The 118,437-nt window shown below is 41.5% G+C and overlaps 2 protein-coding genes across 5 annotated transcripts; one reads left to right on the top strand and one right to left on the bottom strand.

The window, feature by feature from the left end:
• Nucleotides 1-13,641: 13,641 nt before the first annotated feature.
• LGALS8 (galectin 8) lies at nt 13,642-40,238 on the top strand. Of its 3 annotated transcripts, XM_040968209.1 has the most exons (12): nt 13,642-13,704; nt 17,489-17,752; nt 19,118-19,273; nt 30,532-30,620; nt 31,466-31,676; nt 33,417-33,536; nt 34,485-34,541; nt 35,601-35,627; nt 35,753-35,869; nt 37,307-37,395; nt 37,960-38,125; nt 39,554-40,238. In XM_040968209.1, exons 3-12 carry the CDS (start codon nt 19,232-19,234, stop codon nt 39,701-39,703), a joined length of 1,068 nt encoding a protein of 355 aa, XP_040824143.1. In that variant the 5' UTR covers nt 13,642-13,704; nt 17,489-17,752; nt 19,118-19,231; the 3' UTR covers nt 39,704-40,238. The 3 variants fall into 3 exon arrangements, with proteins under 3 accessions (XP_040824143.1, XP_040824144.1, XP_040824145.1); XM_040968210.1 differs by lacking the exons at nt 13,642-13,704; nt 35,753-35,869 and having other exon boundaries at nt 17,340-17,752; XM_040968211.1 differs by lacking the exons at nt 13,642-13,704; nt 34,485-34,541; nt 35,753-35,869 and having other exon boundaries at nt 17,340-17,752.
• A 2,107-nt stretch (nt 40,239-42,345) lies between these two features.
• Nucleotides 42,346-86,788, bottom strand: HEATR1 (HEAT repeat containing 1). 2 transcript variants are annotated; one of them, XM_040968207.1, is made up of 45 exons: nt 86,649-86,788; nt 85,978-86,150; nt 85,495-85,711; nt 82,580-82,721; nt 80,012-80,113; nt 79,469-79,609; nt 78,647-78,858; nt 78,357-78,490; nt 76,821-76,923; nt 75,841-75,951; nt 75,349-75,466; nt 74,361-74,465; nt 71,442-71,537; nt 71,038-71,126; nt 70,228-70,439; nt 69,778-69,899; nt 68,948-69,139; nt 67,479-67,662; nt 67,194-67,330; nt 65,954-66,146; nt 63,563-63,732; nt 63,076-63,234; nt 60,477-60,719; nt 60,079-60,210; nt 58,040-58,143; nt 57,761-57,904; nt 57,181-57,299; nt 56,963-57,084; nt 55,596-55,724; nt 53,948-54,178; nt 53,135-53,261; nt 52,059-52,219; nt 51,266-51,312; nt 49,867-49,990; nt 48,975-49,115; nt 48,276-48,568; nt 47,477-47,627; nt 46,704-46,862; nt 46,408-46,542; nt 46,198-46,302; nt 45,945-46,113; nt 44,931-45,085; nt 44,356-44,514; nt 43,008-43,116; nt 42,346-42,575 (listed from the first exon to the last, which is right to left on the bottom strand). In XM_040968207.1, exons 2-45 carry the CDS (start codon nt 86,117-86,119, stop codon nt 42,487-42,489), a joined length of 6,429 nt encoding a protein of 2,142 aa, XP_040824141.1. In that variant the 5' UTR covers nt 86,120-86,150; nt 86,649-86,788; the 3' UTR covers nt 42,346-42,486. The 2 variants fall into 2 exon arrangements, with proteins under 2 accessions (XP_040824141.1, XP_040824142.1); XM_040968208.1 differs by having other exon boundaries at nt 85,978-86,137.
• Nucleotides 86,789-118,437: the final 31,649 nt, after the last annotated feature.

The raw sequence follows: 118,437 nt of genomic DNA, 5'->3' as shown, positions 1-118,437 counted from the left end.
TTTCCAATACAAACAAAATAAATCTTAAAAAAAAAAAAAGTATAAGGTTCTAGGCTTTAAATTGGGTTAGAGCTTCCCAGTACTCAAAAGATTAACTAACTCTATATATGTGTACACACATACATATGTACCTATTTCGTGACACTGAACCATATCAGTAACAAATGGCAACAGATCATAGATGGCGCTGGCTGGTTTTCTCCGTTTCAAGTAATCTAGTGCGGCACTGCCCTCTGCTGGAAACCAAAGTCTATCCACTCCTTTCTGGCTTGGCTCTGGCTGGAATCAGCTCATAACAATGAGTGTTGCATGCTACAGCCCTTACAAGTAGCCTGCTAAGAGAGGGAGAGAGTACAGTTGTTCCACAAGCTGGCAAGAATCATCAGAATGAGCCTGGCATAACGAGAAGGGGGTTCCAATCTCATGTGTGTGCTCACCAGGAAATTATTGTTATTCAGGGCACGTGTGTAAACAGTTTGCATAGAGTTCCATAATCTGGAAATTATTTTTAAGCAGACTTCCTCCACATGGAGTTAGGGTTAATACTTGATAGACACTTGGACTGTCTTAATGTAGAGCCTGAGGAAGCAGTCGTGACCAACAGGACCTAGTCTCCCTCTGCTGCACTGGCCTCACGCCTTCCTCCATAGTCTCTAATACTCAAATCTGGTCTTTTACATACAATAGTAGCAATTAAAGTCTAGCAGATATTCTGCTCCTTTCTAAATGAATAATATGTACTTTACTTAGTTTTGAGCAAAGACAACCCCCTTTATAGTTGTTTTCTGCTTCTACCCTGCTTGTTTTATTATTTTCCTGTCTTTGCTGTATGTTGCTTATTTTAAAACCATTCGCCTATTGCTTACGCCATATTTCCCTTCTAGGCTAACAGTCTTCCCTCTCCACTCCACAGGCTAACATCTGCTCCCCACCCAACACACACACACACACACACACACACACACACACACACACACCTGTTTTCTTTTAACAGAGAAGTTTAATAAATTGTCTCTCATCTTCATTTACACACTGAACCTTATACTGTGAAAACATTTTCTATCCTTATAACCAAAACCAATGTGTCTATACTAATGTGCAAAGCAATGGCTGAGAAATGTCTGTCCCATTTGTTCTCAGATTTCCTATTTGGGACTTCAGACTCCAGTGTCTTGCTTCCCCTGTGTTTTAAAGAGGATCATGGACAAGTTGCTTGGCTAAGAACCAGTAGAGACAACTCCTAGGGGTACTGACCACCTCAGCTGGAGCCTGTTCTTTCTCCCCATGGCTACAGAGGGGCTGTGGGTCTGGGGCAATGATTACTTGGGACGCCTTTTGGAAGTTGGCTCTACAGACGAAAGTTTAAAGCATTTGAATGTGCTGGTTGAAATAAAGGGATTGAATTGATAGAGCTTCTTTAGAAATGTAGGAGGTAGCTTTTCATGATCCTTGAGCTGAGCCATGTTCTTCTGTTCCGTGTGACAGCCCAGTGACTGTTGTCCTCTGAGGCATGGCTTTAGAAACCACATGGAGGACATTTCTTCAGCCAGTACGGGCAATGCTTTTGAACTGCTGAGTCATTGTGATTCTCTATATATCACCATGCTAGCCTTTGTAAGCTGTGTTTGTTGTGATTTCCTATAAGATTGTGGGGGTTTTTTCTTATAAATAAGAAAAGATTACTTTCAATTTTAATAATGGGTGCTACAAAAAATTAAAGATTGATGTCAACTGCTGTGTAGTTGGTGCTATTATGTAGATTCCAACCGTTGTTAACTTGCCTATTCTGTTCACCAGCCATCAGTCATTACATTCCCTGGTAGGCTTCTCAAATGTGTCTTAGACACTAGGAGTACAAAACATATTTTACCCCTAACGGACCTACAGACTTGGGAGAGCTGATGTAGGCAAGGAGAGGGCTGGAGAGAGCAAGGTACACAAGTCCAGAAGAACTTGTGTTGAGAGTTGAGTCTGAGCTGGGAGGGGTAATGGGCAATCAGCCATCAAGCCAGGTCTATTAGTTACTGTGACAGCTCTGTGTGATGGGCCATTTCATGGTTACTCTCCATCTCGCCTGCCTTTACACATCGGGCCCAGGCTTGTCCTCTGAGCTGCCAGCTGTCCCTGTGTAACTGCTGACTGATGTCTCCATGTGAACACTGCACAGGCACCTCTGACTCAACTTGTTCTAAGCTTAACCTGTGATTTTTGTTGTTGTTGTTGTTCCAAACTTGTTTCTTGCCAGAGTACCCTATCTCAACCATCCATCTGCTTGCTCATACCTTCCTTAAGACCTAGCTCCCCTCCCCTATCTATTCAAACTCCAAAAAAAAAAATTCATACATTTCTTTCCTCTCCAGTCTCACAGCCAGCATCCTAACTTGAGTATTTACCCTTTTTCATTCTGTAAGGGTCTGCCAGCTGGATTCAGCACTGGTGGTAGGTCCTGTCATCTTCAGCATCGACCCCTCCAAGGAATTCCTGTGGTGAAGACAAAGTCCCAAAAGATGTGCTGTTCAAAATAGTACCTGAGTTTGCTTCCTGGGTCCAGCTCCTGACTCCAGCTTCCTGTTAACGCACACCCTTGGAGGCAGTGGTAATGGCTCAAATAAATGGGTTCCTGGCACCTGCGTAAGAGACACACACTCAGTTTTCAGCTGCTGCTTTGACCTAGCTCAGTCCCAAACATTGAGGGCATTGGAGAATGAACTAGAAGATAGGATCTCTTTCTCTCTCTCTCCCTCTCAAATATTTTTTAAAGTCCCAAATCTCCAGTACTGTCTGTAAGACTCTGTGTAACTTGTCCCCTGCCTCCCCGACCTGCTGCTGTGTTGCTGCACAGTCCCATAGCACCTGAGGCTTCAACCATCCTGGGCTTCTGGATCCCCCACAGCACCATGTGATGGTGCCCTCTCTGTTCTCTATACACTTGTGGCCTCCTGCTCGGAGAAATTGCACTTGATCTCATGCTTCATGGTCTTCCTCTTATCCCTGCAATAGTATTCATTACCTTACTTGCTCATTCATCACTGTGGTGTGTGCACTAACCAAGGACATATCCTAAAAAACGTGCTGAGTGAATGAATGAAATAGAATGAATGAGTAAATAAGTTTAACAGTCTCCATGGAAACAAAACTGACTTTATAAGCATATTACAAAATTCAAATTGTGAGCATTGTTGCCTTTCGTTTCAGTCTCCTCCATCTTTAAAAATGAAAGGCCCCAAGGCAGTAACTTAGCATGATGATAAAGATACTGGTCGGGTTGCCTGCTCCCCATGTCAGAGGGACTAGGGTTGAGTCCTGGCTCCAGCCCTTCTTCTGGCTTCCTACTAATGCATATTCTTACAGGCAGCAGGTACCGGGTCAAGCATTTGGGCTCCTGCCGCTGAAGTCGAAGACTGGGGTTGAATTCCTTGCTCCAAGCATCAGCCCAACCCAGTCTCAGCTAGTGGAAGCATTTGGGGACTGAACCAGCAAGCAGGATTTTTGCTTCCTCTCTCTCTCTCAAATTTTTAAAATCAAAAATAGTACATCCTTCTCCAGGCACCCGGGATTCTATTCTCTCCTGGTTCTCTGCTACTTCTCTAGTTTCACTTTCTTGTCTGCTTTGTAGGCCTCTGCCTCACCTCTCATTAAATCCTAATGATGCCACGTTGCATATTTCCTTGCCCATCCTTCTCGTATCATTCAGTCCACATGGCACCAGTTATCTTCTTTCATATTCCTGACCACCGCTTGTGCTGCCCATGTATATGTGTGACTACCCACTGAACGGAAAAAGTCCCAGGCACTTCAACATCTCAAACAGCAGTGTCATTTCTCCCCTGATATTTTCTTTTCCCCTAAATTACCTTTGCAATGAGGAGCACCCATTGCAGTAAGAAACTGAGAACTCAGGTTTAAGCTTCTGCAATATCCATGGACAAACAAGCGTGTAGCCCCTCTATTTCCATGCCACCCAACAGAAAATGACTTCACGGACTTTGTTTGAAACGTTCTTGGCAAAGACAACTTAACTCTTAACCAGCAGAGGAACAAAAGGGAGGATGTTTTGCTTTGGGTTAGCACTTAAATAATTTGTTAGGAAGGTTTCAGTTGGGATTGGGCATGCAGATTCACTAGAGAACTTTCCAGAGCTTCCATCGCTCAATAAATAGTGCTAGTGAGCACGTATGGTGCCGGTCCCTGGGGGGATTTAGGCCAGCATGGCCCTGCTCTCTAGTCTGTGTGCCCAGCTTCAGAGCACAGTGTGACCTCCTCCAGGTACCCTGACTCAGTCCGGTATGTCTGAGTCTCCTCTCTCCTTTAAGTGCTGGGTCAGGTGACTGTTGGGCCACCTGGCCACGTTCTCCCAATGATCTATGTGAACATGTTAACGGAACCCAGAATACTTTTAGAAAATACCAACCTTATAAAACATATAAAAATAATTATTAAGGCCATTGATCAAAGAATCACCAAAAGAATCCTTAAGGTAAATTCTACAAATGTAATGAAGGATGCTCCAATCAGAACGGAGGGACTTCAGATAGAGTGAAGGCGGGACTGCTGCTCAGCTCTGCCCATGTCAGGAAACCTGAAAGGTAGCTGTGTGTCAGCAATGCCTTGGAGCGTGCATCCCTGATCAAGTGGGCAGAGCATGAACTAATTCTGAAATATATCCATGAAGCTTACGTTCTTCTCCATATCACAAATAGACCAGCTAATACAGGGATTTAAAAATCGCTTGCAGAAATCTAGAAAGATTCAACGTGAAGAGTAGCTGAGTGTTAGACCTCCTTTGGAGTCCAGGTAAGTCTAAGTAGTGGTGGGTGTCTGGGCCAGGCTTGGAGATCCTGGCTCCCCATCTACTGCTGCTGGCTGGGGAGAGGATCCTGGGCTTGTCCAAGCCCAAGTTGAAGAATTTCCTCCATCCACAGCAACCATGCTGGGGACGAATCTTGGACAGTTCGGGTCATGGTCAGGATTATGGCTCCACCCACCGCTGCTATGTTGGTGGGTGGAGTCCAGGTAAGTCTGTGCAGCGGGCAGGTATCTGGCAGCAGCTATGATTGGGGCGGGGGTGGAGGTTGGGGGATACCTGTGCCAGGCCAAGTTTCCTGCTGGAGATCCTAGCTCCCCATCCACTGCTGCTAGGAGTGGGGTGGGTCCCGGGCTTGAGGACAGCCAGGGTGCCAACCGACGCTGGACCTGGCAGCGAGCTCTGGGGTCTTGGGCGTTTGGAATTACTGCCTAGGGACATCCATGAATAAGGCCTGTGCATGTAGGTGAAGAATGAATCCTGAGGGACATCCAACGACAGGGCCACGGTACTTGCAGGTAAGTGAGCAGACTGAGACCTGGTGGTTTGGAGGGTAGAGACACGAAGATGTTTATGGGTCAGACTGATGCACCAACCCACATGGGAGTCCTGGGTTAGGCTTATTAGCATGGAACATGGCTGACTACCACACACGCCAGCACACACAAAAGCTATGGCTGGGGGCCTCTCTGGCAGGGCTAGATCCCCAATACCTGACAGTGAGTGTTGGATCAGGAGATGGGTTACATTAGACTGGGCCATGACAACAACAGCACACAGAAGAACCAGGTCTGGGGTTGGATTCTCTGGGAGATATGTGGACCCAACTCTATGGAACTACAAGTCGCACTGGTTGCTTGAGAGTTGTGATGGTGATGGGCTGAGCCACGCGTGACCATGGGACTCACTGATACTCACCTGTACTGGAGCTGGAAACAAACAGGGCAGGTCCAGGCTGCAGCACCCACATATGCACCCTAAAACTATATGGCTCATATAAAGGCCAAGATGGAAAGGACAGGCCATGCCAGGTAAGGGCCAAGTACCTGCTGGCATGTGTGAGATCTGGGTCTGGAAGTGGGCCAAGTGGCAGAACCTGGGAAACTCCCCTAGTGGGTCATAGCTCCCACTGATGAGCACGTGGTCCAGGCCTGGGTGTTGGGCAGGCTGTGCAGGGTAGCTCCATCCCTTGTGTGAGTTGGTTTTGGAAGGGGCAACCAGGTGGGACCAAGCAAGCCATAGCCCACTGGCAAGTGCAGAAACCAGGATGAACTTCAGGTCATGCCGGGCTAGGCTGCTATACCTACTGGTTTGCATGAACCAGGGATGAGAGCAGACTGAGCAGGGCCAGGCTGCAGCACTCACAAGCAAGAGTTAGGACTGGGGGCCAGCTGGACCAGGCCAGGCTGCAGCATCCGAAGGCAAAGGCCAAGACAGTGGAGGGACTATGCCAAACTGGGTCAGAGCAACCACTGGCACATGGAAGAACTGTGGCTGGGATCAGGCCTGGTTGAGGAGATAAGTGGACACCCTGGCTGGGTTGTGGGTCCCACTGGTGAGTGCAGAGGCCAGGATGGCGGCTGCAGTCTGGCCTGCATGTGGTTACACTGTCTCGCAGCATGGTGTGGACTGGGTCTGGGGTGTGCCTGATTTGACTAGACTCCAACATCCCCTGGGTGCTCGTGAGAACCAGGGTGGGTGTAGGACGGACTGGGCTAGGTCTCTATTCCTCTTGAGCCATGCATGAGCTGTGTCAGCTCAGCTCCAGCTATTGCAGACATTTGGGGAATAAACAAGCATATGGAAAATATCTCTCTCTCCGTCTCTCCTTTCCTCTCTGTAAATCTTCATTTCAAGTAAAAATAATTTTATTTTTAAAAGGTGAGGAGAACTGGTGGTCTCAAATTCCAAGCACCTGTGCTAGATTACCTGAGTGATTTTCTTCTCCATCCCTCCCCTGCATAATTCATTCTCCCAAAAGTCCCATCCTCAAGAACCCCACAAAACTCTTCCCAGCGGTTAGACTACATCTGACCTGGGCCATTCCCAGATTTTCAAAACTTTATGAAGTTATTCCGATGAATTTGTTCCATAGACTAAAAGGGTGATGATGCGCAAAGCACGTGTAAGGCAGGAGGTTCCTGAGTGTTGGTGGTTGCCAAAGCAGATGACTTCTTGCCTAACCATGCAGATTTACAAGTTCATCTCTGCTAGCAGGAAGTTCTTGCTCGACTCAGAGGGCAGCGTCCTTTCCACTGTTCACTGTCACGCACACATTCTCTAGGTTCTGGCAGAGCAGGCAGAGTGCCTGGGAAATGGAGGCTCAAGTGAAATCTCTTTCAGAGAGATTTTTTTTGTGTGTGTATGTTTTTACAACAAGGAAAGAGTGAAGCAAAAATCGGAAAACAAAATGTTTCTGAATGTAAGAGAAACAAACTTGTAATGAACTAGACATCTTAATCAACTGAAAAACCCACAAATGATGTTGTGGCTAAATTACAGGGTTGGGGGTGGGAATGGGCATAAAGATTAAAAAATGGAAGGGCAGTTTGAGGATTCCTGCACAGTCATGCCTAAGTCAAGTGTGCCTCTGTGAAAATGAGAAGAGTGTGGCTCCCAGCCCACTCTCGGCTCCCTGCCCCCTGAGGGAAGCAGCCAGGGCTGGTTGGAAGTGAAACTTCCCTTGAATTGTCCTGGTACATGACATAAACGTATGTGATGGCTCTGCCACACTGTATTACGCATTATGCTGCCAGCAGCCAAGGGAAAAACCTAAGGGCAGGAAAGAAGCTTCAGATCCCTTCCCACTTTGCTGCAGCTCTGCTTGTGTGCTCTGGTCTCACATGTCTGTTCCTTTGTGGAAGCTTTCCTATCTCCTCCTGACTGCTATCTGAAATTGTCAATGTTTCTTGCCTGGCTTTCCACTCGGTTCCTCATCCTACTCTATCCTATACTTTCTGGTTTCCCTGTCATCTCAGGGGAAATGGCTTCCCATTACAGCCTCTAGACCTCACCCCAACACCCCATTTCATTCAGAGTTTCCTGGGGCACCCAGTAAGAGGTTTATTTCTTCTATTTTTATAGGTTTATTTATTTATTTACTCGAAAGGCAGAGTTACAGAGAGAGGGAGAGCCAGAAAGATCTTCCATCCCTTGGTTCACTCCCCGAATGGCTGTGGTGGCAGGGCTGGGCCAGGCTGAAGCTTGGAGCTTCCTATGAGTCTCCCACATGGGTGGCAGGGGACCAAACACTTGGTCCCTCTTCTGTGGCTTTTAGGAGATCACAAGCAAGGATCTGGATCAGAAGGGGAGCAGCTGGGACACAAATTAGTACCAATATGGGATGCTGGCACCTCAGAAAGCTGCTTTAACTCACTATATCACAATTGGCAGCACCCTAACTAAGGGATTTAAATGAATTGTCAAAAAATGCTTAGGATTATATCTAGCAAAAGCTCATGGTATTTATCCAAAGATACACTATAACCAACACACAAAAAGACATGTAAACATAGTTAGTTGTTGAGGTATTGTTTATTATAGCAAAAGATTAAAAACAACCCAAATGTCTGTAAGTTAAATAAACTTCAGCACCTACATAATCGAAAAAACATGCTACTATAAAATAAAGTGAGGAAATTTGGCTTTGGTTACAATTATAAATTATAATTTCAAGAAATGAAATCAAAGCAAAATAAGGTCAAAAAATTCCCTAAAAGGAGAAAGTGAAATGATCTCTGGGTGCAGTGAACTGGTGGCTTAACTACACAGATATCAATTATTTTATATTTTTAAAAATATATAAATTCACTAAGTTCTAAAATATACAGTTGAGTTATGGTAAATGCATGCACATTAAAGGTCTTCAAACAGTCCGTGAAAATGCATAGAATGGAAAACACTACATGGGTTTCAAAACCTTTTGCATCTAAATAAGCTTATTTTTTTAAGATTTATTTTTATTATTTTTTTATTGGAAAGGCGGATATACAGAGAGGAGGAGAGACAGAGAGGAAGATCTTCCATCCGATGATTCACTCCCCAAGTGAGCGCAACGGCCAATGCTATGCCAATCCAAAGCCAGGAGCCTCTTCCGGGTCTCCTGCACGGGTGCAGGGTCCCAAAGCTTTGGGCCGTCCTTGACTGCTTTCCCGGGCCACAGGCAGGGAGCTGGAAGGGAAGCAGGGCCGCCGGGATTAGAACCGGCGCCCATATGGGATCCCGGGCGTGCAAGGCCTTAACCACTGCACCATCGCGCCGGGCCCTATAAGCTTATTTTTAATTACAGTTTCTATAAACTTTCTGAAGTTCCTTCATATATGCATACTGCTATGCAAGAGCCCAGAACTTTTTCATTTCATAAAACCAAAACTTAGTACCCATTAAAAGGTCCCCATTTCCTTCTTTCTGGAGTTCCTAGAAACTGTCATTCTACCTTCTACCACCCCACAATGGGGTCTGCCAACCATGGAGTTCCTGGTTTCAGCCACGTGACTGCAGGTTTGAATGAATAATGGCTTGCTGAAAATGCTTTCTTTGAAGCAAAATGCTAATAATTTTTTTTAGGATTATTTCTATATTCTCTTAAGCATGAAGTAAAAAATGAAGCAATTGAATATTATGCAAAAGCTTGTGATGACTTCTCTATAATTAAAGAAGGCAGCTTTTCTGAGTTGTCTATTATGAGCATCATGCTATAGTGGTCCACGCCTCCTCTTGTCTTCTCACTGATCCCTGCGTCCTTTGCAAGCTCTGAAGTCAGCTGCGCGGGTCTCCAGCATACACACACACTTATTTTTAAAAATCATTTTAAATTTTCAAAATTATTTTTGTTGGAAAGACAGATTTACAGAGAGAATGAATACAGAGAAGTCATGTCATAGCGACAGAAAGGATGACCCAAAGCCTTGGGACCCTGCACCTGCATGGGAGACCCGAAAGAAGCTCCTGGCTCTTGGCTTTGGACTGGCTCAGCTCTGATCATTGTGGCCACTGGGGTGTGAAGATCTTTCTCTCTGTCTCTCATTTTCTTTGTAAATCTGCCTTTCCAATAAATAAATCTTAAAAAAAAAAAAAAGTAGCACAGCCTGTGCCCCAGGACTAGCCCTTCAGTCTTGCTCCTAGTGGTCTCCCAGTGTGATTCAGACCCTATAACCTGCAAACCATTCAAGAAATATATTTTTTTAAAGATTTATTTATTTTCCTTACAAAGTCAGATGTACAGAGAGGAGGAGAGACAGAGAGGAAGATCTTCCATCTGATGATTCACTCCCCAAGTGACTGCAATGGCCGGTGTTGCGCTGATCCAAAGCCAGGAGCCAGGAACCTCTTCCTGGTCCCATGCAGGTACAGGGTCCCAAGGCTTTGGGCCGTCCTCGACTGCTTTCCCAGGCCACAAGTAGGGAGCCGGATTGGAACTGGAGCTGCCGGGATTAGAACTGGCCCCCATTTGGGATCCCAGCGTGTTCAAGGCGAGGACTTTAGCCACTAGGCCATGGCGCTGGGCCCCAAGAAATATTTTTAAAAATAGGACAGCATCTTACCCTTTGGGCCACTGAGATTTCATCTTAAACTCCTATTAAGATCCCTCCCATCACTAAGATTCTTTTTTTTTTTATGACATTATCATCATTCTAGAAGCTTGCTTCTCTCTCCTGGGAAGAGTGAATTTGGGACATGACCTTATAGAACACAAAGGTAAGCATCATGAATCTGGGCTGTGGGTCTGGGGGGTGAAAAACACACGTTGACTGTTTCTGGGTAGCTCTAATATTGGGGCGTGGGAGAGCTTAGGTCAAAGCCAGAGAGAGAAGAAATGAGGCCAGTTAGCCTGGGAGTGAGAAACCAGAAGAGGCCAGTCACAGCAGCCATGACATTTCTCAGGGGGAATATACATAGAGGAAGGAATTTGAATGTTGTATAATTTAAAACTTACATAATTTAAGGCTAATTTTCTTATGGGAATAAGTGGAAAGCATGTGTATGTTTTCAGCACTTATAGGTCTTAATGGTTGTGGCATATTCAGCTTTTTTTTTTAAGATTTATTTTTATTGGAAAGGCAGACATACAGAGAGAAGGGACAGAAGGTCTTCCGTCCGATGGTTCACTCCCCAAGTGGCCACAACAGCCAAAGCTGAGCCACTCTGAAGCCAGGAGCCTCCTCTGGGTCTCCCACACGGGTGCAGGGTCCCAAGGCTTTGGGCCGTCATCAGTTGCTTTCCCAGACCACAAGTAGGGAGCTGGATGGGAAGTGGGGTCACTGGGATTAGAACTGGTGCCCATATGGAATCCCTGCGCATTTGAGTACCTTAACTGCTACCCTATTGTGCCAGAACCCAATTCAGCTTTAATATTGCTTTTGGTTGTCACAGGTCCTAGAGTTCTGGCTTTCAAAGGCAGGGTGAATTCACGCTGCTGTGCAGTTCTGTACAGTGTTTTCTCATATCTAATTTGTTTCCTAAAATAACAGACCTGGAGCATTTCTTCCAGCCCTTGTTCCACTATTTAATCAATGCTTCAAAAGTCAAAACATACATCTTTAAGTTTTATACATCTAAAAGGCAGAGTTACAGAGACAGAAAGAAGGGGAGACAGGCAGCTACTTCCCAAATGGCTGCAAGGGTCTAGGTTCATCAGGCTGCAGCCAGGAGCCTGGGATTCCATCTGTGTCTCCCCTGTGGGTGCAGGGGCTCAAGCACACAGAGCATCCGCTGCTTTCCCAGGCACATTAGCAGGGGACTGGATTGGAAGTGGAGGAGCTGAGACTTAATCAGGCACTTAATCAGGTGCTCATATGAGATGCTAGCATTGCAGGCAAGAGCTTAACATGCTGTGTCACAACCCTGGCCCTAGACTAGCAAAACATTTAAAGAAATTATAGAACAAAAAGCACAACAACACAATAATAAACAAAATCATTGCCTGAATGCTTTTTAGCTTAAATATTATGGCGAGCCAGGACTGTGCTGTAGTAGATGAAGCCCTTTCCTGCTGTGCCAGTCAGTATCCTATATGGGCACCAGTTTGTTGCCAGAGCCCAGCTCCAGCCGAGTTCGGAGCTCGGGAAGGGTGCGTGGAGTCGGCGATAAAGAAAGACACAGACACAGACACAGACGTTTGGTGCGTTCTCACACCAGCTCAGGAAAAAGCTGTCCTTTTTATTTACTCAAAACCCTTCTCAAGCTTCTGCACAAGCAACTATTCTATTTTTTTTCTTTTCAAAATTAAGGGGGCATGTACAGACATTTGGTCACTCCGTCTGCACTTCAAGGCTAAGCAGGTGCTCCTAAAGATAATTTTGTAAAATACTGTATTCATATTCTTCAAAGCAAGCTATTGTTTATTCTTCAACAGTAGCCATGGAGCAACAGCCAGGACTCCAAGGCCAAGGCACATGTGATTACCTGCTAATCAGTAGTACTTTCCCACCACATTTCTACTTCTACAATTTACCCATCATTTAATGGGAAAATATGTTACAAGGGAAAAAACCTAAAATCTAAAACAGAAACTTCAAATGTTAAATCTCCCTACAACTATAGACTCCTACAACCCCATAAACAATAAAGCATTTTTCATTAATAAAAGCATCCTTAATTCCTCTAGCTAAAAATTATAAAAGTGGCTAAAACAGTTACATTTTCTATGTTCCAAAAAAATTGCAAAGACAGGCTAGCCTTTGAGATAACAATAACTATATTTATTGCCATAGCAGTTTCAGCTCTCACTCCCATCACTTGCATTAATATTTAGGATATTTTCAAGCCCCTTTCCAGAAGGTGTGCTACATGTCTGGGCCAAATTCTAAGACAATGGTTAAGTGCCCAATAAGGTGTCCAAAAATGGCATGGGCTTAATTGTGCTCCTGTGTGTAAATTGTCAAAGGCCCACTCACCAAGACATTATCAGTGACATTAACTCTCAAGCTCACATCGGTTGCAACAACCCGCAAAAACTGTCTCACAGGGGAAAAAAACAATGCCTCAAAAGAATACAGAATTCTTAGTGGGGTGCTTGAGTGTCCATGCAGCCAGGGGGTGAAACAGCGTCAGGGTGGTCAGAGAGAAATACGCCGGGCCCTGCCAAACAGCTGGAAGCTCCCCCGGGCCCTGCCAAACAGGGGAGCTGTTCTCTTCACACCTTCATGCCATCCACACCTACCGCACGGACCCCAGCAGTTTGTGTCCCAGCTACTCCACTTCCAGCCCTCTGCTTATGGCCTGGGAAACTGTAAAAAGATGACTCAAGTCCTTGGGCCTCTGTATCCTCTTAGGAGACTTGGATGAACTCCCTGACTTCAGATCAACTCAGCTCCAGTTGTTGCAGCCATTTGGGCTAGTGAACCAGATGGAAGATCTCTTTCTGTGTCTCTCCTCTCTGAGACAATACGATTCACATCATTGATAAAATAGAGGAAGTGTTTCTGTCTAACCAGTTAATTCTGACAAACAGTAAGAGGAAAGTTTATAACTCATAAGACTAACATCATGTGATCTTGGGGGTAGTTTTTTTAAAAAAAAATTTGCAATTTTCAAAATTTGCTTACAAGTCATTTTCATATCTGTTATGCCATTATTTCCAAATCAGTGGCCCCCTTTAATGGTATAAATGTGGTGCTTTGCTAAGTGAAGATAGATTTGAAAACAAAACAAAAACGTAGTAACTGATTTAGTCAGACACAAACCTTTTGTTTTTGTAACACTAAGGTAATTATGTGAAATAAATAGTACCATTGATGCTGTTGTTTTGAACTGATATTTGCAACTTTAATTTTTTTCTTCCTTTGGGAACATCATCCCGAGCTCGCTCCTGTAACCACCGGCTCTGTCCTGCACCATCAGTGTCTCCTCTGTCCTGAAGCAGTCACCTGACCTACAGCCGGGAGTGTGTTGCTGTACGTGTAAGGCCTGGCTTTGGGGACAGGGTGGGGAGCAGACCTCAGCTGCAGCAGTTGCCCATTTCCCATTGAGTTTATACCCCTCTTCCGGCCTATTCAAGCGTTCAGTATGGAAGGGGTGTGTGCAAAACTGCCTTGTTCAACTCAGCCTGAGTAACTGCCATCACTTGACCAGCAGCACCTTCTAACTTTGGGTCATCCCATGAGTGCAACTTACAGGCATTTTAGTGGATTGTATTTTAAAAATAGAGCCTTGTTTTGTGAGAATTGTGTTTCTATCATTCTATGTATGTGAAAAATCACAACATAAAGGCAGTTCTTACCATGGGTCACTTGAAGAAAAGTCTAAAAGCCACCACTTATAGCACCTTCCCTTTCTAGTAACCAGCAAGATCTTCCTTTTACCTCACTGTGTACCCACACATTGCTCTCTTCATAGTAAAACATCTGGAAATATTTATCTACTATACCTACCATTTCTTGTATTTCTCTACCCACGTTAGCAGCAGTCACTAAACGCGCTGGTCACGTCTGTCCTCCTCCGTGTCTTGATGTACGTTTGCCACAAATGTGCTCCTCTTTTGTGAACTTCTAGGGCAGTACTGCAAGCAGGCTTCCAGGGTTCTCCCTTCTTGGTTTCTTTCCTCGACTTTCTTCTCTCCAAAAGCCCTGTCTTAAGTCAGCTTCTCCTAGGTGACCTCATCCACCTCCATGATTTAGTGTCTTCTGCCATCTGTCGTGCTTTCCATGGGTCATGCACTCTCCTTTCCAGGAGCCTTAGCGATGTGACAGGAGCTGTTCTTTCAGACTGCAATGCTTGTTCCAGAACAATCGGATGGTTGCCTCCTTCCCTGTGCTGCTCCGCAGCTTAAACTTGACCTCTTCTGAGATGCTTCCTCGGCACACAACCAAAGCAGTCAGCTACTAGGACATTTCCAATTACATCATCCTACTTCAATGATCTCCACGCTCTCATTTGCTGTGTCCCCAACTGGCATGTAAGCTCCATTGAAGTTAGAACAATAAAAAGTCTCTGGTATTGATGGAGCTGACAGCCTGATAACTGAACTCAGGTAAAAGGTAAATAGAGAGCATGTAATTGTTAGAGAAGAATAAAGGAGGCAGGGTGCCAGGGAGTGTGTATGTGCATGTGGGGAAGCTACTGGCAATTGTAAATAGGGTGACATCAGAAAGGGACTCTGAGTATTTGAGTTCAAAGAATCCAAGGAAACATGCAATGCTGAGGTTCCCAGGCTGCAGTGACTAAGTGTGCTGGGACAACAGAAAAAGGTGGAACATGACATCCTAGGATGTGGGTGTGTGGTCCTGAAGGACTGATCATCAAAGGATGAGCAAACTTTGGCAGAGGGTCTTAAGAAAGTCCACCACTGGGCCCGGCGCAATGGCGCAGTGGTTAAGGTCCTTGCCTTGCATGCCCGGGATCCCATATGGGCGCCGGTTCTAATCCCGGCAGCTCCGCTTCCCATCCAGCTCCCTGCCTGTGGCCCGGGAATGCAGTCGAGGACGGCCCAAAGCTTTGGGACCCTGCACCTGTGTGGGAGACCTGGAAGAGCCTCCTGGCTTCAGACCGGCATAGCATCGGCTGTTGTGCTCACAGATCTTCCTCTCTGTCACTCCTCTCTGTATATCCGCCTTTCCAATTTAAAAAAAAAAAAAAAAAAGAAAGAGAAAGTCCACCACAAACTTCCCTGTAACAATCGAGTACATATCAGGACAGCAGCACAAAACCAGGAAGCTCAACCAGGAATGCTTTCCAAGTCAGAGATGCAGACCTTTGCCTCTGGAAGTGCCCCGTGGCGTCTTCTGCATGTATGTGTACTCCTTGTCACTGTGTCCTGTGTCCTGTCACGGCATCTGGTGCGCACTTTTCTGTCTTAAATGATAACACACTGGACTTGCCAAACAAAGTGACAAAATGAGGGAGGCTTTTCTAGAACGTCTGTTCTTGACATTTATGTGTATTTTCAACCAGAATTACTTCGCTAATTCTGGATTTCTGGCTCATTCACTCAGTCCTATTTACACCTGAATACCAGCAAGTGAAGAAGCAGTATTGATGTGTATTCAGTTTATTTTGACTTTGCAAAGGAGAAGTACTAGATATAGTCAAGAAAAATTGCCAGGATACCCAATTGCTTTTCACTTTGTCAATAACCTAACATTTCAACCTAATATTTAGATGTCTATTTCATATAAAGTATTATACAGGGCATTGGAGAATGTGAAACACATGTCCCTTTTCTCAACTTAAGATCAAGTTAGGTAGACAAAACTCACACCTCCCAGAAAGATAAAAAGTAAATCAATAAAATAGACCTGCAAAGTAATGCAATGCATAACAAGAGTTAACTTCAGCTATTTCAATTGGATCTTGAAGAAATGAAGCAAGTGTGGAAAATGGATAGGAGGAAAGAAAATAGCAATGAAGTGGAATATAAGTTTTGCTGGACTGGGGCTTATAATAAATTCTTCAACTTAATGCCAACAGCAAAAGCCTAGGAGGAGAAAGGCCAGAGGAGTGACACCATGCTAAAAAACACAGGCGGCTAGAAAGTCAAGTAGAAATAACAACTTTGAGGTCCCTTACATAAAACACAAAGCAGTCTGCTACTCCAAGTAGCCCACTCGGGTTCTTTTGTAGCCAAGGGATCAGACAATCTAGGCCGGGCCCCTGGTTGGGAAGTTGAGTATGCATATGCTCAGAAACGTTGGTACTATTTAAGGCATTCCCTAGGCAAGTGTTCGATTCAGAGACCAACACACACAGTCACTGGCAAGTAATTCACAGGTCCTGGGAAAGTTTGTAGTAACTGTATGGGGCGCTTTGGGTACAGCAGAGCTGAACTGATGAACCATGGCCCCATCATATCATCGACAGCCAAAGGTGTACAACGGAAAGACAAGTCTCTAAGTCAGTTGTGTCTATCTGGACTTCGATCCAAGGGAGCTGGGAAAAGACTAGAGCTGACCCCGTGGAGCGGGCACTCTTCGAAGTGCTGCCGTGGTGTTAGAGTCCAGGCTAAAGCCCCGGACGTCAGGGTGCGAGCTAGTCAACCCCCAGAGAACGACAAAGAGTCTCACTGGTAATGCAAACTGCAAACAGAGTTTATTGCTCCAGCATGCTGGGGCCAGACCGCACTTGGGGCACACAGGCCAGCCAAGCCAGGTAGTCAGACCCCCAACAGCCCAAGACAGAAGCTTATATAGGCCCTTTGGGGCTGGGAAATACATCAGAAGTAACAACCTCAGACATGTTCATTTTTATGGCCTTCAGGCACAGGCAGCCTGTTCTGTTCCCATACCCATTATCTGTATGGTTCATCCCATTCTCACAGCCTTATCTTCCTCCTGTTCCTGGGACCGGAGAAGAATTGTGCCCTTGCCCCCCTGCACCTGGGTTCACAAAGTTGCAGGACAGCAAAGAACAGATTTATCACTAAAGCGGAATCCTCCCAAGCTCCAGGCGCCTCCTGGCCTAGCAAAGTAGCAGTTTTCTCTACACAAAGGAACCTCACACTGCCCAACAATAGCATTTTCACCCACACTCCAACAGTGGGGGCAGAGGCAGCCTGAGCAGTGAAGACCCCGCCCCTGGTCCTGGGTGCCCTATTTGTCGGGTGGGAGGCCAGAAAGAAAGGACTGGGCAGAAACCTACAGGTTGAGCGAGAAGAGGATTCCCTCCTTTCTGCCTTCGGGAGGAGAACTAGCCAGAGGCAACCAGGAAGTTTCTCGGTACACATTCTTGGTCTTTGTTCCCCTTGGTCAGTCGCACAGCAAGCCGGTGGCGGCTCGAGTTCCCAGAAGCCGTGTGGGAGGCCGAGCTGCGTGGCCATCAGCCCAGCGGGTCAGCCAGAAGCTTCCGGAGTTCCCGCCAGCGACCTCCGGCACACGGCCGGGGAATGTTCGCGGACTGACTCCTCTGGCTTGCCGTATCCGCCCGCAGCCGCCCTGCGAGCTGCGGATCCCGGCTCAGAGCGGGCTGGGAAGACACGGCCTCCTGACGTGGAGCTCCTCCGCCGGCAGTCGCTCGGTAAGAGGGGCGTCCAGCTGCCTCTGCCCGCCGGCGACAGTCGCCAGGGGCATGTGGCTGCCTGGTGGTCGTGGGGGGCCGAGGAAGGAGTTCGGACAGGGCTGTCCTTAAAATCGGAGTGTGATGAATGGGGCAGGGTCCGGTCCATCCTGTCAGGGCGTCCTCTCGGCGCCGGAGTCGGGGCTGGCGGCTGGTGGGGGTGTTGGGGGATGATTAGCGGGAGGGTCCTGGCCGCTGCCGGGCAGCCCTGGCAGGGAGCCGGCTGGACACGCCGGGCTGTCGCCTGCCCACTCCCTGCCAGCCCTCACCACGGGAAAGCGTCCTTCCCCGGGGTGTCCCATCTCAGGTGCTTGGACGGTGTGGGGTCAGACCTGCCTTGCTTCCCGTGCCCCGGGCTCCGTGGAACACACATTTCCAGGTGCCCAGGCACAGGGATGCAGCATCAAACGTTCGACCCGTGGGACCTGCAGCTGCCTCGGATGGTCTGTAAAACGGGGTGGTGGCTTCCTACGAGGCGGACGGACGAGTTGTCTGTGATGCCGGGATCTGTGCCTGTGCATCCCTGAGGGAGTGACTGGGTTACTGCTTGCGGTGGCTGCACTGGGGCCGCTCTGGGATCGGGATGTAAATTATGCATGCGGCTGTAGGACTCCGGCCATCCCTTTCACTCTCCTTGGGGTCCTGAATGACGCGGAGCTGAACGAAGGTTTTCCAGGTTTTGACTAACCTGCACCAGTAAACCCAGACAGATGCTGATTTTTTTTTTTCCTTTAAAAAGGCGTTTGGGCAGTGATATTGCTCTTTAGTATCATGACGATTGTTGGAAGTACAATCTAGGAAGTTCCGGTTTCGTTTCTCTTGCAGTTCTGTTGCACACTGGCCAGTCTTCCCTGGAGATAAGAAGTGTGATTCTGAGGGGTAGAGTAAACTTGAAAAATGTGACAAATGTTCCCCCCCCCCTTTTTTTTTGCAACAAATAAAATTATATCTTACCTAGTATTCAAAGGATTGCTTTTTTTTCTCCCATTGATACTTTTAGATTTGGAGTGAGCTTTTCCACTAGTAGTTATAACTCACCCATAGCAGCACTGTTCTGTGGTTTTATTAACTTGTTTAATCCTCAGAACAAGAAGAAAGTTAACTGAATACCTCAAATAGCTGTGTTTACCACTGTATTAAATAAATTCCATATTGGAAGTTTCTACTGATGTAATATTTAAATATACTAGTAAGAATGGGGTCAATTCTTGGAGCTTAATACTATCATATTATGTGGCGAATGTCAAGAAAATAAAATTGCATGAATAGTTATGATATGAAAAAGGCACATGCTTATTTTTTATTTCCCTTTGTTTTTCTACACAGGACACGTTGCCTCGCTTTCAGTCTGGGTAATATTTAAGTGAAACTTGCTTGAAATCAGCTCATCCACGGAGAGAGACTGCGGTCAATAACATCAACAGTGAGGTGGGAAGGAAGATGTTGTCCTTAAACAACCTACAGAATATCATCTATAACCCGGTAATGTATTTCTGTGAACCCACTTTTTACTTATGGGGTGATCAAGAGTAAATCCCATTGAATAGAAATGCCAGAATGTGAAGTGAGGGTGTTATCCAGCCCAGGCTGGCCCAAAGAGCCCCTGAATGATTGTAAGTGCTGGGAGTTTGCAGTGTGTCTCCTGGGCAGGAACAAGGTTTGCCTTAGTGCCAGTTGACAGGCAGAACCTTCAGAAGTACCTAATGTGCACCGAGCTGAAGTGGAACCGTGAATTGGGACTGGAGGTCCGGCACTTGCGTTCTTAATAGACCTGCTGGGAAACCTTGGCCTCTTTGGAGGGTGAGAGTCCCAGTGGGTGGTGTGTATGGATTCCAGCTTATATGATTTACGCTGTTGCTGCATTTTTTGCCTAAGTGTTAAGGTCTCTGTGCAAGAGTGAAGTACATACACTATATCAAGCAAAGCCGTAGGTTTAGAAGAAGTGTCCTCCAGGGGTGATGCGTTTAAAAAGGAAGAGTTGCAGAATCTGGAGCCAGTGAGACATTTTACATGATTTTGTGCAAGTTGGTGTGGACTGACTTCCTGCGAAGATGGAAAACGAAACCAAAGATGGGCTGCCTGCCAAGTGTGACCCACATGCTCTCTTGGCTCAGCTGGGAGAATGAAATAGGTGTTTGCTTTTGTCTTGTTTCAATGTTTTTTTAGGAAAAACTTTGTAGATTAAAATCCATGTAGATCTTGAATCTGGCATACATACATGCTTCCTAGAAGTTCTAGGGTCAGTGCTGTCAACCAAAGAATTAAAACAAAAAGGAAAAAAATTTCATTTCTTGAGGAATGGGTCCAGAGGGATCTTAGGCCTAGCTGGCTAACCATATGGGAGAGTAGTTCAGAATAATGTGTTTCCAAAAGAAATATTCTTGGCCAATTATTGATCTATTTATTTGTGTATTTTTACCTTCTCTAGTTTCACAGTCAGTTCTCAGAAAAAAGGTTAGAAGAAGAAATATTGAGCTGAATGGCCAAAAAAAAAAAAACCCTATTTCCCTGTCTTTACATTTCAGTGCTATAACATATTATATTGCTGACAATATCCGGACTGCTCCTCAAACCCATCCCACCCCACCCCTCATAAAAGAAGCTATACGCTTTAAGTTACTGAGTTGGGATATTTTGCAAGCTAGACATAGAGAACCTACTTTCTTGCATCATGGTTATTTTTATTTTCTCAGTGAGAAGTTGAATCAACCAGAAAGTGTTGAGTATCTACTATATTTTTCATTCAGCATTATGAGGCCAAAACTGTCATCTTCATATTGTTTTGAGAATTTTGATTGAGTGGTTTCTAAATATTTATATTGAAGATGGTTTCTATGTATATGTATTTCTGTCATCTTTATTGTTTATAAAATTTGATTCAGATTTGATTCATTTGCACATGATGTCCATTTTAAGTCTTCTTGGGAAAATATATATATATGTATATATGTTTGGAAAAGATAAATGTTGTAACTAGCCCATTTTTTTTTCTTATTTGGTGTTTCTTTTGACTAATTCAATTGATAGGATTTCAGGATGTAAAAAAAAGAATCAGGCTCACTTTTTCTTTACATTCAAATTCAATGAATAATTTGGACGGTGGTGTCTACTCCGTGCTGAAGCACTATCAGTGAAGTGCATTTACTGTTCCTTGTCCACCTAGCTGTTTTATTATTGTGGTTTGTAGTGTTAAGATATGATTCAGTGCTGGTTAAAAAGTCACTTATAAACTAAACAGAATTGGTTGTTTCTCTAAGTTAATAAATCACACTTCAACATTAATGGCTAGGGCTGAGCAAGGCCAAGGCCAGCAGCCAGGAGCTTCTTCCGGGTCTCCCACCTGGGTTCAGGGGGCTCACGAACTGGGAATGTCTTCTGTTGCTTTCCTAGGTACATTAGCAGAGAGCTGGATTGGTAGTGGAGCAGCCGGAACTTAAATCTGTGCCGATATAGGATGCTGACACTACAGGTAGCAGCTTAACCGGCTAAACCACAGTAATGGCCCCAATAAATAAATCTGAATAAAATCAGTGAAGAAGTTCTAAATGAATTGACATCTCCAACATATGTTCAGTAAGAAAAGTTGGGCACAAGACAATTTGAATAGCAAACATGTTACATGCAGGGAAAGAAACTAAACATAAAAAAGGTGATGTACGTAACACACTGCCTCTGGGCAGCCGTAATGCACCTCAGGAAGGGTAGGCACACGGAAACACTGATACATGTGATTGTCCCTGGCAGGAGAACCGAGCACTGGGATAGAAGCAGAATTTATTTCCTTGGAACTCTTAAGTCTTTACTTTGCCAGAAAATGATTTGTACGTATTATCTTTAGATTATTAAATAAGAATTAAAAAGAGAAAAAGTTGGTATTCACAAAACATAGTTTTAATTGTGAAGACAAATCATCTTCAAGCTGTTGTTGTGTGGTTGCACCAGAGGTTAACAGTTCAAGGGCAGAAGGAAGGGGGGAAGACAGACAAGCAAGGTACAGAGCTGCCTGGGAAAGGCAGGTGCTCGTTTTAGACTTGTGTTTGCAGCCTTAAAGGGCTGGCAGGATAGCCAGGAGAGCTCAGGGGCCATGGCAGGTGACGGCCAAAGCTGTGCTCACAGTAAGAGAGCTGAAAGACATCTACAGTGCTAGCAAAGCAATTACAAAAGAAGTTAAAGATTTTTCTTGTAAAAAGCAAGAAATTGGGTCTGTCACCTGCGGTCTGTCATCTAGTTCAAGTCTCGGCCACTCCACTTTCCATCCACTCCCTGCCTGTGGCCTGGGAAAGCAGTGGAGGATGGCACAAGTGCTTGGGACACTTGCACCCATGTGGGAGACCCAGAAGAAGTTCCTGGCTCCTGGCTTTGGACCAGCCCAGCTACTACCATTGTGTCCATTTGGGGAATGAACTAGTAGATGGAAGATCTTTGTCCTTCTCTGACTGTAAATCTGCCTTCCAAAATAAAAATAAGTAAATACTTAAAAAAAGTATTGATGAAAGAAGATAGAAAACAAAATAAACTTAAAATATAAAGACATTAAGGATTAAAGGAGTCACAAGTTGGAGAGCAGACATGACCTCTCCCCTAGTGAGCTGTCGGTGATGGAAAAGGAACCGCCAAAGAATGTCAGGGACTCCTGCAGTTAGAGAGATTTTATTGCTCTGTGTTTTCGTATGAACTAGAGAAGTAGAAACCGAAGTACTCAGATCACCGAGAAAGGGTGTGTGTGGGAGCAAGGCTACTTGAGAAACCGCAGCAAGCAGCTTCTAAGTACTGTAAAAAAAATCGTTTATTTATTTGAAAGGCAGAGTTGCAGAGAGAGATAGAAAGAAGTGTAGAGAGCTCTTCTAGCTCCTGGTTTATTCTCCAAATGGCCACAGTGGCCAGAGCTGGTTCAGGAAACCAGAGTTGGAGTTTCTTCTAGGTCTCCCATGTGGGTTGCAGGGCACCCCAGTCTTTGGACCATCCTCTGTGCATTATCAGGGAGCTGGATCAGAAGTGAACTTGAACTGGCACCCATACAGGATGCCAGTGCTTCAGGCAGCGACTTTACTAGCTATACCACAGGGCCAGACCCTACCTAACTGATTTTATGTTTGAAAACATATTGATATATTTATTTGAGAGGCAAAGAGGAAGATAGGGAGAGGGAGAGGAAGAGAAAAAAATGATAATATGATATCCCATCTGCTGGTCCACTTCTTCAAATGTCTGACGTCTGTGAACCCAAGGCGGAGTTGGTGCTGGCCAGGGCACCAATACCAGAACTCAATTCAGGAGCCCATTTATTTGGGTTATCACTGTAGCTCTCCAGAGTTTACATTAGTTGGAAACATGTCAGGAATGGGAGCCGGGGTTTGAAACCATGCATTTCTTATCTGCTGGTTCACTTCCCAAATGTCTGTGGCAGCCTAGACTGGGCCATTCTGCATCCAGGGGGCAGAAACTCAGTCCAGGTCTCCATGTGGTGGCAGAGACCCAACCACTGTGGCCATCACTGCTGGCCCCAGATTATTCACTAACAGGAATCTGGAACTGGAAGTGCGGCTGGCTCTTGACCCTGGCATAAGGAATGTATGAGACCCCACTGGCAGCCTAACTTGTAGACCAGATGTCTGCCCCAGGACGCTCAGATTCTTTCCAGCTGCAGTCTGCCTGACAGCCTGGCATACAGTAGACATTTAGCAAGCAATTGTTAAAAACGCAAAGCAGGCCCGGCTTTTGCGTCAGGATCCCATGTGGGCACCGGTTCTAATCCCAGCAGCTCCACTTCCCATCCAGCTCCCTGCTTGTGGCCTGGGAAAGCAGTTGAGGACGGCCCAGAGTTTTGGGACCCTGCACCCATGTGGGATACCCAGAAGAAGTTCCTGGATTCTGGCTTCAGATCAGCATAGCATCGATGGGCCATTGCACTCACTTGGGGAGTGAATCATCGGACGGAAGATCTTCCTCTCTGTCTCTCCTCCTCTCTGTATATCTGACTTTGTAAGGAAAATAAATAAATCTTTAAAAAAAAATTAAAATAAAATAAAAAGGCAAAGCACTGTGAAATAGAAATTTGGCAAGTAACACCAACCCTGACCATTGCTTAACCTTACAATATTGTCTCTAATGTAATCATACTTGCATTGTGTTTTTTTTTAAAGATTTATTTTTATTATTTTTTTTCATTGGAAAGGCAGATATACAGAGAGGAGAGACAGAGAGGAAGATCTTCCGTCCGATGATTCACTCCCCAGGTGAGCGCAACGGCCGATGCTATGCCGATCCGAAGCCAGGAGCCTCTTCCGGGTCTCCCACGCGGGTGCAGGGTCCCAAAGCTTTGGGCCGTCCTCGACTGCTTTCCCGGGCCACAGGCAGGGAGCTGGAAGGGAAGCGGGGCTGCCGGGATTAGAACCGGCGCCCATGTGGGATCCCGGGCATGCAAGGTGAGGACCTTAGCCACTGTGCCACCGTGCCGGGCCCTGCATTGTGTTTTAACTTTATATGTAATTTAATAATTATTAGTAAAATATTAAAGCCGTTAGCTTGGAGCTGCCTAGAAAAGAATGTCTCCCTTGTCCCCCTTTATAGTGGCAAGCAGCCATTAGCTGAGCAGGTTGCAGGGCATTTTATCCCTCTAACATGATCCAAAAAAGATGAGTGTTGAGTATCTACTATATTTTTCATTCAGCATTATGAGGCCAAAACTGTCATCTTCATATTGTTTTGAGAATTTTGATTGAGTGGTTTCTAAATATTTATATTGAAGATGGTTTCTATGTATATGTATTTCTGTCATCTTTATTGTTTATAAAATTTGATTCAGATTTGATTCATTTGCACATGATGTCCATTTTAAGTCTTCTTGGGAAAATATATATATATGTATATATGTTTGGAAAAGATAAATGTTGTAACTAGCCCATTTTTTTTTCTTATTTGGTGTTTCTTTTGACTAATTCAATTGATAGGATTTCAGGATGTAAAAAAAAGAATCAGGCTCACTTTTTCTTTACATTCAAATTCAATGAATAATTTGGACGGTGGTGTCTACTCCGTACTGAAGCACTATCAGTGAAGTGCATTTACTGTTCCTTGTCCACCTAGCTGTTTTATTATTGTGGTTTGTAGTGTTAAGATATGATTCAGTGCTGGTTAAAAAGTCACTTATAAACTAAACAGAATTGGTTGTTTCTCTAAGTTAATAAATCACACTTCAACATTAATGGCTAGGGCTGAGCAAGGCCAAGGCCAGCAGCCAGGAGCTTCTTCCGGGTCTCCCACCTGGGTTCAGGGGGCTCACGAACTGGGAATGTCTTCTGTTGCTTTCCTAGGTACATTAGCAGAGAGCTGGATTGGTAGTGGAGCAGCCGGAACTTAAATCTGTGCTGATATAGGATGCTGACACTGCAGGTAGCAGCTTAACCGGCTAAACCACAGTAATGGCCCCAATAAATAAATCTGAATAAAATCAGTGAAGAAGTTCTAAATGAATTGACATCTCCAACATATGTTCAGTAAGAAAAGTTGGGCACAAGACAATTTGAATAGCAAACATGTTACATGCAGGGAAAGAAACTAAACATAAAAAAGGTGATGTACGTAACACACTGCCTCTGGGCAGCCGTAATGCACCTCAGGAAGGGTAGGCACACGGAAACACTGATACATGTGATTGTCCCTGGCAGGAGAACCGAGCACTGGGATAGAAGCAGAATTTATTTCCTTGGAACTCTTAAGTCTTTACTTTGCCAGAAAATGATTTGTACGTATTATCTTTAGATTATTAAATAAGAATTAAAAAGAGAAAAAGTTGGTATTCACAAAACATAGTTTTAATTGTGAAGACAAATCATCTTCAAGCTGTTGTTGTGTGGTTGCACCAGAGGTTAACAGTTCAAGGGCAGAAGGAAGGGGGGAAGACAGACAAGCAAGGTACAGAGCTGCCTGGGAAAGGCAGGTGCTCGTTTTAGACTTGTGTTTGCAGCCTTAAAGGGCTGGCAGGATAGCCAGGAGAGCTCAGGGGCCATGGCAGGTGACGGCCAAAGCTGTGCTCACAGTAAGAGAGCTGAAAGACATCTACAGTGCTAGCAAAGCAATTACAAAAGAAGTTAAAGATTTTTCTTGTAAAAAGCAAGAAATTGGGTCTGTCACCTGCGGTCTGTCATCTAGTTCAAGTCTCGGCCACTCCACTTTCCATCCACTCCCTGCCTGTGGCCTGGGAAAGCAGTGGAGGATGGCACAAGTACTTGGGACACTTGCACCCATGTGGGAGACCCAGAAGTTCCTGGCTCCTGGCTTTGGACCAGCCCAGCTACTACCATTGTGTCCATTTGGGGAATGAACTAGTAGATGGAAGATCTTTGTCCTTCTCTGACTGTAAATCTGCCTTCCAAAATAAAAATAAGTAAATACTTAAAAAAAGTATTGATGAAAGAAGATAGAAAACAAAATAAACTTAAAATATAAAGACATTACGGATTAAAGGAGTCACAAGTTGGAGAGCAGACATGACCTCTCCCCTAGTGAGCTGTCGGTGATGGAAAAGGAACCGCCAAAGAATGTCAGGGACTCCTGCAGTTAGAGAGATTTTATTGCTCTGTGTTTTCGTATGAACTAGAAAAGTAGAAACCGAAGTACTCAGATCGCCGAGAAAGGGTGTGTGTGGGAGCAAGGCTACTTGAGAAACCGCAGCAAGCAGCTTCTAAGTACTGTAAAAAAAATCATTTATTTATTTGAAAGGCAGAGTTGCAGAGAGAGATAGAAAGAAGTGTAGAGAGCTCTTCTAGCTCCTGGTTTATTCTCCAAATGGCCACAGTGGCCAGAGCTGGTTCAGGAAACCAGAGTTGGAGTTTCTTCTAGGTCTCCCATGTGGGTTGCAGGGCACCCCAGTCTTTGGACCATCCTCTGTGCATTATCAGGGAGCTGGATCAGAAGTGGATCGGTCTGAACTTGAACTGGCACCCATACAGGATGCCAGTGCTTCAGGCAGCGACTTTACTAGCTATACCACAGGGCCAGACCCTACCTAACTGATTTTATGTTTGAAAACATATTGATATATTTATTTGAGAGGCAAAGAGGAAGATAGGGAGAGGGAGAGGAAGAGAAAAAAATGATAATATGATATCCCATCTGCTGGTCCACTTCCTCAAATGTCTGACGTCTGTGAACCCAAGGCGGAGCTGGTGCTGGCCAGGGCACCAATACCAGAACTCAATTCAGGAGCCCATTTATTTGGGTTATCACTGTAGCTCTCCAGAGTTTACATTAGTTGGAAACATGTCAGGAATGGGAGCCGGGGTTTGAAACCATGCATTTCTTATCTGCTGGTTCACTTCCCAAATGTCTGTGGCAGCCTAGACTGGGCCATTCTGCATCCAGGGGGCAGAAACTCAGTCCAGGTCTCCATGTGGTGGCAGAGACCCAACCACTGTGGCCATCACTGCTGGCCCCAGATTATTCACTAACAGGAATCTGGAACTGGAAGTGCAGCTGGCTCTTGACCCTGGCATAAGGAATGTATGAGACCCCACTGGCAGCCTAACTTGTAGACCAGATGTCTGCCCCAGGACGCTCAGATTCTTTCCAGCTGCAGTCTGCCTGACAGCCTTGCATACAGTAGACATTTAGCAAGCAATTGTTAAAAACGCAAAGCAGGCCCGGCTTTTGCGTCAGGATCCCATGTGGGCACCGGTTCTAATCCCAGCAGCTCCACTTCCCATCCAGCTCCCTGCTTGTGGCCTGGGAAAGCAGTTGAGGACGGCCCAGAGTTTTGGGACCCTGCACCCATGTGGGATACCCAGAAGAAGTTCCTGGATTCTGGCTTCAGATCAGCATAGCATCGATGGGCCATTGCACTCACTTGGGGAGTGAATCATCGGACGGAAGATCTTCTTCTCTGTCTCTCCTCCTCTCTGTATATCTGACTTTGTAAGGAAAATAAATAAATCTTTAAAAAAAAATTAAAATAAAATAAAAAGGCAAAGCACTGTGAAATAGAAATTTGACAAGTAACACCAACCCTGACCATTGCTTAACCTTACAATATTGTCTCTAATGTAATCATACTTGCATTGTGGTTTTTTTTTAAGATTTATTTTTATTATTTTTTTTCATTGGAAAGGCAGATATACAGAGAGGAGAGACAGAGAGGAAGATCTTCCGTCCGATGATTCACTCCCCAGGTGAGTGCAACGGCCGATGCTATGCCGATCCAAAGCCAGGAGCCTCTTCTGGGTCTCCCACGCGGGTGCAGGGTCCCAAAGCTTTGGGCCGTCCTCGACTGCTTTCCCGGGCCACAGGCAGGGAGCTGGAAGGGAAGCGGGGCTGCCGGGATTAGAACCGGCGCCCGTGTGGGATCCCGGGCATGCAAGGCGAGGACCTTAACCACTGTGCCACCGTGCCGGGCCCTGCATTGTGTTTTAACTTTATATGTAATTTAATAATTATTAGTAAAATATTAAAGCCGTTAGCTTGGAGCTGCCTAGAAAAGAATGTCTCTCTTGTCCCCCTTTATAGTGGCAAGCAGCCATTAGCTGAGCAGGTTGCAGGGCATTTTATCCCTCTAACATGATCCAAAAAAGATGAGTGTTCCTGGTAGAATTTAGGCTTTTCCAAATAACATCAACCCAGACTACTAAGATAGCAAATGGCCCACATCATTAGCCTGTTAATTTCTTTGGTTGGCGACAGTTATGAACAGTAACGATAGTAGGTTGGTCTCAAAGTATTTTCAACAATTAAAAACATTTTTGTTATAAAGATATAATAAATACTTATTGCACATCCTTGGAAAGTATAAAAATATATGAAGAAATGACAATCCCATCCTGTGCAAGCTATTATATTACTTTTGGTTTATTTCTTCACTGTGTTTTTGTTTTTTAATTTATTGTTTTATTAACTTGGCTAATATCATACTGTTCTTATATGTACTTTTGTAGGTTACTTTTTCATTGATTTTTTTTCATCACTAATGTCAATTAAAAATAACTTAATCATATATGAGATTTGAAGTCAAAAGGAACTCTTTTCCTTTTATTATGGGATTTTCCCTGTGGAAGAGGCTTCTGCTTGTTTTCAGAAGTAGCTGTGGCTCAAAGGATCAGTTTAGGGAGGCGTTTGGCACAGCAGTTAAGTGGCCCCTTGGGATGCCCACGTGCCATGTTGGAGTGCATGGCTCAAATCCTGGCAGCTACAGCTCTTGCCTGGCTTCCTGTGAGTCCACACCTAGGAGGTAGCAGGTGATGATCCAATTGCTTGGGCTTTTGGAGTTCTGTGCCCCTGGCTTTGGCCTGGCATGACTGTAACTATCACAGACATTTGGGGAGAACCAACAGACGGAAGGTCTCTGTCTGTGGTTTTCATAAACCAGCCATCTGATGTGTGGCTCAGCGAGTGTGTAATCATGTGATTCTTGTTTTCTGGTCTGATGGGCTCTCAGCAGTTGCCAGAACTCTGAATGGATCATTGGTTTGATGGTGTCTCCTGGCATTGCGTAAGGGCCCCGGGTGCTGTTGAGCAGCTGCGTGGTTGCTGATCCCCTGCATGCGTCATGCCGGCCAGAGTCCAGGTGCCAAGCTGCTCAGAGTGCACTCATTCACCTTGTAATCACCGTGCGCTGATGGTCTCTTGACCTCCACTCTGATGAAGTAAAGGTGTGACCTGGTTCTGTCCCATGCACCTCATACTGTAGACAGAGCTGTGTGCAAATAACCAGAATCTCAAGTACTCCCTTGGTCCCACACAGAAAGCTGACTCATCAGAACAAGGAGTCTGAAGACTCTCCTTGAAGGAGCTAATGTTTGAGCTAAGCTTTTCAGCTTATTAGCCATCTCTTGCTTTATTTCTTACTGTCATCAGAGCTGCCTAGGATTGGTTTTTATCACTTGTGTCATAACTTGGGTGAGCTTGGGTGTAAGGCACAAATCAGGTCTGGTTGTGTATCCTGGTCAGAGGCTCCACAGCGGAGGGAGATGGTTGAGATGCAGCCATAAAACACAATTCCTCAGCTGGTGGACGAGGAGGATGGTGGAATCAGCTCTGGGGAAAGGGGGTGATGAGATCTGGCAGCGTCTCAGGCCCAATACAAAACAATTGAGGCCTGGATACTGCCTACAGCCTAGTATTGGTGCTGATGCTGCTGACTGGAACAGGCCAAGGCTGGTCCGAGTGGATGCCGTGCCTTGAGAGACCTGCAGGCCCAGGGCTTGTCTTTTAAGATCAGGCTGCTCTGTCACAGTGCGGATTTTATATGGTCTGGAACCCAGTAGGGAAGATCAGGCTCTTGAATCCCAGTGTGACAGTAGAGGATGGCTTCACTTAGAGCCTCTTTCAGAGGCTGCAAGTGTTTGCCATCATCTTCATCAGCACTGGCTTTAGACCTGCAAGGTACTGAGCCTTCCATCTTCAGCAGAAAGGTAGGAATGATGAGGAGGCGTGACACTCCAGTGGATTGGTTTTCTGCTGTCAGTTACCGTATTGGTTGGATGCTTTATTTTAGAACGCCTTCAGGTTGTATTTTTTTCAAAGAACTCAGAGTGGTTTGCAGCTACTGCAAATGTCTTAACATGTTGTTTGCTGGTAGCTGTTCAGGTAGTGAAAATGTCTTGGAAAAGTTGAGACTCTGAGTAGGTTCACATACAGCCTTTTAAAAATGTGGATGTTTTTGATTGGTTCCTGAATTTTGGTTCTAATCACTTAGTACTTTTGGTTATGGATATGTACAATTGTACATTTGTTTAATCTTTCTTCTCCAGATGATCCCCTATGTTGGCACCATTCCTGAGCATCTAGAACCTGGAACTTTGATTGTGATACGTGGACACATTCCTAGTGATGTGGACAGGTAAAGTCATTGTTATATGAAAGAGCAGGAATGCACTGTCTGTGACTTGGGAACAGCTATAATAAAATGTGGGAGAGGGCCCCTGGGAAAGGGAAGCCTCTGCTGTCATCAGCAGTTCTGGCCAGGGTGCTGAGAAGGATTGAATGGCTACAGAAACGTTATTGGAATCTTTGATTTTTCTCTCCTGTTTGCCATATCTGAATTGTGGTCAGATGACAGGGATGGCCTCATACAGTCAAGCCTTCCCCACAGTATCTCATAAGCGCTAGTGTGGATGGTTATACTGAACATTTTTCTTTTGGTACAAACTCTGGACTGGCATGTATCTGCTAGAGTTGGGATCAGTTCTCTATGGTTGACATCCAAGCAACATTGGTTCAAATGAGATGAGAAGATCAAGTCTTATGGAGACGGGCCAGACCTTTTTGGTCTGCTCCATCTCGTTGGAGGAGTGCGCCTCCTCCAGGCCCTCTGCTCTTGACCCTTGGCATCAGGGCTCCTGCTATGCTCTGGGTAGCTGTGTGGCTGCAGGTGACATTGGAGAGAAGTCAGGGTGGACATAAGGCAGATGCCTCCTGACTTTTAAGAAACTTTCCAGTGTCTTTCCCTGAACATATTGGGAGCACTTCACCCACAAAGGCATCCCTGACTGCACAAATGGATGGGAGAGATGAATTCTTGTTCTGGTGGCTGGTAGGGACCTGCTTGAGACACAGAGGCTGTTACTAAGGAAGGTGAAGGGAAGAGGAGGCAGCTGGCCCTTGAGGGACGAACGAGTGAGGAGGGAGCCACATGTTGCTGGACTTCCTTTCTGAGAGTCCACATGACCCCCTTTCCCCACATAGATTCCAGGTGGATCTGCAGTGTGGCAGCAGCGTGGATCCTCGAGCCGACGTGGCCTTCCATTTCAACCCTCGTTTCAAAAGAACCAACTGCATTGTGTGCAACACACTGATGAATGAAAAATGGGGATGGGAAGAGATCACCTATGACATGCCCTTCAAGAAAGAAAAATCTTTTGAAATTGTGATTATGGTGCTGAAGGAAAAATTCCAGGTCAGTCTATGGGGAAGGACAAGTTAAATCCTCATTGGTGGGAATGGGCACGTAATTGTTTTTTCTTCTTCTTCCTTTTTTTTTTTTTTTAAAGATTTATTTATTTATTTATTTATTTTATTAGAAAGTGAGATATACAGAGAGAAGGAGAGAAAGATCTTCTGTCTGTTGATTCACTCCCCAAATGGCCACGGTGGCTGGAGCTGTGCTGATCTGAAGCCAGGAACCAGGAGCTTCTTCTGGGTCTCCCACATGGGTGCAGGGTCCCAGGGCTTTGGACCGTCCTTGACTGCTTTCCCAGGCCACAGGCAGGGAGCTGGATGGGAAGCAAGGCTGCTGAGACATGAACTGGCTCCCCATATGAGATTCTGGTGTGTGCAAGGCAAGGACTTTAGCTGCTAGGCTACCACACCGGGCCTTCCACCTTCATAATCTGAGATCTAGAGTAGCTTTGTGATTTTTCTTGAAAGTGGGACCAGACCTAACCATGAGATATAGGGTGCAGCTCTCTAAGCAACCATTGTCATGTGATAAAAGAGACCTGGTGTGGTCAGATCTTTTTATTGGATGATATTTCTCCTTGCAAGGCTGAATACAGCATTGGTATAGCAACATGTTCTTGTGAGAGAGTAAATTGCAATGACCACCACTCAAATTGTGGGAGAATCTGGAACTAACAGACAGATGGAACCAAAAGGGTTTGGTAAAATTAGATCTTGGTCCCAGATAGTTCTGAAATCCAGAGGAAATCTTAGAAATAATTTTTGTAGAAAGTTCTGTTCCTGGCTCTTTGGAATGTTTTCTGTACCTAGCATATATATGCGAGGCAGAAATTGATGCTTGAGGCTCTGACACCTGCCAGCCCTCAAGCATACGGAGTTTTCCCAGGCTGGAGATTTTGCACTGATTCCAGCCAAGTTTTGCGTGCCTGCTGCAGATCCCTCTGGCCCCAAGGACACTGGCTCCCCTGGAAAATGTCCCCCAAATCTCCTCAGTGCCATTCCCCTCGGCAGTCTGTGGGCTGTTGAGCAGTTGTGCCCATATCATGCTTTTTAACAGCGTATGTGCTGGTTTTACTTACTATGTTTTTGTTTGCTGATGGGATTTTTAGCTCCTACGTCAGAGACCTTTTGTCTGCTGCTGTGCTTTCTGCACATAACTTACCCTGGCACCTGACACTGGCGAGGGAGAGCAGGGCATTCACTGAGTCTAGCAGGACTGGCAGAAGCCTCTTGGTCGTCTCCTTCTCATTGTTGCCTCTGAGGTAGAGCCTGTTCCTTTCTACAGATAAGAAAGCCGAAACTCAGGCCGGATAACTTGCAGGTGTTCTCATCCATTTAGCCAGTCTAGTGGATATTTGTTGAGTATCGACCACGTAGGTGACTGTCCTGGAGTGTGGTCCTCCAGGACACTGGAGAGCTGGCAGGACCTCAGGGCTCCTGACGGGCCTCTCGCCCTGGAGACAGGCCTCCGCCTAGCTGTGGGTGAACATGTGGCTATGTACATATATTCCCAAATGCTCATGTCTGCTGGGGAAGGCTGATTTGCATCTCTAGTCAGATCAATACAAAAGGAATTAAGGAATGCTGCTGCTGTTGGGGCTGTTTTTGAACACTGGATAAATATTTAAAATCATGGGAAAAGGTATAAAGCTAAACTCAAGGGAACATTGACATTTGGATAAGAAGTTAATTTATTAACTTTTTTTTTGTTGGGGGCGTGTCTTCTATGTGCATCTAGGTGGCTGTGAATGGAAAACATATCCTGCTCTACGCCCACAGGATAAGTCTAGAGAAAATAGACACTCTGGGCATTTATGGCAAAGTGAATATTCACTCAGTTGGTTTTAGCTTCAGCTCGGTGAGTGCCTTTTCTTAACCTGGGGATCTTTCTGTTGTGAATTTGAGAGGTAGAGCACACAAGCTCCTCTCTGCTATTCCGCTGTCCAGGTGCCTCCCATGGCTAGCTATTTCACCCTCCAGGTGCCCACCACGGCTAGCTCTGAGCCAAAGCCATGGAGCCGGGAACTCTGAGTGTGTCACAGGGTAGCAGGAACCCAGCGTTGAGCTTTCCAGGGATGTTTACTGACAGGGAGCTGGAGTGAGGAACCGAGCTGGGGTTGAGCCCAGGGCCTCTGCTATGGGACATACACTTCTAACTGGTGTCAACCATATGCTAAATGCCTGCCCAGGTGATTTTTGTGTGATATTTCCTGACAAAATGGAAGAAATTAAATATTCTATATTATAAAAAAACACACAAAATACTATTAATTCATTAATACTAAATCAGCATAACATATATAAATAACACAGTAATATAAATGCTTTTCATTAAAGTAGTATTTTCTTGGAAGTGACCTTTTCAGAGTAGTGGGATGTTTTTATTGAGCTGAGCTTTATGAGCTCCAATTTGCGTACTTTGCACAAACATCCTTCCAGCTAGATGGGGCATTTTCTTGACATACAGTGTTTTCTGTAAGGCCCTGTCTCAGAGGTGGAATATCTGAGTCAGCGAATACTTGCCTTTTAAGTTTTGATAGCTACTTGTAATATAGCATCCAAAAAGATGAAAGAATTGGTATTCTCCAAGCCTGCACCATCTGCTCACATTCTTGTTGACATCTGATCTGGTTCTAACGTCTGCCAACTCGATAGGGGCAAGAAAAGGATCATAGTGTTAAAAGCTGTTTTGGATCACAGTTGTCAAGCCTATTTTCATCTTTAGAACTATTAGTAACTTTCTAATATGTTGAGGTCAAATTAGGAAAGATTTTCTGATGGATGTTAAAAATTATCTTTTCTTCAGGATTTGCAAAGTATCCAAGCATCCACTCTGGAACTGACAGCGATAAGTAGAGAAAATGTAAATATTAAATCTCTTAACGACCTTTATAGAAATCTTCTTTTAGTTGTCACGTACTTCAAATGGCAGAAAGGCTGCCTTTTTTTCATATTAATATTTGATTTTATTTAAAATTAGAACAAATTGTTTGATTTGTTTGAAAGGCAGAGAGAGGCAGAGAGCTCGCCTGTATGGCCCACCCCACAAATATCTGCAGCAGCTTGGGATGGGTCAGACCAGAGTTAGTAACCAGGAACTCAATCCAGGTCTTTTATGTGGCTGCCAGGGTCTTAACTAGTTGAGCTGTCACTTGCTGCTCCTTCAGGCACACCAGCAGGAAGCTAGAATCAAGAGATCAAGAGCGGAGCCAGGCTCAAATCCTGGCCCTTTGGGTTTTGGGCACCCCAAGTACCGTCTTAACTGCTTGGCCAATGTTGGTCCCCTCAAATTTTACGTTTGCTATGAGGCTAAGATGGAAGTAATTACTTGAAGATTGAGGTATATATTTCATATGAGGACAGGCATTCTAAATTTTGGCTTCTGTGTAGTTTCCCAGCTTGTGTGGTAACTACCCACCATTTTCATGGAACATGAACTGTGTCTGACATTCAAGCATTGATTAATGCATTCATAAGCTATTTATAAATATATACCAGCCAGTGAATTAGCAAATGAATCACCACGTCTATCTACTTTTTCTGTGGGAACAGAGTGATTTAAAAATTACATCTATGCTATTATTAATGGAGAAGTGAGTTCTTACCAATCTCAGAATATTCATACGTCATAGATGAAGAATATCATCTTTTGAGGGTTACCTGGGAAAGGGCAAATACAACGTGTTTGAAGCTGTGAAAAGTGGCTGATTTATGGTGGAGGCGAAATGACTCAGATGAAAAGGGCTGTTAGAGCTCATTCCCGGGCCAAGCTGCCCCGTACAGCTCCGCAGCCCAGGGTCCTGCAGGGCTGGCTGCCTGGACGTCCCTGCAGCGGGGGCAGGCCTGAGCGGCAGACTGCTCATGTCGTAAAGTGTACTGCTCTTCTTTCCTGTGTTTTCATTTCTTCCTTCTCTTCCCTTAGGTACAAAAATCTGGCATGCCACAGTTTGTAAGTAGTTTTCCTGATTTATTACTGAGGGATGTTTTATAAAACTGCCTAAATATTGAATAGATGAACTTTTGAAAGACTGCTTCCTTCACTCCATTCCTTATTGTAGAACTGTTTCCCTACAGCCTAGTAATAGAGGAGATATTTCTAAAGTTGTACCCAGAACTGCCTACACCAAGAACAAAGATTCGACTGTGAATCACACTCGTACAAAAATACTACCTATCAACTATTTCTCAAAGGTTTGAAGAGCCAAACATTTTCTTAACTCTATAAAAATTAAGTCTTAGTTAACTGTTAAGTATTTTCCCTACCCCTAATAGTAACCCAAAGCAGCTGCTTGGCTTTTTTTTTTAAAGATTTATTTTATTTTTATTGGAAAGGCAGATAGAGAGGAGAGACAGAGAGGAAGATCTTCCATCCGATGATTCATTCCCCAAGCGGCCACAATGGCTGGAGTTGAGCCAATCCGAAGCCAGGAGCCTCTTCCGGGTCTCCCATGCAGGTGCAAGGTCCCAAAGCTTTGGGCCGTCCTCGACTGCTTTCCCAGGCCACAGGCAGGGAGCTGGAAGGGAAGCAGGGCCGCCGGGATTAGAACCAGTGCCCATATGGGATCCCGGACATGCAAGGCAAGGACCTTAACCACTACACCATCATGCTGGGCCTGGTTTTTGTCATTTTTCTTTTTTTGAAAGATTTATATATTTTTAGTTGAAAGGCAGAGTTACAAAGAGAGAGAATGAGAGAGCTATCATCCATCCACTAATTCACTCCTCAAATGGCTATAATGACCAGAGCTGGGACAGTCAGGAGCTTATTCTGGGTCCCCAATGTGGGTGCAAGGGCCCAAGCACTTGGGCCATCTTCTGCTGCTATCCCAGCCACATTAGTGGTAATGGATCAGAAGTGGAGAAGCCAGGATGCACTCAGATTGACACCCACATAAGATGTCAGTGCCACAGGTGGAGGCATAACTTACTACACCATAGCACTGACCTCATGAACTCCACATTTTTTATTTATTTATTTTTAATGGAAAGGCAGATCTACACAGAGGAGAGACAGAAAAATCTTCTATCTGCTGGTTCATGCCCCAAGTGGCCATAACGGCTGGAACTGAACCCATTCAAAGCCAGAAGGCAGGTGCTTTGGGCCATGTTCCACTGCTTTCCCAGGCCACAAGCAGGGAGCTGGATGGGAAGTGGAGCAGCCAGGACACAAACTGGCACCTGTATGGGATCCTGGCGTTTGCAAAGGGAGGATTCAACACATCGGGCCTGTCCATTCTGCCTTTGGAATCTGGCCCTGGACAGACACAAAAGTTACCCAGGTGTGTCTCTGGGCCAGGTGCCTGTAGTGGACCTGCTCCTAGCTTGACTTCCCCTGCTTGGAGCACTACATCAGACCCTGATGTGTGTGGCGCTCTCAGGGTGAGTGCAACAGGACAGAAGACATCTGTTGGCATTGCGTGGCTGCTCCGTTCCTTGTCTAAGGTGCAGACATTGAGAGCTTGCATTGACAGGCACAATGCTACTTACTGATCCAGCTGGGGTCAAAGCAAGCTTAGCCTGTGCCATAGTGGGGTTCTAAACTCTGAAACATTCCCTGGTATTCTTTGGATCATTTTCCTGTGACATCCTCTCTGCAGCTTCTGAGTTCTGACTGTGACTTCTTTTTAGAGCCTGCCATTTGTTGCAAGGTTGAATTCCTCCATGGGCCCTGGGCGAACTGTCGTCATCAAAGGAGAAGTGAATACAAATGCCAAAGGGTTGGTATCATTGCAGTCACTAATATCAATGGCAGTATGTTCCACGTGTGCCTTTCAATGCCTGCTAGTCCCTAATGGTTCTGGGAGATAGAATTCCAGTGTGGAAACCCTAATTTGAAAGGTGACAGTACCGAAGCTAGAAGAGGTTCAACGGCTGACAAGCAGCTGGTGACAGAACCAGAATTGCATTCTGGGGTTCTGACCCCTGCCTACATGAGCCGGACAGTTTTGTCCTCAAGGCCAACCGTGGCCTTTTAAGCTCCAGGGCAGCCTCAGGGGATCAGGCAGTTTTTTAGAGCCTGTCTTTTCATGGGACATCTATACTTTAAGACAATTCTCTAGAGAAGTCCAGGCTTCTGAAAACCGGAAGTTAGAGCTGTTTCCCAGGAAGTAGTGTACTTTCAGGAAGAAAGAAGGTGTGGAAGGGATTCAGGGAGAACGCCGAGACCCATATGCATACATGCTTCATGTGGTTACAATAGTAGCTCAAGTCTGATGATTAAAGTGGCAGAAACTGACACTGTCCTTGCCACTGTGGCTAATGCTCTTTTTTCCTGTTAAAAGCTTTAATGTTGACCTGCTATCAGGAAAATCGAAGGATATTGCTCTACACTTGAACCCACGACTGAATACCAAAGCATTTGTACGAAATTCTTTTCTTCAAGATGCCTGGGGGGAAGAAGAGAGAAGCATTACTTGTTTTCCATTTAGTCCTGGGATGTACTTTGAGGTAAGACTGTATTTTTTGCAAATGGGCCAGGATAAAGAATCTTGAGGGTAGAGGTTAGGATGAAGGATCCATTTAAATCAAATCCTATCTTAGGGGGACATTGTGTTGTTTTTTTGTTCATTTGGAGTCTGTAATTAGAGTGGCCACTTCCATAACTTAGGCTGTTGGTATAAAGAGCAAAATCCGAAGAACATTACATTATTTGTTTTGGAATTGACATTTGTTATACTGAAAATGAGTTAGCCCTGTATTAGTAATCCCATGCGCTGGTAGGTGGAGTGCAGAAACTTCTTCCATGGGAATGCAGGTGCAGGGTCCTAAGGCTTTGGGTCATCTTCAACTGTTTTCCCAGGCCGTAAGTAGGGAGATGGATGGGAAGTGGAACAGTTGGGACACGAATAATCAGTGCCTATATGGGATTCTGGCACTTGCAACATGAAAATTTAGCCACTGAGCCATTGTGCCTGGCTCTGTCCTCGCCTTGCACGTGCTGGGATCCCATATGGGTGCCGATTCTAATCCCAGCAGCCCTGCTTCCCATGCAGCTTCCTGCCTGTGGCCTGGGAAAGCAATTGAGGATAGCTCAAAGCCTTGGGACCCTATACCTGCATGGGAAACCAAGAAGCTCCTGGCTCCTGGCTTTGGATTAGCTCAGCTGCAGCCATTGTGGCCGCTTGGGGAGTGAACTATCGGATGGAAGATCTTTCTGTCCCCTCTGTATATCTGCCTTACCAATAAAAACAAACAAATAAATCTTAAAAAACAAAACAAACAAAAACCTTAGCTGAAAGTCAGTCCAAAGCTTTGAAATAGAGCAGTGAGTTTCAGGTTTTTCGTTGTTTTGAGTGTCAGGCAGGTAACTGGAGGGTTAACACAGGAGATGTGTTAATCAAGTCTGCCAGAATACAAATTACTGCAGTAGCAGCACAGTGGTACAAAGAGCTCTGAACAAAGACTGAGATTAGGATGTACTGATACAGCACGGGTCTGGATTATCAAGCAGTGTGCAATCCCTAGTAAGAGCTGTAAGCTTCTAAAACTTCTTGTCTGACTGGTCCAAGGCCCTTCTTTGAGGCACAATCAGGATCCAGGCCTCTTGGTTCCTGTGCAACATGCTGTTCAGAATCAGCATCTCCATAAACAGATCAATTTATGAGAAATTTTCTTACTTCACTGGGATTCCCGAGCATGGGTGAGGAGGGGCAAGTATCCAGTTCCCTTGGAGTGAAGGACAGAGAAGGGATGGGAGAAGAAAAAGGGGGTCAGTACGATGTCAAGCAGCCCAAAGGTGCCAGTATCAGGAATTAGCCTTAGGTTAGATTGGGGTCTTAATACCACAAAAGGTCACAGCAGTAGGCTGGAGAACACTGTGCAGTTAACCAACATTTTAAGGAAAACCCACTAATACTATGTTTCCTTTCTTTACAGATGATAATTTATTGTGATGTTAGAGAGTTCAAGGTTGCCATAAATGGTGTGCACAGCCTGGAGTACAAACACAGATTTAAAGAGCTTAGCAGTATCGACACACTGGAAGTTGATGGAGATATCCACTTACTGGAAGTAAGGAGCTGGTAGCAAACATGACTGTTAAAAAAAAATCCTCAAATACAAAATGGCTTGTGTGATACTGGCTTGTCAAAATGCATCTCACTGTCACTATATGGTTTATATTGTTAAAGTGAGCTTGCATAGCATTAAATCCTGCTGGCTATTATTAGTCTTTGCCATGTGATGTGGCTGTACCTAGCACTAAAGTAAGGAAATTCAAGGTGACAGAATTATAGCCAGAAAAGACATCCTACTTTGTCCCCCACAACTCCTCTCAGCGTTCTCTTAAAATCTGCAATCAGCAAATATTTATTAAGTGCCTACTATCAATGCAAAGCAGCTAGCATACTGTTTTTATTAGCACTCTGCCGGGCGCTGGGGTCCATACATAGTGGTATCCAAACCAGCCTGTTCCCTGGTCAAGCTTCTGCTCAGCTGCTCAGTTTGCTCAGTGTGCTGTTTTACTGCAGGCATTGATTGCTCAGAGCAGAGTTATATATATCAGCATAATAAACATTTCTAGCTCTATCAGCTTTCCCAAATCCTGAATGCAGCACAAAAAGCAAAAAATAAAAAATAAAATGAAATAAAGAGGGTTCTGATGTTACAGATTAGACCTCTGCAAGTTAGCTTTGCCAGTACTCCTATAAGAAGTATAAAGCTTAAGCTAGATGAATTATCTGTAGAATATTTGTGGAAATGAAGACTAGACTTAAGAATTTATAGAATAGACCCTATCAGAAAGTAAAATACATAAACCAGTGGAACAGTGACATAAACATGCCTTGCCTGCATGCAAAGCAACACATGCTTCTGCTCTTGTAAGGATTAGTCCATCATCATTAGGAATGGAGATCAAAACACTGCTCTGCTTCAAGTGATCAGAATCAAGCCTGTAACAGCAAGTTAAAGTGTTGCATTTCTGTTAATTTTTCTATAATTTGAAGGGAGCTGGCAAAAGTTCTATGTAGAATCTTCACAGGTCAGATCTTGTTGAAGCTTTTAAAGATTTGACAGTAGGAAAAAGCTGAATCCTTTATTTTATCGTAAGAATTCTGCCAGGATTAAAGAATATTTTCTTAGCACATGTTGGGTAAATGTTATTTGAACCCACACATTAAAAAAGAGTACTACTATCCATATATAAATATGTCTTTTAAAAAAATAATTAGCTAAGAAACTGCGAGCCCTTATGACTTTTCCAGTTTTCTGTGTTATCATATTAGGTAGTGTCCTGCCAACCTTGAAAAGCACCGGGTGGGGACACCCAGGGTACAGGATAGGAAACCTACAACTCCCCAGGATTATTTTTCTTCATAAAGAACATCAGAATGCTTGACTGAGATGGTGAAGATTGTTTAAGGGACCTCAAAGAGTTCATAGAAAATGGAATTAAAAGATAAGGTAGTTCGGGTACAAAACATTTTTAAAATCCATATACTGAAGCACTTTTTAAAAAAAACCCCACTTTATTTGAAAGGTAGAGTGACATACAGAGAGAAATAAGTCTTCCATCCACTGGTTTGCCCTTCAAATGGGTGTGACAGTTGGGAGTCTGCTAGGCTGAAGCCAGGAGCTTAGAACTCCATCCTCATCTTCCAGGCACCTGCCATGCTGCTTTCCCAGGTGATTAGCAGGGAGCTTCCTGGATTGGAAGCAGAGTAGCTGTGACTCAAACCTGTATTCTGACATGGCTGCTGGCAAGGCAGGCAACAGCTTGAACTGTAACCTGTCAGCCCCTCCTCTAAGTCTTCAAAAAGGTCATTTTCATCTTTGTTTCACAGGGAGCTGTTGTCAGTACTGATTCTTTGATAGAATAAATGCACAATCTTAAGATTTTTCTTAAAAAGCTATTGGTCTTTACTGATGATCTGCTTTTACTGAGATGCAACTTTAAAAGAAATATGCTTTCCTACAGATTCAATTCTGCATTAGACTTCTATGTTAAATTAGATCAAAAGCACTAAAACTTGATGTGAACATACTCTGGGTTAGTTCTTAGATGCCTTGAAAAGTAAAAGCAGATTTAATTATGAGTTCTCACCTTTACCACAATAGTAGTAGACATATAGATACTAGATTTTCAAAGCATTAGGAGAAAAATGTACTGAAATTCACTTTCTCATACAACTAACCACTGAATTGCTGGATGGTCTCCCTCATGCCACTTAGTGTCTTAGGGCCCTTTCTGTTTGAGTGACTCCCCAGAATCAGGTTCTTATATAAGCAGTGATATTAGCTTCCTCCCTGCAGGATGAAAGGATAAAGGAAGGAGACATGCCTTGGCTAAAAAATGTACCCCAGAAGTGCCTCTTAATGACACACATATAAATTAAGGCTAAAGTGTCATTAGAAATGACAGAATGAAAAAGACTGGATGGCTTCAGCTGAAACTATTCTTGTTGAATGCTGAGTAATTACCATGTTTTTGAAGTAAAGTTTCTCTGAATGAAATCTCCAACATGAATACCGCATTAAAGCTCTGCTATAAAGAAGAGTTATGGCTGTGCAGTCCAAATAGCTTTGGGTATTAAACATGTTAGTAACACCAGAAAGACTATAAGTGTTTGTACACACACACAACTATCTGTGTGAAAACATGTATTATTTACACTTTTATAACTACATACCTCTGGTAGAAGGTTCTGTGTACACAAACCAGGAAGCAATTTTATAAAGAAATCATTAAATATTTATTAAGAAGTCCAAGTTGGTGTTAAAGCACCAAAAGTAATATGGCACCAAACACCCCAAAATAAAAATATGAAAAATCTGAACTCTGAACAGAGTATGTAATACCAAAAAAAGCCTTAGAAGTAGCCCTGGAGTGGCTCTCCCACAATGACTTCAAGCTGCTGAATTGTCTTTTGGCACTGGTGTTCTACTTCTTCACATTCATCTAAACAAGAAAAAAAAAACAATTAAAATCTGCGCCAAGCAATCATCCTGCCTCAGCTGTCCCTGATTCACTCAACCAAAATTTAATACTTACAAAGTGAACACTAATATACTAACACATCTGTACATTATTCAGTCACATCAATGTACGAGACTAACTAAAGGCAATAGTGTAGTCTCTATGATAATTTTTAAAAATCCATAAAGGTAAAAAGAGTAAAGATTACATCAGAAACAGAGCAGCAGTGATCACAGGATCACCTCCTAACCTGGTCCTTCTACCACACTCGAAACAGCAATTAGCTTGCTCAAATGTGATACTACAGGGGTCGGAGGACTACCCCCTAAGTGCTAACCACGTAATCCAGAGCTGCATGCTCACTGGGCACACAATCCTAGAACTGTGATTATTTTCTAATAACTTAGGAATTACCTTCCATCAATTCTGCTAGGAAAGGAATGGATTCAGGTAGCAAGACAATATAATTCTCCTTCAGTTTTTCAGCCAGTGCTAACACAGTTAACAAAGCAGCAAATCGAACCTGGAAAGGGAAAAACAATACCTAAAAGTAGTAGTAGTTTTTATTTACTGCTATATTTATCTTAAGAACTATACTAACTTGAGACAGTCTTTAACTTTTTAAACTAAATGCTATTTCACTTCTTTGAGTCCATTCAAATTTAAATACAGAGTCATCTGAAGGGTCAGGGAATCCCTGGGGTTAGCTCCCATCTCAGCACTCACTGAAAACCAGCCACTCTGTGTCATGTGCTAGTTTGGGAACTGAGGTGCTGTTAGCAATTCCCTTTGAAACAGAAGCCCTACCACCCCCTCTTTCTACTTTTAGATAATTTAAATATGTGGATCCTGTACTACCTATATTCAGTCAACTTTGTCTTGTTTTTGTAACTCAAATGTTAAACATGATTCTGAAAATTGTGTAGAAACCCCTGATTTAAAATGAACGTGGGGACTGTTCATCAAAATAGCACCAATGTTCTAATTTTCTAATAAATACTATAAATGTGAACTAATAAATCCTATTAACAAAATTCTATTTTGGTGTTTTATTCGGTGAAGTTCCAATATGATAGTCATTTTGAGAAACGGCAATTCTCAATATGTTGACTTTCAACTATGGAATGTTAAGTCCTACTCAATCCACCTACATCATTTTGTTTCTACTGCTATCACTTGGTCAATAAAATCTTAAACCTACTTGCTACATACATAATATAAGTATGCTACTCTGACTCAAACCTGTTCTGTGGGCAAACTAAAAGCATTCATCTCACAATGACATTGAAATAACATGCTGAAAACACAGAAATTCAAGTCTTTGCTAATAAATATTTAAGCAGTTAAAAATTTTTAAATTAGAGACATAGTTCCCATCTCCTCATTCACTGTCCAGATGCCCACAGTAGCTGACAGCTAAAGCTGGGAGTCAGGAACCCCATCACTTGCAGCATCAGCAGGTGCATCAGCAGAAAAGCAAGAGGAAACCTGTACATGTATACCCTGGGGGCATCCCACTGGAGACCTCACTGCTATCCCAATACTTGAGTACTTTAAGTACTATATAATACTCTACTGGGTGGAGGGAGAGGGGGGGATTCTGCTGTTATTTAATAGGATCCACATGGGAAATCCAAGCATTTCTGAGGCTCAAATTTCTACCTAACATGGTAAGCTCTTCCTTGCCAGTTTACCAGGCTACATCCATGACCACCTGGAGGCTGCCAGGGCAACCCCATGCTCGCCCTGTATGGTTCCTAACCTTGGCTGATGAGTCTCTTGTCTTTAGCAGAATCTGGTAGTTGAGTGGTTTCCACAGAGAATCATCTGCCATGGCCACTGAAAACTGTGCAATGCAGGGTATCAGGTGCTTTGTCACCCGTTCCTGGAACTTCTCATCTCCTCCAAGCCTGTTTCCCAGCTATGTAGAGCAAAAAAGGACAAAGAAACATGTCTCAGTCTTGCTTTTGTTTGAAGAAATACACAACACATAACATTCCACCATCCTTCATAATAAGCAGGTTCAAACCTAGGTCCTACTCTAATATTTTCTATAGTAGATGCATTGCTTTCCTTTGGCATTACTCCTTGCTGCCCAGTAGACAAACATTCTCAGTGAAGCTATTTTTAAAAAAGCTCTTTTAAAAATTAATGACCCATAAAGCCTTTTGTAATGTCTGCTTAAAACAAATTCAAAAGGCAAATTATAAAAAAAAAAGCTACAGTGAAGTATTATCCATATATCTGCTTTGAAATAGCACCTCCCTCCCCAAAGAGAAAGCCTGGCACTGTCATTTCAGCAGCTGCACAGCCCATGCAGCCTGGACACTGGGTTACCTGGTCCACCAATGGCATCATCAAGGCTTCTGCTCTCTCCTTACTTATGAAATGTTGCGTATCAAAAAGGAAGATCTTATATAAACAGTTCAAAATGAACTGCAGCAGTAAGCAGCACTTCTCTGGATCATTGTCAGAGTCAAAAAATGCTTCATCTGTAGATGAGAATAAAAATGGGAAGGAAAAAAAAACCCATGAAACTCATTTAACTTCCACTGATTACAACAGAATTACAGAACCATGACTATAGACTGTTTGTAAGGTGGCCTAAAGATCATAGTTAGGATGAAGGCAGAACACAAGACAGACAAGTAGCTCAGAAAAGAAATTCCTTCCTCTGGAGTTGTCAAGATTCAAATCCTCAGTTTGATCAATCAAGTTAAATTGTCTTGACTGTCTCAACTGTCAAGTAAGGTCACTTATCACTAGAGAATGATTCAGTCTTAGTGTTTTAGTGCACATGGATTTTATTCTTTCTCCCAGGTGAGCTGACTTAATAAAACTTTTTTTGGGTGCTGGTGCAGAGGCTCAGCATATTAATCCTCCATGTGCCAAAGCTGGCATGCCATATGGGCACTGGCTGCCTGACTTCCCAATCAAGCTTTCTGCTTGTTGCCTGGGAAATCGGCAGAGGGAGGACAGCCCAGGTCTGCTGGCCCCAACATCCACGTGGAAGACCTGAGAGAAGCTCCTGGCTCCAGGAGTTCGACCAGCCCACCTCTGGGTGTTGCATCCTAATGGGGATTGAACCAGAGGATGAAGATCTCTCTCCTCGTGCCTCTTGCTGTAACTTTGATTTTCTAAGAAAATAAATATGTCTTAAAAATTTTTTTTTCCACTGCATCTAAATAAACAGTACAAAGTCTGATGACAAAGTATTATTCACCCTCCTTAGCCTAGAACTCAAGAACCTTTAAAATCTTGCCTGAGCATGAGGCTGTGCTTTCTGTTCATTTTGCCCTCTGCAAGGCACACAGAACCTGGATATCAGGTGAGACGAATAAGCCTACCAACCTGTTTTGGAGATGTTCACCTGGTTCAAGGTGTCAGCAAAAGGCTTCACTAAGTGACCAGCAAATAGAGTAAAAAGTCCTTTTAGCTTCTCAGCAATGCAGTCTGCCAAGTTGTAAAATGTCAACAGTCTGTCCTTGGGGGCATCTTCTGTTTTAGCCCAATCAAAGAGCTGGAAGGATAATTCAGCATTAGATTCATCTACGCATCACATCACTGAGAGCTACAAAGATGTCGAAGCAGAAGAAAGCCTCACCTTGAAGAACAGAGGTCTGAATGTAACCTCAGAAAGTTTTACAACCATGCTGACTAGACAGTCAACAATATAATTTTCTGTTTTTCCAATTTCCTCCAGATCATTCTGGAATTAGAAGAGTATATTTGTTAAGAATCCTAACATCTCAATTATTTTGCAAGAATAGCCAGATTTCTTCGTCAGTTGTTAAAAAGGCAGCCAGCAACTTACCTCCGAGTGCTGTGCCCGGAAGTCCAGAGCCTCCAAGAAAAATGAAGTTAACTGAGACTGGTGGGAGGTGAGCTCTTCCTTCTTCATCACTCCAATATGATCTCTCAAGATGCTCATAAAAGGACCCATGTGATTCTGTCAGTGACACAGGAAAAGGGCCATTTAAAAATTATTCTTGGAGTTCAGCAATACATTGTCCAAGCAATTAAACAACCATAGTCTTTTTCTTTTAGTAAAAATTTTAAATTTTAGCAACATCATCTTTCTCCAAAGCATAACACTCAATATGCTCTAACCTTCCAGTTCTTCTCAATCTGCTTATAAGTTCTGCTGATGGCTGGCAACAGAACTCGTGGTGAGAGTGTGGTTGCCAGTGTCTTTCTAAGAGATGTGAGACGAATACTTGCTTGTGAGGTAGAACTTATGTCACTAGTGATCTTCTCCAGATGAATAACCTATAAATATAAAGGAATATAACATAAATATAAAAACCAGTGATCCAGGTCAATACAGGGCCTCAATGCCAAGCATAAAATGGCTTAGTGATGACCTATGTCAATTCAAATGATAACTGTTTGGGAAACAGGACAAATTACACAGAATTCCTTGAATTCCACAAGGCTGAGTCCTTGGATACTTGCAGATAAAGTGGGCAGATCCTTTTTTCTTAGCTGCATGCCAGGGAGGAGGAGGATGAATGGCAGATACAGAAGCCTGGGCAGCATCCAGAGATGATTCTCTTAGAGGACAGGAATTCAGGGACCATTCAGTTCCATAACTAACTTCAAAAATCCCACAGAAAACAAACAAAAAACACCAACAAACCAACCAATGACAAAACAATGAGATACCTCTGCACAATTTTACAAAGTCTTACTAAAGAGTGACCTCCACATCAATGTCAGGATTACACAGAAGGAATGACAGACATACAGTGAGTAGAAATTAGGCATGTTTTCAGCAATGAAAATCCTTCCTGTCAGATAGAAATTACAACTTCAAGAGGGAATGCCATTATTAATTTCTTATTGTATGCTATTCCTTGTGCCCCACCGTTATCTTGACCCACCTGGGACAGAATGCCTTCCAGGTAGGGACTAATGAAGTGTGGCAGTGTCTCAACAACCTTCTGCAGGGCAGCCAAGGCACTGAGTAGATAGATCTCATTGGAGAGCAGACTGGTTGTGTTTTTCATCGTTGTCAGCAATGATGGCATCAAACTAGAAATAAAGAACATGAGTTCCAAAGACCTGTAAGTAGAAATAGCCTGGAGGCTGGAGAAAAGGTCTTTAGATTGTGTCCTCTATGCCACTGTACATGTTACCTCACAGTCTACACATTTTATGTGACCAAGTGCAACAAATCTCCTTGTCCTAACAGTACCTACACAAATAACTGTTTGTAAAATTAGCAGTATCTTTCTAGTGAATACCTGCTGTGTATTAGGCACTGTATAAAAAGCCTTGCAAACGGTGCCCTACTGACATTCCTACTACGTGGGTTGTTTCTGTGCTGTAGGTGGCAAAATCTTAATAGGTGACATGACCTGTACACAGCTAGAAACTGTGAGGGTCAGGAGGGCCTACCCTCCCACGGCACCAGCACAGCGCAGCTTTCCCAAATGCAGGGGCCCCCTCTGTCAAGGCACTGTACGCACTGACTCCTAACTATAGCAAGGTCAAAAGTGATGAGAAACGGGATAAAATGAATACCACAAACCTGTACAAGAAAAGTGGGACTGCTGTGCCTTTCAGCCTGAAAAGATCAATTCTCTGCCCCATTTACTTAAAGGGAAGAAAACAAGTCACTGGGCTGTGACTGCTTGGCCTGCACTGGATTGCAACGGTTACTGTTTACAAGCAGCATACCTGGGAAGCTGAGGGATGGCCAGCACTTCCAGGGTGGAGGCCACCTCTGCTATGCACAGCAGGGCACTCCCCAAGACGTTCCTCTCCTCCTTTTGCTCTGGGGCAATCAGCTTCACAGCAGTGTTCAACACTGGGACAAATGATTCTGGGTTTTCTGCACCAAAATTCTTACATAAAAGCTTAAGGGTATACAAAGCAGTCTGTCTATTGATTGTCTGTTCTTCTTCCACCTCCTTTTTCTTACGCTGCACAATGGCCAAAAGCACTGGAACCAGTTTTAGGAAACGGTCAACCTAAAGAGGACAGCAAAAATTCCCCAAGTAAGTAGAGACGCAAAAAAATGCTAGTTCATTTTCTCATCTTCTCAGCAGGAAGCTAAATAGGAATCAGACTGAAGGACCCTAGATACATGATTAAACATAAACAACTATTTCTTCACCTGCTCTACTTACTGTTAAGCAAATGAATGCGTTCTCTGGTCAATTTCTGATTTATAAAAAGCAAGCCAATATTTGGGAGTAAGAGAATTTAGACTTATGTCAAAGTGAACATCTGGTTCATATTAGCAAGAATTCCATTCAAAGAGCTCTTATAATACAATTTTAGATGGTAGCACTGGAGAAACTGAAGGGGCTAAATGCAGCTCTTTACTAAAAAAAAAAAAAGGTTAATATAGGGTTCTGTATGGTCTTCACTCACTGTTTTCATCTTCCAAGATGCATTGTGCTGCAGCTTGTTATTCAAAAGATCCAGTGCTTTCCGGCGAACAGATGGCAGGGAATGGTCTAGAAGACCTCTAATCACAAGAATGAATGTTTCTATGGGCAGCAAAGCATTGACCTACAGAGAAGTTTTACATTTAATGCAAAAAAAAATAAATAAATAAATAAAAAACCCAGTAACATCAACTCTAATTAGGACAGATTTCTATTCAATGCAGACTTACAGGTGCCAGGCATTTTTACACACATTTTCTTCACTATTTTTTGAGAGACGGACAGTGAGTATGTCTCAGATGCAGGCAGACACATACATAAACACAGAGGAGAGAGCTGCCATCAACTGATTCCCTCCCTAAATGCTCATAAAGGCTGAGGCTTGGCCAGACTCCAGCCTGGAGCCAGAAACTCAATCCAGGTTTCCTGATGGGTGGCAGGGATGCAACATCTGCGCCATCACCTACTGACTCCCCAGGTACTCCACTCGGGATACAAGTGTCACACTCTGCAGCTTCACCGCTAGGCCAATTGCCTTCCCATACACATGCTCTTGTTTAATTCTTACTGCAACCTTTCAAGTAGTCATTACAAACTAATTTAATTTATTCTACTTTGAATAAAGTAAGATATTACATCATATATTACGTGACTGTATAGAAAAGCCTTAGATTTATTGGTGTGCATGCTCTCAGAGTTGGTAGGGGAGATGTTTTTTCCTGGACAACTTCATTTCTAGTCATCAAGAGTAAGAAAAAAAAATCTAAGCTTCACTGTATTAAGAGAAGGCATTGCTAAGTTTATTCATAAAATAATTTTAGCCTGACATAAACATGAGCAAGGAAACCTGGTAATAGGGAGAAATGAAAACTTACCTTATCTAACATGTCGTAAGCTTTGCTAAGGAGTGCTCTCCAAAACTTCACAGTTACTGTGTGTGCATTTTTTTCCAGAGACTGTGCCACAGCATTAATATAACCAAGAACTGTTTCTAGCAACCTAAAACATAGGAAACTCATTTACAAATAGTGATTAATGCATTTTTAAAAATTTACTTAGCAGTATTAAAAAATAACAAATCAAAACAAAACAGAACAAAGAAATTTTGTTTGGAAAGAAACAGAGACAGACAGACAGAAGGAGAGATTCTCTATCCTCTGGTTCACTTTCCAAATGGCCACAAATAGGTTAAGCCATGCTAAGTTGAGAACATGGAATCTCCAACTGCCACATAGGTGGAGGGCCCAGACACTGTTGCCATCTTCTGCTGCCTTCCCAGGCACATTAGCAGGGGTTGGATAGAAAATAGAGCAGCTGAGATTTGAACTGGCAATCAATTATATGTCACAATAGTTTGACCTGCTGTGCCATAATGATGGCTCCAACTAAAAGCATTTAAAGAACTCACACCTACCGTAAGCTGCAATGTTTCAGAAAGAAAAGCAATGAAATAATTTTGTACTGAAGTATTTAAAAACCTATGTGGAAAACCAAGTACTACTATTTTTAAAAAAATCACTAAGGAGGGAATATATGCCTATTTCCTGAAGGACAGTCTTCCCTCAGGCTCAATGAGGTGCTGAATCAGCAACAGTGGGCTGACTGTGCTGCCCAGCTTGGCATATTCTGGGAATTTTCATGCTAAGTTAATGGCAGCTGTCAGCAGCTCACTCTTGTGCAGCATTTAGATCAAAGAGGAATGCACACAAGCACATATAACTTGAGTCTCTGACATCCCATGGAGACAGAAAGACAACAGACACATTGACGCCTGAAATGGGAAGCCTACTTACAGAACTGGAACTTGACAATATGTAATGATAGCATATAGATATTACAAATTTACAGAATAAAAAATTTATAAACTGGGCCAGGTCAAGATTCTAAAAAGATATGAAAGCTAAATATATTATTGTGGAAAGGATAATGACCCAGAAGAGTGGTATAAAGGATACTGTTGGGGTAATCAGGGAAAGTGGAATATGAATTGTGGAGTAGGTTAATGACCAATGACAAAACACTTGAATTTGGCAAGTATAATGCAGTTTTGTAACAGCATCTCTTATTCTTAGGAGATGTATGCTAAAATATTCAGAAGTAGGACAGGCATGTTTATGACATTCAAATGGCTCAAAGAAAATGTTTATATAAAGAATAATAAAGCAAATGTGTAAAGATGTTAAAGATTGTAAAGAAAATATATAGAGAGTTCCGTGTATTATTCAATTTTTACTATCAGTTTTAAATTAAAGAAGTTAAAATAAACAAACATACCTTTGTTCAAGACCTTTTAAAATCTGAGGACCACCACTTCCAATTACCTAATTTCAAAGAAGTTATTATTAGAATAGTATGTCAGCTGGCAGAACATGTGAAACAGGTTTAATGAAACTCAGATTAGTCACTCAAATCTTCTCTATCTTCTGACATTACAGTTTAATCAACTTTAAATCATCTTCACTGCATTACAGTAACTCAATTTCTCTAAACTTATTTTAATTACATTGGATTTATAACATTTGTAAAGTACTACAAAGATTCAGAAAAATAGTTGACAAAAAACTCATTTATTCACTAACAGCATCCTTGAGGCTCTGGCCCTGTTGCCTCCCTTACTACTGTTTACCTCCTCCCTGGGGATAAACACTGTACATCCTAATCTAAAAACTTGTTTTATCTAGTTTTGAACTGCATATAACTGGGATCACAATGTGCACTCTTCAATTTTTTTCTTTCAGTAGTATTTGAAAGTGTGCCATGGAGGGTCACCTATGTTCGTTCAGCACAACTCAGCCACTGTCCTGCTAGGCACTTAGGTTGTTAATGAATGCTACATAGACACGTTCATGAATTTTTTTGGTGTTAAGTTATACATCTCTGCTGGAATGACTGAATCTAACATATATGCAACCTTAGTAGAACATGCCAAACAATTTTTCCTGGTGAAGATATCATTTTATAAAGGCATGTCTCATGGAAGCATGAGACACTTGCCAAATTGTTTTTTACTAGTTTAAAACACAGTTCCTTTAAAAATACAAAATCATTTTTATCATAGGCACATCACCTTTTTGAGAAAATTGCTGGAAGCCAGGAGCTGAGACATGAAAGACACTGACAAAAATTTAAAATGCCGCAGTTGCTTGCTAGTGTGAGTGTCTACATTAAAAATCTGTAGCATTTCTTCTTGTGATTCCTTCCTATTTGCTACTACTTTTGAAGCGGTTTCTGAAAAACAACAGAATAAGTAACTTTACTCATCTTCAACCTGACCCCTTACTAATACATGCAAGACAGAATGAACAGTATGGTACAATGTGATTAATGGGACACAATTTTCGGACAGAAAGTTGTTAATCCATTATACCTAATTTCTTCGATTTACCCCAAAAATGTGTATTTCAAAAAAAAAAGTATCTAACTGCCCTGAGGCAAGGATGTATAAGACAAAAAAGACAATCGAGTGGAAGCTGAAGACTGCACATGAGTTTTTAAAACGTCAGCTCTGTAGAATTCCTTATATTTGAATAAAGGAGGTTAGGGTGTAGTGGTTGGGGATCCCATCACACAGGACAGCTGTCTAGGCACCTTCCTAGTCTGTCACTGCCGAATGAGAGCAGACTGCAGGAGGACAGGCTACTCTGTGGGCACTCAGGGGTCACATGGCCAATGGACGGCCACACAGAAAACAGTCCCCAGGCATCCTCAGTATTCTTTACCACACTCTGCTATTCTGAAGAACTAAGAATGTTTAACATTATCAACCCTTTCTGACGCTAGCCTCACTGGTGTTGCAGTCAGTGGAATTTTCTTCAGTACTCTGTAAAATTTTAACATTTATTTACCATTTTGTTGCAAATGTCTTCACAAAAAAATTTTAATGGAAAGCATAGAGATAGTACATTCCTAAAATTTTACTGTTATTTGAAAATAACTCATCTGGACAGTAGTAACATTCCCCAGCTAAGATACCACACAGAATGCAAGTTTAAAATGAAATGCATGACAAGAAAGGAGTCCTGATAACTACCTGAGAAAGCATACAGCCATAGGCTCAAATATAAAATGGATTCTAAGGATACACTGCATCCTTTTCTGCTTTTTAGCTAATGGAACAATAAATAACACTTGACTTGGGCTTACCCTCTTTATCCTCTGGCAGCTTTGTTAAATACTCAAGGATATTCATCAAGCTTTGTATTTGATGTTGAACACTAAATTCACAGCAGACTGAAATCCAAAATTCAGTGTCTGCCTCTAAAGTAGCATCCTATAGGAAGGGAAGAAAAAAAGGTAACAGAACTGTACCTATGAACAGTACTAAGTAAGAGGTATGTTTAAAAAAATACTCTTTAGCATGCTATCATATATTTTCCCCATTGGCTATTAACAATGTTTTAATTATGAGGTATAATGCTAGAAAAATTTGCATCATGATTTCTAGCAGAACTGAATGTACTATACCACTTAGAGCAGGTCTAGATCTACTCCCAGATCCATGTCCAGAAAGTCACTTCAAAGCAGTTCTTGAATTTTCAGTCCTGCCCTTTTCTGTTTGAATGAGGCTCTCTCTGACAACTGCCTGGGTCAGCCTTACTGATACAGATGCTCCTGTCTTCCTCCACAAAAATGCCTTGAAAAATCACTGTCAAGAGATCAGTTCTATTACTTAAGCCCTACTCTATTGGGTTTTAAACAAAACCACCAGCGTGGTGCCAGGTGTTTCCAGAGAAGTCAATCAAATTGTTCGAAGATTTTTCACTATTACTGAAGATATTTTGAGAGCTGCAAGTTCCGAAAACAACTTTACAGAATGCCCCAAATTTTTTTTGGAAAGGTCACTGACAGGCAATGTTCAATAATTTACATTAAGAACCACCGGTCCTATGTTCAAACTGGACACAGCACAAAGTCTGTGTGAGACATGACCATTATCACCCCATCCTATATTCTGACCTTTTCGCCATAGGCAGCCACCAATACTGTCTTGGTGACGTACTGTTCAAAAAGCAAGAGGAGAAGAACCCAGAGAAATTTTTCTGCGCTTAATGTGTCAACAAGCTGAACAAGGATGGGCAGGCGCCGGTGCTCTGGAACATGTGGCAGTGCATCCACAAATACACTTATGATTTTTACTACAATTTCTTTCACGTTTCTTGTGACTTCCACAGAGTCTCCGCTATCAGACTGCAAAACAGAGCAAGTAGGAACAATGAGTAAGAGCAAATAATGGTACAAATAAGCTTTTTTTTTTTTAAGATTTATTTATTTTTATTGGAAAGGCAAATGCACAGAGAAGAAGAAGAGACAGAAAGGAAGACCTTCTGTCTGCAGATTTACTCCCTAAGTGGCCGCAAAGGCAAAACTAAGCTGATCTTGAAGCCAGGAGCCTCCTCTGGGTTTCTCACATGGGTACAGAGCCCCAAGGCCTTGGGCCGTCCTCAACTGCTTTCCCAGACCACAACCAGGGAGCTAGATGGGATTAGAACCAGTGCCCATAAGGGATCCCGGCACGTTCAAGGTGAGGACTTTAGCTGCTAGGCTACTGCACCAGGCTCTAGACAACAAGCTTTAAATGGACGAGGCCTTCAGATGCACCCCCAGAAACTTATCTAGCAAATGCTGACAAAGTTCTATGCATAAATATTTAATATCTATCATATTCTAGACATTATCTGACAGAAATACAAAAGGAGATTTATAAACTATATGAAACAAGATGTGCATGCGAAAAGACGACAGGAGGCAGCAAAAGCCAGATGGGACCATGGGAGGCCACAGAAATCACATGGAGCTTGTGTTATGCTTTTAAGAGAAAGGTGTTATCTAGGTAAGCAGAGGACAGTTACCAATGACTTTCTACTGCTCTCTGTAGAAATTCAAACAACTCTGGTCTGGTATTGGCATAGAAACATAGTTGCTCTAAAAAAATTTAGTTGCTGAGTAAATGTGAGAATGAATTAAGGAATGAATACTTATAACCCTCAAAAAATGAACTCATTTTCTCTACTTCAACCTGAGCTAATCATCTGTTAGAAAACGAAGTCCTCTACTTGTGAAGGTGCTAGATACAGAGATCAAAGGTACTGAGTACAGTCATCCCTGGCATGGTCAAGAGCACACCAGTGGGGCTACACAGAATATTCTAGCAACAACCAAGATCCTTCATCTTTGAGGCTTATTTTCCAACTGTTCATTTCTTACTTACAGAGACAACATCTCACTTCCACCAGAGTAGTCTGTTCAAGGAGAATGCTTGGAAAATGTTGAAATATATGCTAACAAATTTGCCACAGAAATGCTAAAAGTTCCTATCCTTGCTGTCAATAGGGATATCATCAAACTGATGCAATTTCCCCAGACAGATGTGACTTCACCATCAGAATATCAAGACATCTTTATAGTCACATTTTCAGAGCTGAATCAGCTGCAACATGCATTGCATATTCTAGAAAAAAAAAATCATTGCCTCTTAGCTTTATCATTCTAAAATTTAAAAGGCATAAATAAGCAAATGTACATTTCCTAAATGTTTAACGTCACCTGTATGCAAAATTTTAAAGATGAGAAACAAAATACTAAAGACAGAATAAAAACAGCTTACCTGGATAAGTGCTGGAATAACCATTTTCACTGTCTTGCTAATAACTTGAAAACTATAAGTATCATCTAGGCGCATGACATTTGCTCCCATAAATGTAAAAATAGACATGATATTATGTAGAACTTTATCCTGAAAGAAAATACAACTATCAATATATTTCAAAAACATCTGAACATCAATGATTCACTATAACTAGTAAAAGAAACACCTGATTTCAAAATGGGGCAAGACTTTGCTCCAAGAAAATATGTAAATTGTCAAGGCATCTGAGAAATGTGAGCATATAAAAAGATGTTCATTATTAGTCACAAATGAATGACAAAATCTAGATACTGCTTTATAATCAACAGCATGTCCACAAAAACAAACAAACCAGCATCGAGTATTGACAAGAATACAGAAATTGCAATCCTCCTAATGTTGGTAGGGACAAAAAATGCTGCATTCATTTGGAAAAAGTCTGCCAGTTCCTAAGAATGTTGAACAGAGATTTACCACATGTCCCAGCAATTCTATTTCTAAGCTTCCCAAAACTAAAATTGTGCTCACACAAAACCCTGTAGGTGGGTTTCATAGCTACTTATAAATTCATATTACCTAAAAAATAAAAACATTACAATGGTTCAACAGAGATGGATTTCAAAAACACTAGTAAGTTTAAGGCATTTAGAAAAGACCACATATGGAATGACTCCATTTGTATTACATGCCCAAAATATGCAAATTAACAAACAAAAGTAAATTGCTGGTTTCCAGACACAATATGTGTAACTGCTATAGGTACGAATTTATTTTAAGGGGTGATTTAAAAAGGATCTGGATATAGATAGTGGTAATCACTACACAATTTGTGAATATAGTAAAACCATTGGCTTATTCCCAATGGGTGAATTTTAAGAGAACATAATCTTAAGTAAAAACAAAGGGAAAAAAAATCAATGATTTTTAGTTTTTTTTCCCCTGGATTATTACCACCTTTGAGAGTTACATACATATTCTCTTTCAAGAAACAAAGCAAAACAAAAAAAATGCACCCACAAAAGTAAACCTTGCACATAATTTCAGCATATTAAAATCCCTTACAGCTCACAGAAAATGCTAGGCTAAAATCTCAACTAAATTCTTAATACGAAAATTCTTGCAAAAAAAAAAAAAAAAACTCTAAATGATATATTTTACCTATGGAACATGATCAGCAATCCTGCAAAGATTACTATTATTTCCATTTCACAAAAAGGGGAACCAAAGCTTGGCCCCTGGTTTCAGCAATTAAGAGGTAGGGCCATCCCAGCAGCACTTGGAAATTCTTCAACACTTGGCTATCAATAAGTTTCAATGAGTTTAAGCTTAAAACCATTAACACTTACCGGAAATATTCCAGCAATTGTACCCAAAAGTAAAAGGGCATGATGATGGGTTTGAGGCATCTCCGAAAGACGGATGCACTGAACTATTAGTTCCACATTAAACTTCTCCTCATCTACAACATCTAGAGTGGAGAGAAATTTCAAAAAATCCAAGTAGCAGGCATAGTCACAACCAAAACAGGTAGGTTTCTTACCCTTTCCTTCCAGCAAGCACATACCTTTAGGTATTTTGCCTCCATCTGGAGAAAGTTTTTGGCAGATGTTGAGCAGACAACCAAGAATTAATTGTTTGGTGTATTCCATATTTCCCTGCTCCTGTGGCAAAGGTTCTAAACACCTTTAGGATGTCCCATGGAGAAATGATAGGAAAGCAAGTTATAAAATTCATTGTCATATTAATGATCACTAGCCAAAACTCAAATAGGGCACACATAAAACACTACCATGAAACATTAAGCCCACAAACATGATGCAAGGCAATTTTGAGAATCACCTTTTCACATGAAAGTACACCCCACAACTCAACAGCATATCCTATCACAACTTGTATTTCCACATACAAATGTCCTGGGCATGAAGGTAGCTGGAAAGTTAGCTGTTATTTGTTGCACGCCATTAAAGAAGGTCACTTTGGGACACTGGCAATGTGTACTTACTCTTTCTGCTAGCAATAAAGCCATAATTTGTCTTATGTTACAGATTATCCAAATGAGACTGTCAAAAGGAGAATGCTAAATAAATAAGATAGGTAAGAATTAGAACCCTAGTTTTGCATAGATTAAAGCCCAGTGTCATTACCTCGATAGTAAGTTAAAAAGAGTTGGTATCAGTACATGAGGACCTTTGAGTTTCTTCTTATGCTGTAACAGCTCCAGGATGAGGGTTACTCTTTGCCAATAAGAATCTTCAACTTCTTGAACGGATTCTAGATCCTGTGCTTTTCTGAGAAACAAATTAGAAAAAGTTGAAAAAGCAAACATTCTAACTGCCAGGTAAAAACTATTACACTTGCAAACATTCACAAGGATTTCAGCCTGGGGAACAACAGTGTGCTGTCAATGCTCTGAAAGCTCTTACTTCTGCTGCATTTTTTGTCTTCTTGTTTGCTGGACTGTGCCCAAGGGTTTAGCTTTATCTGGTGGCTCCAGTTCTCTCCTAACTTGTTCAGCATTAATAGAAATCTGGAAGAATAGTTAAAGACATATCTTACTGGGATAAAACTAGAGCAGTAAGTGAATAAAAGCAATAGGATGAAAATATTCATCTCTGCTTTTTTAATTGTATCTCACTCTTGGTCCTGCTAACCCCCCCAAAGTCAAATACCACTGGCAATTCGTTATGCTTCTCTGTGGAAATTTTCAATAATCAACAGCTGTAGGGAAGATTAATAAATAAATACAACAAACAAAGAGCAAAATATTTAAATTACTTTGGCTCTTGATCTGTTTTACCTTGTGCAATCTAAAAAACTACCTACATCATTACTTACTTACTTAATTGTATATATTTAAAGTCACAGGTACAAGAAAATATTTACTGTAAGAGTGCATTTTGTCAAAATAATGAAAACCACAGTTCCATTTTATCTTTGATATGGCATGTCTAGAAATATGCTCTCTGGTTGTTGTCGACTGAGACAGAAGATGAATTTCAGCTAACACTTTCCTTTCAGTAACCTTGTAAATGCTCCAGAAAATCCCTTTTGCACCAATCCCCATCTCCCATCCCCCACAAAAAATGTGCTGCAGGACATGTTGTAGTGGCTCAGTAACACAATCCTCTGCTCTGTGGCACTGGCATCCCATCTTGGTGCCAGATTTGAGTACCAGTTTGTGTCCCAGATGCTCCACTTCCCATACAGCTCTCTGCTTCTGGCCTTGGAAGGCAGTGGGAGATGGTCCAAAACCTTGGGGCCCTGCCCCAATGTATAGGAGAACTAAAAGAAGTTCTTGGCTCTGAGCTCTGGCCATTGTGGTCATTTGGGGAGTGAACCAGAAGATGAAAAATCTTTCTGTCTCTCCTTCTTTTTGCAAATCTGCCTTTTAAAATAAAAGTCTTGAAAAAAATAAAATGAAACCATTTCAGAGAATCAGAGAGAAAGCATGACAGCTTTCCATGACATGCTCCCATCTGCTGGTTCACCTCCAATTGCCACTGTCAGGGTGGGCCAGGGGCCAAAGCAGGAGCAGGAAACTCAATCCAGATCTCCAAGTGGGCAGCAGGAACCCAATTACTTGACATATCAACAGTGCCTTGCAGGGACTGTTCTGTTAAAAAGCAGCAACAAGGGGCCAGACCTGGATACTGAGCCCAAGGACTCTGATGTGGGATGCAGACATCTTAACTGCGAGGCTAAATGCCCACTTCCCTGGGTGAGAACTCAAGTCAATCAGCACTAAGTGTCCTAACCATTTCTTTTTTTTTTTTTTTTAAAGATTTATTTTATTTTTATTGGAAAGGCGGATATACAGAGAAGAGAGACAGAGAGGAAGATCTTCCCACCTCCTGGTTCATTCCCCAAGTGAGCGCAACGGCAGATGCCATGCCAGTCCGAAGTCAGGAGCCTCTTTCGGGTCTCCCACACGGGTGCAGGGTCCCAAAGCTTTCCCGGGCCACAAGCAGGGAGCTGGATGGGAAGCGGGGCTGCCGGGATTAGAACCGGTGCCCATATGGGATTCTGGGGCGTGCAAGGTGAGGACCTTAACCACTGCACCATTGCGCCGGGCCCCTAACTATGTCTTAACTACTAGGCCACCCCATACCAACTTTATAAAAGCACCGTTGTACATGTCAAACCAATGCACAGACTGTAAACAATATATGCTATTAAATACGTGTTTAAGTTAGGTAGAATAGTCAATCAACATCAAGTCATAAGTAATTCCATCTAACAAACACACAAAACACAACATGCCCTATCTGATAAAAACTAGAAATAATAAAAGTAATGTTGAAGACATAATTTTCATGCATTATTTGCTATGATTTACTTTTCCAGGCTTCTTTTGATACATTTGCACTCTTAAGTCTTTTGTGAAATTCAGAATAATTAACCATGGTGTCATTTGGAAGAGATTAAGCCACTAACAAAAAATTACAGGAAATTTCTAACTTACCCCTTTAAAAATACTGGTAACAGTCTGAGCACAAAGTGAGTTTTTACAGTTCACCAGTAAATCAAACAACATTTGCAAAAGCTTCTGCTGAACCTTCTCATCTGATATAGCTGCAAAAAATGGTTTTGTGATCTACAGGATAGAAAAAAGGCAACTTAGCTTCATGAACAGATCTGAATGCCAAAAATGAGTTTTGTATCATTCACTCAGTACAAAATTGTTTCCCATTTTTTAGTTAAAATTAAAATTTTCTCAATGTACCATGTTCAGTGGGTTAAGTGTGTCACATTCCTTTGCAACTTGTCCATTTTATCTATAACCCCCAGCAACTTTGTCTAGTTTAAATAAAACATTACATATTTGTACATGCTTTCACATGTCTATAAGAAGTTACTAACCTTTTCAAGGGCTGTGATCTGAACAGTCGGCATTCCTGTGTAAAGCTCCTTGGTTGTGTGCACAGCTTTTAGAAATACATCTAGACTCTTTGGGTCCCTATGTAGAAGGGAAACTGAATCTTCATTATATTTTCCCAGGGTAAGATGCAAAACAATGAGTTCGTCTTTCAAAACAGATGTAGGCTCCTTTTGGATCTTTTCTAGTAGTTGTTCAATCATAGGCAACAGTTGAGAAAGCACCATCTAAAGATAGGAAAACTTATCAGCAAATAGTTAACCTACACCATTATGTTTTGGATTATTTGAAATGACATCTAAATATAAGTTCCCAACTGCAAGACTGGGAACTGAGCCTGGAGGAAAAAAAGTCCAATGATGACCTTTCAGAGGAGAGGACAGCTGACAGCCCCCCAGAAGGCACTCTAATCCTCTATGGCCCAGAACATACAAACTAAAATTGTAGAGCACAAAATATTTTGTAGCCCTCCCTTATGTGTTCTGCACTTCCCTAAAACGTTGTTTCAACTTAGTTTAACTAAAATCAATATTAATTCAAATTATGTGCACAAAGTTTTTAACAACTAAACCACAGGCCGGCAAATCATGGCTGGTAGGCCAAGTTCTCTGGACCACATGTGTTTCTAAGTTTTGTTTACCCGAAGCACGGTCATGCTCATTTATTTACATCTTGTCTGTGGCTGCCTTTTTGACACATTGGCAGTTATAACAGAGACTATATGGGATGAAGTGAAAATATACTGGGGTGAGGGTGGGAAAACAGCATTACATCACAGCAAATCAAAACACTGCTTATTACACCAGCATCCTTTACTGCAGCAAGCTTCAGATCCCTGCTAACATGGCTGGGAAAGCAATGGAAGTTGGCCCAATTACCTAGGCCAGAGCCTTTAGTCTAGACCAGCCCCAGTCATTATGGAAGATAATCAGCAGATGGAAGATCTCTCTCACCCACTCCCTCTCTGTTACTCTGCCTGTGAAAATAGTCAGGGGAACAGTTCTAGAGCCTATTCTAAAAATATCAAAATCTGCAGATGCTTAAGTCCCTATATAAAATGGCCATAACACTGGCATACAACCTACACACATCATTCTGTGTACTTTAAGTCATCTCTAGATTTCTTTTAACCTATGCAATGTAACTACTATATAAAGAGACCAGTGTAATGGCTCAATGGCCAATCCTCCCCTGCAAGCACCAGCATTCCAAATGAGCGCCAGCATCCCATATGAGTACATGTTTTAGCTGTCCCAATTCCCATCCAGCTCCCTGCTTAAAGCCAGAGAAATCAGTGGAAGATGTCCCAAAGCCTTGGGATCCTGCACCCTCCTGAGAGACCTAGAGGAAGTTCCTGGTGCCTGGTTTCAGATCAGCTCAGTTCTGGTTGCTGAGGCCATTTGGGGAGTGAACCAGTAGACAGAGGGTCTGTCTTTGTCTCTCCTTCTCTGTAAATCTGTCTCCACCCCAATATTTTTTTTCCACTGCTATTCTTTTTTAATTACTAATTACATTGCACTATGTGACACAGTTTTACAGATACTGGGATTTCCCCCACCCCTCCCCAAACCATCCCCCCATGGTGGATTCCCCCACCTTGTTGCATAACCACAGTTCAAGTTCAGTTGAGATTCTTTCATTGCAAGTATATACCAAGCATAGAGTCCAGCATCTTATTGTCCAGATAAGTTCAACAGCTTGTTGGGGAGACCTTCTCTGGTCTAAAGGTCACCCCAATATTTTTTAAAAGCAGCTATTATACTGCATTATTTAAGGAATAATAACAAGAAAAATGTCTAAATGTTCAATAGAAATAAAATCTCTCCATACCATCACCCAGGCCCTGGTATTTTAATTACTGTTATTACTGACTCCAAACCAATGGAAATGGAAGAACCACTTGTCCTTACCACAGAAAGTCTAACAACTCCTAATCAAAATATATCAGGGGCAACTCAGAGAACTGCTAAGTATGGTCTATTTGCTGATACCAGCAGAAACAATCAAATGTTTTTGCTTCATTTTACCCATTTTAGTTCTGTGGTCAGGTCAAATGAATGTGCATTTTTTGGGAATACTAGGATAAACTTTTTTCTGTTGATGAGCAAATACCAAACACAACTAAAACAAAAAATTTTATAGTCTCTTTTTGCTTTTTTTTTTTTTTAAATCATAGGCATCCTTCAGAACATTGGAAAGCTATGGAAAATGCACAAACATATTATTCAAAAAACAAACTATTTTTTAAACTCTTATATCCTAATTATTTCCCTGAATAAAATTTTCATTCAAAAAACACACAAATCACAGACCTTTATTGGTAGTTAATCCCTGTGAGATTTTAAAATCCATTTAAAACCAAGTCAATGAGGTAGGGATAACCTTAAAAGTGAACAAAAAATAACCAACATGCGCCTTCTGTATTTGTAACTTTTTCTCTACCACAACTCTTGTCTCTCAAAACAGCAGGAAGATCACTTCTGGGAGCATAAGTGAAACCCTCACAAATGCCTTGCGCATGCAGTTATAGCCATTCTTTAGCAACAACAGATGGAGCGTACAATCCATTCAATTTATACATACCTCACTGTTGACATCTTCAAATATTTTCATCAAATCTTTTGTAATATAAGATGGACAACTACATACACAATGCAGTAGATTCTTCAAAGTTTCAGACAATTTCTGTTGAGATTTCACTTTCTTTTCTTTTCGTAATTTTTCAAAAAAAGTAGCTAAATCCTAGAAGACCAAAAACAAAGTTAAACAAAAAAGGGTAGAGTACAAAAGCTAAATGACTAATGATGGAAGATTCTTTCCCAAGTAAAGGCATTACAGGTTTTTAGCTTACTATGAAAAACCAAACCTTGGCCCAGTGAAAAGTTACTGAAACTGAAATGTCTTGCTATCTTTAAGAAACAAGAGGAGAAAGACAAGCAGATAACATTTTAGCTTATACTTTCAATGACTTAAGTCTGCCAAAATCCCCCTGCCAAGTACCATGTCAAGAATGGAGATGTATGCATAGACATGCACACACTCAGTTATCTTTGCTAATTAATGAGTTTACCTGCACTACATAGGCGGCATCTGAGGTGATCTCCTCTGCTTTAGGAACCAAATGATCTATCACAAGTTGAAACGGGGATATCACTCCACTGAAAGCCTGGAGACAGTGGACAGCAGCCCTACGCACTTCTTTTATGGGGCTCCCCAGATTAGTGAGTAGAGATGTCACCACTAAGACAGAATGGAAGAAAACAATAAGCAGTAGTTTTTAAAATAACAGGACAAAAATTTTAGTAGTACCAAAGGTAGGAGCAAAAGTTTCTCTTTCAGCACAAACTCTCACCAGATATTATTTAATTATTTGTTTACTAGTCTACAAAAATGCTTTGCTTCCAGTTATATTCTTTTGAACATATACACAAGAGTGTCTGTTCAACAAATACTCTCACATCTCAGTGTATCCAGGAAGTATTTTTCACTTATAGACATATCTAAATCAAAATTTCCCTTGTACTTATAAAGAACACCATGATATTTTATGTAGTTTTAAAACTTCTACTTTGCTGGAGCCAAGCACATTGACTCAACTGGATAAGCCTCCCATTTCCAAGTGCTAGGCTCCCATATGGTTATTGATTTGTGTCTTGGCTGCTCCACTTCCCATCCAGCTCCCTGCCTGCAGCCTGGGAAAGCAGTCAAGGACAGCCCAAAGCTTTGGGATCTCGGTGAAATACCAAGAGGCTCCTGGCTCCTGTCTCTGGATTGGCTCAGCTCTGGCCATTGCGGGCATTTGGGGAATAAACCAGCAGATGGAAGCTCTTTCTTTGTGTAACTCTGCCTTTCTAATAAAAATAAACAAAACTTACAAAGAAAAAAAAAACATAAAAAATAAATCCAACCCTAATACTTTGCTAGTAAAGTTTCCAATCATTTTATTTTAACCTTTTCTGTTGCTCAGAAAAACTATTCCTCACTCTAAATGAAATTTTCAAACACTGATTTATTTATTGAACTAAAAGAAGCGGGCCCAGCGCGGTGGCGCAGTGGATAGTCCTTGCCTTGAACCCGCTGGGATCCCATATGGGCGCCAGTTCTAACTGGCGGCCCCATTTCCTATCCAGCTCCCTGCCTGTGGCCTGGGAAAGCAGCAGAGGAAAGTCCAAAGCCTTGGGAACCTGCACCCGCGTGGGAGATCCAGAAGTTCCTGGCTCCTAGCTCTGGATTGGTTCAGCTCCAGCCATTGCAATCTCTTGGGGAGTGAACCATCGTAAGGAAGATCATCCTCTCTGTCTCTCCTCCTCTCTGTATATCTGTCTTTCCCATAAAAATAAATAAAGATCTTTAAAAGAAGAAGAAACAACAGCCAATAAAAGACAGAGTATTTGCTGGTCCATTTCTCAAATGGTGGCAACAGCTGGTTAAACCAAGCTGAAGTCAACTCTGAGAAATTCACCTGGTTCATCCTTTTGAGTGGCAGTGGTCCAAGAACTCAGATCATCATGTGCCACCTTGCCAGATGCATTAACAGGAAGCTAGATCAGAAGCAGAGCAGCCAGGACTTAAACAGGTACTCTGACACTGTATCAGCATAGTAAGTCAAAATTTAACCTGGTGCATCACAACATTGGCCCTTCAAAACAAATTTATATAGAGACATTATAAAGCAAAAAGCAATACTCAGAGAAACTATACACATACATCATATTTTAAAAAAAAAATTGGGCTGGATTTGTGTGGCAGGTTAATTGTGCTGCCTGTAGTGCCAGCATCCCATTTGGGCACCAGTTCGAGCCTTGCATAGTTCACGCTAACGTGCCTAGGAAAGCAGTGGGAGACAGCTGAAGTCCACATGTACCCATGCACTAAGATGGAGCTATGACTCCTGCCCTCTGCCAAGCTGAGGTAGCCATGTGAGTAAACTAACAGCTCTGCCTTTCAAAAAACACACAATATATACACATATATTCAAATACACACACATATGTATATTTGAAAGGTATAGTAACAAAGATCTTCCATATACTTTATTTTTTTTAAGATTTATTTATCTTTACTGGAAAGGCAGATATATAGAGAGAAGGAGAGACAGAAAGATTTTCTGTCTGCTAGTTTACCCCCAAGGTGGCCACAAAGGCAGAGTGAGTCAATCTAAAGGCAGGAGCCAGGAGCCTCTTCTGAGTCTCTCATGTGGGTACAGAGTCCCAAGGCTTTGGGCCATCCTCCACTGCTTTCCCAGGCCATAAGCAGGGAGTGGGATGGGAAGTGGGGCAGCTACAAAATGAACCAGTGTCCATACAGGATCCTGACACTTAAGGGGGAGGACTAGCCAATGGATCTGTTACACTAGGTCCCGTATATACCTGCTGAAGTTATGTAGTTTTCCAAACCGTATAAAGCACTTATAGGGAGAGCATTATCAGTTAGTCATATGAAGCAATGCTACTTTCAATACCTGGAGAAGACATGGATGCCAGCTGGTGCTTACACTCTATCTTCTGAGACGACAGCACTGCACAGGCTATATAAAGAGTTTGAGTGTGCAGTACTGCTTTCACACTGCAGTTAAGTGGATTTGAAAGGCTAGAACTGTAAGTCCATAAAACCGAAAAGAACTTGAATAATTGAGAAATATCATCCAGATGTACCTAATTAAAAAAAAAAGTAAAGTTTAATTCTTACCCAAGTATAGGTTGTCTTTTTTTCTAGGATTCAATTATAAAACACATCTAAATGGTTTTGTCTTATCACCTGAAATTATTCCACACTTAATTTTTTTCAAAAGATTTGTACACACGTACACATACACACACACACACACACACACACACACACACACACACACACACACACACACAAAAGGCAGACTTTTACAGCGAGAAGGAGACACAGAAAAAGATCTTCCTTCCACTGGTTTACTCCCGACATGGTTGCAACAGCTGCAGCCGAGCCAATCCAAAGGTAGGAGCTTCATCTGGGTCTCCCACAAGGGTGTAGTGTCCCAATGCTTTGGGCCATCCCCAACTGCTTTCCCAGGCTACAAGCAGGGAACTGGATGGGAAATGAAGAACCGGCACCCATATGGGATCCTGGCTTGTGAAAGGCAAGGATTTAGCCACTACCCTCTGCACTGAGCTCTATATTTGATATTTTAAGCTACTGGGAAAGATGTCATTGAAGCATGACACTCAGTAAGTTCACTGTGTGCCTGAAAACACTGAAAAATGATGACACGAAGTAGAAGACGAAGATGAGAGTAGGATCTAGTAACCATCAGTAAGAAAACACTGACAAGATGGAAGCATAATGTCAACTATTGGTGTGGAGAGAGCAAGTCAGACAAGAACAAGAACTGGAAACATGGAAGTCACTTGTGCCCAGGGTAAGATCTCCTAACTTTGCAAATGCTAAATAACCTCTGTCAATATCAGCTTTCTCATTTGTAAATGGTACTAATCAATTACACTGGAATTCTGTGATTCTTAAATACAGTAATGGCCTATGTGGTATGCTCTGCTCAACCTACTGATTGGTGTTACGATTACAGTACTGCACTCCAGAGCTAGTGTTTATCATCAAATACTGTCTAATGCTTAAGTCTATTTTTCTTCCCACTATAAACAATCATAACTAGCATAACCTACAATACCTTCTTAAATGGAAGTGTATGTTTGGCACCAAAAACAGTCAAGTACCTTTTTCAAAAGTTTCATCAGAACTTTGAAATGGGAAGCATAAGAACCCCAAAGTATCATCTCAAAGAGCCCAATAAGCAAGCGCAGATAGTTTCTGCTGTCTTCTTCCATTTGTTCAGGGTTCCACCATGTATCATCTGTAGAGACATGGAGAGAAAGAAATGCCACACAAACCTATGTGAACACATGACTGGGAACTTTGTATTCAACGCAGAGGACAACTGAACAGCCAAGAATCTGTTTCGCATAGTATCATGGTTAAAAGAGGCACAGGGTGTGTCTTACCTTTAGGAAAGGATTTAGGAGCCTTTAGTGCATAAATAAAATTTTTCAGGGAAAATACAAGTAAAATGGAATCTTCCACCGCAACCCTCTGGGCCCCATGGAGCTGTTCTACATAATGTGCCCACAGCTCCACTGGTATCCCTCTGTCTATCATCAGTTCATGCTGCCATTCAGAGGGGATTTCCTGAAATGATAAAGGAAACAAAAGGTAGCAAAGACTTAAAAGGTTCCAAATATCAATTATATCAGTGGACTGCAACAAGTGTACAAGCTCTTTGCATAATACACAGAATTTTGTCCGTAAATGGAATTAAAAGATAAAATTCATTTTTGGTACATAAAAATTGTGAAATCTACTCTATAAAAGAATTTTGAGTAAAATAAGATTAATAGCTTTTATCAGATTCCTTTAGAGATGTAACTGCTTTCATAAGAAAAGGCAAGTAAAATAAACATTGCTTCATTTTGTCGGCTTTATCTCAAAACACTATCCCCCCTCCCAAAAAAATTCTATTGAAGTAAATTTTGCCCATCAAGAAGAGGCTAGGACTAAAAAGGCAGGTTTCCAAACAGAAAGAAGAGTCAAGTTCCACTTGAATTTTAATGTGGATGTTATGTTTTCACATTTTCACTGCTCATCTGAAAGTACATGAAAAAATCTGAACATGTAAATGTTTCTTATGCAAATAATTTTTTTAAAAGTAACAAACACAAAGGTTTTGAAAAAAAAAAAATCACACTGTAAATGCTAAAAGGGCCTAGGAAAATAACAAAAGAGACTGCACAGGCTATACAGAGTAATGAGCTGGAAGGAGAATACACCAGAGTCAGACTTGCAAGATAATGTCTTTAGTGAGGAAGGAGATGGCAAGATTTTAACAAACAGTGGTTATAAAATCTAAAGTTCATGTAAATGTGAAAAACATGAATTTCATTTAGCAAGCTCTGTAACGAGAAGGCCCCTGAAACCTGTGAGGGAAAATGAAACACTAATGTATATGGAGATTTTAATGCAAATAAGCGTGTTATCTCAATATATGGTAAAAACATAACCAGTTGATCATGCTCTTTATTAATACCATCCAAAACAACACTGGGCTACAGAGATTCAACTCTAATGTTATATTATAGCTCTATCCTTCAGAAATAATAGGATGAAGTACTGTTTTATTTAAGCACTGATATAGCAAGTGAATTTTTCCATCACTAAAAGTAATTAAAAAATTGCTTTACTCAATGAAGACAAAAAGAGGAGAAACAACCTTCAGATATGAAACACCACGTTTCTGAAATTCAATGAAATCTGCAAAAATAAAAGCCTACATAATTCATTCCCCTAGTGCTACTCAAGGCTGCCTCACAAGTCATTCAGCTGGTTTCTTTACATGAGAGATCTCTGCCAGAGGTCCAGTTCTCTGCTGTGATGGAACGACAGGACAGGCTCTTATGACTCAGTTTTCAACACTCACCACGGCAGTGATGACACTTTCAAATTTCTTTATTTTTTTCTGCAACCAACTGAAGACTCTTAAGGCAAGTGGGAAGCGAGTTCCTTTTAAAGATGAACAGCAAGAGACAAGCACAGACATAATCACATGAAATGCCACTTTCTGTTTCAGGGTAGAGGCCTCCTTCTCACCAACACTTATTAAATCCTCCACCTGGAAAAAGAAGCACATTACATCACCACCAGTTCTTGATTTTCACAAAGCAACTTTGTCTATCTCAGGCCCATCTCAGGTATCATGTTTTTCAGGAAAATACAAAACCTTCAAAAAGGCAGCAAGCCCTATGGAATTGTATAATGGGAAATTTTTTTTAACAAGCAGCAAGCACTTATTTCTAAGTAATTACACAAACAGATTCTACTGCACATAGCTGCATCTAACTACTGATAAATGGATTTATGTTGCACATTCTAATACCTTTACAAAGGTCCACTTACCAAGGCAAAAGTAAACTTTTCTTCTTCTAAATAATGATTTGCTTTTTAAAACAATGACAATGAGTGGAAGAAAGGCAAAAAAGCACACAATCTTCCTCATCTAATACAGAATCACATCACAAAAAGGATATAAAATTAAGAGATTTCAAGTACCTGGCAGACATTATTATACAACACTGTACTTATTCAGAGCAAAAAAATGAAAGTAGTCAAGAATGTAAAGATAGGAATAGAGATAGTAAAGCAATAGCTGAGAATCTAGAAGGAGTCTAAGAAGGAACCTGGTGGTGGGACAGGAGGGGAGTGGTGGCAGTGGTGGCGTTGGGGTCGGGATTGGTTGGCCAGTACACCTACCATCCTTAGTGCTGAAGAAGGATCTCCTGAAGTTATATTGTCAGCCAACAACCGAATCATCTTCTGATTTGCTATACCAATTAATTTTCCTGACTTTGTGTTTTTGATCACATTTTCAACAGCTGAAAAAGGTTATGAATATGGAGAGCCCCTTTGTCACCAACACACACAGAATCATGGGAAACAAGAATTTAGATCAAACTTATTCTATTTCTCTACAGAGATTTGTTTTTCACTTTTCCTTTTTATACAATTCTGAATTAATGTGTGAGTCCATCATATATCTTTTATATTATCAAAAATGTTTAAAAATATTGCTGGCATATAATAAACATAATTTCAAATAATGAATGCTGCTAAATTTTAACTGTATTTATTTTTTTAAAAAGTTTTGCCTGTTTATTTTTTTTTAAAAAAACCAACTAAAAAAAAAGCCTCAATTTTTCTTACCTTCTTTCCAGCCTCTTAACAAAGGGTGTAATGAACAAATTCCTGACTTTGATAAATAGTTAGCAATTTTCATCTCAGCAGATTCCATATTATCATTAGTGATGATCATAAAAGGCAGCAAGTGCACAACCACCTGATTTGACAACTGACCACTCTCACTTAATACCTCTTCTTTAATTAGTATATCAGCTGCTTTCTCAAGTATCTTAGACCTAAAAGAAATGGAAGCATAGCTGGTTAAAAAATAATTAGAGATATTCAGTAGAAACTCTAGTCTGCTAAGATCCATGCCAAGAAAGGCCAATCCATACACCAATCTACGTATGTGACAGAAAAAAGACATGTTCTCATCCTATAAGCAAGTTACTTTTACTGGTATAAATCTTAGACATAAAAAAATACATAACCAGAGCTCATCAGCTACCTCTGAAGATACCACTGCTTCTTAACTGATTTTTTTTTTAGTATTTCTGCATTGTACTCAGCTATAATTATATATAATTACATAAAGCTGAAAATTAGAAAACACTTTCCAGCCTATTTCTCAAATTTGGTATTTTACCATGCATTCCATACTTCCGTTTTATAAAGAAAAACTTCCAAAGAATAATGAATAAAGAATAATGAGCAAACACAAACATTATTTGGCAATGCAAGAAAGTTTACATTATGGTTGATTCAAAAGTATGACCAAGAAGTAAAATGATGACATATAAATAGCAAAAATAAAATAGAGTGAGGAAAAAGCCAATGTGACCTTGACACAAGGACCTTATTCAAGCGTCAGTATGTGGAGAAATGAATACATACCATTCCCTATTTTTTGGGAGCTCTGCTCTTTGAAAGAGTCTCAGAAGATTTGTAACAGTCACTTCTGAACTAAAGTGTTGTTTGAAAATCTAGAGAGAAAAATAGCCATGTGTGAATACTTTCTTCATGTATGGTGCTTTTAAGATACTTTAGAAAATAATGAATTATACAGAAATTCTCACAAAAAAGTGGCATCCATGAGACAATTTTCCATGGTCCCAAATATATTCAAAGGAACACAAACATTTAATTATTCCTATGAACTCAAGAGAACAGAACTCCAACAGGAAGAATAGTTTCAAATATATTGCTGCCTAGCTAGAACACAGAATCTTATGTTTTCAGAAAGGTAAGAAAGTCTTTATTCGCCAAATATACATTCAACAAAGAACTAATTCACTCACCTCAAAAGCACTTATAGCTGAAGAAATAACGTCCACGTTATCATCCTCTAATCGGGCTAAAACAGCTTCTTTAATGAAAGACTCATCAATACCCTCCTGAGCAACACACCAAAGAAGTTCATTAGGTTGTTGTTAAAAATCTTGTAAGACTTTCTGCTAAACAGAAAGCACGGTTTTCAGAAAGGCATTCTAGGATATCAGTAAAAATCATAGGCACTGGCCTGGATGAGAAATCAAACACTCTAGAAGCAGCTCATCTACCGTAATATTTAGTTCAGACTTTCTTCACATTTCCACTGAAAATATGAAAAACGTAAAATTCAAATGTAATTTTTTAAGTAAGGAGTTTATCTTGTTAAAATGAGAGCACAAGAGCCGTATTGTGGCATAGTGAGTAAGCCACCACTTGGGAAGTCTGTGTCCTATACTGGAAGGCCAGTTGAAACCCAGTTGCTACGCTTCTGATCAAGCTTCCTGACAATGCACCTGTGAAAACAGCAAAGGATGGACTTAACACCTGGGCCCCTGTCACTCCCAGAAGAGATTTGGCTCCTTTCTCTGACCTGATCCAGAACTACCTATAATGACCATTTGGAGGGTGAACCAATGGACAAGAGATCTCTTTTTTTCTCTGCTTTTCAAATACATCTTAAAACTAACAAAACAAGTTGGTTTTTTCCCACCATGTACAGATAGGGTGGTATGCAGGTTGATTCCATACTGTGAGTTGTTATATACTTGGTTTCTTTTCTTTTTTCAGTTATAAGAAAAGAGAAACAGAAGCTCAGCTTATGGTAGATGCCTCACAAACATGTCCTTGTCATTGTAAAACTCTAGGTGCTAATCACAGTCAACTTCTATTAGTACTGATTTGTGTAAAGCACTGACATAAGTCCCTAATCATCCAAAATCATTTGGGGTAAACACTACTCATACTAAGTTAAAGAGTTTCTTGTAAATGATCAGACAGCTACTGACTGGCATAACAAGGATTTAAACTTCTTCTATCTATCTGATTTTCCTCTGTTTTTCCTCTATATAGATCTGCCTTTCCAATAAAAAAAAAATCTTAAAACTGTATCTTTGTCTTTCCTTCTCTCTATAAATCTTCCTTTCCAATTAAAAATACATAAAACTTAAAAAAAAAAAAAAGAATCAGATGACCCTGTTAGCAATTCGTGAAAGCTACATAATTTGTGACAGGCCATAATAAAATCAAAGCAACAGTTCTGAAAATATTATCGACCACTTTTTAGTATTTGTAGAAGAGGTAAACACATGAGAGACAGAGAGAGACAGTTTGCATCTGCTGGTTCATTTCCTAAATGCCTGCAATGGCCAATACTGGGACAGAGTAAAGCTGGCAACAGGGAATTCATTCCAGCTCTCCCACACCGCTGAGACAACAGCAGCTGCCTCTGTGGGCCTATTCTGGTAGGAAGCTGAAATGTGGAGCCAGAACTGGGCATGGAACCCAGGCACTTAAATATGGGTCAGTGTCAAATGCTAGACTAAATGTCTACCCTACATCAATACTTCCTCACAGAGTTACTTATTTATCTATCTATCTGAAAATCAAACTCAACTCCTTAAAATATAGAAGACATAAACCAAAAATTTAAAACAAAAACAAATTCTAAAAAAGCTTACAGTCTACAAGCATACATTTAAAAAAGCCTTACAAAACCAATAAAATTTAAACTGAGATGAAATTAATGTAACCATTGTTGATTAATGGAAAGTAAATCCCAATTATAGTATGAACTAGCAAGTTTACGCTACTGTGTGCTACGGTGAAACTAAACACTGTTACCACTTTCTTCTAGTTCAGGAATTTTCTAAATAGGCAAATCATGGTACATGATTTTATATATTACTTACAGGAACACTCCTAATTATAACTACTATACCAGAATCACATGAATAGTACTTCCCATTCATGATCTGAAGGCCAAGTAAAAAATAATTCACAAACCTATCCATTCCAAAGAAAAACTTTAAGAAAATATTTTATTGGCAGCAATTGTGGAATAACACTGACAAACACTGTTCTTTTAAAAAGATATATTTACCTGAAAGTCAAAGTTACTGAGAGAGAGAGTGAGTGAGTGAGAGAGAGAGAGAGAGAGATAGATAGATAGATAGATATCTGGTTAGCTCACCAAATGGCTACAATCACTGGGGACAGGCCAAACTGAAGCCTAGAACATGGAAATGTACCAAATCTCCCACATGGGTGACAGCGACCCAAGAGTCTGGACAGTCCTCTGCTGCCATCCCAGCTGTATTAGCAGGGAGCTAGATCAAAAGCGGAGCAGACAGGACATGAACTTGTGCTTATGTGGGATGCAGCAATGTAGTTGCAGTTTAACTCACTGTGCCACAACTCCCGCCCCACACATGCTCTATTGCAACAGAACGGCAATCTCTGTTTCATTGGCATAAAGCAACATTTATAATTTACTAAGCTTCTGTAATTCTTATTTAAGCTATCAGAATTTTAAAAACAGAAATCATGGAACAGTGTCTGAACACTGTAACATCTTTCAGTTGTCAGAAAATACGCCTTAATATGAAACTGAGACAATCAAAATAAATTTCCAAACTTAAAAAAAATTCTGATTATTTTGTGCCTTTTTGTGAATTGGTCTACACATTCCAATTTGGAAATTGGTGACCTGAAGCTAAACTAATAATGTATGTGGAAACATATGAAAATAGCTGTTAGTAGGCTGTAATTTAATATAATAGCCACTGATATATAAAAACCTAAATTTTAGACCCAACTACTCTCATTTGCTTTTCTCAGTTTATCTCAATAACTACACAGCACACATTCTAGACGGTTACTTCTAGAGTTACTTTAGAGTTACATGATTTATCATAAAGGAGGAAAAAAGAAAGTTATTTGACACAAACCTTTGATGACTTCAGCTTTTTCAGCTGATTAACAGCCAAAAGTCTTACAGGGGCAAGTGGGTGATTCAGACTGAGCATCAAAGAGGTGTTAGAATCTGCTAAAAACTGTAGGGTCGAACAAAAATCAAATGAGTTCATTTAATCTCAGCAGTCTATGATCAAAAACAAAATTTGGACAAAGCCACCTGTAACCGTGCAACATACTCAGTAGTAACTATCAGACTGCCGAAGGGAAAGCAAAGCCAAATCCTTGTCTCCAGAACATGAGCTGCACACAAGAAACAAGTCTGTAATGTTAACAGTATAATGTTTTATACTACTTATGTGGATGTATAGTTTCAATTCAGTGAAGTAAAAAGCCCTTATATCAGCACTTAACTGAGCACATAAGGCAATTCATCCAAATTATATCAAACACTGGTGCTCTACTTCGTAATTTACTTTATTTGTGATGGAAGGAATCTATGAAAGATTTGAAGATGTTGTATCATTGAAGATGAAAGTCTAGTTTTTAAGGAAAAACTAAAAATCACATTTACCTTCACAGTATCAGTCTGAAAATTAACTAAGATTTTCTGCTTAAAGCTTTTCAGTATAGACTTATAGTTCAATCAGCAGAAAATTTTTCTAATAACTTAAATAGCATATTTGTATAGTGAGTACTACTCTAGACAGTACAGACTAGGTGAGAGCTAAGTAACACTATAAATCTTCTGGTTTATATAATAAGAATATATTATAATAACCACCTTCTGGTTATTATTCCCAAACAACACTTTTCCTAAAGTCACTGTCACATTCACAGTTATATGAAAATTACTGCACCTCTTCAATTATCCTGTTTCAGCCTAGAGCCTTACTTCAGGTAACAACGTCAACTGAATAGTCTCATCTTGCTGCAAAATTCCTCAAAGATGGGAGTAAAGTAGCAAATTTTCTTTATCACACAATGTTACCCTAATTGTCACAATTCCTCTGGAGAGCATACCTGATATTTTCCTCCTCTTGTAGTCAGAGAAATAAATCGGTGAAAAAGCTCTTGTTTGTTTAGATCTGCTATTTCCTTTAACCGTTCCTCTAAAACAACATCTAATGCTCCAGGATATCTGGGAAGAATAAAATTATTAACCACATACACCATATATGTATAAAAGACAAACAGTAAAACCTTAAAAAAAACTTACAGGGATTGAGACTACAGTTTAACAAACAGTATATGTAAGTCCCAATGATATTGATCAAGCTTACTACTGTAACTATTCCAAAAACAAAAATAACTCTAAAAATTGCTCTTAACACCATGGTAAAATATTTCCTCTTAAACGTCAAATATAGTTAATGCCTACACCTATCTCTTCTCGAAATGGAGTAAGAGTCATGCCTTCACAATTTACTATATTACAGTGTGATTCGTGGATTATCTTTATAAAATAGGATGCAAACATTAAAAAAGAACGCACACATACACACACAAACGTACTTGCTTTCCAGAAGTCTGATGAGTGGAAGAAACTGCTCATCAAGCAGATATACTTTATCAGGATCAATTTCTTCCTGTGAGCTATATGAAATATACTCTTCAAAAAGAAGGCTGTAGAAGATAATAAATATCAGCAGACACGAATGAGAATTACTATGTATTGCCTTTTTGATATGTGCTGGGTGCTTAAAACACGTTACCTCCAACTTCTATACCCATAAAGGTTTAAACTGTGATACTTATACTATAAGGAAACCAGGGTATACAGTCTTCCAAATTGCCAATTAATCAAAAGAGAACAAAATCAAAAGTGAATATTCACTGAGTCTTTTGTGTCACAAAAAATAGTATGGGATTTTAAACTCTAAATCCCAGTATGATTCCAGAGCTTTGGGTAGGTCTTCACAAGTATGAACTTAATTCAAACTAATCCTGTGAAACAAGGAGCACGAATGAGAGATGCATATGAGCAGAGGTATCTTCCAAATTTTAGAAAAAAAAAAAAAAAAGATCCAAATACCTCCAGAAACTCAAAAGCCTATAGACAACCCCAAGATCTAATTCTTTCATAGTATTAAGCTGCTGCTCTTTTAATTAAGAAAATAACTGAATAATCTTCATACAAAAAGAAATAATCCACTCCATGCCATCACTTTCTAACTGGTATTTCTAAACACTGAGATACATTACTTCAGGCATGATTCTCTTATTAATAGAAAAATTTTACCCAGAGAAAAATTGCATTGAGTTGTAATCCAACATTAGTTTAATCATTAATCTTCCATTATTACCTAGAAGCAGTAAGAACAAGCAAGAATAACACTTATTTTTTTAAAGTTCCATAACTATTGTATGAAATACCCATGATTAATGAGATGGCATAGACATTAATTAGTAATACTAAGAAACTGAAAACAAGCCATAAAGTTTATTAAGCCACAAAAAATGTAAATCAAAACCACTCCAAAACAATAGCTTACCTAGCCAACAAATGGTCTAACTTGTTGTTCAGTGTTATTTTTGTCAATATAGCTTCTAAGTGTGTCTTGTAGATTTGACCATCTGTCTCTTCAGTTTCCTCCTCTTAACATACAATAAATTAAAACTGAGTTAGAAAAAAATTTTTTGCATGCTCACACTACAGATGAAAATAAATTTGCTTACAGAATAAAATATTTCTAGGAATACTTTTACAACATTGCCATTGATATCTAGGTCCTCCCTATTTTAAAAAAAAATGTATTCTACCTCTTTAGTTGCCTGTATTTGCCAAAGCCTTTTTGTAACAACCCTCCCCTTTATTTTGCCTCAATTCTTCTGTATTTTTAAGAAGTATTATTATGCTTATATCAATGAAGCAGACATGTAAAAAATTCATACTCTTTGGGTCTGCATTGTGGCAAAGCAAATTAACCTGTTGAATACGAGACCAGTATCTTACATATATGCGTATTTATTGCAGTCCCAGCCATTCCATTTCCAATATCACTCCCTGTTAACATGCCTGGGAAAAGCAGTGGAAGATGGTCCAAGTGCTTGGGCCCCTTCACTCACATTAGACTCACATCAGACTACTATCTCCTGTTTTTGGCCTGGTGCAATTTTGGCCATTGAAGCCATTTGGGCAGTGAAGCCACAGATGGAAGATCTCTCTCTCTCTGTAGTTCTGCTTCTCAAACAAAACAAAACAAAACAAAACAAAACAAAACAAAAAACATGGTCTTTTCCCAGGTCACATAAGAAGGCAGTGGAAAAGCTGAGCTGCAAAATCATACCTCAATACATTATCTTCAAAAACAAGCTACATTTTCATTCAATACAGTCTTAAGGAACTAAGAATTACCAATTTATAGTCTGAATTTACCATAAATGTAGGATCTGATACCAGAATCTTCCTTCAAAGCCTAGGACATCACTTACCACAATAAAAATACAAAGAATATACTATTATTCATGTTTGTAATGTTTATGAAATACATGTTTGAACCAAGATTTTGCTATTCAACCCTTACATTTCAATAAGCAAAATTCTAGATGTTTTTCTTGGTATTCTCCAAGTAGCAATGGGAACAAAACTTTCTTTCTATAAACATTGAAGGTTAATGCAACCATTTTCTAATCTTTTTTTTTTGCTTTATTTTGTAATTTGGAGTTTTTTTCATGAGATGTTCTATTTTTCATGATTAAAAAAATTCCGTTATATACCCACATGATACAGAAAGTGTTTACTTAGTAATGTATAAAAACAATCCCATTTCTAATGCAAGGACTGTTTCAGAACAGATGTTTTAAAAAGCAAATTTTAGAAAATTTCTTAACAAAATCTCTCTTCAACTGTTTCCCCATCTTAGGTATTTCCCGCTGGGGGGGAAGGGGAGGAAGACAAGTTACAGAAAACAAGTAAATAGCAGAAATTTAAAATATTAAAAAGCTATTAACCAAGATGTGTTTCCTATTTTAAGTGCATTAACTTTTTGAGTGTACATTTTTTAATACAAAAATGTGAAGCCACAGACCTGTAACATGACGAACAACAGAAACCACCAGATGGGGAAGCATGTATCGCAGAAGAGGACTGATGTCATACGTCTCGGAAATCTCGTGAAGTATTGTAATGAGATTAGGAACATTACACAGGTGAGGGAATGGCCTTTAAAGAAGCAAGTACAGATGATACTGACTTCACAAGTCAGACCACAAATGGCAATATAGTTAAAAATAGTACTATCACTTATCTTACAAAAAAGTACTCAACAGAATTCCATTCACCTCTAACTGAATTGTTTCTCGACTTAATTGTACATACTTTTTCCCAAGGCTCTCTGGCTTCTGTCTTTGTAGCAGCACTATCAAGCAACCTAAGCCATCCTTGATCAAGGAAGGAATCTTAGTCAACGTCTTGATGATCTGCGATGCCAATGAATTAACAAAGGTATCTTCCATAGCCACTTTCACACAAATCTGACAGATTATCATGTATGTTGCAGCTCTGTAATCTGGCAAAGACGATTTCAATCCCTGAATATTTTTCAAAATACAAGGAAAAATGATATAGTTTTCATTTTTTTTTTTTCTACTTAAACTTCATTTTGCTCTAATCAAAAACATTGGGAGTTAGAATCTGCTCCACCATTGACCCCTTTTTCTGAATGGACTTAGAGAGGAGACACGTTTTTTAAATGACAGATGGGAAGTGCCTCAGGAAGCCTCCCAACTCAGACATCCAGGACACATCCCAAGAACCAGTAAGCTCTTCTCTTAAACGAAAGGAGGGGAAAGGTCAATCAGACCTTCACTCTAACAGAAGTCACAACGTTAAGAGGCTCATCATGCCTTTCAAGACTGTCTACTTCATTCTCTTTCCAGTGAAGTAAAATGTCAGCTAATGAAACAAAATTGGGAGAGAGTGGCATTGCCACATAACCAAATTTATCTTTACTAGAGTTCTAATTAAGGTCTCCCTGTGATTTAAGAAAAATTCCATTTTTTTAAATCCAGAGACTAAATCCCATTAGTCACATAAAGTAAATTCTCAGCTTAAAAATACTTCTGTCTAAATGAAAATTTTAATACCAAATAAACTTCCTTAAGTATGAAATAAGCTACTTTACACATGAGCAGAGCCAACCTTTTGGATATATGGAAAAAGTTTGGCGACTATGTTGTCTGATACATTCTCAGCAGCTACTAGAGCAGACACAATGGTAGAAGCATAAAAAGCCAGGAGCACCCTCAACTGTGCTGAGCTTCCTGGATGTTCAGCAAAAACCTGGAAAAGGAACACAAACAAAACACATTGAAGAGTGAAAGGCCAGTTAGATAAAAGCACAAAAACATTTATAGCTCACTTGGTTTAATTCTGGCTTGACAACTTTTTAACTCCATGCAATACTGAACAAGGAAAATGACAAGAAAAAACTGCCTAATGATCCTCCTGATGTTCTTTTGGAGGGTTTCTTCTCTAAAATGGTCAATGTAAGTGGCAAGGAATACACATTTATTTTTGTGGAAAAATATCTCTGGTGATACTCATTCTCGTATACCGAAAAGATCATTTAACAAATTTTGCAAAAGTACCACTATTACTAGGGAAGCATGGCTTCTTCACCTAGACCAGATAACATGATCAAGAAATCACACATTTATGAAAAAATATACTTAATATACTCACCTTCACAGATTTTGTCACGAGACTACAAATAAAATCCATGAATCCAAGATCTTTGTAGCAGTGGGTAATCAAAGTTCCTCTGGCTAAAGGCACTCCAGATTGCTGTTATTAACAGAAAGAATAAACTATTAAAGATATTCATCAGCTAGTCATTATTTTAGAGCATCTGTCCTAGTATAATCTTCACACTGCTGCAGTTCATAAATATCACCTCTTCTTATAACTGGTGGTGGTAGTGAGATAAAAATTGACAGTCTTTAGAAAGTCCAAAGAGGTGGTCAGCAATGCAAGGTACTCACTAAAAAATGCTTATTACCCTGTGTTCCATTTTGTTTTGCATCTAAGTCTGGATCCTCAGAAATCTTGGTCATCACACTGGTTGGATTTGGTTTTTGAGCCAACATGTTATGACCTTACGCTTCTTTACAATAATGCCAATAACAGAAACAGATCAGAAGTCTGAGCAACTTACATTGCTATTCCCAGCACTAGCACTATACATTGTATGTATCAGGTGCTTAATAAAAACTGAACAGATCAATGACAGAAATTTTGAAGTGAACTTTAATAGATTAGGGGCATTAGGATACCTACAATACTCTTAAAATATCTAGGGAGTAGAAATATCTAAGTTTAGATCAGGTGAAAAATTATCTTGATGCTGAGGAGAGCTGGGGATAGCAATTTGGTTGGAAGTTTTACCAAAGCTTCATAGTCTTGCAGATCGCTCAGTTCAAGAACTTTGCATCTAAGCTCTTCACTGTCTTTCCAATTCAAAATGCCCTATTTCTTTCCTATTGCTCTGGTCCCTGACTTCATTACCATTATCACTTTTTAAGCTAACTCTGTGACAGTTGGTTTCCAAGCCTGTCTATGCCACCTTCTGCCCTCCTTCTAGCGTGTGTCACCATGCAGCAATGTTTTAGTCTTTAAGATTCACCTACTGTGCTATATGTTGCGTAGTGCTAATAGTTAGTTCCCTTTACTACAGTGATATGCTATGCAATTATATTGGCCCTTCTTATTAGACAACGATCCTTTTATTTATTGTAAATTAACTTCTACCATCTTCTTTAAAGCTCTAATTATTTCTGGAATACCTTGAAGCTACCTTATTGCTTAGTTTCCTAAGCATTTTCTCCTGTTCATCACCTCCATTTTTAAAAAAATTTCAGTGCAACCTACAATTAGAATGGGAGAGGGCTGTTTGGGCATAGCCATAGCATCAGCTGACAGAAACTGGCGCTGGGGCCTAATCCCATCAAGTTAAACTGCACAACCACCTGGAAAGTGCACAATCCGGGAGAGACCTGGGAAGGAAATAGTGGGTTCCCCCCTCTTGGGTTATCACTCCCATGGGAGAGCGCGAGAACTAGGACAGGGGCTAGGGTAGCTAGACAGAGAGGCACTCAACCACACCCGTGAAGGCTTGATTGTTGAGCTGGTTAGATGGATCCAAGCTTCAATGCCATCTGCCACGTACGAGAGCCAGGGGGGATGTGGGACAGATTGGACTGGTCTGCCACACATATTGGCAAGCCAGGGTAGGGGGTGGGCCTGGTGGGGGTACTATGGGCCTCTCTCATCAGGATGCAGCTCCCACTGGTTTCGGTGAAGACCGAGTATGTGCTGTGCAGAACCAGGCTGGACTGCAACACCCATTGGTTCCAGTAGAAGGTGGGGCTGAAAACAGAACCAACCCAGCAATTGCAACCACCAGCTGACCGGGTGATGGACTGTGCTGGGCCCTGTGCTTGCTGGTGCATACAAGTATCTGGCCTGGAAACACCTCAGACGAAGTTTCTTTGGTGATCTCCCCAGTTGAAATGCCAGATTCAGAACCCAAATCATGAAGGGACAGAAGATGGAACAAGTTAATCAACCACCTCAGCAACAAAATACCGGGCAAATAGACGCTATGATGGACAATGTCAACTAATGGATTTTTCAACAACCTCATCATGTTTGGAGAGGCAAGATTGGCAGCAATTTCAAAACTGGTGACCTATTGAAACCACTTCAACGAGCATCTCGGAGCATGCCCCACATGCGGGACTTGGGGTGGGTGGGAAACCAGGTGGAACTTCTCCCTCAATATCCCCCTCTACCTTAGATATATGAAGGGAACAATATGGAAATAATAGTCTTACCCACTTTCCTGTAGCCCTTAACCCTTTTTGCCCAAATTAACTATGTAAAGATTGACAAAATAAAAACAATCATTATTTAAAAAAAAAAATTCAGCTCAAACATTAAAAATGCCAAGTAGTATGACATAGTGAGAAAACATTTTAGCATCAGAAGAGGATTCATATCCCAACTTTGTCACTTTAAGATTATGGAAGCTTTGGCAAGAAGCTTTTCTGAGCCTGTGATCATCTGTAAATGCAGATTTTCATAAGAGTTTCATAAGAATATAAATCCTCCAGGCTGATGTCAAACACTAAATAAAAATATTAAGATAACATTTAGACAAGCCATAGGACCACCATGACTTCATCTTTTCCAAATAAAATCTCCTAATCAAGACTTGGAACAATTACAGAAATGTCATTTAAACAACCTTACCTTAACTGGTAACAACCAGAACCATTTATGTTTTGGACCACTAATTTTCAGAAGCTGTATAACCCGGACAAATATTCTCGTCTCATGATATGGCAAAACACAGGCAATGAGGCTATCTTGATTATAAAGATGGATATGAAACCTAGAAAAAAAGCAAACAATTCAAGCTGACATAGCCATATATGCATGTATTTCAAGTCCAAGTTATCCATCACTGTGCATGAACTAAAATGGTTATTACCAAACTAACCTACAAGATACTAAGCACTAAAATGATAACTGTCTATTTTGTAGTTAAAGTCCCCTCCCAATATGGTTCTGCCAATTCTCATGGTATTTTTGAAGATTCAATATCAAAAATTATAAACCATTCACTTTCACTCCAGTTCTTTTTTAAACAACTGTTTTACATTAATATAGGTGTGGGACCACTGCAGTCAGACCAATTGAAAAGCAGCTGTTCAATGGGCAGCAAAGCCTCTCTGTATGTTCCACAGCCACCTTTCACAGCTTTCCTAATGACCACTGTTTTGAGGGACAAAAGTTAAACTAAAAAGAAAATCATATAAATACTTATGGCTAAAAAATTAGCAAATTACTACCATATTTAATTTCTGAAATTCATTAAAACATTTATCAGTTTCTATATCATAATAATGTAAGATAAATTAGTTCCTTCAGATACAACAAATCTTCCCTAGTCTTTACAACTTTCTCCAAATGCCTCATTTTTCCAAGTTCTTTTCCTCATTCCCTAGACCAAGCGACCCCTTTTCTGTATCAAGTCTCTGATCCCTTCACAAATACTTTCCTTACAGTCCTATAGCACTCATTGTTTATTAGTTAGTCTTACATATGGCCTGTATATCTCCCTTAGCCAAGATATCACTTTTTCATAAAGCTTTCAACTTCATGAAATTCCGAGAAAGCCACCTACTCCAAGTTTTGTATAATTCTTTTTTTTTCCTCTCTCTTTCAAGATCTACTTATTTTCATTGGAAAAGCAATCAGATTTATGGAAAGATCTTCCATCCACTGGTCCACTCCCCAAATGGCTACAATGCTGGTGCTGAGCCAATCTGAAGCCAGGAGCCAGGAGATTCTTCCAGGTCTCAAAGCCCCAAGGCTTTGGGCCATCCTCTGCTGCTTTTAGGGTGCTGGATCAGAATTAGAGCAGCTAAGATATGAGCTAATGCACATTTGGGATTCCAGCACTTGCAAGGTGAAGATATTAGCCACTGAGCCATTGTGCTAGGCCCTTGCATAAATTTTTATTGCAGCATTTATTTCAAAAACAGTAATCAAGGGCAAACTACTTAACTATATATAGGCTCTAATATTTGTTGAATATGTAATGTACATGAAAAAAAGAAGTACTCCTCACATTAACATTCTACAAATACTTAAAGCAAATTAAATGCTTGGAAAACTTTACAAACCCTTGAAAGCTCTTATTTGTCCTATGAGACCAATGTGATAATTAGAAGACTTTAAACAAAATTTTATTTTCTCAATGACTCATTTGTTTTCTGGAAGGAAATAATATTCCCATGTTTACAACAAATAAAATGGCACTCTTTCTACTTTAAAAACACTTATATACTTTGGGGCCTGGCGCAACAGCGTAGTGGCTAAAGTCCTCACGTTGCATACACTGGGATTCCATATGGATGCCAGTTTGTGTCCTGGTTATCCCACTTTCAGTCCAGATCCTTGACTGTGGCCTGGGGAAGCCGTCGACGAGGTCCAAAGCCTCGGGACGCTGCACCTGCATGGGAGACCCAGCAAAAGCTCCTGACTCCTGGCTCCTGATCAGCTCAGCTCCATTGCAGGTGTTGTGGCCACTTGTGGAATGAACCAGTAGATCTATCTTTCCTTTTCTCGGTAAATCTGACTTTCCAATAAAAAGAAATAAAATCCTTTTAAAATCTGTTAAAACACATATATTCTGAGAATAAACTAAAAAAATATAAGGACCTGGCATGGTGGCTTACAGGTTAATGCTCTTCCTCCAAGTACCAGCATTCCATATGGGTGCCAGTTTATGTCCCAGCTGCTCCACTTCTGATTCACCTCTCCGCTTATGGTCTGAGAAAGTAGTGGAAGATGACCCAAACCCTTGGGACATTTTACCAGTGTGGCAGACCAGGAAGAAACTCTTGGCTTCAGATTGGCTCAGCTCTGGTTGTTATGACTTTTTGGAAAGTGAATCAGTGGATGGAAGATCTTTCTGTCTCTCCTTCTTTCTGTATATCTCCCTTTCCAATAAAAATAAATAAATCTGGGCCCAGCGCGGTAGCCCAGTGGTTAAAGTCCTTGTTTTGCACGCACCAGCATCCCATATGGATGCCAGAACTAGCTTCCCATCCAGTTCCCTGCTTGTGGCCTGGGAAAGCAGTCAAGGATGGCCCAAAACCTTGGGACCTGCACCTGTGTGGGAGACCTGGAAGAGCCTTCGGGCTCCTGGCTTCAGATCAGCTCAGCTCCGGCCATTGCGGCCACTTAGGGAGAGAATCAGCGGACAGAAGACCTTCCTCTTTGTCTCTCCTCCTGTCTGTATATCTGACTTTTCAATAAAAGCAATTAGATTTTAAATAAATAAATAGATAAATCTTTCCTAAACCAGTGTTGTTACTTGGACAAGTAATAAGTATCAGTCCTTGTTCCAGGTGTATAGGAGTAACCTGTTAGAATAGTAAGGTAGACCTCTGAGGTTAGACCATTTACCTGGGGTCTCCCACTGTTCTACTTTCCACTATTTCGAACAATGTGTTTTATAGTAGAAAAGCACACCCAGTATTGTCCCCAGTAGACATTGCATAATCCACCTAATTCTCAAGCTTTCAACGTGTTCTAAGCGACTTGGTCTCTGATGAGCACAAACTGGTGAGGCCCCAGTGACAACATTCTGTTACCTGTGAATCAACCACTCCAGACACTTCTGCGCTGGCTTCAGCAGGAAATAAGGAGACAGATGAATGAGGAATAGCGAGATGTGTTCATCCAGCTGTTTGTTCACGGCTTTGGTCTGCACACTGCGCTCCAAAGTTTTGGCAAGCTGACTGAACAGCGGGGCTTCAAACTGCTCGAAAGCAGGGTCGATGCCAAGCAGCTCTTCTAGGCCAGTGCACCCTGGGGAGACGTGGGCTGCTGAGCAACTCTACGCCAGCAAACTCACCCCCCATGCATCCTGTGCAACAAGCACATCTCACCGAGGAACAGCAGAAGGTCGTACCATCTGATACATGCCCTTCCATCCCAGCCTCACTCCACCTGCCTTCTCCAGCTCCTCCTGGCCACCCCAGCGACCTGTCTACCCCAACTATCTCAGCCCTTGACTGCTCCCTCTCCCTGCCCCTCCAAAGCAACGGCAAGCGCTTCCCCAGGGCTGTCCTCACCCAGGGCGAAGGCGGTGTCCCTGTCGATTGTGGCCGCTTCCTTGGGGTCGAACAACAGCGAGGCGACTTGGTCTCTGGAGAGCAGACTTGGGTCGCTCTGGGGGAGAGCGAGTCTCTGCAGCTGCTGGGCTAAGGACGTCATCTTCCCACCGGCGGGATTCTAGAAACACAAGCTGGGAACCGTCCACGGAAAGGGATAGGCGGCTCCACGGGACCCACACACGCCCCGTCGGTCCCCCGCCTTGCCCTCCCAGCTACGAACAGCGACCCCGACTCCACAGACACCCCCAAATCCCGCGGCCGTTTAGCGACTCCGACTCCAGACACCCCGAAACCCCGTGGCCGTCCAGAGACCCCGACTCCACAGACACCCCCAGACCCGCGGCCGTTTAGCGACCCCGACTCCAGACACCCCGAAACCCGGCGACCGTCCAGCGACCCCAACTCCAGACACCCCGAAACCCGGCGACCGTCCAGAGACCCCGACTCCAACACCCTGAACCCCGGCGCGGCCGTCCAGCGACCCCGACTCCAGACCCCATGAACCCCCGCGGCCATCCAGCGACCCCGACTCCAGACACCCCCAAACCCCGCGGCCGTCCAGCGACCCCGACTCCAGACACACCAAAAGCGCGCGGCCGTGTAGCGCCGACTCGAGGACCCCGACTTACCTTTTCGGCTCCACGCGCGGAATGGAAGTCACCTGAAGCAGCTCCGGCAGCTCCTTAGCGGGAGCCTGCAACTGGGATAGGACTCAGACGGCACCAGCTTCTTACACAACCTCCCACATGGTACCACAGAATTCGGCTCTCTTCCGGAAATCTGAGAACACGCTTCTCAGAGGAACTTCCGGTTTCGAGTACTATGGCGAGAGACGAGGTACAGACTTACCGGAAACGCGCCGGCCTGGCCCGCCTCCCGCGGAGGGCCCGCCCCGCGCGGGGCGGAACTCTGGGCGGTGGCTTCACGCCGCTCGTGCGCGCTCCCGCACGTCGTCTGAGGAGCTCAGCGTCTGGGTGGGTGTTTTGTGTTAAGCCTAATTGTCGGAGTCAGACGTGTAAAAAATACTTTACCAGTCTTTGCTATCTACGGGCGGGCGTTCCGTAGTTACAATTACGGAAAGGGAAGCCTGGTGCCTCGGTTTTAAATCCCGTGGCTGGGAGTAGTTATGTGAGGTAAATTTTTTAAAAAGTGCAACAGGTATTTATTTGGTTCAACGCTTTCCATGCCAGTGCAATGAAAAGTCGAGATTCAACACATACGTCGACGTTTTCATTTGGAAAAAAGTATATAGATGATGAATTTCCTTCATTTAAAAAAAAAGATTTATTTATTTTTATTGGAAAGGCAGATATACAGAGAGGAGGAGAGACAGAGAGGAAGATCCGTGATTCACTCCCCAAGTGACTGCAACGGCTGGGACTGAGCCAGTCCGAAGCCAGGAGCCAGGAGCCTCCTCCAGGTCTCCCACACAGGTGCCGGGTCCCAAGGCTTCGGGCTGTCCTCGACTGCTTTCCCAGGCCACAAGCAGGGAGCTGGATGGGAAGTAGAGCAGCCAGGACACAAACAGGCACCCACATGGGATCCCAGCGCCGCAAGGCGAGGACTTTAGCCGCTAGGCTATCCCACCAGGCCTTATTTTCTTCATTTGAAAAGAACTCTTTGGGTTTCTTCCTAATTGTTTTTGATTATCAACACCCCACATTTTGTGTTTTAAGCCTCACAGATAACTCAAAGGAAGACCAGTACAAACTTCCTTTCTCAGTTTTATTTGAATTTTACATGTCACTTTTAGATTATAACTTTGTAAGTACCTCATAATGCTGTTCCTTTAATATCGATTAAAACCATAGTTTTAGCTATAATGGATGCATATTTTTGATACAAAAAGAAGACATTGTCGAACGAAGTTTTAATGAAGATTTTCTGTAGGAGGGAGGGGTGTTGCCTCTGGTATGAGTCCTACTCATTTCAGTCACTAGTGATGCTAACGCAAAAACACATTTGTAAGAGCAGTTTGAGTATCTGGGTTATTTTTAAAATATCCTCCCCCTCCCGATACACCTGTTATAGCTTGTTTTCTTACTGTGTTCTTTATGTCAGGTGCTGGAGTTCTTGGTGAAGAGAGCTGATGTTTTTCTTCTTGTGGAACTGGGATTCCAGCAGGAAAAACAAGCAGCAGATAAGAAACAAGATTACCGCCAGGTAACCAGGTGGTGAGAGGCAAGAGTACAGAAATGCAAAATTGGCTGATGGGGTGGTCAGAGGGTGTCCTTAGCTGGGGTCCTTGGAGAAGGACCCTCAGGAGGAGGCATTTGAAGCCGGAACCTACATCAGAAGAAAATGGAGATCATCCAATTCCATGATAGATGCCAAGCTTCATAGCAGTGACCTTGGTCTGACATGATCTGATTGGTTTATTTTCTTTTGTTTCTTGTTAGCTTTGTTTAGATTTATGGCTTCAGCAAGTAGGCATGAAGTCCCAAGATTTGTGGGGGCCCAGGAAAGAATAAAATTAGGTACTCACTATTGTAAATGTAAATATTTAAACATTTAAGCCCATTTAAACATTGTAAATCAGCTTAACACACTGCTAGTTAGGATGTGCGTTGACTAAGGAACATTAATAACGAAAGTAAAAATACTGTGTGATTGAAAACCAACCAAATTTAAAAGATGACTCAGTTCTTGTATTTGAGTGTCCTTCTGATTGGCTAATTTTTTGGACAAGTTTGTACATTTTCCATATAATTAGCTCATAAAATTTTGCTTACATTTCAGAAAAATCACCAATTAGGCTGTTTAATCAACATATCATAAAAATCTAAATTTTAAAAATTATAATGCTAATCATATTTCTTGCTTGCAAGAGTTCTTTTAAGAAGACAATATAAGTCTGAAATAATGACATTTTAAACAAACATAAAATTCCATTGATTATCACAGATATTGTTAGCACCTGAAATAGAAGATATAATTACAGGTTTGTTCTTCAGTGTTCATTTAGATACTAGTGTTAAGAATTGGCATTGCCCTCTGTTCCCATCACGACGGTTTATACCTCATGTTGAAGAGTCACATGAATTGCTTAGCATTATGAAAGTTCCACACTCCAATTGTTGAGAATACTATACAGTTTCTGAATGAGTGCAGAATCATGAATTGGAAAACATAAGAAGAAATCACATGCTTGGAACGACTTAGAAATCATGCTTCTTTAGGCAAAAATGTGCCCAGGTAGTTGGAAAGGAGGAGTGTGACAGGTGTGTTTGTCTTTTCCCTGAGTTCCCCTGTATGCGTCATTCTGCCCATGAAGCCTCTGCTCTGTGTCCAGTCCCAGGCCGGAGGAGCACCTCTGCTGGAATGTCTGTGTGCAGAAGCCCCGGGACAAGAGCTGTAGTTCCCAGAACCGTAAATGCACACGGTTGCATGAGGTTGGTTGCTCTGCTTCATGGCTGTTTTATGGTTTAGCAGAGGTAAATGGCAGATTTGAAGGGACAGTCTCACACTTATACAGGTTCATTTTTTAAATATATTTGTGATTCACAAAGAGCAGGGTGAAAATAATGGTTTTCTCACGTCATACTGAATCCCGTTATCAAATAAAATACCCGAGATATGAATTTAAATGGCATAAACTGTATTTCCTTCCTGTCCAAGAAGTAGGTGTCAGGACACAAATGAATGTTAGCAGGATTATAGGGATAAACTAGAATTATTGTAACTATAGTAACTAATTTATTCAGAAACATAATTTTATTATTGAATGCTTAACTTATAAATAAAAGATTAAGTTATCATCAACTTGGAAACATGTCTATTATGTTAGACAAAAAATAAAACCATTATGAGACATAAATTAACATATGAAACAGCACTTTGGCTTAGTGTTATACAATACTCATTCATGACTAGTTCAGTGAGAAGCTAGACATTTGTTTTCTTTATATTGTGTCTAAAGTTCCAAACATTATTATGAATTTGAGTTTTGGCTGCGTGGTCTTGTCATCAAAATTCTTTTTCTGGTTATTTTGGAATGTGCTACTAAGGAGCTGAGAGTTGAAAAAAATGATTTGGCCATCTATGTGTTTTTGTCCTCTGTGTATTAGTTTCCACAAGTCAGAGAACATGTATTTGTTTTTTGGGGGGATTTGGCGTATTTACTAAAGTGTAATGGTCCCAGTTGCATCCATTTTGTTTCAAAAGCCGGGATTCCTCCTGTATTTATAGCTGAGTAGTATTCCGTAGTGCTTATGTACCATGTTTTCCTTATCCAGTCACCAATTGATGGACATCTGAGTTGATTCCATATCATACATATTGTGAATTGAGCTGTTATAAACACAAGATACAGGTAATTCCTTCATATACTGATTTCATTTCCTTTGAATAAATTCCCAGGAGTGGAGGGGCTGGATCATATGATAGATCTATTTTCAGGTCTCTGGGAAATCTCCCTACTGTCTTCTGTAATGGTTGTACAGATTTACATTCCCTCTGGTGGTGCATTAAGGCACCTTTTTTCTCACCTGTATTTGCTATTTTTTGATTTTGGGACGATAGACATTCTAACCTCACTGTGGTTTTATTTGCATTTCAATGATGGCTTGCAAACCTGAGCATTTTTTCATGTGTCTGTTAGCTATTTGTATTTCATCATTACAAAATACCTGTTCATTTTTTTTATGACTTTTCCTTGACTTGTTTTGTTGTTTTTGAATTTTTGAGCTCCTTATTTATTTCTGGATCTTAATTCTTCATCAGATGCATAGTTTATAAATATTTTCCCATTCTTTCAGTTCCTGTTTTATAGCCCTTGTCAGTATTCTTGCTGAACAATGGTCTTTCTACTTTTTACTTTCTGAACTCTTTATTTAATAGACTATCACCTGTGACTATGACATCAATTTAAAAAGTTATTATAAAATTTAATTTAAAAAAGAAAAGAGAAGAAGTGATACGTACTCATAGACTCATATTTATGAGCTTCATGAAATTTGTTTACATGAATCTTACAAACCTAAATATCTGGAAATCATAAGCAAGAACTCAGTATCAATGGACACCAGTAGGTGGCACCAAAGTGTTTTCTCACTCCAGAGGGCAGTCAATGCTTATTTTTAGGGACCATTTCCAGATCAATTTGAAATTATTTATAATTGCTTTATTAAAGCCTCAAAATATTTAAAATGCAATAAAATAATTCCTTCAGCCATTTTTTTAGAGAATTAAATGTAAAATGTTGACCTGTTCTTATTAGCAACAATCCTTCCAGGTTGTCTAATACATCTGTTAAATTATAGGCATGACTATTCTGAATCCCTGTTGTGTCTCATATCCTCCTTATTCTGTTAGTTTCTATTGAATATTCCCTATTGGAGATATAGTTAATTGATTAAGCTAATAATGAAGTTAGGAAAGGGAAAAGCCAACCAAACTCTAATGGCAAAGATTTAACCAGGAAAATTTGTGTGTGTGTGTGCGCACAGACATGTAAAGTAAAATTAGGCCTATGTGCAATGGATTTGAAGCAAGATTTGGGGTCCAAAGAGGGGTATCTAAGGAGATGCAGAGAGAAGCATATCTCCCTATGTGAGATAATATCAGAGATTAGGTGGCTATGAAGTAGAAAGGTAGAAAACATTTTAAAACGCTTTCTGTTATTTTTAGATTCTCCTTTAGCTATTATTACGAGTTCTATAAAGATTCCAATCTGTCTTCACTTTTACTTGGGAGTCAGACTAGGATTTCTTACAGTGTAACTCTATACTAAGCCTGATTTCAAGGTCTAACAAGTTTTGTGAGGATTATTTGGGTATTGTACAGAAGATAAAAAAACCCCATTATTTTCTAGAAACATGAATATAAATCTAGGAAAATCAAGCGTTCAGAACTCAGTAGGTCTGGAATAGAGGAAACTAGGCAGGTGCAAGTACACTTATACAAATACACAGACAGAAAGGTGGTGTTGGTAACATGTTTCTACAACCTTAGGAAAATAAACCGGCAAAGGAGAGCTGATTTAAAACAGTATAACAGGTACTCTCTCTCACACACACACACACATACACACCCCTCAAATCCTTGAAGGAATAAAATTAAAATGTTATTAGAAATTGTCCCCGGTGCGGTGGCGCAAGTGGTTAAGGTTCTCGCCTTGCACGCCCCGGGATCCCATATGGGCGCCGGTTCTATCCCGGCAGCCCCGCTTCCCTTCCAGCTCCCTGCCTGTGGCCTGGGAAAGCAGTCGAGGACGGCCCAAGGCTTTGAGACCCTGCACCCGCGTGGGAGACCCGGAAGAGGCTCCTGGCTTCAGATCGGCATAGTATCGGCCGTTGTGCTCACTTGGGGAGTGAATCATCGGATGGAAGATCTTCCTCTCTGTCTCTCCTCTCTGTATATCCGCCTTTCCAATAAAAACATAATAACAATAAATCTTTAAAAAAATGTTATGAGAAATTAAGAGAACAGATTTGATTGAGTACATGAGATGGAAAGTATTTTAGAGAACCAACATTATATAAAAGTCTGTTTTCTATCCCCAAATCAATTTCTGTGATTAATTTGGTCTAAAGAATTATCCCAGAATTTTTTAAATTGACAAAATGATTCAGAAGTACAATATGAATGAATAAATATGCCATGGTAGATTTTGTTTTTATTTTCAAAGGGACATTTTGAAAAAAAATATAATAGGGTCAGTTAGCATTACTAATATTTAGAATACATGGCAAACAAATGCAGACAAAAAGTACAGTTTTGGGGGCACAAATTTCTATTACCATGTACCTAATCCAGAAATAGACTCCAGTATATGTGACTGTTTTAATAAAGTGTAAGGGAAATATCAAAGAAAATTTCATTGTTTAGTGTTGAATTGAATAGCTTTGGTAGGGTACAAAAAGTAGTTATCTCATCCCATACAGAAGAATGGATTCTAGAATCCTTAAAGAAATGATGGTTCCAAACATGATGGGCTAACAGAGTATATTTATTCTCCTGCTGGAAGCAAACAAAAAAGTAGACAAGAAATATGAAAGAATAGTTTTCAAGGCACTATCCATCAAGGAGCTAGGTTCTGGTGATCCCACAAAAACATGGAGTAAAAGAGGCGAGTCCTGCAGGTGCTCCTGGCTGCCCTGGGGCAGTTTCCAGGCTGCAGGAGTGGCAGCTCTTGCATAAATTATACTTTTTTATCCTTTTATAAAAGATTTATTTATTTTACTTTAAAGACAGAATTACAGAGAGAGAGAAAAACATCAAGTAAGTGTGTAATATCTAACCCAAAATAAAATTTAAAGTAACACTACGATTTAAGAAGGTAAATAACCAAAAGAATTTAACCAAATGATTTATAAAAAATTTAACTATTAAGTTTGTTAGCATGAATAATATAAAAAGCAATCTGTAGAAGAAAACAAGGCACCTTATAACTACTACTAAATCAAAATTTTTAAAGTAATATGTTTGATGAAGTGATATTTATTTATTTATTTTAAAGATTTATTATTTTTATTGAAAAGGCAGATATACAGAGAGGAGGAGAGACAGAGAGGAAGATCTTCTGTCCAGTGATTCACTCCCCAGGTGACTGCAACAGCTGGAGCTGAGCCAATCTGAAGCCAAAAACTTCTTCCAGGTCTCCCACGCAGGTGCAGGGTCCCAAGGCTTTGGGCTGTCCTAGACTGTTTTCCCAGGCCACAAGCAGGAAGCTGAATGGGAAGTGGAGCAGCCTCTGGGATTAGAACCAGTGCCCAAATGGGATCCCAGCGGATGCAAGGCAAGGAATTTAACCACTACGCAATCGCATCGGACCCTGATGAAGTGCTATTTATAACAGTTATTTCATATTTAGTAATATTATTTAAATAATGTTTCTGGAAAAGGTATATTTTAAGTCATGTTTTCATGATGTGATACCATAACATGTCACCTTTCAGAAGCTGTTTGAAAATACACATAAGGAACTTAAAATGTGCTCGCATCCCCTAACTTACTAGTTTCATTTCTGGGATATGTTAACCATCTGACATTCCATAGCCATAAATGGGCTATTTTCACTGTATTGTCTGCAATAGTGGATTTTTAAAAATATAGTTAGACATAGTTAAGTGTAATTGCAGTTGATATAAGCAAACGCGCTTAAAAGCTTTAAACAAAAATAATCCAGGGTCCTTTTCTAGTTCATCAATGCATACCATACCAACAATTTTCACTTTTTTTTTTGCCATTTTATATCAGACTCCAATATTTAAACTGTAACAAATGCAGTTAACACTTTTCTACCCACAAATAACTTCACATAAATAACTTACTAGAGATAGTATATTAGCAACTACTTAAATACCAATGCACAGTTGGAGTTTTGCTATTTTAAAGACATTTCTGGACTGGGAACAAAGGGCATGCTTTGAAGAAGACATTCAGTTCTAGGAGTCAGGTTTCTATACCAGATGGAGTAATGGAATGACTTGACTCCTTCAAATGTTTTCAGAAAGACATTAGGATGTTTTTCTCTATGTATATCAGAGTCATTGTATGTGTAGAAATTACAAACTATACATTGAATTGCGAACATTGAAGAACTTAAGGCCTTAGATTAAAAGTTGGAGTATTAATGTAAGACAGCAGTTATTATTTTGCGCTGTCAGAAAGATAAAGGGAAAATCTACTCCACTAAAAACATTAAAATTGGGGAAAATGAAATTATTTAAACATTTTGAAGATTGGTAAGATAGTAGTAAACTTTTAAGAAGTTAATTTGATGATTCCTAGCAAAGTAAGCCTATTGTTCTCACGTAAATTGTTATTCTTGTTTTCATTGGATGTGCTTTCAAACAGAATCATTAGAGAACCATGGCTGTTGTACAAGTAATATGGCTGTTTAAAGTAATATGTTTGATGAAGTGATATTTATTTATTTATTTAAAAGATTTATTTATTTTTATTACAAAGTCAGATATACAGAGAGGAGGAGAGACAGAGAGGAAGATCTTCCATCCGATGATTCACAATGGGTCAAGCTACCACATGTGGTGCCAACATCTCATATAGGTGCCAGTTCAAGTCCTGGTGCTCCATTTCCATTCAAGGTCCAGGCTAATGTGCCTGGGAAGGCAGTGGAAGATGAGCTGGGTCTTTGGGTCCTGAAGAAGAACCAGAAGAAGCTCCTGGCTCCTGTCTTCAGATCTGTCCAGCTCTAGCCATTGTAGCAGACTGAAAATATGCCTCTCTCTGTCTCTGATTCATTCTTTCTGTAACTTTGCCTTTCATGTAAATAAATAAATGTAAAAAAAAAAGTTAACATATAAAAGTCCAAAGTAGTACATATCAAAATTTTATCAAGTTGCATCAAGGGGTATCTTTAGCAAGTGAGGCAAAGTATAGTTTTACTTTATAGACTGAAACATTGCTTAAAATGGTTATAATGAGCATGTATTACTTCAAGTCTTTTTTATTTTTAGAAAGAAAACCTGAATGTCAGATAAGTGAAGTAACTTGAACTTGGTTTCACTCAAATGGTTAGTGACAATGAAAGGACTCCAGGTTTTCTCATCCCAGCAAGGTACTTTTTAAATAAAACAAACAAACAAACTGAAACCATAAGTTCTTTGAGAGGTCTTTACCTGAACCTCTGGTTTCCTGCAAGATCTGGTCAGTTTTTACATTTATTACTAAAATAAATGAGATGGATATTTTACTATTGTTATCAAGGCAAATTTCTGACTCTTCATTAACAGTTTGTCAATCTCATTGTCTTTTTGTCTTCACTACATGACCAGTTCTGACTCTTTTCCCAAACATTAATCCTCAAAAGAAAGGACTGAAATAAAGTCTTGGATTTTACTCTCTTGCTGAACAAGGATTGAAACTTTTCCCAACAGAGTGCACCAGTCTCTTTGCAAAGCACAGTGGGATTTGCTATCATGTTTCCTCATCTGTTCTTAGAATATGTTTGCAGTCTTACTCAACTGTGGTTATTATTTTTAACTGCATTTTGGTATTCATACTGGATAACACCACAGCTCTCCATTAAATTAAGCCAACAATATATGAATTATTAATTTACCTTCAGATCACTGGCAGTGTTGAATTTTGTACATGACTTTTAAATCTAAGTTTAGTGAATCAAAAATTCAAAGAGTAGACTAGAATTTTCAAACTTTAGGAATGCTTATAATTATGGAGTTGATTTTTGTCCCAATCAATGAATGACAGAGAATATTATACAAGCAATTTAAAGGAGAGTTTTAAAACTGTGTTTAAATAATAATTATGATGGAAAATGTCCCAATGTCATGCTAAATAGACAAAAAAAAGTGTATCCAAAGTTATTCCTCTCCAATAAAAATGCATATTTAATATATAATTTTATATACATAGAATATGGTCTTAAAAGTAATAGATGCATACATAAAAAATAATTCTGTCTTTTGTTTGCTTTTGTGATAAGAAATCTTTTTAAAACCTTTTGATTTCTTTATTATTTTATTGGAAAGATTTACAGTGAGAAGGAAAAATGAAGATATTCTGTCCACCGGTTCACTCCCAGGTGGCCATAATGGCCAGAGCTGAGCCAATCTGAAACCAGGAGCCAGGAGCTTCTTCCTAGTCTCCCATGTAGACGCAGGGCCCCAAAGCTTTGGAATATCCCTGAGTGCTTTCCCAGGCCACAACCAGGGAGCTGGACGGGAATTAGAGCAGCCAGGATTTAAACCAATGCCCATATGGGATCCTGGCAGTTGCAAAGCAAAGATTTAGCCAGTAGGCTATCATGCTAGACTCTTTACAAACTGTTTTTAGAAAGACGGTCTAGAGATCAATGTGTTTGAAAACCGTATTTTCTCAAAAGTCCTCTTCTGGCAATAATAGTCAATTTTACGTGTTCCTGGAAGGGAGTGACACCATCTCACTGGCAGCATGCACACTTCCTACTGGAGAAGAAACTGAAGCGTTGCTTTTTTTTTTTTTTCTTTTAAAAAGGCTGACTTCAAGGATAAAGAGAGAAAAGGAAGCCAAAGGCAAGCAGAGATCCAGGAGGTGAGGTTTCTGGCTACAGATTTGCCTGGATGGAGTTGAGGTTTCAGATATAGAAGGGACAAAGCTGGGGTGGCTTCCAAGCTGCGACTTGTGAGAAGAAGGTGGAGAAAGGGACACGTGTTACATGAGAGAAAGAGAAATGAGAACATTCCTGCGGGCCAGGAAAGGAGCAGCACAGCTGGGCAGTCACTGCTCACCCTAACTTGAGCCAGCACTTGGCACAGTTTCCAACACGTGGCGCTTTTTTTTTCAAGATAATAAGTGGAAGAAAATTGAGGCAACTGTTCAAGCCGAAAAGAGATTGAGGGGAAACCCCAACAAGCTGAAACACACTAGAGAAGTCTGACAGGCATTCTGACCTTGTACAGGACTCGGTTACTCCGCAGATCCTGGGAGGATCTGTCATTGAAAGGCTTTGATGGATTCTGACGTTTGTTTGGCAAAAAAAAAAAAAAAAGAGTAAAAAAACTAATTCTGTGCTTAGAAACTGGTGAGTAGGAGGCAAAAGAGTCAGTCTAATTTACCCAGATAGTTCAATCAGAAATGTTAGTAGCTGTTATGTAACATACTCCTGATTTTCCAAATCACATTATAGAACATGTTTAGACTTTCTTTGTTTCAGTATTTCCCTGCGTAAAAGAGAATTCAAAAGATATTTGTTCCATTTTCCTTAAGCGTAATAGGAGCATAAAGTGCAGTGCTGAATAATCACTTATAAAAATACTGTGACGTGTTACTTTAGTATTCTTGGGGGAAAAGAATCTGGTACCCACTCCCTCCTGGTGAGTAACAGTTTATTTTGAGTGAAGTAAAAAGTAGCAAGGATTTATTTATAGTAATTTGCTGTTATTACAGGAGTCCTGTACTTGCCTCTTTGTTTTCCCTCCTCCTCTGCTGTCTAAAGCTCAAACTCTGCCAAATGCTCCTTTGACACTCTAATAGTGGTAGAATAAAATAGAAAGTGCAATAACAACAGCTTCAGTTTTGTGTTTAGTAGTATTCATTTCAAAAGTCACCTTGGAGAAGACAGTTGAAACTACAGAAGAAGAAATACTGGGTTATCTGTGAACTTAACTAATTTAAACTATCGTTAACACGCAGCAGTGCCATATGCCATCCTTAGATCCTGTTACAATATACGATGGGATGGAGAGTCAGGTTGTAGAAATAGGATCTAGGATTTGGAGACTCTGTTTTATTTGTAATAATGTAGATGAGTTAAGATTGTTTTCATATTCCCACAGAATATATTGATGTTAATTTTCAGCCTTCTGAAATCCAAATGTTCAAAAACATTTAAAAGCCTAATGTATTCTAGTTATGTGACAGGTTATAGATAAATAATGCTGTCCCAACCTGGCAAAGCTCCAGCTCCAACATAAAAATAAGCAAAAATGTTAAAGTTGGTTCTTTTAATATAAAAATACATTTCATTATTTTTTATAAGGATAAAGGAAGAAACATAAAGGAAGAAATGTAAAGTCATCCTTGATCTTCAACACCCAATTTAACTTTTTTATGCATGTATGTATTCACACATTTAAGAGGAATAATTTTGAAATTTTGTAAAATTAATTTTGTAAATTGCTTTTCCCCCAGGAATATTTTTTCATGCTAAAGTTTTTATGAATACCTACATACTTTGAAGGTATTATAATTTAAGATGTCATAATGTAACCAGAAACTTTAGAACCTGAGTTTATTCAACATTTCTAATGATTCTGGGAATATGGAGTACAAGTGACCCATTTTTAAGTTTCCTTTCTGTGACTCACCTAGCCATTCCACTGAAGCAAGGTAAAACTTTTGTTCTACTTGAATTTAACTATTTCTATATGCTAGGAAAGACTACAAAGGCCAATAATAGCAGGAAACTCTTGTTCAGACTGTATGTGATGGTAAAATTCAGGTGTCTTCCTATGCTAAGTTGACTTTGAACACGTGAGTGTTATCTAGTCTCCTTCACTCCAAGATGCTAAGAATAAACTTGTGACAGGTGACCCCTGTAACCTATAAGAGGCTGGTTTTCATGCTTTTATCTAATCTCCTCATCTTGGGTGCATGTGGGTCTCATGATTTGCTTCTGTCTAACAGAAAATGGGAAAGGTGTCAGGATGCATGCAAAAAATGGGTCTGGGATTACGTTACATGAGAATGTAATGATTCCTGTTTCTTTGTTGGCTTTGAGGAAACAGGTTGCAAGTAGTTCTGTGCAAAGTAGAAAGTGGGTGTGACAAGTGTGGTTATGCTGAGATTTCCAGGCAAAGTGTTGAAGGTGCTGCCTGGCTGCTTTTTGGTACTTAAAGCAAAATAATAGTAAAAAGGAGGCAAATTAATTAAGGAGTGACTAAATATATTGGAATCAAAACTTTATGATTTCAAAAGTTCTCAGCCTTTCCAAATGGCAAAAAGTGTTGAAATAAAGAAATGCCCTCTGATTCCTGTGCTGAGCCAGCTGGGAGGCGGGGTAGTGTCGGCTTGTGGGGGGTCTGAGGATGCAGGTTTGAAATGAGGATAGGGGCATGTGGGGACTTGGGAACTTGCGTTTAGGTGGGTGAAGTGAACCTGCGGATTTCCTCATGTGCTTGATTCTGGGCAAGATGAGGAGAGGGTAGAAGAGAGCCCCAGGTCAGCGTGCTGCCCTGGTGTGCTGATGGACCAGGCCCAGAGAACTTTAATGGGCCTGGATATTGGGTGTGTGCAGGGGTAAGAAGCCAAGCCAGCACATGTGCCAGAAACTTGGGACTCTGGTGGGCAGGTAGAGCCCTGGACCAACACACCATCCCATTGGACTTTCTGAAGGCTGGGCTGGAGAACCCATGTGCTTTTGTGCACATGGATTGTGGACTGATTAGGGAAAAGGGCAAGAGGATATGGGGTAGTTAGGACCTCTGTGGGAGTGTGTTGCAGATTAGGAATGACTCCTGAGGGACTCCCAATAACAAGGCCACTGTACTTGCAGGTAAGCAAGGGGGCTGGGACCTGGTGGTTTGGAGGGGAGAGGCTGGAGGAACTTTATGGGTTGGGCTGATGCACCAGGCTATATGGGAGACCTGAGCTGGGCACATTTGCAAGGAACATTGCTGACCACCACACACCAGTCCACACAAAAGCTAAGGCTGGAGGCCTGTCTGGCAGGACAGGATCACAGTACCCTCCCATGAATGTTGGAATAGGGGCTAGGTGATGTTAGGATAGGCCATGACACTAACCAGCGTATAAGAGAACCAGGTCTGGGGATAGATTCTGTGGGGGAATATGTGGGCCTAACTCTGTAGAACTGCAAGTTCTGCTGGTTAGCTTAAGAGTTGGGATATTGATGGGTCAAGCTAAGTGTGACCATGGAACCCACTGACACATGGATACTGGGTTTGGGAATTGGCTGGGCAGGTCCAGGCTATAGCACCCATGTGGGCACCCTCAAATAGGGTGTGTGGCAAGCTGGGCCATAACGTCTACTAGTTCATACAAAGGCCGGATGGAGAGGGCAGCTATGCTTGGTAAAGACTTAGCACCTGCTGGCATGTGTGAGATCTGGGTCTGGGAGTGGGCCTGTTGGGGGAACTTAAGAAACTCTTCTGGTGGGCTACAGCTCCCACCGGTGAGCATGTGGATCAGGCCTGGGTGTTGGTCAGGCCAGGAAAGATAACTCCACCCATGGAGATTGTGGGTTGGTTTTGGAAAAGGGCAGACTGGGCAGAGCCAAACAAACCTTGGCCCATTGGAATATGTAGGAGCCAGGCTGGAGTGCAGGTCATGCTGGGCTAAGCTATCACACCTGCTGGTTCGCATGAACCAGGGATGGGAGTGGACTAAGCAAAGCCAGGTTGCAACACCCTCCACCGAAAGTTGGAACTGGGGGCTGGCCAAGTCAGGTTAGGCTGCAGCATCCAAAGGCAAAGGCCAAGACAGGTGAGGGACTGTGCCAAGCTGGATCAAAACAATCACTGGCACAGATGAGATTTGTGGCTGGGAATAGGTCTGGTTGGGAGCTAAGGGGACACCTCAGCTGGGTTGTGATTCTCACTGGTGAGTGCGAGGCCTGGAATTGGGGCTGCGTTCTGGTCTGGACATGACTGTAGTGTCCCTCAGCATGGAAATAGACTGGGTCTGGGGTGTGTCAAACTGGGCTAGACTCCAGCATTCACTGGTGCTCATGAGAATCAGGGTGTGTGTTGGATAGGCTGGGCTGAGTCTTTGTCCCTGCTGAGTCATGTGTGAGCTGTGTCTGGGTTTGGACCAAGCTAGACTGGACTGTAGAACCCAACAATAAGAATCGGAATGGATGTGGGATGGTCAGGAAAGGCCACTGTTCCTGCTATGACAGGGGGCAGATTAAGTGGGGCTGGACCATGGACCACTGGTGTGTGCTAGATCTAGCTTTGGGAGAGTTTCTGATGGAAGAGCTTGGGGAACTCCACTGGTGGGACACAGTCCCTGCAGGTGAGCACAAGAACCAAGGCAAGAAACAGCCTTGCCTTGACAGCTTAAACCAGGCCAGGCTACAGTACCCACTGGCATACAGATGACTCAGGTCTTGGGGTGAACCAGGCTGGGCCAGTTCTTGACAGATCCAAGAACCAGTATGGGGTGTAGGACAAGCTGGGTTGGGCTGCCATACCAGCCAGTTCACATTAAAACTGGTGTGGGGGTTGGCTGGGCTGGGATAGTGTGTAGCCCTCACCAATATGAGCTGGAATTGGGGGTGGGCCAGGCTCCCACTGACAAATGCCAAGGTGAAGTGGGCTGTGTCAGACTGGACCACAGCATCCAACCAGCACACATGAGATCTAGGGTGAGAAGGGGGAGATACAAACTCAGTAGGCAGACTGCAGTAGTTCTCCTGCTGGGTCACTACTCCCACTAATGAGCATGAGAGCTGGTATCGGGGCAGACCAAGTTGGACAGAGCTACAACATCTATTGGCCTGCATGTGAGCTGGATTGAGGGAGAGAAAGCTAGGCCAGACTGACTGTACCCAGTGGTGCATGCATAAGCCAGAGTGGGTGCGGGTTGGTTGCACTTTACTGTAGCATCAGCTTGCAGGTGCTGGCACCGGGGGCAAATTCTGTCAAGCTAAACTGCAGTACCACCTGGAGAGAGCAAGATCTGGAGTAGGCCCATTGGGGAAACTGTGGGCACCTCTCTCTTGGGTCGCCACTGCCCCTGGTGAGCATGAGAACCAGGACTGGGGCAGGCATGGCTAGGCAGAGTGGCACCCACCAGTGTAAGTGTGGACTGGATAGTGGAACTGGTTGGTAGAACTAGGCTTCAGTGCCCATTGACATGTACAAGAGCTGAATGGGTTGTGGGATGGACTGGACCAGTCTGCTGTATATACTGGCAAGCATGGGAACCAGCGCAGAGGACAGGCCTGGTGGGGTTATTGGGGCTCAGTCCAACTAGGCTCCAGCTCCTGCTAGTTTACGTGAAGGTCGAGTGTGTGGTGTGCAGGACTGGGCTGGGCTGAAACACCCTTTGGTTTGTGCAGAAGACAGGGCTGGAGACAAAACTGACCTAATAATTGCAACCACCAGTGTGTGCGTAGGCTGCTGTGGGTGGCAAACTGAACTGGACCCTCTATTGGCAAGCACACGCAAGAATCAGGTGTGGGATCACCTCAGATGAGGTTTCTTTGAGGATTCCCCCCAACTGAATTGCTGGACTCAGGACTTCAACCATGGGGAGAATTGCAGGTTCCATGATCTGATTATGGAATACATGTGTAAGAGCTGGGCCTCCTCAGTGGCTTAGAGTAATGGTCAGCATATCCAGATGTGCATGGAGGCTGTAGCAGTCCATTGGAGTCTGCAGAGGACACCTGGTTCCCTAACAGAGGATGGAACAAATTGATTAACTACCCCAACCAAGTGTTGGCAGTGAGTATCTGGGAAAATGGAGACTCTAAGATGGACTGTGTCAGCCAGTGGATCCTGGAGGGATTTCTATCCTGGCAGCTCCACTTCCTCTCTATCTCTCCTCCTCTCTGTATATCTGACTTTGTAATTAAAATAAAATAAATCTTAAAAAAAAGAAAAAAATATGTGTTCTAAACACAAAGCCTAGGGTATTAAGGTATAATGTTTTGTTAAGACCACAGAAAAAGTATAGGATCAGTGTGGTCACAGAAGGGCTTTTAAGCGATGAAGGATAGGCCTCAAGGAGCATTTCAATGGAAAGAGATCCTCGAAGAAGCCTGAGAGAGCTATTCTTGGGTTACTGTGTTTGCATAATGGATAAAGCTGCCACCTGTGACAATAGCATCTCAAATTCAAATTCATCTTCCTGATGGTGATCTGGAAAAAGCAGCAGCAAATGACCCAAGTGCTCGGGCACTTGTAAACAAGGGTGGTGGGGGCGGGAGGAGTCCCAAATTAAGCTCCTGGCTCCTGATTTTTGCCTGACCTGCTCTTATCATTGGGCCACCTGGTGAGTGAACCAGAGGATGAAAGATTTTTCTCTCTCTCTCTCTCCCTCTTTCTCTCTCCCTCTCCAGGTCTGACTTACAGACAAATAAACAAATCTTTTTGTGTTTGTTTTAAAAAGTGCTGTTTTTCAGCAGAACCCTATGCTGGAATTCTCAACAGATCTGTTGAACATGGCTTTTATCCAATTGAGAACTCAGAAAAAATCAAAGGAAATCCATAGAGATTTTGAAAACATTAACTCAGCTAAAGCATTGCCAGTTTCAACGGAAAAGGACACCATTAAAAATGAAAGGAGAATGTCAGCAACACCCCCCACACCCCTGCTGCCCATTCTATTAATAGGAAGCAGACTGTATAATCATTCCATTGCAAACACATGTTGCTTTTCTTGAAAAAATGATTGACTCAGGATAAAACAAGAATCCACTGGGCACAACCAAATTATTCTTAGGCCTTGAATCATAAGCAAGGACCTTCCAATATTTGCCAGACTAGATTGCAGAATTTCTATGGGCAACTAATTCCTTTCTATTTCCTATTTTCCCTGTTTTTAAATAGGAACACTTATAGCTGTTATATGTGTGTGCCACAATTTTAAAAATGTTTGTTTTTTATTTTTTCTAAAAGGCAGAGAGAGAAAGGTTGGGGGTAGGGGAGCAGCGGGTGGGATATCGATTTTTTTTTAATCCACTGGCCTACATTTCAAATACCTGGTTAGCCTAAGCTGAACTTAGGAGCCAACAACTATTCAGTTCTTCCATGGCAGTGGCAGGGACGTATGTACCTGTGCTATCATTTGCTGCCTCCCAGGGTGCAAATTAGCAGGAAGCTGGATTGGAAGTGGAGGCAGATCTTGGTGTCAAGTACCCTGATGTGGAATTTCAGCATCCTAAATAATGGCCCACCCCAAATCACCATTTAAATTTTTTGTTTATTTAAATTTCATTTGAAAGGCAGAGAGAGAGAGAGAGAGAGAAACATGTGCCATCTTCCCTAAGCTTGTTTGCTCCCTAAATGCCCGCAAGAATAGAGGTGGGTCAGTTCAAAGCAAGCAGCATGGAGCTCAAATTGGGCCTCCCATGTGGGTGTATCTGGGATTCAAGTATTTACACCACCATCTGCTGCCTCCCAGGGTGTGTATCACTAGGAAGCTAGATCAAAAGTGGAGGCACTTGGACCAGACATTCTGGTTTGGAACATAGGTGTCCCAAGTGGCAACTTAAGCACTACTTGAAATTGATTGCCCCTGTACCCTTACGTTAGGTGAACATGGAGACCTGGATGTGAGCAGACTCCTGTGAGAAACTAAGCTTCCTGAGGAATTTTTGTAGAGCATGACTAGCCACAGTGCTCAGGATGACTCTCGGCAGCATTGATAAGGAATTATGAAAATGGAATAGCAAAGTAAACCCAATGTGTAAATATTCATACATAGAGAATAACTAACGAATGCCTACAAAAGTAGGATGAAGTATAACAGCTGTAGTTTTGATTCTAAATAGGTAAAGCTGAAAATTCAGTAAACTGTTCTTTAGTAGTTACCTATTTTTTTTTGTTGTTTGTTTGTTTTCCACTTTCATGTTTATTTCTGTTGTTTTTTTAAATAAACTTAACTAGTATGTTCCTTTGAATTTTCATACCTTTCTCCCATAGCTTCTGTAATTTTATAGATTGATAAGTAGGGGAGAACTAAAAACCCAGAAGTCCCCTCTGCATCTGGCTCTTATTTTGATGAGAGTTTGAGTGTAAAGCGATGAAATTCTTAAGTTTTTACAGAAGGGTAAATGTCTGTTAACCAGCAAAACACATGAATCACTCACTGGAAGCCAGAGGGCAGATTGTGGCAAAGAATGACTCTAAAGAATGAACCCATAAACCGTGCCTCATCTGTGTATGCCTTTGTGTACCCCTGTCCCTTGTGTGTGGGCAGGATCTGTAATTTGATTCTGATTTGCAAAATATAATGCAGGTGACGGGAATATGTATGGTTACATGTAGATGAGGATATTACACGCATTTGTAATACCACTCTCACTGACTGAAAAAACTAGTGATGGGAACATTTATGCATGTGGAACTGAGAGAGTCTTCAGTCACCAGTAAGAAACTGAGACCCTGCATGGAATCATCCACAAGAAACCAAGTCCTGCCAACAGGGCATAAGCTTAGAAGCAGGTCTCTTCTCAGGGTGACTTCAGATGGCACCTCAATTGAAGTTTTGGGGAATTCTAAAGCAGAGGACCCAGCCTACTTATGTCTGGAGTCCTAAACCACAGGAACTGTAGATAAAAAATATGTGTGGTTAAAATTTTATTCAGTTATTTGAAAGGCAAGGTGACAGACAGAGAATCTCATCTGCTGGTTCACTTCCCAAATGCCTGTGACAGACAGGACTAGGTCTGGCTGAAACCAGGAGCTGGAAACAGAATCCATGTTTCCCAATGAACCTCAGTATTCCAACATGGAAAATGGGCATTTTAAACACTAGCCTACCTGCCTGCATCTGATGTGTGTGGTTAATGTTCACTAAAATATTGTTATATAACAGAATATAATTAATACAAAGTTCAGTAACACCTCGGACCTTTCCTGATCTTGCGGTATGAAAAGTAGGAAAAAGGACCCGGCGCGGTGGCGCAGTGGTTAAAGTCCTCGCCTTGCACGCCTGGGATCCCATATGGGCGCCGGTTCTATCCCGTCAGCCCTGCTTCCCTTCCAGCTCCCTGCCTGTGGCCCGGAAAAGCAGTCAAGGACAGCCCAAAGCTTTGGGACCCTGCACCCACGTGGGAGACCTGGAAGAGGCTCCTGGCTTCGGATCGGCATAGCATTGGCTGTTGGGCTCACTTGGGGAGTGAATCATCAGATGGAAGATCTTCCTTTCTGTCTCTCCTCACTGTATATCTGCCTTTCCAATAAAAATAAAATAAATCTTTAAAAAAAAAAAAGAATAACTACCAACTTGAGTAATCCACTGTCAGACCAGAGCACCAGTGAGGCAACAAAGGATACATCTTATTCAGGAAGAATGATTACCCAATAAGGGGAATATAAGTCAAACTAACAAAACACATGTCTAGCAAGAGAACTGCTGGAGGAATTCAGATATCATCTTAAATGTAAAAAATAATAAAGTCTAACCTCCATTAATGGTGTAGTAGATTGGTTTGACTTATACTATCTCTTATAAAAATCATAAAATATTCACTTATACTGTTATGTAATGAAAATCATAAAACATTCACAAAATAGGGCCCAGTGTGATAGCCTAGTTGCTAAATCCTTACCTTGCAGCCACCACTATTCCATATGGGTATCAGTTCATGTCCCAACTGTTCCACTTCCCTTCCAGCTCCCTGCTTGTGGCCTGGGAAAGCAGTGCAGGATGGCTCAAAGCCTTGGGACTCCATCTGCATGGGAGATCTGGGAGAAGCTTTTGGCTCTTGGTTTCAAATTGGCTCAGCTCCAGCTGTTGCAGCCACTTGGGGAGTTCTTGGGGATCCTTCTAGTGGGGATCAAGACTCAAGGTGTGGTGACTGCACCAACAAGAATCAGGACATAGGGGATGCAAAGGTGAGATGAACCAATGCATACTTTATTGAGTTTTTCTGGACAGCGTTATACTATGATATTTGCAGGGCAGGCAGGCTGATAAAAGTTGCTAGCTAACTAAACAATAGCATACAAGCCACTCACAAGGAGTTTGGGAAACAATCACCAGATTTCAGAAAACAGTGTAAACAAGCATGAGTTACAGGAACCAATATCAGTAAACAAACAGATCTAACAAGAAAAGGAACGTCATAAAACTTTGTACTCAGATACGTTTAGGCCACAATCACTAAAAGAAGAGGAAAAGAGTGGGATGCCTCACACCTCCCCAGGCACGCTTCACCAGCAAGGCTGCCCGTGTTCCCGGTAGGAAGTCTGCTTGCTGCAGCATTCTCAGTCAGCCAAGGACATTTGAGGCTTGGATTCCTGGGGTCTTGTGGTCTGGTTTAGGGGACAAATCTCCACAGGGAGTGAACCAGTGAATGGAAGATCCTTGTCTCTGTCTCTCCGTCTCTCTGTAAATCTGACTTTGCATTAAAAATAAAGTGAAATCTTTAAAAAAAAAAAAATCACAGAAAATAAAAAGTATAAGTAATTAGAGAATGGTCCAAAGTGGACAGACATTAAGGAGAAGCTGACTCTTGCATAGTGAGTTTTGCCTTAGTCATTTCTCTTCATGGGATCCAAGCGCCCCCCCCCCTTTTTTTTTCATGTGTTAATTCTCAGTCAGAAACCATGCAGAGTCCCCTGAACTTCTGGGCTTGGGATTGGTTAGTCCCACCGTATGTCCTGCCTTAGCCTGAGTCTTCATTTCTCTGTGGAGCCAGGATCTCAGTGCTCCTGTCCCATCAACCAAATCTCTGGCCCAGGAATGTGGCATCTCATCCTCTCCATGGTTGAGTTCTTCTTTGTTTTCAGGGCTGCATCATGTTGTTTTTCTTCTTATTATTTTATAGATTTAGTGACAATTTTATTTTTAGCAGCTTTAATGAGATGTCATATAAAAAGTTGTATATGAGTAAGGTGTACAGTTTGATGTATTGACATTGCAGTAGGCTACTGCTAGCAAAATCTGAATTACAGCCTTCTTCCTATTTACACCTAAGGAAAACTTGGTCTGTGGGTAGCACTATCCTAAATTAGTAGAGCCCTACATCGTATTGTAGGTCAATGACCTAGTAGGCCCTTCTTTGCCATGCCATATGTCCCTTTAACCTCCTTTCCTATTTTTGTCTGTCTTTCTGCTTCAACCTCAGCCACACTTGTTTCTCAGCTCTTCATGTTTTTTCTAACACACAAGAAATTTCAGTTTAAAACTAACAGCCCACCCCCTTTATCATGACACTCCCACTTCCCTTCTCTTAGCAGTCACTATCTAACATGTTTACTGACTTATTTAATTAGCTGATTTACTTATTCTCCTAACCTAAGATTTAAATGCTATGTATGCACAGATGGATATCTGAATTTTTTCTTCTCTGTTGTTTGGAACAATGACTAGCACGTATCATGCATTAAATAATGATTTGTTGGATTTTTCAACTTAGCATAAGAGTTTCATTTTTCTGTAATAATTTCTCCCATGGAATGACAGGCTAGTACTAAGTTGCAGAGGTGCCTACATGATTCATAATTGTGATTCTAATGCTCCAATTCCCTTTGGCTAAAAGAGGCACTTGATCCTAAGTGACGAAGATAGAAATAGAATATCTAGGACTCCCCCAGTATACCAAGTCATGGGTTTCAAATGTTCACTTATATGTCAATTGTTTGGACAGCCTGAATTTATTTTCAGAACACTATTGGGCACAGTTAATTAACTTCAGGGAAGTCTGGGAAGATTGGACAGTGCCAACACCTGGAACCAGATCTCCCCGCTGAAATAGGGCTAGCCCTGGAAGGACAAGAACAGGTGCACTGAACTCTGAGGGCACTAAGTGTGGTGAGTAGGGGATGTTTTCCTGAAGGAAGTTTAGGCAGTGGGCAAACTAGAGTGGACCCAGAAAAAAATGGGGTTATCTCACTAGAAAGAAGAATTTAGCACCTGGCAGTGCATGTGTGCTGATGCTTAGGAGATAGGCTTATGAAAAATATTAAGATAAGGCAAAGTTAAGCTACAGACTATATCTAACTCTTATCTCTGATGAGTGATTTGTAACCAGAATATGGAAGTAACTGCTTCAAATCAAAAAGAAAAGACAGACAATCCAATAGACAGCTTTTTGCCCAGACAAGCTAAACTCTAATTCTCACTTCACCATTTACTACCTGAGACCACCTAACTAATGTCCCTGGACCTCCGGATTAATTTTCTCACCTGTTAAAACACAGAACACAAAACTTTCAAGGTTTGGCTGGTATATAGAATGATTAATTAATAACAATGCATTAATACATATTAATGCATTTTAAAGAATATAAATATTAATATTTTAATAATAATAGTTCTTTTCCCTCAACAGGAGCAAGGAAGATTGGTATCACATGTGTAGAACCCAAACTGGGTCTTAGGCACAATGTGAAATGTACTAATACAAGCTATGGGTCAAAGTTGGGGCTGAGCACATTAAACTGAACTCAAATGAGTTCTTGAGTCCTGTGCTAGAGATGGAGAAGGGATAGGAGGATTGCAGATGGCGAGCTGGTCCTGATGAGATAGTTTATCCATACATATAACTGCTAATAATTTCTCTGTGCATTCTCCTCATATCATGAAGTGGAGTCTATTCTCCTCTCCTTGAGTCAGTATTGACCTTGAGATCAATGGAGGTTTTTATTGATTTATTTTATTTGTTTGAGGTACATACACGCATACACACACACAGCTTTTCCATCTGCTCACTCACTCCCCAAGTGGCTGCAATGGCTAGGGCTGGTATAAACTGAAGTCGGGAATCTGAAGCTCCATCCAAGTCTGTCACAGGGGTATCAGGGATCCAGGCATTTGGCCCATCTTCTGCTCTCCCAGGCACGTTAGCAGGGAGCAGCCAGGATTCACACTGCTACTCCTGGACATCCGGCATCCTGGGTGGCAGGATACACACTATACACAATGCTGGTCCCTATCAGGTCATTTTTCTTTGCTTTTTGGAACTTAGCTGCCATACTGTAAGGAATTCCAAGTTATTCTGCTGGAAAGATAGGTCACTTTGAGAGGTCATGGATGAAAGAGCACATGGAAAGAGAAATCCTATGGAGCAGAACAGGCATGCCAGATCACCAAGGCCCAAGACATGACAGGTCTCTTCCTCCCAGAAACTCACCCACTAGCTGAATTCACCCTCCTGAATGAGCTTTGGTCAAAAAACATAGAGAATTGTCCCCTCAAACTGCATATGTATGAGAAATAAATGACCATTGTTCTAATTGGGGGCTAGTTGTTTACAGAATCATAGATAACTGATATTGAAACGGGGACCTCAATATGAGGTGCTGCTAACAAAACAAATGCTAGTGGCTACAGAATCAGGTGCAGGCTTAAGGGGGTGGTGAAACAGCAGCTGGAGGGAAAATGGGGAGTACTGTAAGGTGGCACTAATCAGGGACTAAGTTAAACACATGCCTCATGTGCTTGTGGAATTTGCTAGGGACATTTTCCTTCAGAATATGGAAAGTGCAGTTTATTTTAATGGTAAAGGAAAAGCTAGAGATAAGCTAAAGAAAGAGCTGTTTAGTTTTCAAGGAAATTTAGAGGGTTAATTTCTAATCTAGGAAAAGTTGATTTGGAACACAGAACTTATTCATCCTTAGCACCTGCAACTGAAAAAAAATATTCTCAAATCAACTAATCTGAAGCGAAAGATCAAATTCAAATGCTTGCAAAACACAACCATTGGGTGGGATTATAATAAGTGACACTAACAGACCCTTTCCTAAAGTCACACAAGGTTTAAGGTAGGTCCTCATAGATCTTTCACAGAGGGTTTGAGACCCTTGAGGGAAATATCTTTAAAAGAACAGTGAGTGTGGCTTTTTGTTTGATGAAGTGGTTTTGTACTTTGATTTAAAAATTCATAAGGATTTTAAAGGAGCTGTAGCCAGCTGAGCAAAAGACAAAGAGATTTGGGGGCTCCGGTTCTGAGCAAGAACAGAAACAGCTGCAAAAGTTGTTTACTATAGAAAAGGAAAGGCAGTTTAAAGCAGAATTGGGAGCTTGGAGTAGGACCAAGAACAACGGAGAATACTGAGCCTGTAAACCATATTCAAAGGGCAGACCTGGACTGAAAATAAGGAAATTTCTCTGCCCTGGCTTACCCTGGCACCAGATTATATTAGTTCATTTCCTTTTTGTTATAATTTACAGAGAACACACATTTATTTGCTTCCTAGTCCCAGAGACTGAGAGGTTGTCTGAGTCCATTTTGTATTATAACAAATGCCTATGACTGGGGCAGTTATAAAGAGCTGACTCACAATTCTGGATGTGGGAAAGGCCAAGAGCAAAATACCAGCATCAGGATGGCTTCCGAGTCTAGAGACAGTGCAGGGATCATCACATGTCCATGAGACAAAGCCAGACTGGGATTATTACAGATTCCCTCTGTGGTGGTCCCAAAGGTCAGAATCTAAGAGAACAGTGTTGGGCTTGACAAGCTTTGGAACAAGGACTTACTGTTCTCCGTTCCATTTTCTCACTATAGATACACTGCAGCTTCCTCTTGTCTAATCATTATTGCTGTAAAAGTTACTATGAAATAAGATGGCCTTATTTGATCATCTTAAAAAAGAAGCTCAAATAATTCATCCAACTGTATGAGGAGCCGTAAATTCATTCATATAATTTATTGAAATATGTGAGAAGCTGTAAATAGAGCTTATTAAAGGCAGATATTTGGCTGACAATCAAGATGCCCATGTCCCAAATCATAACCTCCTGGGTTTCAGGTCTGGCTCCAGGGGCTCCTAATTTGAGCTCTGCTAATGCAGACTGGGTGGGAATGGTGATGACTCAAGTGATTGGATCGTTGCCACCATGTGGGAGTCCTAGATTGAGTCCCCAGCTCCTTTCTCCAGTCTAGCCCAGCCCCAGCTGTCATGGGCATTTGAGGAGTGAACCAGCAGGTGAGAATTCTCTCTCTGTTACTCAAAATAAGTAAGTGAAAGTTGTACAAGCAGATATTATGACCTAATTAATTATTATTAATAATTTAACTTAATTTATAAATTGGGGGGATTTTTTTGCTGTTTTTTTTTAAGATTTCATTGTATATTTTTATTCAAAAGTCAGATTAACAGAGGGAAGGAGAGAGAAAGATCTTCCATGCACTGGTTCTCTCCCTGAGCGGCCACAATGGCCTGAACTAAGCCAATCCAAAGCCAGGAACCAAGAGCTTCTTCTGGGTCTTCCATGCAGGGTGCAGGGTCCTAAGACTTTTTAGTCATCCTCTACTGCTTCCCCAGGCCACAAGCAGGGAGCTGGAGAGGAAGTGGAGCAGCTGGGACATAAACTGGTGCCCATATGGGATTCCGACATATGCAAGGCGAGGACTTTAGCCATTAGGCTACAAAGCCGGGTCCTGTTTTTCAATGTTTGTTACACCAGCATTATTATCTCTTAAAAGAAGGTTCTAAAATCTTTCTCTGGATTCCAGAATTCAAAAAAAAATTTTTTTTTAAAGTCCCTGTGTGTACTCCATAATAAATGGCTCTGCTCAGATGTGTATGGCTCATTCATCCATGCACCACCTACTTATTGCTATTCTGAGGTATTTGGGTATATGAACATATATTTGTATGGATACACATAAAACAACTGTGTGCATGTTGGCCTGTCATATTATAATCCTTTTTATGGCAGGTTCAATTATTTTCCCCTAAAACATTTATTTGGGCCCGGCGCGGTGGCGCAAGTGGTTAAGTCCTCGCCTTGCACGCCCGGGATCCCATATGGGCGCCGGTTCTAATCCCGGCAGCCCCACTTCCCTTCCAGCTCCCTGCCTGTGGCCTGGGAAAGCAGTCGAGGATGGCCCAAAGCTTTGGGACACTGCGCCCGCGTGGGAGACCCGGAAGAGGCTCCTGGCTTCGGATCGGCATAGTATCGGCCCGTTGCGGCTCACTTGGGGAGTGAATCATCGGACGGAAGATCTTCCTCTCTGTCTCTCCTCTCTGTATATCCGCCTTTCCAATGAAAAAAATAATAAAAATAAATCTTTAAAAAAAAAAAAAAACATTTATTTATTTTTTATTGCCAAGGCAGATGAGATTTACAGAGAGAAGGAAAGGCAGAGGAAAAGATCCTCTATCCACTAGTTCACTTTCCAAATGTCTGCCACTGAGCCTGAGCTTAACCACTCTGAATCCAGGAGCCAAGAATTTGTTCTGGGGCTCCCATTCAGATGCAGGTTTCCAAGGCTTTGGGCCATCTACTGCTTTCCCAGGATCAGAAGAGGAGCAGCCAGGACATGAACTGGCATCCATATCGGATCCCAGCACTTGGAAGATCAGGATTTAGCCATTGAACCATCATGCTGGGCTCCAATGTCTGTTTTATCTTTGCAATTTACTTGATGTTGGCCTGGTTCCTTGATCATAGTAAGCATCAAATATATATTTATTGCCCAATGTATGTTCTGGGTGTAAATGTTCATGATGAGCACAGAAGCTTTGGAATTGGACAATTTTTACCAAAATGCATTCATTCTTTACCTGTGTAAACTATTTCTTCTTTCAGCTCTCACTTCTACGCATCAGGTTGTGATGAAGTATGCAAGCTTTATTTCATTTTCTCCATGACAAGCAAGCTCAGCTGATGGGGCATTTCAAACAGAGAATAACCCATAACTGCGTAACATTCTTTATCCACACTGTCGTCATAAACACTTAACCCCAGTGCATTCAGCTTATATAGTAGTGGCTGCCAGCACCATCTGAGGTTACAATATCATTCAGGTGTCTCGCGTCATCACTTTCCATTCCCTCTGGCTTCTAGCGTCTCCCCTGTTAGCCAAGTGAATCACGCGGCCCCAGTGTCTATAATGTCACTTGTAGAGATAACTTTTCTGGTCTGCCCCAACTGTCCAGTGATCCCACTCCAACACCAAGAATCACGTGCTGTGTATGTGACTTAGAATAAGAGGATCTAAGAGGAAGCTTTGCCTGCCATAAGCATTTCAAACAGAAACATGAGCAAGACAGTTTGTTGATGTTCAAGGAGAAATTTGGCCAAATTGCCCATTGTAATTATAATCCACATCAAGTACGTGATAATAGAATAAAAAAAAAATCTTCCTGTGAATATCAAGAACTCCAATTATCCTGCAAATCCTCCTTAAATTGTGTCCAGATTGTCATGCAGTCAGTGGAAGTGGGGATTTTAGTAGCCCATGTTTTTCTACCCAAAAGCATGTCATTATGATCTTTGTTCTGTGACACTGTGTTCAGTCCCAGACTGGGGAATTACAGAAATAGAGTCAGACAGGCAAGGAATGAAAGCAGTGGAACAAAAATACTTCTTTAAGGATGACATGGATTTTATAGAATTTCCTTTCTTAATAATCCTCAAGATCATCAAAAATAGGTTTTGGCTGCCTTTTTTTTTTTTTTTGAGTCTTGGATCTTGTAACTTAAACAGTGAGCTGACGAGCAGGGGGTCCTCCACAGAACAGCTGCACATGAACTGTATGAGCTTACATTTGTCAGTCATCTGTTAGTCGGTTGCCAGGTATCTGCAGTGTTAGAATAGTAAACAGTTGCTTCTCAGAAGCAGAGATAGGGTTATCCACAACCTCACATGCTAAATTTAAATTTAATAAAGCTCCTTCCTAACAACTGATATCAGTGATTTTCAGTCAGGGTGAGGGTAAAGAAAAACCCATTTTCGGGGGACTAGGAGAAGGAATCAAAAGGTCCTTTGTGAAAACTACCTCTTTGTGACCAGTCTGCATCCCATATCCAAATCACAGCATCTCACTCTCTCTAAGATTTTTTTTTCTTTTTTGGAAAGGCAGATTTATAGAGCGGAGAGGCAGAGAGAAAACAGATCTTTTATCCTTTGGTTCACTCCTCAGTGACCAGAGCTGCGCCCATCCACAGCTAGGAGCCAACAGCTTCTACTGAGTCTCCCACATGGGTTCAGAGTACCAAGGCTTTGGACCATCCTCGACTGCTTTCCCAGGGCACAAGTAGGGAGCTGGATGGGAAGTGGAGCAGCTGACACATGAACTGGTACCCGTATAGGATCCTGGCACATACAAAGACAGAATATAACCACTGGCCCACAGCATCTCTTCAGGAATCGTTGGCACAAGGCTTAGATGCTTTTCCTGCTATTTGCTTACAGTGTCACTGACATTTTGCAAAGGAACCTCTGAAGCACTCAGGGAAAAATCACACTGGATGTTGTAAATCTTTGGCCACCCTCCACAATGTTGCTCCATGAAGTTTCTCACAGTGATAAGGAAGACACAAAAGAGTTGACTGAAGTCTCAGGTTTGACCCTGGGAATTGCCGAAGATTCATTCACATTGTGAACTTGGATGTCATCAACCGTGTTGTGCATAATCCCTGCAGAACTGAGATGGCTGTGTAAGCAAATGGCAGTGAAGCCTGGAGCAGAAGACTGAAGAGGAAGCAGCTGTGCTCTTCCTCTGTCCATGTCCCAGATACATCCTTCTGTTTAATATCCTGCTCCTAACGCTGTGAGCCTGGGAGAGAGGCTTCCTTACTGCAGAAGAGGGGAAGACCAGACATTGTTGATTTGAGTCTTGACCCTACAACCTTTGAAATAAAACAGTATAGAAGAAAAATCAAAACAAAATTGGGATTCCAAAATTGTTTGTGGTTTTCTGTGTGGGAGTCATGAAGAATTGCACATAACTGTGGAGAAGTCCATTTCTTGGTTCTGAGACTAACACTCAAATTGGTTGTTCATTGCTACAAATAAAAGACAAAGCCCCAGAATGGAAATGCAGCTATGGGAGATACTATTGTCTAGATAACTCAAGGCTTTGTAAAATAAGATCATAGCTACACTGAAGTAGTTTCTAGAGGGATCTGAAGACTCTTCCAGGTACTCCATGGGGCCAGAACAGTTTTTACAGTAAAAATAAGATGATTTGCCTTGACATTGTTGAAATCTCTTGTGAGTTTAGCCAAGTTTTCCTAATAATAATGTCTTAATGAAACAGTTTGCAGGGATACACAGGATAATTCACCTGTCTAGTATTCTTTGTTAGAAAACACAATCATGTTTCATAAAAATACATCTTTTATGTTAAACTTATGATTAACTGCAACATGCTTGTTTTGTCAAGATGAATTGATACATTATTTTAAAAATATATTTGTTTTTATTTCTAATCTGGTAAATATTGATAAATGTAACCCATATTAGTAAAAGCTCTTTATGGTTCCCTAATTTTTTGATGGTCCAGAGATTTAAAAAATAGTTTGAGAATTAGTTTGAGAACAGCTGTATCACTTCTCTCTGAGGTTAGACTGAGATTAGCAGAGAGTGGGCTTGGGTCTAGAACAACAAGCCTGAGGCTCCACTCAGCAGCCAGGAGGAGGCACTGTTTCTATAGTCTGTGCATCTAACTTGTACATTGGCATCCCTACAGGCAAGTCAGGGTGCCCAACAGCCATTCCCAGTCCCCTTTCTTCTTACTTGTTTTGTAATGTGAAGAAAACAGATATTTGCTTTTCCGGTCTGCCTTACAGCTATTAGTGGTTTTGTGTCTTGGCTCTCCTCCAGGAGATCATAAAAAGATGTGGTTAGAGGGTGTTACCAAGATGGTTTTTGCTTTATGAAACTTGCAGCTAGGGAAAATGTGGGTGCTGGCATCAGCCATTCCCCTTCCTCTTGCCTTAAACATCAGAGCTGAGACAGCCTTTGGGACGGTGGAATATGTGGCCTCTGGATCGTGCAGTGGGAAGATTGACTAACATCCATTGTACAACCTCCACATTCTTTCCATCATGTCAGAACAATGAATTCTACTTGTTTAAACCACTGTTAGTTCAGCTTGCGGTTCTTAGCACCAAAGACCTCTAGCAGAGAGTTACCAAGAGACTCTGATGCCATGATGCTAGCCTGCTCCATGTAATATAGTCATCCCTCAGCATCCACAAAGATTGGGTCCTGGACCCCTGATGAAACCAAACTGCCTGCATCCTTAAATCTTTTGTATAAAACAGTGTGATATGTGCATATAACCCATGCAGATTATCTTGTAGTTTAAAGATTTTTAAATTTTTATTGGAAAGGCACATTTACAAAGAGAAGGAGAGATATCTGTTATTTCATTCCCACAGTGACCGCAACAGCCTGAGCTGAGCTGATCTGAAGCCAGGAGCCAGAAGCTTCTTCTGAGTCTCTCACATAGGTGCAGGATCCTAAGGCTTTGGGCCATCTTCTACTGCTTTCCTAGGCCACAAGCAGGGAGCTGGGTGGGAAGTGAAACAACTGGGATATGAACCAGTGCCCATATGGGATCCTGGTGCAGGCAAGGTGAGGACTTAAGCCAGTAGGCTACTGTACCAGGTCCCTCTTGTGTAGTTTAAATTTTCTCTTTATTACTTGTGCTACCTAATAAAATGCAAATATTCATTATTCCATGTTGTTTAGGAATTATGACAAGAAAAACAGTTCACACATACCTTTTTTTCTAGAACGCTTTCTTTTTGTGATTTGTTTTAAAAGGCAAAATTAAAGAGAGGGAGGGAAAGACAGAGATAAAGAGATCTTGTATCTGCTGGTTCATTCTCTAAATGGTCACAACAGTTAGGGTTGGGCCAGGCCAAAGCCAGGAGTTTCTTCTGTGTCTCCCATGTAGGTGCATAGGTCCAAGCACTTGGATCAGCTTCTGCTGCTATTTTCAGGCCATTAGAAGGAGTTGGATAAGAAGTGGAGCAGCCAGGACTGGGACTGGTACCCATTTGGGATGCTGGCATTGCAGGCAGTGGCTTTACATTTTCATTCCATGGTTGATTGAATCTGTGGTCATGGAACCCACCGGCATGATGGCTGACTGCACTGTGAAGAGCTGTCTGTGTGGCCAGCACTTTGCCCTGCTACACTTTGGTTGCCTTAAGAAAAATGTGTTATTATGCATTTTTCCTTAATTAAGAGACAGCTGGAAACAAACAAAATGACCATACACACATCAAAATCATGTGCTCATGAAGTGTGTGTGTGTGTGTGAATCACTGACAGATGAGTCTCTGGGCTAGAAGGTCAGGGTTTTGGCAAGACCAGTGCTGTGTAGACCTCAAAGGCAGACTGCCACAGAAGAAGGAAAATGCCTTGCCTGTATTCCACCCGCCTAGCCAAATCCTAGTAACCTGGCCATGTGACCTTCCCAATCCGATAGCCAACCTTTAAGGTGTACTGGTAGGGGCGGTCATTCTATGTAGCCATTCCTCCTCTGTGAACCTCAGTTGTGTTGCTAGAATTTGTGGCTCTGGTTCAGACCTTCAGAACATTGTCTGTGGCTCTAGCTTTTCC

This window comes from Ochotona curzoniae, unplaced genomic scaffold (genome assembly GCF_017591425.1).
Source record: "Ochotona curzoniae isolate NIBS_2020 unplaced genomic scaffold, NIBS_Ocur_1.0 scaffold_4683, whole genome shotgun sequence".
NCBI classification, from domain to species: domain Eukaryota; kingdom Metazoa; phylum Chordata; class Mammalia; order Lagomorpha; family Ochotonidae; genus Ochotona; species Ochotona curzoniae.
The sequence above is the reverse complement of the archived record's forward strand: the minus strand, read 5'-3'. Positions and strand labels throughout refer to the sequence as shown.

Bases quoted from the DNA above. Each gene is read 5' to 3' on its own strand.
- LGALS8 (XM_040968209.1), top strand. From the start codon at position 19,232: ATGTTGTCCTTAAACAACCTACAGAATATCATCTATAACCCG. The intron at 19,274-30,531 runs GTAATGTATTTC...TTTCTTCTCCAG, and splicing joins AGAATATCATCTATAACCCG to ATGATCCCCTATGTTGGCAC. The intron at 33,537-34,484 runs GTGAGTGCCTTT...TCTTTTCTTCAG, and splicing joins TTGGTTTTAGCTTCAGCTCG to GATTTGCAAAGTATCCAAGC.
- HEATR1 (XM_040968207.1), bottom strand. From the start codon at position 86,119: ATGACGTCCTTAGCCCAGCAGCTGCAGAGACTCGCTCTCCCCCAGAGC. The intron at 49,116-49,866 runs GTAAGTTTTCAT...ACTTCTCTGTAG, and splicing joins CTTACGACATGTTAGATAAG to GTCAATGCTTTGCTGCCCAT. The intron at 42,576-43,007 runs GTAATTCCTAAG...TTTCTTGTTTAG, and splicing joins CCTAGCAGAATTGATGGAAG to ATGAATGTGAAGAAGTAGAA.